We start from the raw sequence: 130,256 nt of genomic DNA, 5'->3' as shown, positions 1-130,256 counted from the left end.
CGAGAGTACATCAGCCCGGCACAGCGCCAGTCTATAAAGGAAACATGTGGTCTCCCCCTATTTTGTACACACTTGAAGAAAACTGTGCCAGACTGTCCATTACCAATTCAGCACATAACATCAAATAAGAAAAAAAGTTCAGACTTCATGGCTGCTTAGCAGTCAAGTCATCAGTATCTTGAGTAAAGCTGTAGTTGAAGCAGGCCACAAAGGCAAGCCACAAATCTAGCACACTGGCAGCTATCCCACATCAGCTGATTACTCAGATGATACTCGTCTGTGCATCCTATTGGCAAATCTCATTTAGGGCATTCTATTCAGGCTGCTTTAGCTGCCTCCAGTGCCATGGTTCCCCCATGTCTTTCTCCCTTTTCCCTCCCACTGTCATTCTCTGTCTCCTATTCTACATTTTTCTAAGTTTTCCTATTTCTGTGATCCCATCCGACGCATATGTACTCACCAGCTCCCACTAGTCTCTGGCTGTCTTCCATCATCTATCACTCACCTGCAGTAATTAAGGACCAGCTCATTCATCCACCCACAGATCCTTAACAACAGTAACAGTCATGGCAGTGGAACGTTCAGGTTCATCACATGTTTCCGGGTTGGTTTTGTGATTTATTGCAGTTCCTTGTACTCTAGCTCTTCTCTGCGTGCCAGCAGGCACGCAAGTGTACCTGTTTAACCCTCCACCGTTCCTCACCTCATCAGCCACAGACCACCTCTGATTCAGCCTTTAGCTCATTTGAAGTCAAGTCTTGAACTCATCTCTCTGTGTCAGCATTCTGCAATTTTCAGTTGGCCCACCTCCACTGCAGCTCCTTTTCATGCTGTGTCTGACCTAATATCACATCAGTTGTAATTGATGCTCGCTCTTTTCTGTGCCGCGGGTTTTGCCACTGCTCTTCTATTAGTGTGGTCTCTAGAACAAAGCAGGATGGCAAGTGGAAGAACAACCGTCCTTTGACTAAACTGTAGCTGCCTGCAGTAGCTGCCATCTTGGCAACTATTAGATCAGGCTTCAATGATGCACTTACTTTAAAAAAATAAATAAATAAATAAATAAATAAAAAAAATAATAAAATAAAAAAAATAAATAAAAAAATAAATAAATAAATAAATAATAAAAAAAAAAAAAAAAAAAAAAAAAATGATGCACTTACCAAGTTTCTGCCAGTAAGATCCTTTATAGTGTGGATGCTTGTTAGGTAACTAACATGGCAGTTTTTTTGTCAGGTGTCATGTGTTGTGGCATTGCGTAGTGTTTGTATGTTTTAAGATGTTATTTCTGTTGTCGATGTGTGGATGTGTGGTCAGAGTTGTAAATTCTGGCAAAATGTTGGAATGTCTGCGATCATCATAAATGATAAGGGCACAACTTTGATACACAGACAACAGACGTACACCTGCTGACTTAATGATGATAAAAGTGTGCAAACTCCATCTTTTTTATTAGTTTGGGGGGCGTTTCTTAGCCTTTATTGAGACAGGACAGTGGAAAGAAGACAGGAAAGGTTGGAGAAAGTGCAAGGGGAAGACATGCAGTGAGTGGCCTCAGGGTGGATTCAAACCCAGGATTAGCATATGGGTCACTTGCTCAATCCAGTGAACTATACCAGCGACCCCACCATGTTGTTTCCCTGAAGCCAGAAGTTACCATATTTGGATGAAAGTTAGTGAGCTTGGTTTGCAAGTTTCATTCATAAACTGGACAGGTGCACAGACACACATTGGCTAATTAATGCTAACTAATCTAGAAACTTCTTAGATGGGCTGTACCACCCAGCAGGTCATAAGATTAGTCAGAAAATCCATTTAAAACGTTCTGAATGGCTACAGTAAAGACAGGAAGTAGTGGTGAAGCTGCCCAAAGTACATACAGCTCAATCTAGCACTGCACAGATCTGCCTGATGATAGCTCTGGCATTTATATCTTGTCTGATTGAAAATCAACTAAATATTTCTGAGTAATACAAATGATTTGTATCTATTTTTCCCACACAAACATTAACGCATCAAGCCTGTTGCCCACTATAAATTGCTTCATTTTCCCAGCATCTCTTGAGGTCAAAGGAAGACTCGGAATGATTGAAGGCTGAAGAGAGGCAGGGAGAAGAAGAGGTGCTAATATCACTGTCAATCAAAGCGAGGGCAGCACACAGAGAGAACGAGAGAGAGAGCACATCACAGTGCCCACTGCAAAGAAACGACACTCGACATACACAAACAGCTCATTAGCAGCAACAGAGCAAAACATCAAGACCATGAATTCAGATGAAGATGTGTCTGAGAAATTGAGAAGCATGACTGCAAACCCATTATGAAGCATTTATTTATTTATTTGTACACACATTATTGCAATAAAATGCATTTTTGGGCGGCGATGCCACAAACATGCTCAAGATGCAAGAAAGTTCAGCTAAGACATGAGCATAAAACTCAGTCCACACATCAAGCAGAGCCGGCTCCTTTTGTCTTTAACTGTCTAAATACTTGTTCACCAAATGATAATGTGGTAATTAGTTGATACAAATGGTCGTGTCAGGATTTTGTCCTTTAAAAAGACTTGATGCCTTAATGCTTGAGTATGTCTAATGAACACTGTGGTCGATGTCTGTCAACCAGGGTCGTAATTATGTTCGCTTGTCACTTCCTGACACAGCCTGTAGCTTAGCAACCTGGCACAGAGACAGAGCTAAAGTTGGATCTCATTTAAATATCCCTCAGAAAATTTAAAAAAAGAAGAAGAAAGTCAGGTGCTCAGTATGGTATTGGCTGCAAAGCTGCGTTTTTGTCAGCCTGAAGCCATCAGGACGGCTCCAGATGAACTAAATGTCTCCCACGTGTCCCTCACAGGACATCAAACTTTCTCCAGACGACACACCGCTTATATGAATGTGGGCAGGTTGCATAATTACCGTGTGCTACTAATAAAACAAAACACATGCTTTGGCCGCTCCGCCCACTCGACTCCCACTGTTCTTATATATATAGAACATTTTCTTCATGCGCTTTAATTTTTTTTATTTCAAAGGTGCTAAGAGACGGCATGTCGTGTTCAGGTTCATGTGCTCCATGTCTTTTTAAAGTTTTAATGAGTTTTTGCTCTATAGAATATTTGTCGTACACCATATGTAATATGAAAGTGAGTTTTTTAACTTAGCAGTGTAATCAATACCCCACCAACAAGAAGCTGCTTCCACACAGGGAGAGCTACTTATGCTTGAGTATACTTGATGTTGTTCCGATGTATTAATGTGACTTGCTGACTCGATATTGCTATTTCACTCTTTTGCTCAGTGCCTCTCCATCAGAATGACAGCTCTGGGTCTCCACTGGTCTAACCACTTCATATTAATGATGTACAATAGGCAGACTGAGCCTTGAGACTGAGAAGCCTTGTTCTAAAAATGGAGAATTAATAGGATTGATACTGAGAAACAGAATAGAGTACTTCTCCAGCTACAGAGTGCTCACATCAACACTCTGCTTCCTTCCACAGATTATTATTGAATGCGATTGCACACTAAAGTGTACTACAACAGGTGCAGGTGCTTCTTCTGGCATTCACAAATGTCAACTTCTAATATGAAATATTATGTCAGTAAATTGTTCACAGAAGTCATTATGGTCTGTATTGCTGTGTGTGTGTGTGTGTGTGTGTGTGTGTGTGTGTGTGTGTGTGTGTCAGGGTTATTATAGTTAACGAAAACGAACGAAATAACGAAAACTGAAATTGAAAAAACATTGTCGTTAACTGAAATAAATAAAAACTAAAATTAAAAGGAAGAAACGACAACTAACTAAAACTGAATTGTGAGTTTACAAAACTAACTAAAACTAACTGAAATTATAGATATTGTTATTTTTTCAAAAGTCTTGTGGGTTGATATGAAATCATTTTTTTCCTGTCTCCGAGTTTAAGCTCGGAACGCCGCGCTGCTCCTCAGAGAGTCCTATGTGGAGTGTTTTTTTTTTTTTTTTACTATGATAGCACAGATAGCAGCGAGTGTCTTGTTGTGGATGATGTTGTGGATGATGAAAAATGTACGGAACACTTCTTAGTCAGGAAAAAAAACACCAACATCAAAGTAGACCTGAGAAGCGCACACAAGGCAGCTACGGAAACCGCTCTCATCCTACAAGGCAACCCGGCCTGCACCTCCAGAGAAACGTGACTACTCGTCGGGTCAACGCAGCCACAACGTTGTGTTTAGTCCTTGTGCGTTTCCGGCTACTTTATCAGTTAGATAATAACAATCAGGACTAATAATCAAAGCATCAATATAAGGACTCACAAACGTCAGCAAATTCCTGGAGGGAGCTGCTGAAACTATGGGAATGAACGTGAAGAAATGAAGAAAGTGAAAAAACAGGGACAAATATGTTTGCAGCCAAAAAACTGAGCACAAAGAGCGAGGACCAAAAAAAACCCCCAACACACAACCACAAGGTAATTAACACACGCAATCCAGCTATACATGCATGAATGCGGACATGAGGTCAGACACTTCCGTAGGCTACATAGGCCGCAAAGACCCTGCAAGTCTAATCAGCGAGCATCTAACCAAGCTAGCTCCAAAACAGAAGCAGCATCAGGTGGAGAGAACATCAGGATGCAGCTGGATTTGAGCTTTGACTCCTTCAAGGAGTTTGTTTTTGTCAAACACCACATGTAGCTGTTGTTAATCTGCTGCACTGAGGCTGAACTTTATTGGGAGTTTATTGTAGAATTTATCGAGTTTTGGAGTTCATATTGTTAGCAGTTTCTCCCTGTTGATGTTCATGTGTGTCCTTAATATTACACACATTTAGCATGTAGTGCTGCTGTCTGTGAACAGTTGGTTGCTGAATATATTTCTTTAAAGGGTATCTTTAAAGCGTACCTGATTAAGTATGAAAATACTAAAACTAATACTGAAATTAACTAAAACTAAGCATAAAACCAAAAATAAAAACTAATAAAAACGAGCAAAACCACTCTGAAAACTAATAAAAACTAACTGAATTAGAGAAAAAAAAGTAAAAGCTAAATAAAACTAAACTATAATGTAAAATCCAAAACTATTATAACCCTGGTGTGTGTGTGTGTGCGCCTCACATAGCTGCTACAGTGGCTGTACGGTCTCAGGTTTGCTGTTGTCCTACCCAGTGATTAATTTGCATTGCAGCTACAAATTTTAACAGCAAAGTTTCCCAGTACAGTTTCTACTGTGAGAGCATGAAGAAGTGTCTATGTTCCTTCACGACATGCTAACATATGGTGTCCGCTGTAACTCCATCTGCTTCTTTGCGTCTCCTGTGCTCAAACTGTGCCAACGTGCGAGCTGAGGCAGAGGTGTGTTTTCAGTGCCATTTGTCTGTTTGTCAATTAGTAATGGAAAACTGCCAAGCTGAATTTCTTGAAACCTATCAGAGAGGTGGACCATGGCAAAGAACCCATTGAAATTTGGTCTAGATCCAGATCTCATTCTTTAAAACATTAAGACAGGTCACTGGCCTTGGTGAAAAACCTGTGTTCTGAGCTCCCTTTTAGCCACAATTAAAGAGCAAACACTATAAGTTTCTAATTATGTCGCAATCTCAAGAAAGCTTACTCACAATTCCAATAATTTGCTTTTTGATCCACAGAAGAAGCTAATTAGATGGCAATCACTGCAAAACGAAGCTTAATATCTGAATATTATGGAATTATTAAGATTTGAGCTCACGATAATGTGGCAACATAACCATTAGGTACCTTGAGCTGTTTCTTAGGAGGAAAGAAAGAGGAATGCTTTGGCTCTCCATTATTTACTGCTTGTTTGAAGAGAATCTTCGTTAAACTTTAGCTTTAAGACATGGTTTCTATTGTCCTCCATTTATTTAATACCACGTAAACCACATAGAAATACTTCATTTCCACTTATACTTTACATATGCCTTTTGAGCACCAAACATTACTCTCTGAAGTTAGGGCAGTTTCCTCTGGAAGGAAATCATGGCTGACCTACCAATCACTGATGAATCACTGGACAACTTCTTGCACTAGCCCCTCCCACACCGGCTGACATCAGCAATAGAAAGATTGCGGTGGTGGCACCAGCAGCAGAAAAGGGCTGGGAATTTGTTGAATATCTGAGCCATACTCTGGGTATTTGTTGAAGTATTTCTGGTCTCTCTGTTCACACGTAAACACGTTCAAGAGTTTGTGCGTCTACATGTGAATATCTGAATACATGCATGTGTACTGACATGTGGACATACGTGTGGGCTGGCTGACGTAGAGTGAAAGGTCACGGGTGTCATCAGAGTTTGAGAATCATCTCAGAGCAATGACATCACTCCTGCAATGCTGACTACGCGCACATTTCTTCACACATGGGTACACACACTCACCCATGTACAGTATATACAGGGTAACTGGTCTATGTTCTAAGTAAGATGGCCGATCCAGATAAGATGCCTTGAGATGATCATATCTTCTTCAGACCCACTGAATCCCTGTGCTCCCACAACAGGAAGCAGAGGGGAAAATGAAAAGGTCTCTTGCAACCATCCACTGTAAGGGTGATAATAATGATCAGGAATGGCACACGCCTTTTCTCTGAAATATTATTAGTGACACAACTCTAACTAGACTGCCTCACAGTTTCTGTGCCTTTAGCATCCAGTCAATTGTCATTTTACATCCACATCCTTCCAGATTCATAAATGTAATGAAGAAAATGAAGGAATTTAATAAAAGGTTGTAATTACTGTTGTGTCTACTGTATATGTAATTAGGAGAATCAGAAACCACTGATTTGGAACGTATAGTCAGACAGTGGGCCATGGGTCATGGAAGGTGTAATTAAAAAATTCTTCTCTGTGTCGAGCTGACCTTGTTGAATGAAGGGATTCTTCTGTTTCCATGTAATCTTTCAGAGATACCACATGTTGATGTACAGCAGTGTTCAAATAGCATCCTGTGACCGTGGCAGATAACTTGTCTCTATAAATATTGTAGGCTTGCAATCCCTCTGGGTCAAAAAGTATGCAGACTACTGTTGTTTGACTCTTTTGCAACGCCAAATAAAACTCGCAAAGACAACCAGGCTGTGAGGACCTCAGTTTATCTCAGATTTCCACAACAAGCTCAGTGTCAGAAAAGTGGGATCCCATGGCTGAATGGATCTGGGGTCTGAGATGGATGGTGACTGATCATTCTGGAAAAATGCAGTTTCAGCCTCTATCTCACATGGGTGAGACGCAAAGAGAGCTAACCTTTTGGACCCCAAATTATCTCCACTGGGAAATCCAGGAGTGGACCATGTTGTCCTCAAACGGTGAGAGATCTGGAATAAATTATTATAGTTTATGCCCAAAAAAAAAAAAAGAAAAATGATTTTTTCCTTGTTTTCACATCTGGTATAGAGATTAGTCATTTCAGGGCTGAGTAAACTGTTCTGGGAGCACAGAATAGTTTCTCAGGGAGGACCCGGTCCTCCTAAATATTTACCGCTGACAATCTTGTCTACAATAGAGATTAAGTGCACCAGACAGACAGAACTGGACTTTTGCAATCATGGAAATCAAGTCTGGTTAAAAACAAACAAAAAATCAACAACAAAAAAAACCAGCCTCAATTCCAATAAAGTGGTGGATTTCATGTCTCCAAATGTGGTATATTTGAAGGAAAAATATGGAGAAGGATCTGTGAGTGTTATGTATGTTTGGGTAAAACATTTTGGGTTTCCAAAAGGAGGAACATTCAGCATGAGACAGCTAATGCATTTGGAAGAGAATAGATCACAGAATAAAAGAGATAAAAGCTGAGAAAAAGTGAAAAGTGAGGAGTCTGTTGAAGTGGAAAATCACCTGAGGGCATTAAGTGTATGGAAGCACAAAGTGGAATACAGGTATCGAAAGAAAGCTGAGGAAAATGCTCAGGAGAAAAAGAGGAGTAATAAGGATACAACAGATAAGTCTTCTCAGAGAAATTCTTGTTTGTATCCTTCCTTAGAGCCTCGGTGTGTCAGAGTGGATCATGACCTCGACTGTTCCCCTCCCCTCCCCTCTACTCCACTTCCACCGCCACCATACAGCAGTGATGGACTGCATATGGCATCGGAAGATTCTTCTAGAGAGACACTACACAACACAGCATGCCCACTGCTGGAGGTTTCACATCAACAAGTTAACTCATCAGAAAGCACAGCCACCTCCACCTTTTCTCCCGTAGCCACCACACCCAGCAGCAATGTGCAGACTCTCCATCCACCCCTCAAACCTGGGCTGAGATTACCACATGGGAAGCCCACCTGAGAAAAAGGGAAGAGGCCAGACTAGAGGAGGTCAGGCGTCATGCAATGCATGATGAGAATAACCTCAAAGCCCAGCAGAAGAAGAAAAAGCAGAAAATGGAAAAAGAGCTCCACATGGCAACCCTAAACATGTAAACAGCTAAACATGTAAGAGGTCGCCCAAGCACCCGAGGACGTGATTGCACAGGCAGAGGGAAAGGTGGCTTGAGAACAGGGCGATATGACCCAAATATCTGTTTTCAGTGCAAACAGAGGTGGCATTAGGCTAAAGATTGCCCCAACAAGGACCACACTGCTGGTGACAGGCTTGGCCGGGCAGACTGAGGCTGGGAGGCGGTGCAGGAGAGACGTGCAGCCGCTCTGATTCGACTGATGCCTGAGGTTCAAGGAACACACCTACAGCACACACAAATTATAGCATACAGCCTACTTATGCTCACACTTGTAACATAAGCTAGTCCCCATCTTGCAGACAAATTGAGATTTTCCACTGGTTACTGGTTGGCTCTGTCAGGGTGCCTGGAAAAGTGGTGAGATCACTTACGTGTAATGATGAATTACAGAAAATCTAACTTTAAATATGCACTTTGCTTTTGCTGTCTCCAGATGAGTTTATTAGGCTGTGATCTAATGTCCTGTTTGGGTGTTGGATTAATTTTGACCCCTGAAGGCCTCAAAGTAGTTAAACCTTAAGGGTTTGAGCCTGACACATTTTAAACCCTGATCAGCTGCCATCAATGGAAGCTGGCAAGTTATCCACTTTTGGAGGAAGGTGGGAAATGCATAAACTAAACAGAAATGAGTCTGGAAACTAGCTGAAAATAAACTGAATTAAAAAAAAAATGTCCAAATAAAATAAAAGCTAAATCTAAAATATAAAACTATAATAACTCTGATATAAATGCAGTACAGTCTGATTCGTTGCACTGCTCCTCACATATCTCTGTGGGTGTAGATAGTGACTTTGAGAAGTAGCAGTACAAAGCCAAATTTAGAACTGGATGCCTTACTATCACACACTTGTTCACACACAGTTTAACATAGTTCATGTATCAAATCTGCTCCTCGTGTGTCATTCTCAAAGCATGACAGTGACAGATGGCAAGATTTTGGTCAAATACTATGCAGTTCTGCTTGACATACTAGCAAACACTGCTGTCAAATGATGCAATGCTTTAAATCTTGCCTTCTGTTGTTAAAGAAGAACAACATAACTGTTGCAGTTCTACATGACATGCGCCCTCCTCACCCTGATCTTTCTGAGTCCCCTGCAGACAGGTCACTGTGGCATTTTGAGGTATTGCAAAACTTTGTATTCTGTGGCTTACCTGTGCGCACCTTGGAAGAACTAAATCTCAATGTCCTGATTAATGCTCTTATGGGTTTCTCTGCCCATGCCTCAGAGTGATTGATGCTAACCAAACAGGCAGAAAACACAAGTTAATATGTGGTCTATAATGTTGAGTGTTTATTGTGTTTGTCATTTTAACACTGTTCTCTGCCGACCCAGGTGGATGGGCTGACCAGAACCGTACAGACTCAGACTCAAAGCCTGATGAACCTGAGCCGTAGACTTGGGGAGTAGCAGGTGAGAGGGGTTCGATCTGGAGATAAGGTACGGTTCTGCACAGTGAGGACGGTAACTAATGAATTTGGATTATTGGATTTATTGAATGGTTTCCCAGTGAGACTGAAGGCTGTTGAAAAAAACAAGCAGCCTGTTCCAAAACAACATCTGCATTATCAGAATTCGGCTCCCTAGCCGGCCTTGGCTGGCAATCATATCTCTCCAGAGCTATGCGTGACGGCCGCCCTCCCCCTCAGCCCTCTCTGTGATTTGTGAAGCTGGATCTGGTGTACCAAGGCCGCTGATGAACTTCCATCACTATCAGCGAACTGTTTGGCTAGGAGCTGGCATCTGGGCTCCACAATGCCCCCCACCCTCTCGTCTCCGTCTGCATCCCCTCCTGACCCTGACCCTACCCACCATACTGCTATCCCGGCTTTATATGTGCAATATGCTTTTGCTGAGGTGTTTTTTGGAACCTCGTAAGGTGTTCTTTATGAACACAGTATGAGATGATTTTTTTGAACCTAACTATCCCAATGTATCTCTTTCTGTCTTTTTGCTAAAGGTAGCGCCGTTGAGAAACGGCTGCATGACCTCAGACATCTGTCCCCCCCTGTCTGTGTTATGTTTATGCTTGTTTTGGATGGATGTTCTGTTAACTGCAATTTCCCCATTTGTGGGACTAATAAAGGCATTCTTGATTGATTCTTGATTCTTGACTCAGTGTACACCTGACTCTCAGTGACTTGTCCTTAACTCCTGACTGGATTCCACCTCATTTTTATTTTGATGAAGAATCAGAAAGTTCAGTGTAAAATGGATGTTTTCACTGTTTTATTTCTCCTCATTGCTTGTGTGCCCCACAAAAACAGCAGCATGCTTTCTTGTATGACACACAGTGATGACCTAGATTGAATCTGTCTGGAGTTTTAGGTCTGTTGTTTGCACCATATTTGTAAATGTGATGCACTTGTGTGATCAATGAATGATCAAAAGAGAGAAATGTAACGGAAAATGTTAAGACTCTGAGACCAGTTGACCTTGTTGAATTAAAGGCTCCATATTCTTTATTCTGTCTCCATGTAATCTTTCAGGAATACTTCATGTTGATGTACGAGTTATCTTTTATTACCCAGTGTTTGAACAGCGTCCTGTGACCGGAGCAGATATCCTGTTTCTATAGGCTTACCATCCCTAGAGGTCAAAAAGCTGTCTGTATTGTTGTTTTACCCCTATTTCAAAGGTAAATAAAAGCCATAAAGAAAACCTGGTTCTGTGCACCTCAATTTTTTTCTGATTTCCACAACAATGGTTAGTTGCTGCAAAGAAGCTACAAGTAGAAACTGTAGACATGCAGCTGGGATAGGCTCCAGTCCCCACCACCACCACCCCCTGCAACCCTGAATTGGGTAAGTGGAAGAAAATGGATGGATGGATGGATGGATGGATATGAAAAGAAAGATAAACATGTAACAAATTTTCAACCTTCGACTCTTGAATATAAATGGCTCCTTGTAGCCAGTCTGCCTCTAATTGTTTGCTTAGAGTCTCAGACACTTGCATAAGTTGATATATAAACTATGTAAGTAATGGTGCTTCTTTGTCCTGCCTCTATTTCCTAGTTGTAGCAGAGTTTAATTTAAAATTATTATTAGATTTAGGCCATTTATTAATACTTTAAATTCAGCACTTGGAAAAAAGCCTTTTGTCTGCTCTCTTTAGTTTAAGATCTTAAGTTTTCTCCCACTGCACTGATTTTTATTTGTCACAAATAATGGGTTCTTGAAACAACCGTAGGATACAATGGAAAACTTGATGGGCTTATAAACAAACCTCAACAACACCAAAACATTGTCTCAGTCATCAAATTCACGTCTCAGCTCTGTTTTCTGTCTCCTGCTATTCTTGTGTTTCTACCATCCGCCTCAAACGAGACAGAATAATTTGTATTCTTATTTCTCACGAGGAGCTTGGTGAGTGAGGGAAACTCAGGATTCTGAAATCTCTGTGTAAGTAGATGATTTCTGATGAGACAAAGACTGCTGTGAGCAGCAAATTTGTCCTCTGGGAGATGCTTTATTATTAGAGTGCAGTGTGTTTTTCTATATGCAAAACCCTCTATGGAGGTTCATATTTGACACGTTTTGAGCACAAAATCAAACAAATCTGTCTTCTCTTAAGTCTAAATGAAATATTCATGTTTTCTAGCCACTGACACTGAAATATTTATCATACAAATTCTATCCTTAATTACATAACAGAGATATTGTCTATTTTTCACACTTGGCGGCCACCTTTAGTATTTCCACTATATACAAAACAGTTTGTACAATTCTAATGAGCTTTAAAGTCAATATTTGGTGTGATCACCTTTATTCTTCAGCACAGTCTGAACTCTGAGGCAGCTTTCTTCTCACTTCTTTAAGCAGCCTTCAGGAAAAGTTCTCCAGGCTTCTTGAAGGACATTGAAAGCTCTTCTTTGGACGTTGGCTGCCTTTTGTTCCATTCTCTGTCAGCATGATCCCACACTGCTTCAGTAATGTTGAGGTCCGGGCTCTGGGGAGCCCAATCCATGGCTGATAGTGTGTTTTTCTATCCAGGTATGCTTTTACCTGGCAGCGTGTTTGGGCTCTGTTGCCAGTCGGATGCTTTGCAGATGTATTGCATGATGGCTCAAAATCCGACCGTACTTTACTGCATTCAGAATTTCATCGATTTCAGTGAGCAGTAGATGGATCAACTAAAAGGGCAGATGCATCTCTTGGGTAGAGGTCTTTTTTTTTTCACTATCTCTTAAAAACACAACTTTCAGATACATTTTAAAAGACACAGACACAACCCTGGTTCATTCCTTAGGTGCCCATTTTTAAGCTTGAATAATTCATAGGTCAATGTTAAGTGGCTAAACGTACAAAAAAAAAAAAAAAAGCATTTCTGTGGAAAATGCCAGGTGCAATGACTGAAAATCAGTGAAAAAGCAGCCAATATCCAAAGAAAAAACTTTAAAAGACCTTCAGAAAAACTGGAGACTGATTGCTCAGGACCACTTTAAAAAATACATGACAGTCTGGCCCCGTGGAAGCAAAATATAAAGAAATGTTAATACACATCCATAGTCTGCACAGACACAGATGCTAACTGAGACTTGACTTTGTATAAATATAGAAAGATTAGAAAATATAGCAAAATCTTGTCTCATACTTGCAACTCTTAAATTTTCTACACCAAAATAGCCGTTTTATTTTCAAAGGTACTGTGAATGTGGCAAGATTCACACGCGTTGCGCTCATTCATACATGGTTTTGCCTGTTTATGTACACTGCCTTTCATAGACAACTTGGGAAACATTACATGAACACAAACTTACCAAAGTCGTGTGTTTCAGTTACTGAAAATAAAGTTTGAAGGTTACACAAATTCAAGGAGTTTCCTGGTAGAGACAGTAATAATGGGAGTGTTAGCAGGTTTGCCGCATGCTCTACACGCCTGTGCAATGCTGAGCTTTTACTCAGGAACAAAAAGCAAGTCCAGTTTACTCAAGTAAAGCTGATCAGAACTCTTCTATGTAAAAGTGCATCAATCAAAGTACCAAACAAACAATAATTTGAAAAAATAAAGTTAATTCAAAAGTTAGTAATGGTCAAATTTTGATTTCAGTATTTACATTTTATATTGTTTAAATGCTTTTTCTATTTCCTTAAATGCTTACTTAATCAGTGACAATTTGCAACCTTTTTCTTATTTCATCAGCTGCTCCTGAAACAAATCAGTGATGTATCAGATATTCCACATTATCAAGGACAAACTTTGATTGCATTAGGAAAATAAACAAATATATGAATGACACCACCTCCTTTTTAGACGGTAATTTTCAAAATGCCAAAACACACTGGTGAGAAAGACTAATCTGTACTTTCATTAACTGGCAAAGTCCAAATCTAAATTATGTAGGGCAAAAATGGAAATATTAAATTATAAACTGGGTCGTGTCTACCATGAACACTGCTCCAGAGCAAACAGTACGTACTGTATGTCCTTTCAGCAGGCTCAGAGTGGCTGAGCTGTGTAATCAACATTTGTATAATCATCCCAGTTTGATTTTTATTAAAGTCTCTCCTGTGAGCTGCCCCCATGCTTCTTGCTGTAATTAGAATCTAGTAATGATACAGGTGAGATGGAGAGCAATCATGGTGATACTTATTATTCTTTTTTTTTCTTTCAATTTAGACTTCACGTCTAAAATACTGCTTTAAATTAGCATTGACCTTTTAAATATTATTACAACCCCGCTTCCAAAATGTCAGGTCTCTGTGTAAAATAGAAAGACACAATGCAATAACCTGCAAATCATTTAAATGCTATATTTATTTGAATATATTATTTCCCTTTTATTCTCTGTCACAGCTTTTTTTTGGAAATGTGGTGTTATTACAACTGTATTTCCCAAATTAAAAAAAAAAAATAAAGAATGTCTTATTATCGGATTTTATGTTGATTGATTTGGTTCTCTCCATTTCTTTGCCTTTGCAATTCAATCTGTGATTTCATGACTCACATTCCAATTCTGGAACTAAAAACTATATTTTTTAATACATTTTGGAATTTGCAAGACATGATTTGGCACTATATTTGTTAAAAATATGACTCTTCCATCACAGCCTCTATTTGAGCAAAACAGAAATACTCACTGGTAAAAATGTGTTTCTAAGAGTTTAATTTCACTAACTGAATTTGACCCTTAAAAACGTCTCTTCCAGGTTTCAGTGTGACTTAGCTGTTGAATTTCTTTGCTTCATGGTGGATTTGCAGGTCATGTTCATAGGAATCTCTAGCTCAGCACTATAGCGCCTCCTAGTGACTAATTCTGGCTAATCTGTTGAATCAATTAAAGTCAGACTGAAATACAAGTCCTGAGGTAGCAGCTGTTGATATCAATAAGAAGAAATATACAATATTTCTTCTTATTGATTCTTATTAGTCTAATATTTCAGAGTTTTGCCTTATTTTATGAGAATCAATTAAATGATTTTCAGTGGATGATGTAAAAGTCCACTCCAGTAAATAAATTATTTTTGTTTCCTGTTGAAAAATATAGTTAAATCAATCAATTATGATTTTTTTAACAGAAAGAAACCTCCAGCAGAAACAGGCTCAGGGAGGGGCAGTCATCTGTTGTGACTGGTTGGGGCTGAGGGGAGAGAGACAGGACAAAAGACATGCTGCGGAAGAGAGACAGAGATTAATAATAACTAATGATTAAATGCAGAGTGTTATTCAGTGCATCATGGGAACCTCTATTGTGGCCTATTGCAGCGTAACTAAGGGAGGGTTTAGGGTCACCTGATCCAGCCCTAACTATAAGCTTTATCTAAACGGAAAGTTTTAAGCCTAATCTTAAAAATAGAGAGGGTGTCTGTCTCCTGAATCCAAGCTGGAAGCTGGTTCCACAGAAGAGGGGCCTGAAAGCTGAAGGCTCTGCCTCCCATTCTACTCTTAAGTATCCTAGGAACCACAAGTAAGCCAGCAGTCTGAGAGCGAAGTGCTCTGTTGGGGTGATATGGGACTATGAGGTCTTTAAGATAAGATGGGGCCTGATTATTAGACCTGTATGTGAGGAGAAAATTTTTAAATTCTATTTTAGATTTAACAGGGAGCCAATGAAGAGAAGCCAATATGGGAGAAATCTGCTCTCTCTTTCTAGTCCCTGTCAGTACTCTAGCTGCAGCATTTTGGATCAGCTGAAGGCTTTTCAGGAAGCTTTTAGGACAGCCTGATAATAATGAATTACAATAGTCCACCCTAGAAGTAATAAATGCATGAATGAGCTTTTCAGCATCACTCTGAGAAAGGATGTTTCTAATTTTAGAAATATTGCGCAAATGCAAAAAAGCGGTCCTACATATTTGTTTAATATGTGCATTGAAGGACATATCCTGGTCAAAAATGACTCCAAGATTTCTCACAGTGTTACTGGAGGCCAAAGTAATGCCATCCAGAGTAAGTATCTGGTTAGACACCATGTTTCTAAGATTTGTGGGGCCGAGAACAAGAATTTCAGTTTTATCTGAATTTAGAAGCAGGAAATTAGAGGTCATACAGGCCTTAATGTCTTTAAGACATTCCTGCAGTTTAACTAATTGATGTGCGTCATCTGGCTTCATGGAGAGATAAAGCTGGGTATCATCTGCATAACAGTGTAAATGTATGCAGTGCTTTCTAATAATACTGTCTAAGGGAAGCATGTATAATGTAAATAAAACTGTTCCTAGCACAGAACCCTGTGGCACTGTGAAGAAGAACCCCCATTTACATGGACAAATTGGAGTCTATTAGATACAAGCTCTAATCTCTGTAATAAAATGTTAATCGTCAACAGTATCAAAAGCTGCAGGTCCAACAGGACAAGAACAGAGATGAGTCCACTGTCAGAGGCTGTAAGATCATTTGTAACCTTCACTAATGCTGTTTCTGTACTGTGATGAATTCTGAAACCTGACTGAAACTCTTCAAATACAGACCCATTCCAAAAAATTAGAATATCATGGAAAAGTTGAATAATTTCTATAATTCCATTCAAAAAGTTAAACTTTCATAGATTATAGATTCAGGGCTCACGATTTAAACAATTTCAAGTATTTGTTTATTTTTACATAATTTGGGCTTCCAGCTCATTAAGCCCACAAAAACAGGATTTCAAAAAATTAGAATACTGTGGAGAAATCAGCCCAAACTGCTCAGTTTTTTGTGGGAAAAAAGAAATTAGGATCACATCAAAATCAAAATATGGTACTTTCAAAACTATATGTCAATCTTCAATACTTGGTGGGGAATTCCTTTGCTTTAATCACTGCCTCGATGCGATGTGGCATTGAGTGTTGGATCAGGGACACATCTAAAACCTGCAGGACACCGGCCCTCGAGGCCTGGAGTTTGAGACCTCTGGTTTAAAACATTCATGCCCTGCAAAATTTAGGCTGATTTCTCCACAGTATTCTAATTTTTTGAAATCCTGTTTTTGTGGGCTTTATGAGCTTTAAGCCCAAATTATGTAAAAATAAACAAATAAATACTTGAAATCATTTAAATTGTGGGCCCTGAATCTATAAAAATGTAACTTTTTGAATGGAATTATGGAAATTAATCAACTTTTCCATGATTTTCTAAATTTTTGGAATAGGCCTGTAAAGCATTCCTCTGCAGAGGATCAGTTAGCTGTTTTACAACTACTCTTTCAAGAATTTTTGAGAGAAAAAGGAAGGTTGGTGTTGGCTTATAATTAGCTAAGACGGTGATGTTTTTTTAAGTAATGGTTTAATTACTGCCACCTTAAAGGCCTGTGGTACATAGCCAATTAATAAAGATAGCTTGATCATATTTAAGATCAAAGCATTAATTAATGGATGGACTTCTTTGAGCAGTCTGGTAGGAATGGGGTCTAATAGACACAATGATGTTTGGAGGAAGTAACGATAGAAGTTAACTCAGAAAGATCAGAGTACTAGCAAGGTGCACCTAATAAAGTGACCAGTGAGTGCATATAAAATGGTATCTTTCTTCATGTCAAACTCACACAAGTGCTCTATAGACTTGACTGAACCATGGTTTAATAAACAAGGCAGCAGCACACTTACAGCTTCAATGAACACCTAAAGACAGGTCACACCTTTAATGTGAAGAAAGAAAAACTGCATTCAAACATTTAGATTTGACTGATTTGGCTCTATTTGATCACCAAGTCACAAACCAATGTGATCACATTTTTGTTAAGACAAACTTAACAACTGAAATTGCATGCATAAGCAAATAACAGTGAAATTAACCACACCCACAAATGAAGCAGGATAAAGGGCGGACAAAAACAAGGTCACGTACAAAAGACCAAAAATAAAGTTGTTTACAAATAAAAACAAAAACAAAAAAAATTTAACAAGGAAGACACATCTTGGTCACTTCCAGGGGACTCGTATGGCTTGGTCATATTGAATATCAAGGTAAAAATGTATGTACATCTTCAAATAGTCCCGTTATTATAAAGTTCTGTCAGCGTCCATCAGGCACAAAAAGTATCCCACACACAAAAAAAAATCTAAACTTCACATTATGATTACATCATTTTTGGTCTCTTTAATCATATTTACAGTCTCTTAACAGTTTGCCAAAGAGTGATTTCTTGTACTGCATTTTTACAATTATAGTAGAAAAAAACTGCCCTACAAAAATAAAGAATCATAACGTGTTGACTTGAAGGGGGGGGGGGGGCAATTTTGCTGAATTTAAAAATTATGTGACATTTATTTTTTTTTAAATCTCGATTTTCCTAAATTATTGTCATTTCTTATCTCAGAATTCCGAGGCCCCCAAAAAAGGCTGATTTACTTGAGAGCTCAACTGCTCTGAGACAAACAGTGCCTCACATTAACTTTTGGTTTGGGTTTAAGACACTGGGACATACTTGATCTTAACCCATACAGGTAGTGCTGCTGTCACTGCAGCTGTCATTCACTCACTTCTGTTCTGTGTGGTCAACCAAACGTTAGATACCTTACCTGTACTCACTTCATACCTGAACAGAGCACTGCTATTAAGCATCAGCAACCATAGATGCTACTTCATGCAAGGGTTCTGAGGTATGCATGAATTCAGAAAAACATTACGCTTCCACAAGAAAATGCTGTCATATGGCATCATTATAATTCCAATGTCAAAATTACAGTTTTTAACCTCTACAAGGATCAACACTTCAAGGAAAAAAGTGTTTGGGATAAAAACAATATGTGTGGATAGTATATAGAAAATACCTCATTATGATTCAGCAACAGTGCTCTTACAATACTGATATCTCCCACTGTGTTATTAACATTTTTTTTTTGTCATTTTGATTCAGTCATGAAATGATTCACAACTGACTGGCAGAATTTTAGAAATGATCAGTTGACACTGTAACTTTACTTTTCAATGACAAACTAGAAATACTGACTGTGAATATAAGGTGAATCAAGCCCTACACATTCTGCTCAAAACCATTTGGTTAGCCTGTATAAAAATCATGAAATCGTGTTGGTCTGATACTGAGAAGTAAACAGAGGCTCCTGGTTCCCTATAACACAGGAGAAAATCCTGAAATGATACACTTTTGTCTTTTCTTCACCACATAAACCTCTGTGTTGCTGTGCTGTTCGGCCAGTGGAAGGTCTTAGTGATGAAGATGTAGATAGTGGCAATGTTCACGGCTGTGTACAGAAGGAACTCCCCAATAAGTCTGGGAAGGGAGGGAAGGGGCATGTGCAGGCGATACATCAGATATGGAACAATGAAGTACCTAAACTCCAGAAGCTTCTGTGGGACTGTGGCGGCCACGAGGCACGCCAGGAACGCCAAAGTCCAAAAGAGAGAGCGCGATTTAAAGGAGTCCAAAAAATTCCAGCCGGCGAAAATATACGGAGGGATGAGGAGGAAACGCATCAGCTCGTGCCTCTGGAAGAGTTTATTCCACACGTAGAAGGGGAAATGGCGGTTATCTGCCAGGAGGTACTTGTGGACAAAGGTGAATTTCCATACCAGGAGCAAAGAGATGCCAGTGACGAAGAGGAAAAACAAAGGCTGCTTTTTTAGAGCCTGCAGGAAGCGGAGGACGCGGTGGTAACACAGCGAGACAGGGAGAGAGAAGAAGAGGGAGAAGGAGAAGAAATAGAAGAGCTGGGGGAAGTTGAGGCAGGCCTCATGGCTCATCCTGTCGCCAACCACGATCCCATCATTCAGCATCACAAACACCAGGAAACCGGCGCCGACCACCGCATAAGGCCAGGCCACCAGTAGCACCGCCTTCACATGACTGGGTGAGGTGAGGAACTCCAGGGTGAAAAGCAGGATTTTCTTAGCTCCACTAAAAGACAGAGGGATCTGCGATGGTGGAGACTTCTCATCCCTCTTTTTTGAATGCTCCACCCTCCAGGCTTCATCCATTTTCGCAGCCACCAGAGTGGCTGCACAGAAAGCCACCCAGATAATGTTTGTCTGGCGGAAGAGCACGGAGCAGACACCGAGGAGCGCAGAGGCCTTATGACAGCCGTACAGCGTCATGAGGTAGGTGAAGAGGATGAAGAAGGTAGATCCAGCATCGGTGTAGTACAGGAAGTTAAAAAAGTAGAGCACAGGGAAGGTGGACAGAGACAATGCTGACAGGACTCGGCGTGAGGTTGTTCGAGCCTAAAAGAGAAGTTAATGTGACATGAGGAAAACAAAAAATTCACAAATTTACTTGCATTCTTATTATCATGTTCTGGTCTTACCTTCTCCCTGAGGTGCAGCTTGCAGAGGAGCAGATAGATCAGGTAAAGGTTGCCGCAGTTGAAGAGCAGGTTGATGAAGCGCAGCATGGCCGTGGAACACACCACTTCGCCTGTCAGTTCAGTGAGCCAAACCACAGGCTTGATGACGCCCACAGAGACGAGGTAAAGACCTGGGAGAGTGGTGATCATTGGGTCCCACTGCACACAAAAAAAGCCAGATTAATATGGCAGAAGGTTTGTTGACACCTTATGGCACTGAATGGTCTCTGGTCCTGTGTGACTGGGCCTAAGATCCTGCATGGGTCCTCTGTTTCATGCCCTGCATATAAGGCTGCAATTAATGACACAATTACCCCAAGCTTCTTTTCTCCACTTTTGGAAAACTGTCTCTCTCTCTCTCTCCAGGACCTCTGACTAAAACGCCAGTTTAGTTTACCCTAGTTTCCTCTAAGACACACACTGGTTTCACTCATCTCCAAACTATAGCTTCCTTTTAGTCAGTTTTGCCATGCATCATGCCACATATGAGGGTGAAAAAGCTGCCGGATGTCTTTACAGATGCTCATCAGTGATTTAAGGTTTACAGAGCTTCAAACAGGGGAGGCAACACCAATTTGAGCAGTTAAGCTTCCCTTTACCACAAACTCACTCTTTTCAAAGCTGGGCAACGGGAAGTCAACAAATACAACCCATCCAGGGGCACAAAACGGCCACTCATGTCGCTCTATATATCCAGTGTGGAGATTAAACAGCTCTTAGCTTAGCTTAATCCGCCTAATAATGACGGGCTCATGACTCCCATCACTCCCACTTTTTACCTCGTTGAATTTTCCACGGCAGTACTTCTGAGCTTGCGGGATGTGAAAGATCTCGTCCATGTAGGGCTCCCTTTGCTCGCGCGTGACTCTGGAGAACAGCAGGCAGGATATGAAGAAGTTGATGCTGCACAGAGCAGTGAAGATGTAGCCTTCAAATTTCTCCATGTTTGACGACGAAACACGGTGTAAAAGTAAGTTCAGGCCAAAGCTAGTTGTTAGACTGTGGAGTATCACACATAACGATCAAACTCGAGTATTTAAACCGCAGTTAAAGTTCAGTTTAGAGAGAAACTGGTTAAAACCTGCTCACTGCTGCTAAACGGAAGAATTTTGATTTTTGACAGCTGGCGGTCCGACTCAGAAGTAGGCTCGGTATGGAAACTCATGGAAAACATAAGTTCCTCTATGGTGCTAAATACTTTAGGATAAGATTTTCTGTCGAGTAAAATCTACCTTACACATATGTGTGATTTATTTTAGAGGATTATGTTATCGGTCGCTGCTTTATTACCTTCTGATATATTTTTCTTTCAAGGAGGAAATTTCCTCTCAAGCGGTGTCACCGTGTTATGGTTCCCGCCGTATAGAGACTTCACGGGAAGCACCGTGGTGACTGTGCTTTTTGTAATATTTTATCAAACAATTATTTTTATTTATTTTTCTACAATGCATCTAGTAAAAAAGCTGGAACTTTTCCCCGACCACAGAGTGACCCAGATGCTCTTCAAAGAAGTCAAAAACGCCGCCGAGTTGAGACAAAGCGCCATGGAGGGGAAAATAAATGCTGCCCTGATCAACCCTATCATGGTGAGGCTTTTCCGTCTGTTTTAGCAGTGTTTTCTTAATGTACGTGTGAGTTTTAGCGGGGTTTTTTATTTTGTTTGGTTTGGTTTGGTTTTAGCTAATAAACCCATTAAGTACTCGTGTCTTTCACTGAAAAAGGGAAAATGAAGAATTAGCTGTTTGTTCACTTTAAACTGCTTTCATTTTCAGCTGGTGAATCCTTTCCAAATTCTGGTAGCTGCCAATAAAGCTGTGCACTTGCAGAAAGTTGGAAAAATGAAGACAAGAACTCTTTACTCAGAGATCATCTTCAATCTGTCACCTACTAATAATGTAAGAAGAAGCAGAGGTTTTTATGATGCATGCTTAACTTCTACTTACCTTTTTTTTAATGTAGCTTTTAATTTAGTTTCAGATATTTAAGCTTTTCATATGCTTTCACACTTATAGATCTCAGAGGCCTTTAAAAGATTTGGGATCTCAGATGGCGATGACTCCGTCCTGGTAGTCCTGGTTCACGACAAAGAGGAGTCGCAGTTCCTGTCAGACATCTCAGCCAGAGTGGACGGCCGGCAGGTTCCAGTGGAAGATGTTTCCTCGCTTTCAGACCACGCAAAGATCAAAAAGGTTGCAGCTCATGTGCATCTTGTTGTATAAGACATGCTGCACAATTTGATTAAAGTAAATGTCTGTTATATCTAGTCCCAGACTGAAAGGGAAATTCAGGGAAGATCTCTGGTAAGAAAAAGCTTTTAGTTTAGGAACAAGTTTAATTCACGTCTGGGAAACTGAGCCTAAATACAGGTTACAACCTGTAGAGTATGTAGTCAAATGCAGTTTCTTCACTACCCCCTTTGACAATTTGCTTGATGGATTTAAGGAACATTTTAATTTTTAAAAAATTGTTTTCCTCTGTTGCAGCTGTACAAAATCACTCCTCAGGAGGAGAAATGTGGAAGTCTGCTTGACGCGGTCATATGCAGAATGGCCACCAAGGATGTTATGTAGGTCCAATGGGATATACTAGGCGTGATTATGAACTTCCGTGACTCCACCCATAAACAATGAAAGTCTACACTTTGATCTCCACTTCAGCGTACTGTCCTTGTGCGGGACTGAACCTCTCCCTGGAAGTCCCGTTCTGATCACACCAGCAGTTTCCCCAGGGACTTGAACCATCAACTTCTTTGTCTGACTGAGCCAGCTATGGCTTTGAGGATCATTAGGAGTCATAAGAGCTGCTTCTACAGCTACAACCCACAGACCAAACAGCAGCTCGCAGTGGAAGAGAGTCCAAAAACAGTGCATCAGGTCATGGCCAGGATCATGTTTTTTTTTTTTTCCAACAACATTCAGCATGATGTGCACCAGAGTCAGACTTTCAACACAAAGATCAAAGATTCTGAGGCATTGGAATGAGTGCGTTTAGCAGAAATCATCTAAACTCTGTTCACCTTTTCTTTCTGGTACACTGTAAACAGAAAACACTGAAGTTTTTCTTTGGTTACACAAACTAAATTGTGTAACTAATGCAGTGCTGTAATAGAGACCACCTTGTTTAATCTGGGTTTTTTTCCAGAGTTGCAGAACTTTATGATCACACCTTGTAAGGCCAGGATATGCCTAATATTAATAGAGAAAATGTGTGTGTTTTTGTTTCTTTTAACCCAACAGTTTGAACAAAAGTCTGTTTTTAATACTGGTCCAGCACACTCTTAAGTTCAAAGCCAACAAAAAGCATCTGTCTTAATCTGTGTACTCTGAGCTCAGTCAAAATAAAGCTTATTTTTCTGAAGTCTTGGCATGAACTCGTCTGTTTCTTCTTATTTTATCTCCTCTTTGTCGCGCTCATGTCATGGGCACTAACGCACTGAGAAATTTTTATATTTCTGAGTTCCAGCACATTATTTAGCATCATCCTGATTTCCTACAGCAACTATTCCTCTTTTATTTTCCTTTGAACTTCTTCATTCACTGTGCTTTTTGGGTTGGTTTTTTTTTTTTTGGCTCTGTACACCGGAGGTGAGTTCTTTGACTGATGGGGACAGCGATGTAAAGCTGGTCTCCTGCCAGCAGAGCTGAATAGTGAATCCACATTGCTATGAGCTGGATGTGAGCCACGTCTCTGAAGAATTAAAAAGAATTCTCATACCCCAAAGCACTAACATGAAAGCTCTTAAATCGAGCCAGATTTCAGCCAATCACTGTCAGCCTGGGGAGGCATAAATAATAAATATACTGCTTGTCTTAAAAAAAAAAAAGACAAAAAAGGGAGGTTTTGAAAAAAGTACATCTGCTAAAGGTTTATTTTTAAATCACTTGGAGTGGTCTGTTTTCCAGAGGTGAGAAGTAACAAAGTACAAATACTTAGTTACTGTGCTTAAGTAGATTTTTCAGGTATCTGTATTTTACTTGAGTATTTATGTTTCTGACGTTTTACTTTTACTCCCTACATTTTTAAACAAATATCTGTACTTTCTACTCCTGACATTTTCAAACAGACTCATTACTTTAAGGTTTAACATCTGAGGGAAGTTTTTATTTCCAGTCACTGAGCCTTCAAACATCAAACCGATCTGAGCCTAAATGGAGGAACAATAACACATAAGGGACAATCCTACTGACGTGTCCTCCCTCAGCGGGGCTTATTGCTTACAAAGAGATTAAAGAGGCAAAACCATATAATTTATGGGCAGATGTCTGTACTGTAAGTTGTGGTCATGATACTTCGCGGCTCAAGCATCTTCAATACTTGCACTAGCGCTGCTGAAGAGAAATAAAGGGAGTAGCATGTTGCAGGTTATTTTAAAGGCAACGTTTCTAAATGCGCAACAGATAGCACAAAAACCGTCTGCAGTTTGTCTGTCTGCTAGCTAAAAGAAGAGCTGCTGTATTTTAGGGAGAGACAAGAATGAGAGAGAAGTTCACTCAGACAGAGAAAGATGTAAGAAAGAGGACAGGACAGGAAGAAGAGATGTTAGATTTAAAGGTAAGGACTGCAAAACAACCTGAGGCATACTAACTTTGTCTAATTCAAAGATTGTATGAAAATACTGCAGTTTAGTGTGTGATAAACAGGTCAGTTTGCTGTACTGTATTTACAGTAAAGCTCTGTGTTGGTGCACAGAGGCTGTGGTCACAGTTACAGGTTATATCAGTGCAGCAGAGATGAGTTTGAATCAAAGCTGCTGATGCTGAGATTCATTCACTAAATCCAACATTTCTACAGCCTGTATGCTGTCAGTGTAGGGGATGGAGATCAGCTCAGATAGCTGTGAAATACTGGGTTACATCTTTGTGAATTCAGTTCATCCACACAGAGCAGTAAACCTCAGAGCAGCAGCAGCAGGTCAGCTGATCACAGCCTGCACACCAACATCATTTACTGCAGCTCACAGTAGAAAGCTGTGATTCTTCTCCCCATGCAGAGACACTACAGCTGATCTTAGGGTTCCTCCACCTTCTGAATCCCACTGTAACCCCTGAGTATCCTCATGTTGGTGTTTAGCTGTGGAGGCACAGTCACCCTCTACTAAACAGAGCTGTTTTTAAATTCCCTTTCACAGTTTGTGTCCTACATAACAGATTCAAGCTGAGTGCATTCATTAGAATGAAAATTTAGATTGGAATAACGTTTGTGTTCTCATGTAATATTATTTCATATTATTACAATAATGTATAATGAGATTCAGTCAGCTTTACAGAAAAATAGCTGGTAGAAACATCCTCCAAAGAGCTACTTTTACTTTCTTACATTGCGTACATTTCAGAGCCTGTACTTTTTTACTTTTACTTAAGTAAAGAACTAAATCTTCAACTTTTACCAGAGTATTTTTTAACACAAGTATTTGTACTTCTACTTAAGTAAAGAATGTTTGTACTTTTGCCACCTCTGCTGTTTTTCCCATGTCAAGTTTGGATGTTCACTCACTGTTTCAGTTCATTTTACTTTGAGAAGTTTGTAGTTCAGTAAAAACAAGTGCAGGCTTTTGTTATTTGCCGTTCTGAAACCCGTTTTAATAAACTTGGCATAATTTTGAGTCGTTTTAATTAATTTATGTGGATTCATTCTCTTTCTCTCTACAAATACTTTCTTTGATCATAAAACACATTTTTGGTCAACTTGAAAAAAAAAGGCAGATGTGAAATGTAAAAGTGAGGTCAGAGGTCAAATGTGACATGATATATGGATGCAAACTATTATGGGATATTTAGAATCCCTATATACCAGCATCATTTCCTAAATGTTGCCAATACAAACAAAGGCAGTAGAATTTTAAGCAGATTTTTAAAGAGAAAATACATTTTATGAAAGTTTGACCATATTTGGCCTTAAAGGAGAGGTCAGAGTTCAAATGAGACATAATATTTAAAATTTTTATTCAGCACTTTCTATAAGTCATAAGGATTTTTGTCAGTTTTGCACCAATAAATCATGACTGACCTTGGAGACCTTGATGGATGTAAGCCAGATTTTAATGGATGTTTAACATGACCCCGCTCTCTACCTCTACAGAGTTTTATCAGAAGTTGAAGATGTTAAGATTTTCATTGGGAACAACCAGGATGGACAAGATTAGAAATGAGTACATCTGAGAAACAGATCACGTTGAGCAAATAGGAGGCAAAGTTAGAGAGGCAAGGCTGAGGGTTTGGACATGTGCAGAGGAGGGATAGTGGATATACTGGGCAAATGATATTGAATATGGAGCTGCTAGGAAGGAGGACAAGAGGAAGATGTCAGAGGAGGTTCATGGATATAGTGAAGGAGGACCAATAAATATTATAAACATATGGTTACAATAACCATTCAGATGCTTATAGATGCCTTACAAATCTTTTATTAACCATTTACCACGTAGTGTAAACATCAGTTGCTATTTTAGAAAATGTGTATAGTTTACAAAGTAATTATTAACCATTAACAAAGTGTTAGTGGGACTCATTGAGAAATACTTAATATAGTATTTAAAATGTGACTGTGTGTACCACAGTAAGCTACACTATATCTCCAAAAGTATTCATTCACCTATCCAAATAATTGAATTCATGTGTTTCAATCACTTCCAAGACCACACCTGTATAAAATCAGCAGTAGTATCATATGTATCATATCAACCATGTTTATTCTAAACTGTTTTCTTAAAGGGGTCCTGGCACAATTTTGTAAGAAATCACATACAGGAGTTTGTCAGTCTGGAAATTTAGAGAGCTCGTCTTTTCCGATGTTCCCTCCAGTGAGGATGCACACAACATTCTTCCCCTCCAGCTCTGGTATCTTGTTGTTAATGATGGCAGCAAAAGCAGCGGCGCCTGATGGCTCCACCACCAGCCCAGATCTGTAGAGGGTGGACACTGCCGCTGTGATCTCCTCATCGCTAACCAGGACGATCCCTTCCACGTAACGCTGGCACAGCTCATAGGGGAGTCTGCCTGTTGATTGAGCAAGAAAGCACTTGATTTGTGGCAGATTATGATGATCAAAAACAGAAAGTGAAGGAATTTTTTATATAAACCAGAAGTGCAGGAGTGAAATTTGAGACAAAGTACCTGCAAAAGGTGGTGCAAGACCTGATGCGATGCTCTTACTGTCCATTCCTACTGGCTTCTTCTCAATGAAGCTTTTGTACATTGTGCAAGCTGCATCACACAGAAACACACTTAAAAGTTTCTGCTGACTTTGCAAACAAAAGCAAACCAAACATCAGTTTGTTGATGAGTTTTTACCTCCTTCCGGTTCCACACCATAGATCCTGGTGTTGTCACAACCTGACAGTTTGATGGCAGCAGCTACTCCGGCCAGCAGCCCGCCTCCACCGCAGCACACCACCACCACGTCCGGCTCCAGTATCACATCCAGCACCTCCATACCTAGACTAAATATATGTGCACACACAATTAATGAAGACAGCAAGAGTAAAAATGATGTTTTAACCTATAAAAAATGACAGCATTTTTAATGCTTTTATTCAACAATTTTCAGCCCTGACTGTACCTGGCATGTCCTGCAATTAGATCCAGGTCATCGTAGGGATGCAGTAAGGTCATGTTGTCCTCCTGAACGCAGCGGTTCACCACATTTACCAGACAGGATGTAGGAGCTCGCTCCACCTCAACCCCAAAACTCTGAGGACAAGAAGAACAACATGATTAAGTAATAAATTCACACTTATTAGAAAGTAAAAATACTTCATCTGTCTGTATTTAACTTTCAAGGCTTTTGTGTTTTGTTTGATGACACCACAAATGACCTCTGACCTGTATGAGGATGGACCTGGACTCTGGGGCAGTTTCTGGCATCACCACTTTGCCCTTTGACCCATAGTGTTTTGAGGCATATGCAAAAGCCTTCCCGTAGTTCCCGGCAGACATGGTGACATAACGGTTGCCTGCCAGTCTCCTGGCAAACTGATTGGCGACTCCTCTGATCTTAAAAGACCCTATCATTCAAAAACAGAAGGTCAGTAAATCTTCCACCAATCTGAGTTGGGTGAAGCCGATCAAAGTGGGTTTGGCCAACCAGTTCTCTGCATGTTTTCCAGTTTGATGTGGATGTTGCAGCTGATGCTGAGAGGGAGGGACGTCTGGCTCCAGCCAATCATGGGGGTGTGGATGACGCCCAAGGGGCTGCTCCTCACCGTCTCTCTGGCTTCTCTTAGCATGTTCAGGGTGATGGCCTCTGCAGACACCTCACCCATCTGGGTGTCAACATAGTCAGTATTTTTCACATGAAGCATTGAGACACATACTAAGGGGTGGCTGCAGCTCAGGGGGTAGAGCATGTCATCTACCAATTGGGAGGTCGGTGGCTAGATACTGAACCACAAGTTGCTCCCGATGTGTTAATGTTAGATTGGGAAAAAAAAAAAAAAAAAAAAAAAAAAAAAAAAAGCTTGTAGTAAAGCGCTATACAAGAACCAGCCCATTTACTTATTTATTCATATATATATTTGCAGTTACTGCAGGACTCCTTTTAAATATTTGAAAGCGACAACTTTCATGCATGTCTTAGAGGAAATTAATTTGACAAATTCAGTAATATTGAAAATATTTAAGAGTTTAGCTGATTTAAACGGGGAGCAGTTCTCGACCCTCGGATTTATTAGGAAAAAAATTCGTGAGTTAAAATATAAAATCTGTGTTTTACACAAGAATCCTTAAATGACACAAAACATAAATAAATATATGTATATATTCTAATCGGTATATTTCATACTGACCTTATTATTTATATGGACTTCCGTGGCGTTTAGTGTTACAACCTTTTTGGCTCCCTCTTCAACAGCTTCATGGTTCCGACATAAAATGTGTTTCATGTCGGACGCTTTTGCTCACCGGACCGCAAACAATGGCGGCTGCTGGAGAGCAGTTGGTTGAAATTTCTTAGCTGCGCGAACAAGAAAATGTTTAAAGTGAGACTTAAGTAATATGAAATCATGGGCTTGATAAAGCACGTCGTGTGCGCCATGTCCGGCGGCGTTGACAGCTCTGTCGCAGCGTTACTGCTGAAGAAAAGAGGTGAGAAAACACAGAAAACACACCTGCATTGGCTTGGTGGTGGAAAGCAGTATGTTAGGAATAAAATAAGTAAACCACATGAAGTCAGAAACACTAAAGAAAAGCTGTAAATGAGTCTTATTTTGGTTGTGCGCTTTATGAAGGATACAACGTGACAGGAGTTTTCATGAAGAACTGGGACTCTCTGGATGAGAAGGGGGTCTGCACCACGGAGAGGGACTGTGAGGACGCATACAGAGTGTGTCAGAGCCTGGACATCCCCTTTCATCAAGTTTCCTATGTCAAAGAGTACTGGCATGAAGTTTTCAGGTATTGCTTTCGGCTGCTCCCTTTTAGGGGTCGCCACAGTTCATCTGCCTCCATCTCACCCTGTCTGTAACATCCTCCTCTGTCACACCAACCCTCCGCATGTCCTCCTTCACTACATCCACGAACCTCGTCTGAGGTCTTTCTTTTTTTTGTTCTCCTTTGTCCTTTGTCCAATATATATCCACTATGCCTGTTCTGCACATACCCAAACCATCTCAACTTTGCCTCTCTAACTTTGTCTGCAGAGCACTTGACCTGATCTTTCAAGGATTTCTGTCTGCCATGCTAAACCTACAGTATGGGCCATATTGTTTTTTACGTTATTGTCACTTCTGTTGTATTGCATTGTTTATATAGCAACTTTCATACAAACGTACAGTTCAAAAAGACCAAAATCATCACTGAAAACCAGATATTAAGATACAGTAAATGCCAGGAGTCATGGGGGGAGGGGCAGACATACAACCAATCATGCTCACATTCACACCTAAAGCCAATTTAGGATTACCAGTTAACCTACTGTGTGTCTTTGCACTGTGGGAAGAATCTGGAGTCCCAGAGATCCTAGGTGGGTTCCCTCCAGGTACTCTGGCTTCCTCTCCAGCTGGTCGTTGGATTTAAACTCGGGACTTTCCTGCTGTGAGGTGACAACACAACTACCAAAACACTGTGTGCCCACAATGATTATGTACGGCATTAAAACTGAGCAGGTGCTCAGTTGGAGGCGGGTTGCAAAGTGACTTGCAGATGTGCAGCAACTGTGTGCAGGCTAAAACAACTGAGTGGAATATCAAGTGAGCTGCCAGGACTCCTGATCAGGAAAAAAGATCTGAAGTTAGCTATGTCACTAAGATTTAAAATCCATATTGACTTTTTTGAACTATAGATAAAACTAATCTGAATGTAAAATCTCTCAAAGTTTGGGACTTGTTTTTTTTATCCTGTGTTGAGCACTGAGTGCAGTTTCTCTCTGGCTGGTTTGCAGTAATCTGTTGAAGGAGTATGAGAAGGGAAGAACGCCAAACCCGGACATACTGTGCAACAAACACATCAAATTTAACCACTTCCACAAGTATGCCATCAACACCCTGGGTACGTTCTTATATTCTCATCATACATGGAAATGAACTGAGTCTCTGATGCTTAATAGTTCAAAATAAGCTTGCTGAAGTGTCAGACATGGTCCAGAAAGGGGAAATTGTTTTGTATAGGTGCTGATGCCATGGCAACAGGCCACTATGCCAGGACATCACAGGAAGATGATGAGATTTTCGCACAAGCCCGCACAGCTCCACCTACCACACTCTTCAGAGATCGATTTGAGATCCGAAATCGTAAGTGTTTGACTCTGCTGCTTTTTCACTTTATATCTCTGTAATCAGCTTCTAATTTTATTTAGACTATTTTTGTGTTTCTGGCAGTGAAATCTGTCTTTTTTTTTTTTTTTTTTTTTTGTCTGTTTTCCCTTCTCCAGCTGTGAAGCTGCACAAAGCTGCCGATCTCCTCAAGGACCAGACCTTCTTCCTCAGTCAGATCCCACAACAAGCCTTACGTCAAACAATGTTCCCGCTCGCTGGGCTCACCAAAGAATTTGTGAAAAAGATCGCTGCTGAAGCCGGGTTTCGCCATGTGCTGAAGAAGAAAGAGGTGCCCACAAAAATGACAAATATATAGACAGTAATGAGGAGAGGATCACAGGAATAGGGATTTAATTTGACTTGTGACTAAACTGAATGTGTCACTGTTGTTTTAGAGCATGGGGATCTGCTTCATCGGGGAGAGAAACTTTGAAAAATTTATCTTAGAGGTAAGTATTTGTTCTCCCATGCTCTTCTGTGATTACCTCAGATAATGTTACGCTTCAACTCTTTTGTTTCTGTTTTCAGTATCTGGAACCTAAACCGGGGAACTTTGTCTCCATCGAGGACGGGACTGTAGTGGGAACCCACAAAGGTATGTTTGCAAACGGCTTTTTAAAAAGAAAACAAGAGTGTGCCACTATTGTGCAGAAAAAATATATTATAGTGGCGTTCTTAGTGCTAAAAAGTGCAGTTCCTCAAGTGGCCACTTGAGGCTGACTTCAAAGTTGAGTCATTTCCCGTAGAGTCCCATTTTAAAATGATTATTTTGGTCTGTGTATGTAATTCATATGTAAAGTTGATCTGTCTACATATAAAACACATTATACTTTAGTTTTTGCCCTCAAACCAATGTTCCAAGTCACAGTAGACACGTCTGTCATTTTGTTGTCTGTTTCTGTCCAGGTTGGTTCACACTGACACTGGGCCAAAGGGCAAGGATAGGCGGGCAGAGAGACGCCTTGTTTGTGGTGGACAAAGACATCGTTACAGGGGATGTTTTTGTGGTGAGAACATCCGTGTTTTTGCCATAAAAAAAAATGAAAGCATCCTCCTTAACATTCTCCTGAAGCTCCCTTACAATAAAGAGGAATTTTGTCCTTTTTTTTGGGTTTATGAGTGTTTTTGACTCAAATATATAAAAAAACCTGTTTTGAAAAATGTTTTTAAAGTGTGAAATTTAAATTATGTTAATACCTTTAACTGCCTTTAGGAGGCAGTGTAGTCATGTGTGTTCTGTCTTGCCCCCTTTCTAGTACTTAATTCATTAACCCTCTTATGGTTCAGGCTCCAACAACCAATCACCCGGCTCTTTTCCGCGACACCATTCGAACGGAGCGTTTCCATTGGGTAACAGGTGACCCGCCTCCTGAACTAGCCAGGACCCAGATGATGGAGTGTCACTTTCGCTTCATCCACCAGATGCCGCTCAGTGAGTTCTATGATATTGATCCCTGTGAGCCGATTATTAATACTGATGAGGTCAAATATTGAACACTCCTTCGATTGTGTTTTCCAGCTCCCTGCACAGTAACTCTGAACATGGACGGTTCTGTATGGATTTTGCTCTCTCAGCCAGTCAGAGCTCTGACACCTGGACAGGTAACAGCTAATATACCAGTGTTGGAGTCCAGTGCAATTGTTCAGCACTGTTCTGTGACATCAGACTATACGGATGCAGTCTCTTTGTGTTACTGTAAAGTGTTTCCTTCCCCAGTGTGCTGTGCTCTACAAAGGGGACGAGTGCTTGGGCGGTGGGAAGATCACCCAGCTTGGGCCAAGCGAATTCACACTCCAGAAGGGCCGAGAACGGATGGTAGCAGCCTTGCAGCACAAAGAGCACTCGACCCCTGAGCCAGACAGCTGAGAGGACCTCGCAGTCTGGCTGTGGAAGAAATGCTCTCTTTGCAGGACCTTAGGTAGAGCACCCTGTTTAGGAAAAGAAGCCATCTCTCAGACAGGCCTTAGTGACAAAGTGCAGGTGCTTCGGGAGGCTGCAGAGGCTTGATTGGCTTTTTAAAGGCTCCATAACACAGCAGTACTTTTGACACAAAAAGTAGATTTCTGCTGTTTTTGGCTTTAAATAATCTTTGCATCCAAGCGATGGTGTTTTGGAGCAGAGACTCGATGGTTTACTTAGTAAAAGTAACCAAACACTGAAAATAAATCCAGCTTCACTGCAAGGACAGAGAGGCACTCATGAAATATGATTATTTAATTGATAATCATGCACATGATTTGGTGGTTTGTTTTTTTTTAATGATCATTTTCATGTAAGAAATGTGAAAGCAGAAACCAAAATCAAGCTCATGTTGATAAGTAGTTCTTTATAACTACGGTACTTATCTCTGACTTATCTAACTGCTTCCTCTGACTGTAATTACTGGGAGACCTGAGGAGGAGAGATGCGTGAAGTTCAGGTGGGACGTCGGTCAGAATGGTCACGTCAGACTCATTATTAGATCAGAGTAACTCTTAACCTGTTCTGATTTTTTACTGTAATAAGATTCAAACCTGCAATTTGTAATAAAACTTTCAATGTGACTTTCTCCCTCCTTTGAACTTCTAAAGGTCCTGAAAATTATTTTTGTATGTGGTAAAACTTCTAAGATCCAGGTTTATTCAGTCCTGGATTTGATGCTAGATAAATTATGACCTAAAACACACACACTAAGTTGAAAATAGAAAAGGTGGATATGAGGGGGGAAGTTTTAGCTGTCAGTGACATTTTGAAGTTATTTAAAATTAATGTGCCGTTTATTTCAGTCGTACATTAAAAGAAAGATGTTACTGCTCCTCTGTATTATAATGTACTGCATTTGAAATGCCAGGTTAATGAGGAAGGGGTCGGTGCCTTTTAGTGGGTCTGGGAGAAGAAACTACAAACTGTACATGTGAAAATTTTAATAAATACAGTGAGTGATGTGTGTCTGTATGCCTCAATATTCTGTCCAATGATATTCTTGAGCAGTATACATATGTTTACATATACTTACTGGCCATTCTATTAGGTACATCTTTTCAACTGCTTGTTAATGCAAATATCTGATCAGCCAGTTACATGGCAGCAACTCGGTGAAGATGACCTGCTGAAGATCAAACCGAGCATCAGAATGGGGAAGCAAGGTGACTTTGAATGTGCCATGGTTGTTGGTGTCAGAAACTGCTGATCTGCTGGGATTTTCCCACACAACCATCTGTAGGGTTTACAGGGAATGATCTGAAAAAGAGAAACTATTCATTGAGCAGCCTTGTTGATATCGGAGGTCAGAGAAGAATGGCCAGACTGCTTTATGATGACAGTATACTCATCTTCTCATGGCTGCTACATCACAATCGGTTCACTGTACTCAAGTGGCCTCCGCAGTCATCCAATTTCAATCCAATAAAGCACCTTTGGGATGCTGTGGAACAGGCGATTCTCATCATGGATCCAACCAACTTGTAGCAACTGTGTGATGCTATCATAGCAATCATTCATCATCATTCATTCCATAACCACCATTGCAGTTGTAGGGAGGCATGAGAGGTGTCCTCATAGCAATATGGACCCAAAATCTCTGAAGAATGTTTCCAGAAATTTATTGAATCTGTACCACAAAGAATTAAAGCAGTTCTAAAGTAAAAAAGAAAAGAAAAGAGGTCAACCCAGTTCTGGCAAGGTGTATGTAATGACGTTGCTGCTGCGTGATTATAACACCTGTGGACCGGCTGGTCTAAAGCTACTGATCCACACGGTGGCGCTGTTATATAAGATTACCGTCCACTTGCGAGCCTGTTATTCTGTAGTTAACATTGTTTTGCACAAACAATGAATCCCGAGATTAATGGCATTGCTTCATGAGGCATATTAAAGCCGAGCATATGATGTGATGTTCCGGAATTCATTTGCATTTCTGGCATTAACAGATCGTCATGTCAGCTTAAACCTGTTTTGAGGCTAAACAAAATGAAAGCTTTCAAAAAAACAGAAAATGTGGGTTTGAGTGAAAATAAAATTCCAAAATCAAAATTATGAAAAAGAAATTGAGAAAAAAATAGATTCCTAAAATGCTGTCTGATTCAGGTAGTTATTATTATTATTATTATTATTATTATTATTATTATTATTATTATTATTATTATTATTATTATTATTATTATTAATGTGTTAACTGTAATTTCACCATTGTGGGACTATTAAAGGTATTCATTCATTCATTATTATTATAAACGAAAAACCATTCAAAAGTCTCGCCATGAACTAAACTGAAAGGATGAACAAAGTGTCCGATTCCTTGATTTATAAAGCTGTAACGTTCATACTGATGGGACATCAGACTCTGTCCACCTTTCTCTCTTCCATAGATGAGTAGAAACTTTTTAAAGCAGTAAAACTATCAGCTGGAAGTTTAAGGAATTGTTCTGAAATTGTTCACCTGAGGTTTTGGTTCAATTAGTCTCAACTCTTTTTTTTAAGTGCCATCACTGCTTACAACTACTTCACCACACAGAAGGTGAAGAGGGAGCAACACTCAAACGCGCAGTAGGAATTTTACCCAACTCTCGCCCTATTGTAATAACAATGCGCTTGTGCGTATTGGTCACCGGGTCAGTGGCACTTCCTAAATCTCCATGAGAAAAGAAAAAGCCCCCCCGCGCCGAAAGCGTCCCGGAGGGGGAACACAGCAGGTTTATGGTAATAAGTCTCTGAGGAGGAGAGAAGAGGAGGAGGTGGAGGCAGAGGAGAGCCACGGAGCCATTTTGTACTCATTTTAAACTCAGTGTGGGTTTACGCAGCCGCGACGCGCCAGGATACGCTGATACTATGGATACCCAGCGTCTTTTTCCACGTTAAAAAAAAAAAAACTTCACCATGAAGGATAAAAGTAAAACGCGGAGTTGGGAGAGGGAGAGTTAATGCTTTTCCGCAGGAGTTTCGGTGAAGTTGAATGGGATCTGGCAGGTTTACAAGCATGGAGCTACCGATGTGTGGTTGGATTTGGGTTTGTGTCCTGTTCGCGGTGCCGCTTGCGGAGTGTTTGGAGATGCACCTTTCAGAGACTTCACAGCCCGGGAGCCTTTTGGCCAACTTGTCGCTCGGCCCTGGATGGACTTATAAACTTGACAGGACTTTATCCCCAAAAGTCATGCAGAGCTTTTTCCACGTTGGGAGGCTCGATGGGGTTATCCGTCTGTCCCACAGAGTTCAGTGTGCACGCACACCCAGGAACCCTGCGCCTGTTTATTTCAGAACAATTTCCTCCGCGTCGGGAGACGTTATCCTGACGCACTTTAATGTGTTCGTTCATGGCCAGGACTGTTTTATAAAATACAAGAGAAAGAAAGCGTCAGGTAAGCCAGACATTCACATAAAACACCTTTCAAAACTGGAGGCAACTTCCTGCTTACCTGCAGGTACGTTGTTTTTGAATGTAACAAAACTTTTACCCACCTTCACGCGAAACACTGCCTTTTTGAATACTCAGTGTGTTGGAAAGAACTTTATTGGGGTGTTCAGACATGGAGATTTATTCCTGGACAGTGACTTATGTCTTAAGCACAGTGCACTGCCCGAGGTGAAACTGCACTGCGCGCTGCGCAGCTCCCCGGGCAGCAGACTCTCTGTGCAGCTTAATTTGGCGCTTGTAAAAGTGCGCAAACAACACGAAAGCCTACCAGAAACCATCCAGAGGAAGTCTGGCAAATTGATCAGAAGGGGGAAACGGCAGGTTAATACATCTCCCCAGTTCCAGCTCCCCAACTATCAGGTGTCCGTGCCCGAGAATGAGCCCGCCGGCACGCGAGTTATCACCCTGAAAGCAACGGACCCGGATGACGGAGAGGCTGGGAGGCTGGAGTACAGCATGGAAGCTTTGTTTGACAAAAGGTCTGATGACTTTTTCTACATTGACTCACAGACAGGAAGCATAACAACCATCCAGGCTCTGGACAGAGAAGTCAAAGACACCCATGTGTTCAAAGTTACTGTGACTGACAGTGGCACCCCCAAAAGATCTGCCACTTCTTACCTCACTGTCACTGTAAGCGACACCAATGACCATATCCCTGTGTTTGAGCAAACTGACTATCGAGTTAGTATCCGGGAGAATGTAGAAGTGGGCTTTGAGGTGATGACAATCCGGGCCACTGATGGCGATGCGCCCTCCAACGCCAACATGATTTATAAAATTGTGAACGCTGAAGAAGTCAACTCTGTGTTTGAAATTGACCCCCGGAACGGTCTGGTGAGGATCAGAGAGCGGCCTGACAGGGAGACCCAGGCCCAGTACCAGCTGATTGTTGAAGCCAATGATCAGGGGAAGGACCCGGGTCCTCGCAGTGCCACCGCCACAGTTCACATCTCTGTGGAAGATGAAAATGACAACTACCCACAGTTCACTGAAAAGAGGTACGTTGTGCAGGTCCCAGAGAATGTGCCAGTCAACACCAAAGTCATCCAGGTGGAAGCGACAGACAGAGATGAGGGAAACAATGCCAAAGTTCACTACAGCATCATCAGTGGCAACATTAAAGGGCAGTTCTACATTCACTCCCCCACTGGGGTTATTGATGTCATCAATCCTCTTGACTATGAAATGATTCGGGAGTATAATTTAAGGATCAAGGCTCAGGATGGAGGCAGGCCCCCACTGATAAATGGCACAGGGATGGTGGTGGTGCAGGTGGTGGACGTCAATGACAATGCACCCATGTTTGTCAGCACACCTTTCCAGGCCACAGTTTTGGAAAACGTGGCCATCGGTTACTCTGTCATCCACATTCAAGCAATTGATGCTGATTCAGGGAAAAATTCTCTTCTGGAATACCGGCTCACTGACACCGCACCTGGTTTTCCATTCACCATCAACAACAGCACAGGCTGGATTACAGTAAACGAGGAGCTTGACAGGGAGACCACTGAATTTTACACCTTCGGCGTGGAGGCGAGAGATCACGGGACACCAATGAAGTCCTCCTCTGCCAGTGTCAGCATCACGGTGCTGGATGTGAATGATAACGTGCCCACATTTACAGAGAAGACCTACTCACTGAAGATCAATGAAGATGCTGTGGTGGGTACCAGCGTGCTGACAGTGACTGCTGTGGACAGGGACGTTAACAGCGTGGTAACATATCAGATCTCTAGTGGCAACACCAGAAACCGCTTTGCCATCACTAGCCAGAGTGGCGGCGGCCTCATCACCTTGGCCCTTCCCTTGGACTACAAGCAGGAGCGCCAGTACGTCCTGACAGTCACCGCCAGTGATGGGACACGTTACGATACCGCTCAGGTGTTCATCAACGTCACTGATGCCAACACGCACCGGCCTGTCTTCCAAAGTGCCAATTACCAGGTGTTTCTCAGTGAAGAAAAACCAGTGGGCACCACTGTGGCGGTGATCAGTGCGACAGATGAGGACACCGGGGAAAACGCTCGCATCACATATGTGATGGAAGACAATGTTCCTCAGTTTAAAATTGACCCAGATACAGGTGCCATCACAACGCAAATGGAGATTGACTATGAGGACCAGGCCTCCTACACTTTAGCCATCACCGCCAAAGATAATGGCATCCCTCAGAAATCTGACATCACGTACGTAGAGATCATCATCCAAGATGCTAATGATAATGCTCCTCAGTTTCTCAGAGATATCTACCAGGGGAGTGTACTTGAGGATGCACCTGTCTACACCAGTGTGCTCCAGATATCTGCTTCAGACAGAGATACTGGGACCAATGGCAGGGTGAGCTATACATTTCAAGGTGGGGATGATGGAGACGGGGATTTTTTCATAGAGACTTACTCTGGCATCATCAGAACCGCTCGCAAGCTGGACCGGGAGAATGTTCCTGTTTACAATCTGAAGGCCTTTGCTGTGGATAAGGGTGTTCCGCCTCTGAGAGCTGCTGTCTCTATTCATATTGTAGTCCAAGATATAAATGACAATGCTCCAGTGTTTGAGAAGGATGAGCTTTTTATTGACGTGGAGGAGAACAGCCCAGTGGGATCAGTCGTGGCCCATATCACTGCCACTGACCCCGATGAGGGCACCAATGCTCAGATCATGTATCAGATCGTAGAGGGGAATATTCCAGAAGTGTTCCAACTGGATATTTTTAACGGAGACCTCACTGCACTTACAGATTTGGATTATGAGGCCAAAACTGAGTATGTCATAGTGGTCCAGGCCACATCAGCACCGTTAGTGAGCCGCACCACTGTGCACGTCCGCCTACTAGATATGAATGACAATGAGCCAGTGCTGCAGAACTTTGAGATTATCTTTAACAACTATGTCACCAACAAGTCCAACAGTTTTCCATCTGGAATAATAGGAAAAGTTCCAGCTCATGATCCGGATGTGTCGGATAAGCTGCGTTACAAGTTCGAATCTGGAAATGAGCTCAGTCTGCTGCTTTTGAACGAAGACACCGGAGATCTGAGGTTGAGCAGGGATTTGGACAATGACAGGGCCCTGGAAGCACCCATGACCATTTCAGTTTCAGGTAAGCAGTCGGCCATTACTCAAGTTCTTTTTGTTCAGTGGGAAAATCCTGCTTTTCACGTCAGCTTCATGTGTCAGTACATTCAAACGAGGTGATAAAATGTGTGATTTATCATCACACTGTGGAGTCAGTGTAGAATTTTCTCTTGAATAGCTGTGGTGTTGACTGTATGATCAGTGAAGTGTTTGCTGCAGGCTCTGTGCAGAATCCGGTTGTACTGCTTTTGTGCCATTTGGCTGATAAATGTATTGTGTGCAAGTGGTTGGTTGAGGTAATAAAAAGGTGCCGTTCTCAGGGCACCCTCATAACTCAGCGGCTTTGTTGTTGTAGTTATGAGTTTCTGTCAAAAGCGGGAACACACACATGCATGTAGTGTAACTATTAAGCGCTTATTCATGCTGCACTCTTTAAAGTGCATGCATTTGGCTTTCTGCAGGTGCACTGCAGCTTTTTGAGCTTTGCATAAGTTTTACACATCGATTTTTGAATGAAAGAGAAGTTTCTCTGATGGAGGTTTTGGAGCTGAAGGCTTAGATCCAAACCGTGCTAAGTTATGTAGAAAGAATTTGCACTGAGCTTCTTTTTTTTCCAAGACAGACGCACACTTTGTTCTTTAAAGTTAAAGATTAGACAAATGCAAACACTTGGGACAGTCACACCTAAACTGAGAGGATAACTACAGCACAGTTGAGCTGATACACACATTCTCAGACTTGGTCATTAATAAAGAAGAATACACTGACAGAATAACTGTCCTGTCATCTGTCAGTATCTGCAAAACCTCTCCACTCTTTCTTATTCTCTTCTCATTCCCTTGCTTTCTCTGCTGGTTCATCACTCAGAGTACTTTAAACCCCAAAATGGGCAAACAACCCAACACAGCTAGATCTGCTCAGCTCTCTCCCTTTTTCTCTGCACCTTGTCATGTCTCCCAACATATGCACATGTTGGTAAGAATGCAGATGAGCAGCTACGATGCAGGGTGCACCGGGGCAGTCTGCACTTCCAGTACATCTGTCTAATTTCAGTGCTATAGATCGTTATGATAGGTGATAATATTTAAGATGACTTTGCATGTAATTGTTCTTCACCTCAGTACCGTGGTTCATAGGGCAGTGCAAGGCTTTCACAAGAAGTCCTCCTCATTGCTGGAGGACTTGTGCCTTGTCTGTGTCCTGGACAAAAGGCTGACTGACCTTTTCTAAGTGCTTTATTGCTGTTGTAGTCAAACTGCAGAGCATCTGAGACCCCAGCGACCCAGCAGGTTACAGGCCTTATAGCCCTCATTCACTGCCTCTGCTTTCATGACAGCTGAGAGTCTTGCTGTATCCTTGACAACAGTGACCTCATGATAGTCCCAGCGGGGGGCTGGACTTCTTAATTAGTTGTGGCCTCGTGCACCAAAACACATAAATATATGTAAGCACATGTTCATGCACAATTAAACAGATGCGCACACTTGAAGAAGAGCCCCCTCCTCCCCTTTTATTTATTTATTTATTTTTAGTAATGTCAAGTGTTAGGTAACCATTGCTGCTCGTGACTTGACCTTTTGACCTTTGGGCTTTCTGTAGAGGAAGGCCTTAGGGGATTTTTAGGCTATCAGTAAGTTAACTAGCACTGTGAGTCAGGACACCATTTGTGTCTCAGTCGGTCTTAAATTAGGTCAGAAGATGTAAATTAGGGTTCACCGAGGTTCCAAAGTCCAGCTCAGGACCGGAATCACACCATATTACTGTATACTGTAAAGGTCTGGATCCAGTCTAGTTACTGTCGGACCTGTTTGCGTCCCTTTCATAAAAACCAGTTCATGTTGGGTCTCTCTTTGGGTGTGGGTACAGTTTCCACATGTCAGCTGAATAAGTTACAACTAGTTTAACATCTGACAATAAGATGGATGAGGCTGGGTGAACAATGAAGTTCACCTGTGTATGTACAGTTAAAGAAAGTCACATAAAAACAGATTTTTTTTAAAGGCTCATCACTATAACAAAAGACTGCTGACTGATGTATTGGAGTCAGGATTGTTTTGTCTCATTTAGAGAGAAAGAGGTGGCCAGCTGTCACTCTTTTTATCCTCCTAATCAAAGTTTCTCTTTAAACCTGTGTAAGTCATGCACAGGTGCTTTTCCTCTGGCAAACAGGAGGCCTGAGAATGTTTCAGAGCTCTCTGCTGAAACACAAGAATGCCCTGATAACTCTACCGAGATACACTCGCTTAACACACTTTGCTAGCCACAACACTGTTCCATCTGTCCTCAGTCTCTCCCTTAGTGTGTGTGTGTGTGTGTGTGTGTGTGTGTGTGTGGTAGCTAGGGCTATGTGTTCTGATTGTAAGAGCTCTTATCGCAGCTTTTCAAATTTCACTTTAAACCTTTGGGGTTTCTCTGTTTTCTAAAAGATGAGTATCTGTCATTTTCTGATGGTCACAAAGGTATAACTGTACTTCATTTGAGTTTAGTACACCTACACACATATGAAGCCTTATAAGTTACTTTTTATTTAAAGATCATAGTCAGCTCTCTTAAACTAGATATGACCATTTAACATATGCGTGTATCTTCATCAAATCTAAATCTCACATGTGACAGAAGGAAGGAAGTCTGTTTCATTAACCAGTGCAAACACAGTGCACAGTGTAGAAAAGGCTGCAAATGTGAACAGCAATAAAGTTTTTGTTTTAGGGCTGGAAGGGCATTGATCAATAGTGTTAATTAGTGCCAGATTATTCAGCTATGCAGTCACCATTCAAGCATATGTGCAAAAGGCATCAACTAGTGTGTAGGGTTTTTTCTTTTCCAGGAAGTATCTACCTGATAGGCGAGGTTTATAAATGTTAAAGCATGCAAAAATGCGCTATAGGAGGAGTTGTGTGAGATCGCTCCTTCATGCAGCACAGCATGTCGCTGCTTAAACAATTAGGAATGATTTATGCTAAACCGTCTTTTTCCAGTCAAGCTCTGATCTCTCGCTCTTTCCTGATCCTTGGTGAGCGAGATGGCATGATGCTACACGCACTCATTCACCCCCCTCCCTCTGCTTCCCCAGCTTTTCCCCATGGGGCTTTTGCCAAGCTTCCCTGCATTGGGTTTGGCTCCTAATCCCGTTGGAGGAGTTGCGTAGCTCAGCTTTTTAACATTTCTTTCTTGTGCCCCCCCCCACCACCACCGCTTTCTATGCTTTCCCTCTCTTACTATGCGTAATTCGATTTCTGCTGTAACGCAGGAACTTCAGCTTTGAGTGTGTTTCTAAATCCGGGCCAAGTAAAATATGGTGTGTTGATTGGTTCAGTTCAGCAGGCAGACCACTTAAAAACATTCCTGTGAGAACCACAGCTTTGCAATTTATAAGGACGCTCGAGTGTAATTGTGCCTTTGTTTTGAGGCACACTTGCAGTAGTGTAATAACACTGTAGAGCATTGGGTGTGATGTGCTGCTCTTTGTGGCTTTTCATTTATCTGCTTGAGCCAAAACATGATCTGATCCAGTGGTTTCAAGTTATTATTTGCTTGCTTCAAACACGTCACGGAGGATATAAGAATGCGAAGACTAATAACTTTGTGTGTGGTTCCGCCCGACAAACATCAGCTTCCTGGAGTTCCTCTCCTGGAAGCAGGTGTGGTGATGCACAGGCAGTGATGACCTTTCACATGTGAAAACAAAGCAGGACATGGGGGTATTTACATACATAGTCAGTGGTGAGAAATGGCTCTGTACTCTTCTTCACATGCCACATGACCTCAGGCTGATGGATAGGACAGACAGAGGGGTGGGTCGTAGGGAAAAGGAGGAGGAGAAAGATGTTGTGTGGGTGTTTCTGTGTATATCACCAAAAACAGCCGGATAAATCTTGACCGTATGGTCTCTTAAGTCAGTGTCAACAATGGAGAAAAAAACAATGCATTAACTTAAATCTCAAGTCACCATGGATGTGTGCAAGAGTTGGGCGATGTGTTGAAAGTTTCCAGCTGGCAGTCGCACTGGCTTTAAGTTTTCCTGCAGTATCCATGTGAATATGTGTGTGCGTTTGACGTTTGGCATGCGCAGTAACTGATACTGGGAGATCCCATTCATTCTTAAGATATCACACACTCTTCAGGGTTTAAATGTTGGCCCCTCACCACATTCCCCTCAGACTCTTCCCCCTGTATCAGAGTTTTTATGTGCTTCCCTCAAGAATTTCCCATTGCTTGACCATGCGCCTGCATAGTCTTGCTCTCCTTCCATGTAGCTGTTGAAGTTAAATCTGTCCTGAGTCGTTACAGAAACTTATTAGATTACTGTCCTCCCTTCTCTACCCTGCCTGTCTGCCTCTGTCTGCCTCACTTGTCAAGCTGCCTGTCCTTTCTATTTTGTGTGTGTCTAATGTCATAGGTTTAGCTAAGCGGCATTACTCCATTCATGTTGATTAGTAGGTCCAGGCTCAACTGTTACATGGATTATTAGGACATCTGCACGATGAATCCTACTAACTTTGGTAGTCCTAAAGAGGATCCTGGTGCAGATTCTTATGTCAGGATTATAATCCCTTACAAATGTGCACATGAGCAGCTGTTTTCTAGTCTGCTTGGAGGACCTGTTCATAGTTACTGTTGTAGGTTAGTGTCAGCACAGACAAGTCCACAACAGATTGTAAGACATGCAGGCATGCACACTGAGCCTTTTTAATGATGGAATATGCCACTCACACCTGAGCATCGACGTTGCTAAAGAGTAAAACAAATCCTGTTTTTACTATCTCCTATCTTTACTATCTTTGCTTTCCTACTGGAACGCACTTAACTCAGGATTGGCATCACTCCCAGCTCCAGTTTTCCTGTTAATTTTTATTCAGGATTATTTAGGCGGTTTGTCTATTATATTATCTGTGGTTAAATTAACTTAAGTTAATCACGAAGTCAAAAACATGCGATAATTTGTCCTTTCATATTGAAATTATATTCAACAGCTGGTTAGCTGAAAGTAGCATAATGGCCGGACCACATTATTTATTGTTAATTTAATCCATGCGGAAACTCGGGTTAAAGATATTGCAGTGATATGAATGTTTCAAAAATCGTTCAAAACCTAAAACAGCCATTTGCAGCATTTTTTTTTTTGGGCAACTTGTTTATCAGAACTGAAAATGTAATTGCTCCTTTGTCCTGAGGCAGGGTAGAGAACACAGCTCTAGTGTAATAACAGTGTTCATATCTCCTCGTCTCTGTTTATGTGCTCAATGAGCGAGAAAGGAATCACATTCATGCTTAATCTTGTACGTTTACTGTGGGCTAATGTATTCTTGTTAGGTGTGTGTGTGTGTGTGCGTTTTTGCTATGTGGGCATGTGCGCCTTCAGGCTGTAGTCTACAGTTTGAAGTGTAAATACCAGGGGATCAGGACAGGTCACTGTTTAACTCCACTGATGTCTGAATGCTCAATTACAGGCTAGAGAGCAGAGGGACGTTTAAGGATCTAAAGCTGTCTGCTTGATGCCGTCTTTGGCTGTGAAAAGAAATGTGGCCACACACTGACTGACGGATAAGTTAGATGTGGCTCCCATTTTTCCCAAGGGAAAAAGTCACCTTTAATTTGTGTGAAGTATGACAAAAAGTGGCTTTGTTGGAGATTTCATTTTATTTTATACAAGATAAGGAACTGTCTTTTACATGTGCTATGCCTCCTAGCCACAGTGCTATCTGTTTATTTATCTATGTCCAAGTCTGCCTTATCTGTCCACCTTTTACTTAAGACATATTTCCTCCCACACACTTAGTCCACAAGCTTTGTTCCCAGCAGGAAATCTCTCTAAGCGGTGCACTGCTTTTTTTGTAGCTGGCCGGAAAGGCAGCTAGAAAGTGAGGTGCCTTCCCATCGTGCAAGTGTTTGCTGTGGGGATTTCAGAGAGGGGGTTGTTTGTATGCAAACACCCATGCCCAGGGGTTTGGGTTAGAGATGGGTAAGGAGGTAAAAATGAAGCAATGCATGTGGTTTGGCACCTTAGGTTTTGTCTTTTGGTAAGTTTGAGTGTCAGATAGTGTGTATTTTAAAGTATGTCTATGGGTGCACTGTTTAACGATAAACTGGCTTCGTTCCCTCTCTGTCACAAACACACACACAGTTAGGTAAGGCTGTCTTTTGTTTGCCTGCTGCTTGTTTACATGCTGCAAGACAGCGAGACAGTGACAGGTTTTGGGGGGCGGTGGTGGTGGTGGTGGTGGTGGGGGTCTTTGTAACCGGACCATATCTCTCCTCTGTCTTTCTTTTTCATTCTCTCTAACTCAGAATACACAATACTCTTCTTTGTGTCTCTCAGCAGGGGGGCGGGGGTGGGGGCTCCACGACTCGCCAACGGCTCACGAGTGTGATATTACATGTGTCATGATGTGCTATGACCAGCTGCTGGAATGTTAAGTGGTGATGGTGGGTGGGGGCTGAGGATGTATATAGATGCTACCTAAGTGAATGATAAGTGTGGCCGTGAAGGAGAAGATAGGGAGACAGTCGCAGCTCCTTCCATTAATCTTTGTTCTTGTTCAGTGACTAACTTTGGATCATGTGTCATTTTTGTGGGATGTATTTCACCTTGAAGTCAATTAAGCATGCAGTTATCAGAGATGTAACTTTTTCCAGAAAAAAGTTCTGCTCCTCTGCTTTAGACATTGTCCCCATTGTTCCTTTTTTCCTCCTTGCTAACACGGACTCCAAGTTGGCTGCAGCATCATACAGATGAGGTAACATTCACTTGTTAAAGCAACCCTGACAAATTTAGACTACCGGTCACATGTAGGCTGCATACCACACGACCAGATTTTGTGCTAATGTATGCTACTAACAAAAAAAGTGTCACTGTTCAATCTGTGCTCTGTAATGCCAATTACTATTAAAATGATGGATCACCAGCCCGAGGAGGTAAAGCAGCTCCTTTTCTAACCTCTACTTTAAATACTGGAGGTGCCATTGGGTCAACAGCAGAAAGAAATCAGCAGCTCTTCTTTCAAGTGGACACATGCACAGTAACCCTGAACTCTTCTGGACCTCACCTGACAGAGGTGAGGTCCAATCAGACAATCAGACATTAGCTGGTTTTTAACCTTTAACCTGTCAGCACCCCTGTACAGAAGTAGTTCCAGAAAGGCCCTAGATATTCAATGGAGTTGAACCCAGGACCTTCTTGCTGTGAGGTGACAGTGGTATCCACTATGTTGTTACTGTAGATGATAACAGTATTTCAAGAAGTGAGACTGGCTGCCTTCACCTGTGTGCTACACATAAGAAAGAAATGTTTTCCAGATTTCATGTGGAAAACAGCTCATGCTTCTTAAAGTCACCATGATGAAAGTCAGTGTTAATGGCTGCAGAGAATTTGCCATCAAACCTTAACTTGGCTTCACACGTCACACACAAAAACACCCATCTATTTTTTAAAAGCTTGGGAAGAAGGAAAAGTGATAAGATATCTTTATTGTCATTGCACAATATAATGAAATTTTGTTGGAACCATTCTCCAGGTGCCGAAATAATAAATGCAAGATAGAAATCAGAAATATAAATAAAATAAAATAAGTAAGGATCTGGTATTTACAGTGAGCAGAGATAGTATGATGCAATATTTACAATAAGTGGCAGTATAAATGGCAATAAAAGGTTTATTTACAACTGAGTGCAGTGTGCTTAAGTGGTGCAGTGGATATCTGTTGGGTTTGATATGGAAAAGTAGACAGATTTGATACATGTACTCCACCTCCCCTGTTCTGCCCTTCACCATTACTTTTTCCAAGAAATGTAACCTTAGCCATTGCTAAGGAACATTTTTTGATACCTGTGTAATGTCCTATGTGTAGTACCTTTGGCTGTGATCGTCACAGCTATTAAGACTTGGCGTCGGCGCTGACAATGCAGGTATTAGGATGAAATGTCAAACGGCTTAAATGGATTGAGTTCATAGGCGCAAACAGACCAATATCTGTTCAGCGTTAAAGGGCTGTTGCTTAATCCAAAGCTAAACTAAAACATGCCCTTCTGCAGAAACACTGTCCAAAAAGATGTCCTAAAGGGGACCAACTTAGATTTCACTGCATTTAATAAAAGCAAATTAATTTCAAGAAGATATTCCAAAGTGTTTGATGGAATGAATGCCAGGTTTCAGTAGAAATCCCCTTTGCATTAGAGTTGGCTGATAACGTTTCTCTTAGCAGCTTTCCTGAAAACTGATATCTCTCTGTAATTACCCTCTCGTAGAAAAACCTCGTTGATTGGGGCTTTAACACTGATCCTCTGTGAGTGTTGTTGTTGGACTCCACAGAAGGACTTCATGCCAGATTGTGTTCACAGAGGTGTCAGTTTTAGTCATTTCCCCTTCAGCCAAGGAAGGAGCTGGTGACAGGTGTAATCTTGACAGTTATTAACTTGTGTGTGCAAACTTGTTGATGCATGCTTGCTTCTCATATTGTTGTCTTTTTTTTTTTGTCTTACTGGGTGTCAGCACTTGATTTTCCCAAAATGTTGTATTTTCATGAAATCCCTACATGTATTTTTCATAAACTATAGTTGGTATGGGTGCATTTGTGGTTTCTTTTCAACTTAAATCTGTGCTGAAGTGGCTGGCAGCAAAATCCACAGCCATGTTCACAGTCTAATTCCAATCAAATGTCAGATACTTCCATCATTTTCCAGTATGTTTAGAACTTCACCAGATAGCAGGACGCTGACCATTTCTAATTCTCATTTCTATAATTTTGATCATAAGGGCTTTGATCCTTTCACTGCTCATACCGAGGCTGCTTTAGCTGCTTTACCTTTGTTAGCTTCTTTAAAATGTCCATGCTCAGCTGGGTGAGGGTGTACTTAAATGTCTGATTTTTTGTGGTGGCCTCCTCACGGTTGACTTTGACAAACTTTGAGTCTTCACTTACAGTGAAGCGGTTCCACACTAATGACATGTTTGTGTGCAGTTGAGACTCTATTTACCTGCATCACTGTGGATGTGTTTGGCATGCATAAAATGAACCTGCCTGTAATCGTACATTTTGACAGGCTGATTAGTCAGTCACCAGAACAGGCCGAGTCCCCAGCCTGTCGATCGGTGTGTCTCTAGATATCATGGTAAGCCTCAATTATACTTTCAGTATACGAAAGTTCACTTGGGTCCGCTAACGTCCAAGTGATGTAAATTTTGTCATGAGATGGTGAGCGTGAGGATCCGTGTGGATGTTAATATGCCCGCCTCTTTTTTTTTGTGACTGTGCAGAACTTCTCTGCAGAGTATTTATGTTACAGTGCACCAACTATGCACCCCCAGGCAGCAGACCTCCAGTAGACTTCAAAGAAATATAACAGGAACGAGTTCTCGGCCGTCGGGTCTCCAGCTGTCTGTGTCCATGTCCGCAATTGAGTGTAAATCAGGTTTACGGTGTACTAGATGACCTGTCTGAAGGACACTATAGTCACTTCAACATATTAATGAATCCAGAGTTTCTGAAAATTTGGTTAAATATATAGCATGCATAAAAAAAACACCCTCTTTAGATTTAGATCTTGCTCCCAGGCACTTCAGTGGCCTGAGTGTTTACTGTCATGAAGGGATTTGAACCCTGATCCGGAGCGAAATCTGTCGCTACAGCGCTGTCATCATTGGTGTCAGCTTACAACCTCCTGGCAAACTTTGTTCTGCTCTGACAGTGACTGTCTTGTCAAGTTAAGAAGAAAAAAAAAGGATTGTGGTTAAACAGGGACACTTTAACACCTACCCATAAAGAGAACAGAATCTAGATGTGTGAGCTTACACGTATTCAAATCAAGCAGATGTTTATTTGTGATTGCACACGGAGCAATCCAGAGTACCTTATATTTTAATACAGCGTAGTGGAGGCGGAGTTTGTAAATCATGCACCACACCCTCGGTCACACTTGGCACCTACAGGCGGAGCAGCTTAGGCATCTGCAACAATTTCAAAGGAACTGACTAAGACGTGTGGATTGAAGCTTTGTATGTTTTCTCCAGCCCTCCAGGCCTCATCTTTTAACAGGAGGCTAGAGATACAGATACATAGATGAAGACAGAGGGAGCTGCGAGGTATAATGGGTTTCCTTTGCCTTTTTATAGAGTATCAGGATGCTCCTTTGAACTGAGGCATCCTCCTGTTACATTTTGGATAGTGTGACTCTTGCACATACTCAACTGTAAACTGTAAACGGTACTGCTTTGGACTTTGGAGCGGCTGACCTCCTCCCCTGGAGTGTTTTAGGCCATGTTTCATACAAAGATCTCCTCCACTTTTTATTTGGTGCACAAAAAGTGCCTCACCTTCCCAAAATGTCTTCAGTTACACATGTATCAAAGTAAAAGCCATTTTATCCTTCAGGGAGAGCACATCACATTATCCATAAAAAGAGTTTCAAGTCAATATTTTTGTACAGTTTCTCATATTAGGTGATTTCATTCTTATCAATAATGTGTGTTAAACCCATTGAAGTCACTTTTTCCTACTCTTAGTTCTAGTCTCCGACCTGTTTTTATCACTGATAATTGATATATATTTCAGACAAAAGGGAACTGCTAGGCTAGGATTTGGTTAATAATAATAATACATAATAATAATTCATTTTATTTTATAGGTACCTTTCTGACACTCAAGGTCACTGAGCAGTCAGCAAACAAACACTGTAACATAAACAAAAATAATAACAGTGATATGATGAATTTTAGACACAATATGCTAATTTAAACAGTTTTTGAGATGGGTTGTGAATATGGGAAGAGAGTGGGTGTTCTGGAGGGAGGGAGTTCCAGAAGTGAGGAGCAGAGTGGCTGAAAGTTCAGGATCCCATGGTGGTCAGATGCGCTGGTGGGACAGTGAGGTGAATGACTGAGGAGGACCTGAGGGAGTGAGTGGGTGTGCTGATATGAAGAAGTTCAGTCAGATATGGAGGAGCGAGGTTGCTGAGGTATCGGAGTCATGTCAGTAACACCTTACTTAGATATTTGCATTCTTTCCAAGCTGGTCTGCTGGGTAATGTCGAGAAAAGTTCAGTTCAGCAGCAATACATGTATGAAAACAGCTCGATGTTTAGCGGCACTCCTGACACCTCTGTTACGAAGCAGAACCAGAAAACCACAATGCCTCTCTCTATCCCCCTTCATCCCATGTGATGTTTAAAAATGACCTGCGTGCTGCTTTCTACCTTCAGCCCCTAATCAAATTACAGCTTGGGTTACAGTGAAGGGCTTGTGTGTGTGTACATCAAGTTTATACTAAGAATCAGCTCCTAGTCATTAGAGTCGCCATTAGGGGATATCTCAGATTGTAAGAGATAAAAAGTGTAAAGCACTAACTTCTGTAGCCTCACTGCTCTGTGATTGCTCCATCCCATCTCTTCTGAGCCTTCTGTGCAAAGTGTAACGCTCTGCAGCAGAGCAGGATATTGGCCAGTGCTACTTACACTAGTGCCTTAGGCCTTTCGTTGACTCCTAACCCTCCAAAAAATGCTGTTAGTGAGAGATGCACTCAGTGTCTGATCACAGGCACTAATGACAGTACACCGACTGAGCACTTAGCCTGCACTCTGCTCAGGATCTTCTAAAACACTGCCAGGATTGATTTCCAAGTCTATAATGTAGCCATCGTCTCTTAATAGACATCATTATGGAACTTTAATGATTGTAGATGCAGCCAAGCTGAAGCAGTTTTGAGATACAGCTATGAAGGTCCTTCCCTCCATTTTCTTAACTGCTTCCAACTTGGAAGTGGGGTTAGAGTCTTTCCCAGCTAACACTGAGCACCAAGCAGGGTGCATCCTGGACTCGTTGCCTGCACATCACAGAGATCAGATGTGAAATTGTACCTCATGTTAAGCATTTGTCAGTGAATGCTGTCCAGTCAGTCATAAAACAGAGTTGCCAATCAAGCTTAGCCTCTGGTTTGTGTCTGCTTTCTGTCTGGCTGTAAAATTACCCGATGAAGCAGCGCGGGCTCAAAGTTCTTGACCTCTGCTTATTGTCATTTGACCTTTGGCCCGCTGAACAAAGTGCAAGTCTTAGATTGTAGCAGCTGTGGGCTCAGTGGCTCTGAATAGTTGTGTTATCTGAGTAAATCTCCACTTGCTGCAGGGTCATGCGGACTGTCACTCTACCTTACGTTCTGTGTGTCTCAGATAATGTCAGTCTTTCTGGAAAATGACACAAGCTCTCTCCACATACTCTCTATTCTCAGCTTCTGTTTGTGTGTTTGTGAATGATTCAGAGCCTTCTCTGTGCTAAATGCTAGTATTTTCCCATGCAAACAACACTCCTATTGATTCAGTATATAACCACAGCCATGTGCAATACTTAGACACTTAATTGTTTTCTCAATCGTAAGATAAATACTTATTGTCATACATCATTGCAGCTCACAGATGATGTGCTTGTGGATTAGAAATTTAAATTCCAACCTCAGGAAAACAGTTAATGGTTAGACCCAAACAATAATTTACACTTCAGAGTAATGATTTACAGGCTTGGGTCCAGGTGTTTGAGGAAATACAGCTTTGTGTTGTTTTCTAACTAAACTGTTCAGCATAAAGGTGGCAAAGCCAAGAAGATAGCAAATTCACATTTTAGTCTGAACTAACCACGCCCAGAGCTTCAGGGAAAACAAGAGTTCACAAAACTTTGTGTTCATTTGCATCTTCCTGTTCGCAGCCGTGTTCTCATCCACCTTTTCTTTGTCCGTCTGCTGAGCTGCACTCTTGCTGCTTAGGTTAAACATCTCAGAAGTGTGGGTTTGCATGTTTCTTTAAATGCTGCTTGCTTTTCTTCCTTTTCTACGCATAGTCCCAGGACACCAGGAGCATTGTGTTGTAGGTGTGAGGTGTTTGTCTCACTGTGTTAAGAGTCACACGGGTTATAATGGAATCGCAAATCAAGACATTTGAATAGGGACTGAATGGAAGCCTTTTTCAGTTTTCCTCTGCAGGATTCTTGGGTCATTTCAATTTATAACACCTAGACCACGACTAGAATGAAATAATAAATAAATTACAGGATTGTCACTATTCTGAGCTTGTTTATTGGTCTTGTTGCTAACAACACAAATCTTCAGTTGCGTTTGTCGCCCTGTGATTTGAGTTGTGGGAAAAAATAGGTCTGCATAGGTTTTAGCATCGATGTAACTGTATCTCTATAACAGTGCAGGAAAATGTGTTTATTTGACTGAGGTATGCAAAAGTTCCACCGTCATGAGTTTGGCGTCACTGAATTGCAGTGAGCAAACTTCAAGGGATGGATTGAACATTTTGGTGCCAGTTTGCAATTCCCATCCATTTTTAATATATATTAAGCAGTTATACAGCCACAGGTACACAGGAGGCCATTTGAGTACATGGTGTGTTATCATGCTGGAAGCAGCCATCGGGAGATGGGTACACTGTGGTCATAAAGGGATGGACGTGGTTAACAACAATCCTCAGTTGGCACTAAGGGGCTCAAAGTGTGCGCAGAAAATATCCCCCGCACCATTACACCACCAGCAGCAGCCTGAGCTGTCGATATAAGGCAGGATGGAGCCATGCTTTCATGTTTCATGTTCAGAGTCTTGACCATGTTACTGCCATGTGATTAGAACGAGTGGCTGAACAGGTGTACACTGTGTATACACAAGCAGTGTGTTAAAGATATGTTTAAAAACGACATCATTATTAACATAATTAACAGCAGTGGATTTCACGAACCAGTTAGGGCCACGTGACTCTGCACCACTGTCTGTTTAGCTCTTATACGTACTCTGACACGTGCTGCAGACTCTGGGGAGAGTGGAGTCAAAGTCACTCTGCTCGATAAATTATATGATGGCACCATTTTGAACTACCGCAATTATCTAATATGTTCTTAAAAAAGTTTTTATTTTGCTGCATATTGGAGAACATATGCTGATGCTGATACCTGTACTGGTCAGACTCTAGTCCTCAACCATAAATCTGACACCACATATGTGTTACAGAGCGGAGGGAAGGATAGTCAGGGGCCCAAACAGAAGCTCTTCTCAGTTCATCCATGTGTGTGATGTGAGGAATGAGCTGGTTTGGTTACAGAGTCTACTGGTTACAGTTTCCTTACTGGGGGTCCAACAGCTGTCTCTCAATGCCTGGCATACTGCTGTTCACTGTCACGTCCAGACACATCCATCACTGTTCCAGTACTCACACAGAGAGGAGCAGTCCACTCCCACTAACAGTCGAGATGGGTCAGAACGTGTGTAAAATCTGTTTTGCAGATGACGCAAAATAGATTCAAAAAAGTTTCTTTATTGAGTAAAAAAATTAATGAACAGATGAAAATAAAATCAGTTCAAGTAATACCTTTAGGTTTTTCATTCATAAAGTGTGCATGGGATTGCTTTGTATGCTCAGCAGCAGTTACAATTTAATTGCTGTTCATCTTTTAATGAGATACTGTACATAAAGCTTTAAAAAATCTGGCTGTTGATGATTCATGACTCTGGCTTCATCCGTTGGCTTGCTAAGTATCCAAGCTTTTCTCATTGTTAAGCTCTTTAAGAAATACGCAGATTTTCTGTGAGCTGTGTTGCTTTGTGCGTGTATTTGCTCGGCGAGGTGTGTTTTAAGGTCAGCAAAGGCATGTTGAAACAAACAGCATTTTCCGTCGCACACCTTTCCCACACGTTCTGTGCACAAACACACACAAGGACCATCTGTATCTTTATGATGTCTGAACTCCCAAATGATCTATAGTGTACGCTCTGAGGACAGACTGATGTGACTCAAGGCTCATCAGTCTTGTCAGATGGTATCCATAAAATATGAGAGAACAGTGCTGTGGTTAGTTGTGGTTTTGCTTTAGGGTGAAGTTGGTTTAGTGATGATCATAATTTGCCACACACACACACACACACACACACACACACACACACACACACACACACACACACACACACACACACACACACACACACACACACACACTACAGTCTTGTATCCACGTCTGTACCTTTTCTTCAGTCGGTGGGGTCCAAAAGGCTGCAGGGCTGATAAAGTGGAAATGACCTGTTATTACTAAAGTGATGACAGAAGCTGTGGGCTGGTATCACACACTGGCATACCTCTGGATTTGCGTAAGCAGAGCTGTCATATATTGCACGCCACTGCTCTGTCTTTTTGCACCATTTATCCTCAATCAGTAATTCCCTTTATCTCTCACATTGTGCCTGTTTAGCACATCCAGTGCAAGTGCTATAGAGTATATAAGTGCTAAGTGCTGTATGGAGTATAAGTCTATACGCCATTATGGATTATAAGCGCTTTGAGTGCTCATACTGAGTAGAAAAGCGCTATATAAGAACTAGTCCATTTACCATCTTCATTATGCAAATTCTGTGTGTGGGTTGTGAATGTTTACATCAGCTATAGATTCTTCCTGCTTTTTCTTGATGCTTGGCTTGGAAAGCTTGGTTTACCCCCTCATGTTTGCATGCTCTTTTTAACCTGTTAACTGGCCGCACCAAAATCACCAAAAACGCCTGAAAAAGCATACCCAAAGTAAATCAGCTGCTGTTCTTGAACTCTTTGCATTACATGCAAAAGCTTGGTCTCTTTGTGAAGATGACAAGCTATATTTTTCATTTTTGCAGTCAAAAATGCTTTAACTGTAATTAGTATGTAGCTATTAAGTTTGGAACACAGAAAAGTTAGACAATTTTTTTTTACCTCGCTTAGATTTTTCATGTTTATTTTTATGTAACTACACACTAAGTGTTGAAGGTATGGACTGGAAAATAAAATGAAACTGTAGAATGAAGTCTTGAGAAAGAAGTCCAGTATTAGTAGACTTCCAAGGATCTCCCCAGACCACTTAGACTTTAATGAGGCACAGGTTGTCTGCATCAAGGAGCAGAGGGCAGGTGTTTGCAGACAGGTAAGGCAGTATGAGATAGCTGATGTGAAAAGTAATACAAGAAGATTTCTACTCTTTTGCCTCCCCCACCATTTGGCATATATAGCAAATACTCTTGCATTCTGTGGTTACATTAATAACCATCACCAGCTAAATGGCTTTGTTGTAACCAGTGTGGATGACTGCAGACCACAAAAGTCTTCTCAGTGAGATCTAAACACATACTGGCTGAATATACAAAAACACATGCACTATTTCTACAACTGTGCAAAGGCAGCTTCATTCTCACTTTTTCTGTGAGAAACTGTGGTTTTTCCATCTTGATTAAACATGTTGTTAACTGAGTTAGTGCAGGATCAGCAGACAGTGCATACACTCGCTGACTGCTTTGTGTTTTATCCAGAGTCATAGTTTGGATGTCTTTCACAGGCTGTTTAGTAATCTCAGCATTCCAGCCTTTACCACAGGAATGACTTCACCTGTAAGTCAAACCAAGAAACATCCTCATAATTTGACTGTGTGTGTGCGTGTGTGTGTGTGCGCGCGCATGCAGTCATCCTCATCTGCATACATGCGGTATGTTTTCAGGAAATGTGTACACACGTGGACACTTCTGCAGATATAATTGTGCAAATTGCTCCAAAGAAACAATGGAGACGCCTGATAAAATGTTCCTGCCCCCCTCCTGTTCAATCAGCATGTTTACACACACACACACACACACACACACACACACACACACACACACACACACACACACACACACACACACACACACACACACAGAGAACCAGAAAACCCCAGGGTCCTGAGTGTTATTACAGTGCTCACACTCCTCCTTTACCTACAACCCATTCCTCACTCTGTTTGAAAGCATTAAAACATGTCATAGCACAACCCCCAAACTTCAATAACACTCACTTCTTCAAGAGTGATGATGTTGTGCATTTGACTGAGGTACAGTGCTGAGACAGTAATTCTTAGGACTATTAAAATTTGTCTCTTTGGGGGTCGGCTAAATGGCTGTGTGATGTTGGGGCGTGTCCCCGCAAGCTCAGTCAAAGTCATAATTTACTGTTTCTATGAGAGGAGGAAGGGGCTGAGAGTAGCACAGTAAAGAGGGAGAGAGGGATACTGGCTTAAATGTGGTTATTAGTTTGTTTAGCATTGCCTTAAGGTTTTGGATGAATGACAGAATGAAAAATGAGAAAAGGGGGGAAAGAAGGAAATGAAAGGTTTTTATGTTTGTTTTTTAATTGTACTGAATTTGAGGACAGCCGGTCATGCTTTAAGACCTTACACGTGCCAATTTCCAGTCATTGAGTGCATTAGGATTTAACTACATACATAGACTGTAAATATGATGGATAGTATTTACAGGGCGTTGCCATTCAATGGTTTGAGGACTACTGTCTCCATATTGCTTTTTTGGAGCCAAAAGGGACCATATATGGATCAGAGAGTGGATGGGAGAGTAAAAGCTGAGCTGATATCTATCAGACAGCTAGCAACTATTAGTCGGTGTTAGTAACCTTAATACGAATCAGACAGGTGAGTTATATAAAAGTCTTCCCCATGTGCAGTTTCATGGAGAGATAAATTAGCTACAGAGACCTAAAATGTTTTTTATACCAGCTTATAAACATGCTAAATTCTGCTGTAAAGTTGGCCATTTCAACATGCGACTCTTTGAGGATTGGCTCGCCAGCCTCAAGTGGCCATTTATGGAACTGCAGTTTTTGGCACATTTCCACCCAAGCCACACCCTAGTGTTATTCAGCCGTGATAATAGCAGACGTAGGTGAAATAAAGAATTAATTATATGCCATTCCTACTTTTGTTATACCGCCTAATGCAGTAACTGTGTGGATATGTAAGGTAAGGAGATGCTCAACAGGTAAGCTGACAGAAACTAATACCTCTCACTACCACCCCTTCTTTCTTTCCTGAAGCTGACTCATTATCACACACTGTTCTTGTCATGCATGTCACCCAGCACAATACAGTGACATCTCAGTGACCCTGTGGTTGGAGAAGAGAAGGGGAGGGAGGAGAAAGAAAGAAGCTAAGAGGAGAAAAAGGATACAGGGTGAGGGGATGTGAGTTCTGGCTGTGATGAGAGTTGAAGTGAAGAGAGTGAAATGCAGTAAAGTAAGAATAGGGAGGAGGGAAGAGAGAAGGAGGAGATTAGGGGGGCAATCTCCATTTTTCTACCCGTACATTCCCTCTTTTACTGACTTCAAAGAAACTCCTGGTGAGAAGGAATTATTCCACTCCGCTCAACCGTGCCACTTTGTTACACCGCTATTTTCTCCCTGCTAGTCTTCTCCCTCTGCAGCCCCCATCGCAGCTGCATTTGCTTATCGTTTCCACAGAGAACAGTCTTGTAAATGTGATGTTAAGAGCTCCATTCAAAAGCTTTTAATGGTTCTATACTACTACTATCATAGATACTACATTGTTTCTTGTTTCTTTCTGGTCATGGGAGCAAAGATTTCCACTCCAAAAACTAACATGATGAAGGCCCAAACCAGTAAAACCCACTATGAGCCCATAAAACCATAACAATAAAGATCGCTCATGCAACATAAACAAATATCACCTAAGCTACCTTCCACAATCTTTTCCTTTAATCCAGGAAAGAGAGTGAGTAAGATGTCACAGATGTGGCTCGGATAGGTGGCAGAACGGGGCCGGGGCCGGGGCCGGGGGGGGGGGGGGGGGGGGGGGGGGGGGGGTGATAGAAACATCAAGAGATCAGCTGGCAGCCAGCAGCTCCAGGTGGGCCGACTGAGTCCAAGCAGCACTGAGACATCTGCTTCTGTTTCAGTACTGTTTCGGACTGCTGGGGACTAACTGATAAACTGGACACATGAATGAATCAGTTAATTTGACTGCTTCACTTTCTGCCTGGCTGACATTTAAACACTGAATAGCTTCATGAATGACTCATTGATTGAACACGTGTTTGGCTGGGTGACCAACTGGCTAGCAGCAACTAACAGCTGATATGCTACATATGTTGCTACTGTGGGTCAATCAGGGCAGTTGGCCAAACATTTGGTGTTTCTTTGTCCAGGAAGCTAGCAATGAGTGCTTTTTTCAGTTGCGTTTTATTTCGTACATGCATTGTGTCCTGAAGGGAAACGCCACCCTACTCTTAATTAAAAACTACAATATGGAGAGGTAATTGCGTTATGTAATGAACTAAGTGACTGTTACTAAAAATATAACTATAAGTGGCATAAAAGTAGGATCTCTTAAAGGTTTTAAGGACCACCAGTCTCGGTTCGATTTTTGCTGAGAACCTCTCAAAGGTCACGCCTCAGTCTGTAAGAGAAGGTGATGGTTCAGCATTTGTAGTGCAGTCTTCTGATAATTGTTAGCTTTCACTCTTCCTCTGTCAGCATCAAAGTTCTGCATAATACATTAACAATTTATGGGGTTTCTGTAGACTTCCTGAAGTTGACAGCAGGTCTGAAAGCAAGCCTCCAGGCTTCAAGCACTCAACATTTTTACCGTGGCTAATTAGGAATGAAAACTAACAATTATAGCAGTCTGCGTTTGTGAAAGTTATTTTATTTCTTCATGTTTGATTTGCTTTTTCCTGTCTTCATAGAGATGGCAGATAGAAAATAAGGAATGCCAGGTATTCTTTTTATGCTTTAACTAGCAGTCCTGCCACTTGCTTGGGGTGCAGTTAAAAAAAGGGGAGATGTGATTTTGCTTTGAACGGTTACACCAGTGCTGTCTGAAGAAACAAAAACTAGGCGAATAAGTAAGCTGTCAGGAATAAAGTACAACATGTGTGCAAACATCCCTTAAGTCTTAGTTTTAGCCTTTAAAATTATAACTGCGTCAAGGCATTTTCCCAGAAGAATGTCATTGTTTTGTGGGTTTTTCCCTTTCCTTTAGTGTAAAGTAGCTTTTTTGGTCCATGAAAAATGTCAAAGCTGTAAAGTCCCAAGTTCATGCCAAAGAGAGTTATACTTTCCACAGAAAACGGTGCTTCTGAACTGCATGATACTTCCCATTTATTGTCTTTTGTCTATTGCTTTTCTTCTGTGACTTTTCTGCATCATTATGTAGCACATTTGCATAATGTGCAGCTAGTTAGCTAGTCCTTCACACCCTCAAAACGAAAAGTGGACAGTTCTGTCTATGATCTCTGAAATGTTCTGAGCCAAGCACAAAAGTGAACACAAGAGACTTCAGGCACAACCGGCATCTGAAGAAAACAAGATCTTGTGACTTAGATTTATTTTCATGGAAATGTCCCCACAAAACTCAGAAAATTATTAGTATTAGCTTGCTGCACATCTAATATGACTAACACTACAGTTAGCGTATATGTCCACAGTGCTGCAATTCTAATGCTGAGGATCAATTCGAAATTGTGGAAACTTTAAGAACAATTTGAATCTGTTAAACAAGAATTTTAAAAGTTTAATGTGCTATTGGGGGGGGGGGGGCTCCTGTAGTTGAAAAACACTTCCCCTTGTATAGCAGTATATGGGAAAATGGTCTTCAGCTCCTTCACTCTGTGACTCCGATAAACACTTCCCCAATGACTATTAACTCTATCACTAGTTTCAGGTCATACTGAAAAAATCTTGAAGTTAATTTTATAATTTATGGTACTTATTAGTCTTAAAGGGCATCCTTTAAGATATGTTGGTCAGTAAAACAACCAATCAGAGCACAGTGGACTTTTCAGGTGAGATTTAAAGAGATGAGCTAAAATAAAGTGTTTGAGACAGAACGTGAGATGAGTAGGAAAGTGTGTATCGTACTATATGTGGAAAAAATGTTTTTGAACATTAAAGCAAGTTAACCTGTTTTAATGAAACAGAAAAGTGAGCATATTCTGGTCACCTCCAGGTTACAACTAACTTTAATTAGTTAAAGTTAGAATACACTATTTAAATGTGCATTCGGCATGGACTATTTATACACTGCATCAATAAATGTTTTTGGCCACTTGGACTGGGTTTTCTTTATCTATCATTGGAAACTTCTTTCAGGGGAACAGTTTTAGGTCTAGATGAGATCACTTTTACCCTTATTCTCCTTTTATTCTGGTAGCCTGTGTTTTTGTGGGTGGAGTTTGGCACAGGGCTCCTTTAATGCCAGCAGGGGTGGAGGGAGGATAGGGTACACAGCGGGCATTCAGCAGGTGCTGATGGGGGTATTCAGGGGTGTCGGAGGGGTCAGTGTCTCCCCAGCTTTGTCCTTGGGGCGATGACGAAACATAGTTACATTTATGCATTTGAACACACGCAGTCACACGCAAATGCCTCCGAGATTTGCACCAACTCTATTTAAACTGACACAAGTCTCTTGGTTTCCCTTGGCGACCCCCGTACACCCCGCCCCCATCTCTTTTTTTTTTCTTCTGAGCTTTGTGAAAAGAGCCAATCGTGCGTTGGCTGGTATCTAGGCACCCTATTTATCAGTAACCAGCACCAACAATAACTGTAACCCGACACCTCCTTGGAGAGAAAGAGATGGAGGAAAGCAGAAAGAGCTGGAATGACACAAAGAAAAGAAAAGTATGGAAAGAGATTAAAAACTTATCATTTCCAAAAAACAAACAAACAAAAAAAAAGATTCAGTTGGTGATTTTCTTATAATACCCTTTTTATTTCTTTGTTAGTTTAAGTCTTTGGTTATATTTTAAACTGTTCTTCTAAAAATACTTCAGCAGTTGAAATCTTAAAATTTTACACAAATAGCATTTGTAGTAAAACTGAATAAACATACAGATATGCAGGGTGACAGATGGGATAAGGGAGGGAAAGCAGCAACTAACGACAGAAGCGCACAGAAAGCCAGGATCTAGTGTCAGTGTAATAGATACGTGGGTCCTATTAGGCCATTCATGGCTGGGTAGCTCTTAAGAGAGCGGTGTTAGGAGGTTTTTGATCAGCGTGCACCTCCCACCAAACCAACTATTTGTCCACTGTCAGCTTATCAAATTGGGATCGGTGATAGAGAGTGCATGAGGGGAAGAGCAATATGTGTATGTAAATATGCATATGTGTGTGTGTGTGTGTGTGTGTGTGTGTGTGTGTGCTGGAGTGAATTTCTGAATGCTTTATTTTTTTTGCATTTATATGTGTGGAAAATTATAATTATATGGTTGCATTGGCAACTTCAAATGTAAGAGCACACGTTCGTGTGTGAGGATATTATGTGAGCAGAGCATGACCAACTGTTGAGGCTGTACTGCCCTGAGATTGTGCGTGTGTGTGTGTGTGTGTGTGTGTGTGTGTGTGTGTGTGTGTGTGTGTGTGTGTGTGTGTGTGTGTGTGTGTGTGTGTGTGTGTGTGTGTGCGTGCATTCCTGGTCATAGCTGAGTGATTCCCTCCAATGAAACAGAGAAAGGCCCATTTGACTCTTCACCTTGTCTGTGATCTGTTGAATAAGGACTTAGGAAAGATCTTATACTGCTCATACTAATCAGCTGCCACACACAGACTGAAAGGACTTTCACCATGGTGATACATCAGTGGGCACCAGCTATCCATAAAGGCTATTACTGGATTTGTGTGTGTTTGTGAGCATGTATCTCATATCCTACCTTACATATGAAAGGTGTTGCACTCAGTTACTGTGTCTTGCTTGATTTTTTGATGACAACAACCTACAATATTAGTACAAAAATCCAAATTGTAGGACTCACAGGAAGCATGCTGCACAGTTATGTGCAGCTTGACTTAGGTGTTGCTTTAAGTTCTGTACTGTCCCAAAGAAATGTTAGAGTCACTGCTCGTGGGCATTTTCAATTGAGAAAACTGAACTTTATGTGTGATGAATAATGACTAACAGGTAGAAGCAATATGAAAATTGGGCATTTTATGTAAATATTGAATAGTGCAGTTACTATTTCCATCAGTTCTTGTGTTTGCAGCTCAGTGTGAAACTGTCTGAAAATGTGTGCCCACTGATAAATAATCATTGTGTCTTTATTGCTATTTCACTTTTGACTTTGGCTGTTTACAGTAGTTCAGCTGTGCTTGAGCACCTATTAAAAACATGTTCTTTTCTATTGTAAAACAACCCTTTTACATCACTTTTTAATAAGGAACTGTTGCATGTAAATTACCTCGAGGTTAGTCTCGAATGTGCACTGAAGGGCGGTTGTTTTGTTGATCGATGGACAGCTTTCACATCAGCCCAAACACATAGAAATGACCAATTTTTTTTGAAGCAACTCAAAGAGGGCAAGTGATGAAAGCACATATTGTTTACTTCTCTTCACTTCCGAGCTCTGACAGGCCATAATTATGCTTATTCTAATTTTGACACAAAGTCAAGAACTACCCGCTGGAGTTTGGACTCACACCAGAGCATTAAATTGATGTGTTCTTTGCCTCAGTTGACGCAAGCTGTTTCTCCATACACCTCAGCATTTGCTTTAATTCTTAATAAGTGTTTTAAGATATCTTTTTTCATTTAATTTTCCATTTTTTCTAATTTAATGAAAAAAAAAAAAGTGCCACAAAAATCAAACATGTATAATTAATAAGTTTTGCATAGCAGTCAAATCCACCTGTGAAACCAGTTGCAGGTCTTCTGAGGTAACCGGATGGCAGTTAACCTCACTGAGAATTATTGACTGTTTTAATTAAAATTCACAAACAAACTGCAATTTTTAATTAAGCCTTCAATTAACTTGTTGCTTAGCTGTCAGAATAAGACAGAAAATAAGTTCCTGGATCATTTCTATGGGGTAAAACTTGGCCCATATCATTGCCTAAAGGGATTGTTCTGTTTTTTTCTTTAATTTGCTTTTGTATCATCTTGTGAAAACATAGCCAGACAGTGATTGGAAGCTGTAACCTTTGAACTTATAATAAGCAGAAATGGGGGGCTTTAACTTGATTATCTGACTCAGAAGAGCGACAGACTTGGGAAAGGAGAAAGAAAGCAGACACAACTAAAATCCCAAAATCCCAGAGTGCTGTAGTGGAACAGCAAAGTGGATTTAAAGGGCTTTAAATTCAATTATAAAAACAGCGCTGCACGAGAGAGATTTGATAGTTCTTTTGATTGCCTACACATTTGTAGCGCTAATGTTGTGTGATAGTGCACTCTCAAGCCTGTGCCTCCTCTAACATGATGTTGTGCAACACAACTGCTGTTAGGCTCTCTTAAATGTTATAATTGAGTGTGTGTGATCCAGGCAAAGTAAGCACCGCATGACACCCGCCTAATTTAGAAGATGGCTATATTTGTTTTCTCAAAATCTTCCCTCCTCTTTTTTACTTCCCATCTTCCCATTTCTACCTATCTCGAGGGTATTCTCAAACGAACACCAGAATGTGATTTTAATCGCTACCAGGTAACAATTGTATCACTAAAAACCTTGTCACAACAACAAACCTGATGCCTTTTCTTCCTCCATCTGTGCTTTCAATTTCATGTCCATATCTGCACTGCACCAATCGAGGTCTTTCTGATATCCGGTGATTAATTACAATTTTTTTGGCAGTAGCCTAGCAAGCGATGAGCTAACAAGCGTACTAATACCAGTCAACCCTCAGGCACTAAATCAAACCAGCCGTTCATTTGGGCTCATTTTCATTGTCTAGCCTCCCTATCTGGGCTTGTTTAGTATTGTCTGGGAAGGAACAGTGCTTCTATTCTTTTCACCCCTTCTCTCCCAGGGATCCTAAATGGGACATAGATATTCTAGCCGGGTGGGTTCTTGGCCTGGCACTCGATGCCCCTGAGTGCTCTGCTTAAGTACTGCCACTAAGGGCACTTGTATAGAGCTTGTGAAAGTCCATTCTGATTAAAGGTGAAGGTGGAGGGGTAGTTGATACAGCAGTGGGAGCTTCTGAACTCCCTTATGTGCCAAGTCAAAGGTTTTAGTCAGGGAGCGTTTCCCCCACTGTCCAACAGAGTTTTTATGACTTAATGCTGGGCTCAGACTACTACTACCATAGTTCCACATAGCTACACTCATAGCCTGGTTGCTCTTGCTTTGTCTTGTTCAGAGTTGTACACAGCTGAAAGGTAGGAAAAACCGCAACAGCGCTCACATTGGTCAAACTCACGAACTGATGAAACCGGCATGAAAGACTTGAAAAAAAAAAAAAAATTCTAATATATTAGTCTTTGTGTCGGGATACTGTAAGCCTTCTCAGATCCAGCATTGGATATCAGCTATATGACACACTATACGAGATAAAACTATGAACCTTCGGATACGATGCCCGTTTTTGTTCCCAACCCCATCTGTGTCTCTGATGCCTGTGGCTTCTCACAAAAAGTATTTGACACCCTCCACTCGACTCCACGTTATACTGTCCCAAAACAGCACCAAATCAGAATTTCTGAGCATTTTTCCCTGTTTTTTTTTTTCTTTTAACATAGTCTGAAACTAGCAGAAACAAATGCTCCAGTTTACAAAGAGGGCCAAAACTGAGAGAAGCTGTAGCTGGTGCTGTTATGCATTTTAAATTGTTCTTTTGATACTGATTCTTGAGCAGAGATGGTGTAAGCAGGGTTGTCAGCATACTAGAATTTCAAACTCAATACCGATAGCCATTATATTATTATAGATATTATTATTTGTATCAATTTGTATCCTTTTTTTTATTCAGTACACAAGGTGCATACAGTACCTATGGTACAAGGGGGAAAAGTACTAATTTTGGTACAGAAAAGTACTGTAAATATTGGTTCTGGTGAAATCCCTGGTTGTAAGCTGTCGTACATTGGCATTATGTGAAGTAGATTGCCTAAAGCAGAGTCCAGAGTTGCCTGCAGTGGGATATTTACCTCAATTGATAAGGTTGGGTTAATTTGCTGATATTGCTGTCCATATTGTGATGAGTCTTTTGTGTAGTGTATTTAGTTTTTGCGTGAAATACATGTGTTGACAAAAATGAAGCAGTTAGTGGAAACTTAATGACTTCAACTAAGAATACTTTTTATACAGTCATCAAGAAAACAAAGTAGCAGCACATCACTGATGTAAAGGAAAGGCGCTGTCACTGGAACCAAAAGAGAATGCCTGGATTTTACCCACAAACTATTCTATGAAACTGGTAGGCAGCTTGAGGGAAGCAGGCTCTCTAATGTGAGCTGTACATTTGTGCCGTGGGACCCAGAAGTTCAGTCAGTCTCTCTGACATCCCACCTGTTTGTCTCCTGTTTGATTTGTTCAGTCACTGATCCTGGTTCAGTCAGTGTGTCTGCGTGTAATCCCACCTGTTCTCCGGCTGTGGCCAGGATGTTATCTTTCTGACAGCCTGAGCGCACACCCATCCACCCAACACCCATACCTCACCAACGCTCCTTCCCTACTCCACCACTCAGTGCCGGGGTGAATGGAGTCTATTGTGTGCGTTCTGCCTTTTTCTGGGTCTGTGAAAACTCAGTGATTATAAATTATAGAGATGTAATCCTATTTGTATGGTTACTGCAGCTACAGAAGGATGGGAGGTGGTTTGTTTAACACCCTGAGAGCTGCAGGTGCTGTGGGGAAATTAGACTGCAACAGCTGAGTGTTTATGTGGATGAGGCTTGATGATGCATGGTCACACATGCACACACAGTTTGCAGCCCCGTCACTGCAGTTAATCAGCTTCCCTTTCAAAAACTGCATGTGAAATAACACAGTATATTACTGTCTTCCTCCCTTCTTCTCACTGTCTCTCTGTCCAGAGCTTCTCTCCTCTTTCCCTCCCTTTTTACCCCTGTCTGGCTGATCGTTGTCAGCTTTATCTCCACGTGTCTGAGTGTGCAAAACTTACTCTCTCTGTCTGTGGCACTTTGATCAAATGGGCATACCTGAGAAAAAATATGGCTGACAGATTATGGCAGGGGATGAGAGGGGCTTTCGCTGAGTGCTTCCAGATATGAGTGAAAACACTCAAAGTCATGAGCAGGGCGAGTGGCTGCACATAGAAGCTCCATAGTGCTGAAGGGGGGAGCTGTGAAAAGTTGCTGTGAGTACTGTGATAGTGAGGCATGCTTGGCTACAGTTGAACTTGTGCAAACTTTTGTGTTCTTCCTCTAGAAATCATTTTGTCAGAGTGGGTTCAAACTGCAAGTTGTTTTTAGATGTCAGGGGGAAAAAAAACTGTTGGACTCTGACCATACATATTTTTTTTTTTCTTAGAACCAGTAAATTATTCTTTCATTCTGTGTCTGTTAACCTGCTGCTCATGGCTGCATTCCTGTAGTTAATCATTAACCCCTGGTTTACCCATGTTTGCATTTGAAATCACCACTTTGTCATGGTTAAATATTTAACACATATTTTATGATGGGAAATATTAGGGATGGGGGGGAATTGATGCAGCATAATACTGCAATATTTACGTGGCAATATTGTATCGATACAGGGACATCAAATATCGATATTTTATAAAATAAATTAAAATACTCTGGGATGAACAAGAGGACTCATCTGATTCATCACCATCCTGTGATAACGTTAGCCGAGCAAACTTACATTAAATCGGCTCAACTTAAATCTATTCGCACTGGACACACTTAGCTTGACAAAGCAACCTCCTAATTCTCAGCCACATGAGCAAAAATAAACCAACAACCTTCTCGCATCTACAGAAAAATCTGTGTGTACCTAGTTATTCTATTTAATTTTTTTTACATTCTGTGACCAATCACAACACAGCTTGAGAGTGTTGCACACACACACACAACTACTTTTGACTGCAAGGCAGTTGCACAGGTTGCCTAATAGGAGGCAACCTTTCTGCAAACAGATGCAGACTGACTTGGACTGACTGCAATCACTCTCAGAGAGGTTGACAAAGATTCACAAATAGCTATTTAATTTATAAACGCAACATTGTTTATATAATTTATATTGGCAACATGTTGCTGTTGGTCTGACTGAGTCTTTTTTCAGTGAGCACAACCGAAGGGGACTCGACTCAAATGGCTCAACTCAACAGGAAGGTTGCTGAGCGCAAATGTAATAGTTAAATGTGAATTTCTGTTAAATGTGAATTTATGTCTATGTCAGCAACAGACACATGATTTATCACAGTTAATTACTTTATTATCAGAAACAGATTCCATTTAATTGCCAACTTGACCCCATTCAGTCGCAGACTTATAGCAGATTCACTGTTTTATGGCAACATATATGGCAGGTTTTAGTGGCAGTGTTGGTATGCTTGACAGTTTCATTTTGCAGCAGAATTTGCTCACAACCACTTAGTGACCAAAAGGAAGAAAAAAAAATGCATTTCCTTTCTTCTCCATAATATTCTGATTGATACTTCTTGCTTTGTTAGAGACTGTCTGCCTGGACCACTGCAGTATGAGGAAACAATATCAACATTTATTTGTCCACACTTCATTTTTTGCCATCATACTGCAGCCAGCTTTGATAGCAATGCTGCTTCAGCCTTATTTGCTGGGTCTGCTTGGATACTTTCTGCTGCTTTTGAAACACAGGATGTGACTAGGACTAATGAAGTTGTCAACTTAGTTCATTTCCAGTTTGAGAGTCACAATCTTACTGTGCTGCATGGGCACTTCTCCTTCATTTCCTGCTCTCACTAATGCCCCTTTTCCACTTATCTTTTTATTTCTGCTAGGCTGGCTTTATACCTTTTGATTGATGATGCTTTGATTGAGCTAAACTAAGTAAAGTTTCGGAGGGTGTTTTCCCTCCACATTCAGCATGCAGGATGTCTCTAAGTGTGTTTGCAGGCTGCTGATATTTGTGCTGATGTTGGCTCCAGTTGCTGTGACAAAAAAGCAGAGAGGAAAGGAGATGAGTCTTGACGTCTTGCTGGAGTCTGAACAGAACGGTTGCAGATATTGTTGAGGGAAAGGCTTCTTTCAAGGAAAACTAAAATGTTTTAATGGCGCATAAAGAGCGGGATGAGAGGATGAGCAAAAAGAGGAGAAAGATCAGCTCAGAGCAGCTGAAAGTTATTGTTCTGGGCAGTGTTTCCTGTAAATGGGTTGGAAAAAGAAGGGAAAAGAATAGCAAAAAGAAAAGAGAGGGAGGAATGTTGCCAGCTTGCCTTATTCAAAGAGTCCCTGTGTTAGATCAACTCTGAAGTCAACCTTAGTGTTTGTTTGCCCCTCCTGATAGGCTGAAGGTGTCCAGGTGTGTCCAAGAAGGAGGGGCTATTGTTTGAATTTCAACCCAGTGATTGGCTGTAAGCCAGTGAGGTTACAGGCTTTGTACTGGTTCAAATATGTGAAACTTTACTTCTAAAGCAGAGGCAGAGGAGGGGAAAAAGGAAAAACTGAAGGAAAAAGTAGCTGAGTCTGCAATAAAAAGAAAATTTTCTCTATCCACCACCACCCACCACCCCCCACCCCCATTCCCCCCACCCCCAGTCCCCTTACAGGTTTCCGGCTTTTATAGTAGCAGCCCTCCCATGTGGTTGTGACATTTTAAGCTCTCAATTGGTATTCACCTAAGTCATAAATAAATATAAATGTCAGCAGGATGGAGTTATCTTCAGACAGAAGAAGTATTTCCACTTTGGGTATTAAACTAACGCCTTTTGTGGATTTTTGTGTGGAAAAAGAAGAAAACCTACAGCTGGAAGCATAGCTAAAAAGTAAAGACGAATAAAACAGTGCTCTAATGTTAGAGAACAACGCATACACTAGTTTTTTTCTGGTGGGTTTGTCACCACTGTGAAACCTGCCACAGATACAAATGTCTTGTGTGTTTTCTGTTGTTTTACTGCCCCACCCCACCCCCCACCCCATTCTGACTAAACACCAACGTTGGTTTTTACACTGTGGAGGGGGTTACCACCAGAGTTGAAAAACTGACCTCATGAGGACAGGTTCAAACTGTAAGCCTTGATAGTGCTACAGTATTATTAAGTTACTCCATGATGTAAACTAAACTGAAAGTGAAGCTACTGTTGCAGCAGGACCACATGTGTCTACAGCTCGACAACCGTAGGCTTTGCCTTTGCGCATACATCTTGTTTGTGTGTTTGCACACGCAGTGATCGTCACAGTGGCAGCTGGCCACAATGTGTGTCAGCGGTCTGGGTTCGATACGACAACGCTAACCACAAACATAGAGAGTGTATGTGTGAGAGACAGTGAGAATGATGTGGTCAGGGAAGCACGCTTGACGGCTGATCGACACACTTTTATTAGCTTTTCATGTGTACACATCTGTGCATAAGTGTGTGGTCACTTGTCCTCATACACAAACACAAGTGTGTCACCGAGGTGGTTTGCCTGACAGCTCATTAAGCAGGTCTTATCACCTCTGCAGCCCTCAACACCTGCTATGCATGTGTGGCCCATTGATGAGGCTCTTATCTTTTGGCTACTTCTAATCTGTGTTTTTCATTTTATTGTTGCAATAAGGCTTGTAGCAGTGAGTCATAATGTGGCCCATGATCATTACTGGAGTTAGCTGATCAAACAGTGCAGATTATTGCCAGCTAATTAAGATAAGGGAATGTGTATATAATACATAGGGCCCAGCAGCACAGCTTTCATGCTGCCGGCTTGTTTTTAATCTAAGGGTTGTCTGTTAAAATGCTCCGCTGACCCGTCGACACCTGTATGTGAATGTGTGTGGTGGAATACTTGCGCACAATGTTTTTTTTCCCATGGCGTCTGCTGCTTGTGACACACCCTTTCCACAGTCCAGCCCATCCTCTGCATGTGTGTGATCCCGTGCTAGCAGCTGGTGGGCTCTATAAATAGCCCCAGTTGGGATGTCTCTGGAAAAAGAAAGGAAACAAACAACTATCTTGTAAAACTGTTAAAAGACTAAAATATTTGTTCTTGCATTAATTCTTGGTTCGAAAAATAATTTATATGATGTTGCCTTCATAATCCAGGCAGCATTGTCACCCTGTGTAGCTCATGATAGGTGCTGCGTGGGTGCGTAGCCAATGAGATTTCAATTGGATGTCTTTTTCTGCCTCATAAATTCTATTTCACAATTTTCCATGATCTTTTCTGTCACGGTCCGTCATTTTTGGATCCAGCGCCAGGCTCCCACAGTGCTCTCCATCCTGCTGTTCAGATGCCCCCCCACACTCTAGGAAGCTAATAATTTGCAAAGCTCCGCCTGTATCCGAATGCCAAAATAGCCCTTTATGATTTGAAGTTGTGTGTCAGACTGCAACAGATTTGCAGTTTTAGTGCAGAACAATTTGCCTGTCTGGTATAATGTTTTGGCTTGGCACTGATTGTGTGCAAAACATCAAGCAATCAAAGTAGAATTTCACTTCCTAAAACACGACTTTATATATATATTTATCTCTGTTTTATTGCATCCGTGCAGGATATGTGTATTCAAGCATACCAGGTGATGGATTTCTCACAGCAAGTGGGAAAACATTGTATTCTTTGTATTCCTAGTGACACACTGAGAAACGGGTGCTGAAAGCTTTAGAGAAATAAACAGTGGTTAGCAGCTATTCAGTCTCTTAGTGCTGTGTTGAATGAGGACCTCCATTCCAGCATATTAAAGCAGTCCGATATAAAGCAGCTGCTGTATGATTTCACTGCCTTGCAGAGTGACATTAATGTGTGTCTGCATTTGTATGTTTGCTTTTGTCCGTACCACCCATGATTTTCTTACGTTCCCTGGAGTCCTGCCCCAGCTGTATCTTTGCTGCTTTCAAGTAACTGACCCCCATGTTGCTTCCCATTGTGAGTTATTCATCGATGTGTGGTTGGAATTGACCTCCAGTCTGGTTAGCAGGAATCCAGAACCCGGTTGTCCACACCCTGCTCTGACTGATTGTGCATCTTCATGTGTGTGAGATAAGTTTAAGTTCCTGAGAAGTGACCTCATCCAAGTTTGAGTGACAGGGCACCTGTGGTCGGACCTCACCATGACCCCGATCTCACACATGACGCACTCATGTGCTCAGTGTGGTGCAAGCAAAGCTGCGCAATCTGACCCATCTCCGTTCGCAGCTTCAACAGTATTATCCCCGCCCCACCGCAAATTTCATGTGGCCCTAACACCTGTTGTCAGCTGTATTTCACTCAGGCCTGTAGCCTTCTGTTTCCCTCCATAGGCACCAGAGCTTACAGTTCTACAAGAATTAGGTATGACTAATTACTCCAAGTCGAGGCTTGAATCAGATTGTGTCTACACCAACTTGAAAATACTTAATTCAATCTAGCAGCAAGTGTTACACAATAAACAAGTCAAGCAGTACACTACAGCAGCATAGAGAGTGTCTGACATTTGGGAGTGGGTCCAGCCAGTGTACAATTGAAACGTACTGTACTGTGGCTCCCAGGCACTATAAACAGCTTTTAATATTAGAAATTATGCATTCTGCTTTTCATTTTTTCATTATTATATTCATTTTCAACTACACATTAGCTGGCTAACTATTGCTAATAAAGTCTGCTGTGGATTTTTGTCATGTTAGCTGGTGAAAAATGTCATACCTGCTTTTCTGTTGTTTAGAAACGTACGCTAAAATGTAAGTGGAAAATCTGATTTTGGCTCTTTGAGAAATATTATGAAGTTAGTTTTCTTTCAGATGATGGCTAATTAGCAAGCTAACTATTGCTAATAAAGTCTTGCTAGCAATGGTTAATGATTTAGCTAACAAAAAGTAAAATACCTGATTTTGTCTTCCTGTTCTTCAAAATTTCAGTTGTCATTAAGCTATTGAGTTTTTGGCTTTTTTTAATGAGCATTTTTAATTTCAGATAAAAGTTGTGGGATGAGTTTTTAGAGTTCTTGAAGACAGTCTGGAGATGGCAGAGATAATAGGCATGTCTTCTTGAGTTTTCCTGACAGAAATGTGAATAAATACAGAGTTTTCTGGGGAGCTAAAAATTTCCATGTAATTATTTTTTTGCCTTACAACTGTTTGATGTGCATTTCTTCTGTTTTGGTAACACTGTATCTCAGAAAGCCAGGATTTGAGCAAGCCTCAAGTCTAAGGATGCAAAACTTGGCTGGTGTCCTTGGATGTCTGTCTGTAAATTTGCTTGTCATTGCACTTTTGTATGAATCTAACTCACTGCTTGTTGTACATGAAGGCTCTTTATTTCAAAATGTTACATTTGATTCTTTGAACTTGTTGCCTTCTACTGTCATCCCGAGCTCTCCATAAGTAAACACAAAATATCTGCCTTCTCCTTTTTCCAGATGGTATCCATCGTGTTGTTGCCCTCTGCACGCTGCGTGTCACTGTCATCACTGATGACATGCTGACAAACAGCATCACAGTGCGTCTGGAGAACATGTCCCAGGAGCGTTTTCTTTCTCCCTTGCTCAGCCTCTTTCTTGAGGGGGTGGCAGATGTGCTTTCCACCAAACGGGAAGCAGTGTTTGTGTTCAACATACAAAACGATACCGACGTTCAAGGCTCCATCCTCAACGTGACCTTTTCGGCACTGCAGCCCGGAGGCGCCCCCGGTAAAGGCATGTTCTTCCCTTCTGAGGAGCTGCAGGAGCAGATCTACCTCCACAGGACTCGGCTCAGGCTCATATCCACTCAGGAGGTAACTCACAGCTCTGAGGTCAGAAACATCTGAAGGAAGAAACGAATTAATGTAACTTAAATTCCTCATTCTCTTCAGGTGTTGCCATTTGACGATAACATCTGCCTGCGAGAGCCCTGCGAGAACTATATGAAGTGTGTATCAGTGCTGAAGTTTGACAGCTCCCCTCCCTTTATCGCCTCTGACACGGTTCTGTTTCGGCCCATCCACCCCGTCAATGGGCTGCGCTGCCGTTGCCCAGTTGGTTTCACCGGGGAATACTGTGAGACCGAGATCGACCTCTGCTATTCAGGGCCCTGCAAGAACAACGGGAGGTGCCGTAGCAGAGAGGGCGGATACACCTGCGAGTGCCTGGAGGACTTCACAGGTGAGTTAGCTTCCTGGTTAAAAAAAAAAAAAAACATTAAAAAGACGTATTAGGTCATTCAGAGTTTGCCTTTCTTACCTAAACTATACTGTGTGGAACCCCAGTTACACATATATGACAATACCATATGGAAAGTCTATTATAAGCATGTGCACAAGTTCATTTTGTTTCTGACAACAGTTTAAATAACCTGTGCAAAGCTGCTAAACCGCACTGACAGGCTGTAAAAGATCTCACAACCTGTTGTTGTAGTTTGAGGTTGACCCCAGTACAGAAAGGGTAAACACATGCTTTGTAATTTCCCCAGGTATAGCCGCCTGCTAGCACACACACACACACACACACACACACACACACACACACACATACATACAGAGAAGGTGTACAGAATTCTGACTACACCAGTCAGACCAGATTCTCTCGCCTGTTTTCCAGAACCACGCTAGCTTTAACTCCCTTTGATGAATAAAGAGTACTGGCAGGTAAACAAATTGTCTGTTAATCTTCATAAATCAGTGTGTCAAAAGTATTCGCACACCAAGACTCAACAGATCAGTATCATTTAAAGCTGCTCCTATCATGTCTTTTGCTATTAACAATGGGAAAATTATAATGAAAAAAGGGATGACTTGTAGGGACAAATCCAGAGAATTATAACTAATCTCTGTAATCCTCCTTAGTGCTGCAGAGCGTGTTAACATGTTTATGCTCAACTTTATTTTGTTTTTCTGACCTGTAACTTTAGATGTTTCCATTTTTTATTTTTGAAAAAAAAAAAAAAGTAAAAAAACGGAATTGCAATGAGAATTTTATTTATATAGTGCATTTAATTACACATAAACTCAATGTGCTGAACTGAGCTTGGCCAGATGAGAATAAAAACGGTCTGTTTTTGAATGCTGACACAGTCATAACTGACCTCAGGTCAGCAGGCAGCTCTGTTAGTTCATGAGCTGTGGGAAAGCTTGGAAGCTTTCATCATTCTCATTCAAATCACTTTGCAAAATATTTCCCATCATCAGTGATCTTCCTCTCATACTTCCATCTTGTACATCTGATACCTGACTGTCTCCACTCCTGTCTCTCCCCTCTCTTTCCCATCCTCTGTTTTATCTCATGTAATTACCTGATTATACCTGCCTTTGTCACTCATAGAGCTTCTCGCCTTCTCCTCCTCCTGCCTACGTCCATCTTCTCCACTCACCCATCATATTTCCTTTACCTACATCTCAGTGTCTGCTCTTTGAAGGTCACAGTTCAACTCCTGATAGTCAGGGGCTATTATGGGGCTGATGACAGGCGCTGCCTGCTCTGTCCTCCTTGGGTTTCCTACATTATAGGGAAACAGATCCTTATAATTCTGCCTCGGAAAAAAAGGATTATGCTGAGGAGAGAAGGGCCATTACCTGGTTCCAAGCTGTGCAATTTTTGGGGGTCTGTGTGTGCCCTGGATGAAGAGAGCTTGTCTGGACAGCAAACTGACGCAACACACTGCATGAGATGTGGAGGCATCTATCACAAATATTATTGCAGACAGAAAAAGGCCTGCCGGAGGAATTTTAAATGAGCAGAGCCAGGCAGCTGGATGGCTTTGGACAAAGCTGAATCCTCATGGTTATTTAGAGCAATTTTCTCTTCCTGGACCTGCTGCTCTTGCGCAACTAAATTAGATAATGTAATATATTATATATTTGATACCATCATGTAGCTTCAGTTAGGCAGATGGCAAGTAAAGGACAAGCCTATGGTAACAAACAGTTTAAACAGGGGTAGAGATAACCTCGCGAGCGATGGTTGGTCAGGTTTGTTTGACCGTGCCATAAGCCGGATGGAGAGGGCAGTTAAAGCCAGGTCAGCCACGGATTCGGCTTAATGGAAGAAAGCCGGCGGTCTCATCCCTTTCTTTGTCTTCCTTCCCTGCTTTCTTTGTTTCTCCGTTGTGACTCCTTGTCCAAACTCCTTGCTCCTCTTTATCTCCTGTCCACTCTCATCTTTCCTAATATGGCCAAATTACTTTCTGGCTAAGATGTTCTTCCCAGAAGAGATCAATAAACAAGGTTTTGTCAGTGTTATTAATGTTTAGACTGAGGCAGGCCTTTCTTGAACTGATGTTTTTAAAGGGGCTTTAAGAACAGAGAATTAGCGTGGTGTTTAACATGTGCAGGTTCGTTTTATTAACGTGCTCCGCTGATAATCAAAGGCATCTTGTTAAAACAACTGAATTCCTTAGAGCTGACTAAAGTTTGTATTTCAGTCAACGATGACACGAAGGCACGCTTCGCTGAAAAGATAAAATGGTGATAAATTGATGAGACAATATGATGCCGCCGTAATTTATCATCCTCTTTTTCTTGCAGGCGAGCACTGTGAGATTAATGCATCATCAGACCGGTGTGTACCCGGTGTGTGCAAGAATGGCGGCAAATGCATCAACCGGCTCGCAGGTGGTTTCATGTGCGAATGTCCAGCAGGCGAGTATGAGAAGCCCTACTGTGAGATGACCACCCGCAGCTTCCCTGGACAGTCCTTCATCACCTTCAGAGGCCTGAGGCAAAGGTTCCACTTCACCGTCTCCTTCATGTAAGTTTGGTTCCTTTTGTGTCTACCTCTCTATTAACTAATCACCACAAACTGACAGAACACACCCACTCTGGATCAGATGCAGTTGAAGGTAACCGGCTACACCTATCATGCTTTCTGTTCTCCTATTACATATTGTGTGAGCATGGTTCCTGACGCTCACACTTTTGGCATGTAACGCACACTTTCACCTTCAATCTCACGCTCTAATGCTGCACAAAGAAATGTCACGATAAGAGGAAGCCTCAACGCCACACCTTTATGGGGAAAAAAACAAAACAAAAAAACAAAACTGTCTGTCCTGTGTGCAGAAAAAAAAATGTTTATTTAACTAAAGTCAGCATTTCAGCTTTCAGCCCCAACAGTGGTCCAAAAACATCAGCGTGAGAGGAAAAAAAGTTCTTTACTTAAGCTGCTGTTTGATGTGTTAACAGAAGCTGAACTTAACTCACTTAGGCCTCTTTTCCACTACCACCTACTTGGCTCCGTTTGACTGGACTCTACTCAGTTTTGGTTGTTTTCCATTACAATTGAGCACCGCCTCAATGTGGTTGGGGTTGTTGTAGCAAGGCTCCCTTGCTGACCAATCAGTGGCATGCAGTCTGTTGATGTCACGTCAAACCCTGGCTGAGTAGGTACAAAAGCCTACCTGGTACCAGGTTCTATCACCTAATGTAAACCCTAAAAACCGAGTTAAGTCAGGCCGAGTAGGTACTAGTGGAAAAGAGGCATAAGTCTTGCATTAGTAAAATATTTACATGCATAAATATTTATATGCATAATCAGGGTAAGTTCTTTTACCCCCCATGAAACTTATTCAGGAACTACAGTGGACCTATGTACTCTGAAGCCTGATGGAGCACTTACTGCTGCTGTTAATGGAACTTAATTAACTTCAGTTCTGCAATATGTAACCACTGCATTTACAGTAATATCGTATTTTTTTAAGCGAAATTAATGTGTGCGATATTCCCAGTCTAATGATTTCCTCTTCTGACAATCAAATGCAATAATCAAAATGGTTTAACATGCCAGAAATAAAACCCTCTTCCACTTTGCTGTATTTGGCCAGCTGTGCCATTTAACTTCAATAATCTGAAATAATGTTAAAATGCAACAGCATCAAATGCTGCAGTAGATTTCTAATAAGAGTCCATTTGAGGTTGGATATTTTTTTTTTTTTTTTTTGGCTTTTCTGCAGAGCATCACCTCTTTTTCCTGCATTGTAAATCTCCAGACAGGGAAGGGGACGTCCTGTTCCATTCACTGATTTAAGACTCAATAAATTGACTCAGCTCAGTGACAACATTTAGCAGCATCATGGACTGCAGATTGCAACTATGAATAATGCAGTGAATGATGGTTAAATTAGGGTTGATCTTTACACACACATTTCTTCAGAGATGCCCTTCCTAACAATGCTTTCTAAATACAGGATGTCACAGACAGCAACCCCAGTGTATAACTGCAGTTCAGCAGCTTTGTAGGGAATTCTAATATCGATGATCAGGAATGTTGTTGACACACAGTAGAAATATTTTTGGGATTTTTTTGTGAGTCTTCTGCAAAATCTGGTCCTCTGAATCCTTTTCATTTTATCTGTTATTTAATTAGTGGTAGTTTTCACCTTGAAACAGCAGTAGCATAATGGTAAATGGACTGGTTCTTATATAGCGCTTTTCTACTTGAGCACTTAAACTGCTTTATGTAACACGTCTTCATTCACCCATTCAGACAGATTCATACAAGTGCTTATTTTTCTACACTTCCATATCTAAGTACTTTCTACATTCACACTCTGATCAACGCATCAGAAGCAAGTTGGGGTTCAGTAACGTGCCCAGGGACACTTTGGCATACAGACAGGAGCAGCCAGAGATCGAATCACCAACCTTCCAATTATTAGAGAACCTTCTTTACCTCCTGAGCCACAGCCACCCCCTCTATTGGTGGGATAATGAAAAGTTAAAATGGAATGTGATCCGGATCCACAGTGGGGATAAAAAATAATGCAGCAGAGGCAGATAAACAATTTTCTGAACACTGACCTGACCTTTTAGCAGCTTTAACTTGATAGGTAACAATTTTTGCCTCTAGCTAGCTTTTTATTGTTTCCTACTGACTTATATCAGAACACTTGTAAAGTCTATAAAGAGAAAAAACAGCCCTGGCTCAACAGGTTTTTAACACTTACATGGTAAATATTACGAAGCACTTGTTTCTTTACCAGTAATGGGTGATATGAGTTTGAAAATTTGTGGACACAGTGACGGTGAGAAAGGTTGCCAGTGAGGTGAAAACAGGAAAGGCTGTGTGATTTGTTTCCCAGTTTCCCTTATCAGTGTTTGACTTCAGCCATCCTGACTTCCTGCCCTCCTGGGCTCACTGGCATCTGCCGGCTGACTCCTCTGCCCTCACCTTACACTCCAAACACACACACACACCTACACGTACACACATACCTGAACTTTGTACCCCCGTAGAACACACACACACACACACACACACACACACACACACACACACACACACACACACACACACACACACACACACACACGAGTAGGTGCTGGCTCATTTACCAGGTCTTTGTCTTGTTCTCACATGTAGATACACTCATGCACCGTCTACACTAAAGGAGCTGTTTCCTCTGTGCTTTACACATCCTGCCTTTCCTTTCCAAGTTACTTTTCCTCAAGAGCGCCTCAGCGCCTCTTTTCATCATAAAACTTTCTGCAAGGTCCTCTACCTTTCAGTCAGGCTCTGTTTGGGTTGGAGAGGTGCTCAAAAATGTGACAGGAAACATGAGCATATCCTAAAGAAAAGCAGCTGTAATTCACTCAAGCTTTTCTGTGACACATATCTTAAAGTTCCTTTTACCATAATGAATAATCTTAAAAACAAAAATGTTTCTACAGGTTTGCTACCAGAGAAAGAAATGCCCTGCTTCTCTACAACGGCAGGTTCAACGAGAAACATGACTTCATCGCCCTGGAGATCATCAATGAGCAGATTCAGCTCACCTTCTCGGGAGGTTAGGCCCCCTAATGTGTGACTGTCTGGTTGTGCATGTGTGTGTGTGCTACTGTTGCATATCAGCTCTCAGCTACTTTATAAGCAGATTAACTCAGGTGTAAGTGCACGTTATCTAAAGTGACTTTCACAAAGATGTGGGTTCTTATCAACCTCCACTTTCTTTTGACAAGAAATATGTGCATACACATATCCAAATTTAGCAGTTTGAATATGATCATAATGTGTGTATATGTGACGCTAAAAGGGATTGTGTGTTTTAGTTTGAAAGACTGAACTGGCCAAAAAAAAAAACAAAACACCCCCACAAAAGGCATGAAGGCTGCAGTCCACAAGCTGGAAACTTTCTTAAAAATATTTAGAAGATCAATTCGCACAAACAGTTTCACATTTAAACTCACTCAAGTGCACACCCACACACCCACAATCATTGTTAGAACTGGTAGCTGTTGAATGCAGATCAAACAGATATTCTTTGAGTCTACTTTCCCATGGTCTCGTACAGGGAGGAATCCAGTTCAGTATGATTATTGTGGGTGAAGCCTGTTCGGGAGAGAAGCCAAGTCCTTGTGCCCTTCTTCAAAACTAACATACAACCAAACAAATGCATGAATCATCAAATTAAATGTTCTGAATTATGAGTCACGCTTAATGAGAGGAGTAAGAGGGAAAGTCTTGGATTTGTTTGCTGTAATTGTCTTTCAGTGCTTTTTATTGGTGATGTAAGACATCAGTTATTAGTGTTTGCTCTTTATCTTTCTATACAAAGACTCTCACAAACACAAAACTCCTCAGTGTCGCCGTGCTGTTCACTGATTGTCAGAGCAGGGGATATGTGCCCCGGTTTCTCCTGCCCTTGACAAACAGACTAAACCCTCTGCAAATCCGGTGCCGTTGTGCACTACAGTCTCCTCGCTGAGCATCACTGACACTGCAGACTAATGCATGTTGATTTAAGACACGCTGAGCCTTTATTAGTAACTTATCAATAGCCAGTGGTGTATGTTTTAAAATTTAAGTTTAAGTTTACAATGAGGTCAAACTTTTTAACCTTTCAAAGATAAGAAAATACAATCTTGGTGTAAATAAAAAGTTCTCAGGGTCCCTTCCCTTCTCCTAATATTAGAAAACAGCTACAGTTAGCTAATTTTAGCATAAAGAGGCAGCCTTTATGAGTCTCATCTGTGGTGTTAGATTTCTGCCATAAGTCAGTGATACAATCTGAGTTGATTGTCTGTGTGTACAGTTCAAAAACTAGCATGCGGAGCTTTGTAGTCAAATGCACATTCTGCAAAATTCCCTCTTTCCCCTTTATGTACTGACACCTACCACTGAATACATCTTAGTAAAAAGGAAACAGGGTCGAAATAGAAATGTCCTTCAGGTTGTTTTATTAGGAACAAAATGTATATTGTATATTTGAACTTAAACAGTGTTCATTACTCAAATAAATAATGTATTACACAATAATTGTTACTTCTTAAAATAATGGAGTACGTTACTTAATTACTCGTTGGAGAAACTAACTCGTTAAATAGGTTTTACATTACTCTGTAACATGAGCTGAAATGCACTCACATAATTATCAGTTAACAACATAAACCTGAGGCCCACATGCTGACACAAATCCCAATCCTCATGAGGATGCACAATCGTTTAGTTTTTACGCATGACCACAAAACCAACAACAAAATGCAAAGTTGAAAACCCGCCAAAAGAGACTTCAAAGCGGCCGCCACAGTGAGAAATGGAGGCTGCAAAGCTGCAAGTCTGACAGCTCATCACTGCCTTTGTTACCTGTTGAAGTTCAGGCTCTGGCTGCTGAGTCAGCATACACTCAGCTATAACATCGCTCTGGATTCTTGGCTAGCTTTGCGTTAGCATGCTGTCTGCGCAGATGCTTGCGCAGACAGCATGCCATGTTGTTAGCACTGTAATGCAGCTGTTTCAGTCCTGGACTCAGTTTGTACTTGATCATTGCGCTCTTGTTCTTTTGTGCAAAAATAAATAAATAAATAAATAAATAGAAAATAGAAGTAATGCCTGTATCTCCACTCCTCAAAAGTTGTAGACCACTCTGCTTCACTCCTCTTCCCTCCACATAAACTAAAATCAGCTGGTTGTGCACTGCACATTAAAAAAAGGCCTGTTTGATGTTTTCTTCATTCTGTCCACCTGTTGTGCGGATAACTGAAGAACCTTTGTAACACAAATAACAATGTAATTGTAACTGTGATTTGATTTGATTACTGAATTAAATACAATAACGCGTTTCATTACTGGGCTATTAAAAGTTACATTATCTCATTGTAACTCAGTAATCTATAATAAGCACCCATTTAAACTGCATTATGCACAGCTGACTTTTGATGTTTCCTCTCTCATCCTGATTTCCTTTACCTCACATCTTCACCTCTCATTCATTATCACTGATTCATTCATTTCTCCCACTATCCCTTCATGTTCTCTTTCCATCCTTACTTCCCTGTTTTTACTCTTCTGCACTCTTTCCACTCTTTCATCCCACCACTCTCTTTCTTCATTCCTTCTTTTATGTCATACAGGTGAGACAAAGACCACAGTGGCTCCCTACATCCCAGGTGGAGTCAGCGACGGTCAGTGGCACTCAGTCCAGCTCCATTACTACAACAAGGTAAGAAATGCAGTCAATCAGCCCACTGCTGCTTTTTCTTCCCTCCTCTTCCAGAGCACTTTTTTCCTTCTCACCACTAAAACAAAGGATGCTGACCCAAGATTGCATAGCAGAGTTTGTACTTAAATTTGTAGTTTGAAGCTGAATTTCCCCTTTTCTATTTTAGTGTGCGTTCCATATCACACTGGGGTCATAATGTGTTTAGCCAGTGTTGAGGGTTGATGAGTTCAGAAGTTGTGTTGTGGGAGTGAAGAGGATTTTTTTGAAGCTACTAAGGCACTTGACCTTGACTGCTGACTTGTGAGATTATGTTAAAAGTGTAGTTGGGTTCTATCCCTTTGTTTTAGTCTCAAATACTGAATTATAGTCTGGTTTCAGGGGTCAAAAGTTCACAGTTGCACAGCTAAAGTGAATACAGTGTCTTTCTTAGGCGTGGATGACCTCCATACAAAGCTCATGGGTAGTTCTGTAATGCTGCAGTTTAAATGTATTCCTAATCAGTGACATCTGTGGGACGCCACTGATTAGTCATTAGTTTGATTCACTCACAGCATCCAAAATCATTTTTTTTAAGATGTTCCCACGTTTCTTCTTTACTAAATCAGAAAAAAAAAAACAAGACTGATTATTTCACAGCCTAGCTTGAGTGTCCTCTTCAGGTGCAATATTATGTTTATAGGTTTTACATTGCAGTCAGTTCCTGGTGTTATTTAACAAACTTCCACCCTGCAGGCATTGTTCTTATAACATTAAACCAGACAAGAAATAAGAGAGCGCCATATTCCTGAGGATCTACAAACCTTTGTGTGGTTTTTGGTTGCTGTAAAATTGCAAGTTTAAGAGCTGCGTTTGGAGTTTACTGTCAAAACAGTGTCAACTCAATGAGTGTCTACTTTAATATTTATTATGTTACACACTTAAAAGCTGAAGCAGCACTAAATGCACCGTCTTCCTGAAGCTAATGGGTTGTACCCTCATCAGCATGTGCTACCTTCACTCTGTTGGAGCTGATAGGTATGCTTGTGTTATTTTGAGCTCATCCAAGAAACATTGTTCCATCTTTTTTATTCTTTACTCTCTTGCTTTTCCTAAATGTGTGTGATGCTGCGAGCTGTAGCATCACCGACTCGGCGTTGTGTTACAGCAGCACCTGGGTCTTGTGACCTGTTAAAGAGAGTACCTCGGTTCTTGGCCAGACACTCGCCTACAATGCACAGCTTCTCAAATTTCACAGGTTGTTCACCTTTCTTGTGTCTACGAGCTATAGATCCCTGAGCATGCTTGGTTGCCTTGACAGGGATCCATTCATCAAAGCTGATGAATCGGGCTGCCATACTTTATGTGTTAGCTGCTGGGTTACATCTGTATCTATTGTTTGAGGTTGTATGACCTTCTCGTCAGCTTCTCAACAGAAAAGTGATGCTTTAGAAACAATGGTTCAAAGCTGCTGCACGGCTCCAGGTATTTTTTTATAGATACAGTCTGTTGACACAGAAGGCTTCTTTGTTTTTTTTGTCCATGGGGTTGTCAAGTATTTGTAAAAATATCACCCTGGAAACGAGAGATTAATTTCCATGTCTGAACAGATTTCCTGCTTTGTTCCCTTTCTGTGTGGTTTGCTTTTGTTTTTTTTACTTAACTTTAATGATCCTATAGGCTTCCTTTTTTTTGATTCCCCAACATGCAGATACTAGTCCGCACACAAACGCACGCACGCATGTATAACACCAGTATCCCAAGCGTCTCCTAGGGTTATTTCTGTGTAAAGCAGGGGGCGGGTGTGTTTCACCTCTTTCAGTCTTGATACAGACCAGTGATTTTCAGAGCTGGCGACACATTCCGTTAAATTAGCCCAAGGCCGACTGTAGTACTGACACCGGGTCAGCTTTTCCTCATGTGCTGAATGATCAGAAGTCAGATTGACTGATGGTAATATAATCCTGAAACCACTGGCGGGGGGATTAGTGGAAATGAATATGGCAGAAAGCAGTAATGTTCTCACAATAGATTAGGGCTGTTGACATATGTATGCAGGGACATGAATGAAGCCACACATATGCTTGTTGTGCATGAAAGAGCACTCACTCTTAGAATCTTTCTCTGTCTCGCTCTCTCTTTTACTTACACACACACACACACACACACACACACACACACACACACACACACACACACACACACACACACACACACACACACACACAGATATTTGTATCTAGGTAGCATTGCTTGCATAGCTCAGCGAGATAGGAGAGAAGATTAGAGCTCAATTTTGGAGGGATGATGTAATCCTGATTCATGTTGCATACATGAATATCATTCTCTCTTCATTGATATCTCTTTTGTGGTTTAGCAATCTAAACAGAGGGGTTTTAGTGAAAGTTCCCACTGGCTACTAATATGTTGTTTAATTTTGAATTACCAGTTGCACTAAGCAAGTTAACTTCAAACTTGCACACAGATGAGCATAACTCGTCTGCAACACGCATCTCTTTGTAATAGGGGACTTTTAGGGGAGTTGCAAGTTGAGTTAAACAACAATCCAGGAGTGTTGGTCCCACACGAGACCCACACACACACACACACACACACACACACACACACACGGACAGATGATGATTTATTGGGGCAAATGATGAAGTAGGTGAAGCTGTGTAGGACATTTATGTTTGCTCCCTTTTCAAGTCACAGTTGCTGTCATCTGAAGGTTTAGGGTGCCTCTGCTAAAAAAAAAAAAAAAAAGAAGTCAAAGGTCACAGGAGGGTTGGCATGACAACAGACATGGATTTGCCATTGTCGACTGGAAAGCGTGTGCGTGTGTTTGAATCTGTGGGGCGGGCCGACAAATCGAGAGCGTGCGTGTTTCTGAATGTGTGCTAATGTGTGTACCCCTATTAGAGAATGCCTCACAATAGTGAGTGGAAGGATAAAGACATTGTTGAGATGCCATAGAGCAAAGACTCAAGGACAGCGGCCCGTGTTAGCAAACTTACACAGGATACACATACACAAACACAGATAAAGTGTGTATTCTTGGGGAAGCTGGAGGTTTTGTCCTGGGTTTTGATGTGTGTTAACTACAGGAAATGATGCTTCTTGTTACAGGAAATGATGTCATTTAGGACACTGGGCAGGATGTCAGTTGCATTGTGATTGTGTCTGCTAGGCCACCTGTGTGGAGGTTTTCACCATGAACTCCACAGGTACTGATGCAACCTTTTGCAGGCTCTTAAACAAATGAGGGACTTTTTTCCAAATACATTTTAATCAGAATGCTAACAGAAACAATTTGTTTGCAACTGGTCACATATGCTGTATTTCAATGATCCTGCTGCTCTAGTTTTATATTATTACTGATATATTGTTGGTTAGTACACTTAGATGTCACTTAGATGGCATTTACAGCAATCTAAGTGACATTTCATATTCATATTTCACCATCTTTAAACCAGACTATGACAAAAATGACCTATAATTGACTTTGATGTAGTCTGTCTACATGGTTCTAAATCCATGTCTGCAGACGTGCGTGCTTGTGTGTTTGCAGCAGTTCCATGATAGTGTTTGTCAGGCTTGATGTTAGACACGTTAACATTATTGCGCTGGCCATTACTGGCTGTGATAATTGCAGCTAGGGTGTGCAGACAGCATTCCCAGACAGGCTTAGCTGGCTCTTATCACCAGCGGGTACCATAAGTTCGCCCTTTTTCTGCCTCTGCCGTTCTTCCCCCGGCCTCACCGGGGGCTCCTTACATGGTGGCGTTTTAATCATCAGAACATTAGTGCAAATTGCTTCACGGCATAGTGTGAAATACTTTTTAATGTACTCTGTGTGTATTTTTGCATTCCACCCATGTTGGACTGAACTCAGCCTCTCAGCTCGATTTAGCGACCTGTTACTCACTCTTACTGACAGGCTCCTCTTTAATATTGAAAAAAAAAAAGGTTTTGTGTTATGAAAGTATTGGAAACTCCTGTGAACACACTTCATTGTGTTATCCACAAATGCAGGTTAAGAACCCATACGTGAACATAATTCAGAAAGGCTGCTGCCTTCTGTGGGCCAAACTTCATTTAAAATGGATTTAAAGTGGAAAACTGTTCTTTGGTTTGAAAATCTTTTTTGGAAAACATGGACGCTGCTTCCTCTGGACTACAGAGGAGAGGGTCGGTCCAGGTTGTAATCAGCGCTCAGTTCTAAAGCCTGCATCTCTGATGGTATGGGGGTGCATCAGTGTCTGTGGAATTGGCAGATTGCACATCTGGAAAGGCACCATCAGTGCTGAAAGGCATATACTGGTTTTAGAGCAACATATGCTCCCATCCAGCAAATCATTGAATTCTGCTTTTATTTACATTTTGCATAGCATCCCAAGTTTTTTTCAAATTTGGTTGGTAATGCATGTATATCTAAATTTTCCATATTAGTTCCCAGAGGGTATAGGGTTGGATGCTCCTTGTAACACGTGACTCTGTGAGAGTGGGTGAGAAGTCTGTAAATGTAGATCCAAATACTGTGATGCTTTTATTTTGACATGAATGCAAATGCATGGATGAAGGTTTAGCTTTGTCGTAGTGGTCGTGCCCAGGAGGGTGAATCTGAACGCTTATCTCAGTCTGTGCTGTAAAATAAACATTCTCTTATCCTCCTCTTCGCATTTCTCTCTGTCTCTTTGTTGATGTTTCAAGATTTATTCGGGCTTCCAGCGTGAACTCATACGCAGCCACACACACACGCAGCCCTGCGTACAGGCACACAGTGGATAACTGCTTTTAAGACACACTGCAAAGAGCCTGAGAGTGGTTTTGAAGTTGTCATCCATCCTCCTTTAGTTGTAGTTTTATTTCAACTTGCCTGGGTGGCTGCAGTATAATAGAGTGGCAGATGCATGCCTTTTTAGGTGTTTAACTGTGCCATGCTCACACACACACACACACACACACACACACACACACACACACACACACACACACACACACACACACACACACACACACACTCCTTCAGCTGTGCACAGAGATGAAGCGCACAGCTGAAGAAATATGTGTGCAAAGGGCACAGGGCTCATTGTGTTAGTGTGTGTGTTATGATGTTAAACTGCCAGATCTTATGTTCCTGCACAGACATGGGTAAATGTCTGTGTGTTGTCTTTACTAAGTACTTTTTAAAAAGGTTAAGTAGTTCTTTTTTTTTAAGGTGAAGCCCCAGACTCTGCATTCCCCGTCAGGGTGTGTTTTCAGAGGAAGAGGCCATGTTATTCTTTGTTCTTCTTGACGCATTTTTCCACAGACCTCAGGCAGTTGAGGTTATCATCACACATAAACACACACACTGCCTTCAGCTACCAGAGACTACTATTTTACCAATTGCAATACAATACAATGATATCTATTAATGTTCAAACATTGCAGGTCAAACTACACCCCCTCAGAGGAAAAATCATTCATTATCAGTATTCTGCTAACACATTCTAATCATCACATTGTGCCGCATAATGTTCCCAAACCCATCGCTTGTGTCACTGTTGTGTAACTGGCTTTGTTGACATGCTGGCAGCGGGATCTTGGGGCTTTCACACTCTTGTGCCACAAGGAATGTTCCCTCTGTTTTCCTCATGCTGTAAATTTCACCTGTTCTTCACACAGCATTGCATTTCACAGCGTGATGTAAATCTGCCACTGCCACTTTTGTCCAAAGGCGGCAGCGCATGAGTTGTAGCCTATTGTGCGAGGTGATGGGAGAGGTGTTTTGGAGGTGGGCAAGAAGCTTGTCGTTATTGCTGGCAAATTGGTCGGTAGCGAATGCAACCGCAGAGCATGAAGGCATTTGTGAACACATATAATACTGTTGTTGTGCTGCATGTGGATTGGCACAAAAAAAAAAAAAGACATTCAGAGGTAAACCACACCATGCTTTTTAATTTATATATTTTAGTGATTTTCTTAATGAAAAATAAATCTGCACATACAAAGAGAAAACATAATAATCACAAAAAAATTCAGCACTGACGCGTACATGAGTAACGACTCAGCATACACACGGTGATGAGGCTTAGCTGTGGGCTATAGGTCTAATTTGGTGTCTCTCTCTCACGGTGTCTCTCTCCCAGGACGGGGGGAGTCTGGTGGACTCCAGCGGAGCTCTGCGGCTCCCTCTCTATACCGCCTGGCTGGAGCTCAATCAGAAGGAGGTAACCTCTGACCTCTAGCTTAGTCCCCAACTGGGCTTCTTTTCTCCGCCTGGGTCTCAATTAGTCTTCGCTTTGCTTCTAGTACAGACTACTGGACTAACTCCGTAAAGTGGCCTCTAACACCAAGGTGTTAGCTCTTGTTTAGTCTGGGTCTGGCCTAGTCTCCACAGTAGAAAATGCTGTCGTAGATGGTGTGGTTTTTGGGTTGTTGGTTTGCCTGCTAAAGGTTCCTCAGTTTTATTTCAGTGTGATCTGGCTTTCTTCTGTGTCTCCTGTTTGAATTCTTTATGAAGTCATGCATCACTTGCAAGGCCAATTTTTAAAAATATTGAGATAAATAATAACATTTTTACATGTTTGCTGGCAGTGTTACTCTTTATTGCTTTTGTGGACACTTACTTCTTTGCATGATATTACTGGTAAATGGACCAGTTCTTATATATCGCTTTTCTACTGTACTTGAGCACTCAAAGCGCTTTATACAACATGTCTTCATTCACACAAGCACTTTCTATCAAACATTCAACACATCAGAGAGCAACTCAGGGTTCAGTATCTTACCCAAGAATACTTTGGCATGCAGATTGGATCAGACAGGGTCTACCTCCTGAGCTACAGCCACCCCTAAACCTGTCAATAACAGTGTCCCATGAGTGGAAGGAATGTTTATTACATCATCCCCTTGGTTGTGCATAAACAAATGTGGGACAAGTCATAAATTAAAAGTGAAAGAAAATAAATAAATAGGCACAAAAACCTTAAAAATCCAGATTTAAAAAGGATGGTCTTCCTAACAGTCTCAGCAGTGACCAGAATGGACAGGATTAGAAAAATGGGTCTATTAGAGGGACAGCTCAGGTTGAGCAGTTTGGATGCAAAGTTAGAGAGGCAAGGAAGAGGGATAGTGGATACACCTGACAAAGGATGTTGAATGTGGAGCCGCTTGGCAGGAGGAAAGGAGGAAAACCACAGGGGAGGTTCATGGATAGAGGGAATGAGGACATGCAGGAGGTTGGTGTGAGAAGAGGAGGATGCTACATGTAGGAACAGGGTGAGATGGAGGCAGATCATCCTCTGTGGCAATCCATAAAGGAAACAGCCGAAAAAAGAAGAAGAAGAAGAAGACTATATAATTAGATTTATTCATTTTTAAGAACGTCCTGCCTCCTGGCTATTAAAAAGGATCAAGCTCGCGTTATTTTTCAGACCTGGAAACTTTGTCAATTAGAAAACATCTCAAGGATTGAAAAAATAAGGCAACGCTGAAGTGCCAATGGGTGATGTCATGGTAGGTATGGCCATCTTTTGCATACAGTCTGTGTCTTTGCAGCTGTTCATAAACTCCCATCATACAGTTAATAAATGTAGGCATTTCTCTTCATGATTGTCTAGTTTACGTGTTGAGGCTCTTCATTTTTTTTAATTGATATTTAGCACTGTGGGAGGTGTAAAAATATTCAAGTAAACAATGTCAATTTCAGGGGCGTCTATTTGGAGTTTTTAGCATATTAATATCTTATCTATGTGGCTAAACAGTCTTTGTTTTTCCTTTTTATGATTAATGCTCAGAAGCATACAGCTGAGTGTTAAGGCAGTTGCATCATTGCTTTTTCTTCCCCTTGTGGCTAAATATCACTCTCTGTATCATTTTCTGCTCCATTTCTCCGCCTGCCTGCAAAATATACTTCTAAACAGTGCATAAGCAGAAAGGACACAATCACAGCGTTGCTGTTCATCTGTGAGTTCTCATTGACTTTCTGTATAAGCATTCACTCAGTGAAATAAGCATGCTCCAGTCTAGGCAGGCATACAGGTAAGCAGACACCCACAGAGCAGCGACTGTGTTTTCCTTGGCAGCAGCAGAGTGGCAGGCCTAAGCACCGATTCTGTCGGGCTGGATTAGTGACACATGGAATTAGTCAGAGATGTCTCTGGTAATGATAACAGATGACAAATATCATTCAGCTTGCATGCTTCTGTGTAGATTGCCATCTAGCTTCTAATTGTATCACTAATCCTTTGTTGTGTCACGCAAACGTTTGTCCTCAGAAGTTGGTATTAACTGGAGTATTAACGAAATAATAATGAGATATCAACTGAATGGAGTTTATTAATTTGTGTGTTGTGCACGGAGTTAGCAGTCAGTAGGAACAGTGGATTGTGTTTTGGACCATGGAGGCAGAGTAAATCGGATAAATCTGTCACCTTCATACACGATAGGCAAACTTACTACACCTCTCTGTCTCATCTCCAATTTTTACATTCCTTCCCAACTCTGCTACGATGTGAAAGAGTGTGGGTGTGTGTGTGTGTGTGTTACTGAGGGAAGGAAATTTCCCACACCTCACCTAGCATGACCTAAACCTCTTATTAACCCTGCGAAAGGTGGTGAATCAGTGGAATTTTTTTCCTGGGGAGAGGGGCAGAAAAGAAGAGAGAGAGAGAAAATCCACACAGTTTATAGCTCCCCTGCCCTCCTGGCAGTAAAATGTTCTCCTCCTCTCAGGTCTCCTGGTCTCCTCATTCTTCTTCCTGGGTCTCTTATCTCTCCTGCGATCCCTATCAGATTTGGCTCCACTCTGCCATTGCTTTTTAGTGCTAAACATTAGCATCAATCTTGATGATCCTTAATCACTTCAGGTTGTGAGCTCTGCTGGGCTGTTTTAGATAATGATATCTCAGAGGTCAGATTTAGATGCAGGTGGTACATTTAAAATACAATACATGAGGAGCTTCACCTCTATATCACTGATGTTAGCAATCTGAAATTGATCATGATTAGCCAAAGTCTTAAATGCAATAAAAATAGATTTGATGAGAAGTTACAAGCTGAAAATTGGCTGACATAAAAGTACAAAATCTTATTTTTAATTAAGCAAAAGAAGACAAAGAGGCAAAACCTGCCAGTAAACTATAACTGCACCAATTCTTAGGTTCTCCCTCTGCCCACGCACCACCTCTCTACCAAATTTCATAGTTTAGTAGTTTTTGCGTTACCTTGCTGACAAGGAGGCAGACAAAAGTGAGACAAAAGGCGCCTGTAACATACCTCAGACATTACAACAAGCAGATGAAACACATCATTCAGAAGAAAATGCCATTGATGTCAGCATACCGGCACTCGGCCGAGTTTGCCAAATCGTGGAAGGAATTTTCTCAAGACGGTCCAAACAGGATAAAGTTACTCTCGCCTCTGCTTATGTGTCGTCTGCACATTTGTTTCGCCTCTGGAAAACCACAAGCCGACAATGGCCGCTGTCCATCTGTTACACTGATGGATAGAAGAGCCGTGAGATGCTGGAAATGGCAGTAACATATAGGCTTGAACATGGCACATTGTAGTCTCGTGTAAAGTGTGTGTGTGTTTTCTCACTTCTAGGTTTACATAGCCAGAGGGCAGGTGAGGTAATGTGGACATGACAGTTTGTTGCTGCCAGAGGGAATGTGGGCTACTCTAGCCCGTCCCTGACATGATCAAAAATCAGCTTTACTTACTCGCACACACAAACAGCAGTTGTTTTTGGTTCTGTGCCCGTCTCTATTTTGGCTGCAGTCTTTTTTGCTGATTAAAACCATTCTTTTATGCCTACTTTGTGAAAATAAAAACACGTTTGGCTTTTTCTTGTGGTTTCCACAGTTTTACTGCACGCACCACACCACAGAGCACGTTTTCAAGCACCCATTTCCATCCAATCAGCGGAGCAACAATGGCATTTCCTCAGGCGAATGCAAATAAAATAAAGGAGTGCGCGCCCTCCTTCCTTTATGAGCCGAATGAACTGCGTGGACGTCTGCGGCTTCGCTCGCCACTTCCTGCATCGCTCGCGCGCACACAAGCTCGCCGCTTGCTCATTCAGCACACACGCCTGCAAACGTATTCTGCAGACATCCTTCCTATACTCCCCAAGCACACTCCTGTACAAGGACATAATCACCACTTCTGTCCTACCCACCACACACACACACACACACACACACACTCACTCACACGCATATTTCCAGGTCATTAGTTGCTCATTTTGACAATGTTTAAGGTGTTTTCTGACTCAGCCGTCAAACTGCATGTAACACAATCTGTGTCTTTATCCTGGCCGCAGGGCTGGTTGAGTTATCATGTCGGCTTTGACAGGCAGGCCCATGGTAATGGAGTTGTCAGTGTGTGTGTGTGTGTGTGTGTGTGTGTGTGTGTGTCTGTGTTGGTGGGAGGGAAAGGGTGTTTGTGTGTAAATGGGGGTGTTGCACGCATTTGCTGCAGTTCGGTGTGTGCTAGAACTTGGTGTGTATCTGTATGTGTGTGGGTTTTCCAGCCAATCACCTCCTGTCCTCCACCCTCCTCGTCTTTGTGGCAAGCTGTGGGGATCAAGTGCGTTGCCATGGATGCAGTAAGCCTGTCACCCCTGGAGACGACACCTTACAGAGCGGGAATCTTTGCCCTGAGTCAGGCGGAGGGTAAATAAGAGACTCTCATGGGGCCCCTCAACGTGAGGGCCAAGTGCACTTTAAAACAAGGGGTCAGAGAGAAGCCCGAACCTCTACACAGCTCTGCTGGACATATTCACAGCTAACAGACATGCTTAGTGTTCAGTTATAGACACTTTAGACAGTTTTATACTAGACTTAGGCACAACTCAATCAATCAGTGAAGTCTGAAGTCTGTTAATTTCTGTTTAATTTCTGGTAATTCAAAAGCAGTCTTGTTGTTCAAAGCTCGAGTAACAAAAGCTGAGTAGATGCTGATATTCCCAGGATACATATCCAAAGTTCTTTTAGTCTTTCTGGTTGGGCTTCTTTAAAACTTAAATTCTGAAGTGTGCTCACACATTACGCACACACTGCTGTAAGTCTCGATGACCTATTTCTTTAGTGGAAACGGTTCATGATCTGCTTTGCATGAATTAGCAGAGTCCTAGTTTTAGCTGCAAATATGCATTACACAGTGATAAATACATTCACATATTACAGCACGTACACTTTAACTCTGTGTGTTAATGCTTCTTTATACCCTAAATAACACACACACGAACTTTAAGTAAATGTGGTGTAGCACAATCAGCAATCACACATACTGTGTGAGTTTACTGTGTGTGTATATGAATTATCAGCACCTGTAGCAGCTGCAAGAGTTTGGGTTGTGGGTTCCCCTCCTCTTTTCTCTCTCTTGCTTTTTTTCTACCTGCTTTTATCTCCCCGTCCCTGCTCGACTGGACTCAAAAAAGATGATGATAAGACTTTAATCTGAGTCGCTACAAATCCAGGCCTTTTGTTTCCCCTTTAAAACTTTTCCTCCACTGCTGTTCTCACACTTTCTCGTATTTGCACGGTTTAATCATTAATTTTTTTAATCTCACTTTATCAAAGTACACGCGGGAAGAAAGTCGAACATTTCTACTCCTCCCTCCTTACATTGTTTTTTTATCAAATCTGGATGCAATCTGCTGGAGATCCAGTAGATCCAGACTACAAGTCTGTGTATGCAGATGGACAGGGTAAATGTGGGGGAGGGGGAAAGGACTCACAGACGGATCATGAGTATGACTCAACGCTCCATAATCTGATTTTAGAGGAATGTGTTCCTTCTTGGGAGCAGTTTTAATTGATTACACAGTAATACAGTTAGATTGTCCAATCACATTGCACTGCTTGTTTACCACTGTTGAGTTTCTTCTAACACCGTGCTGATGCTTTTATTCGTTCCCAGAGCACAGTGGAAGTCCCCTAATCACAAACTGCCCACAGGGGACATTTGTGCATATTTCACAGCGGGGTTAAGCATTACAGGTCCTTGTTATTATCAGGATCAAATCTGGCACGAGCCTGTCAAGCACATACTCGGTGTCTTAACTCCTTCATCTGAGTGCAACCTTGAAGCACGTTTGCTAAAGTACAGCATCTCCCCACAGGCTGCTGAAATGTCAGCCTAGGAGGAACAATCCAAGTTACATAATGACACCAATATTTAAAGATTTTCAACAAGAAGTCCTCCTGTTCAGCCAGCAGGAGCTTCTTGGTTCACGTTTGTGTTTATAGGGGTACCTACAGAGGGTTAACTTCTTGATTGAGCGACCAGAGCAGTTTTTTCTCCGGGCTGTGAACGTGTTTGTTTCTGCTGTTAAATTGTTCAGATCCAAGTGGCCAATTGTGGAACTGCTGTTTCCATTTTCGGGCACGTGCGCACTGGCTTCATTTTTCAGACGTGATGCTTGCTGCTTATTGTGTGGAGGAAAAAAAAAAGACGTGTGAAGACATGTCCTTGGACTCTGGAGAATTTTGATGGCATTTTTACTGTTTTGTTCATATTGATTCATTGTATGAATCCTAGACGGGCACAGACCATATCAAAAACTGAGAGAATTCATCCGTGATGCCTTGCTCAACCATGCCTCGTATGCCTACTAAAGCCTTATCCCTTCTGTCTGTGCTGAACTGTCTATCTGTGTGTGTGTGTGTCTTTGTGTGTGTATGCGTATGTGCATTGCCACTGAAATCCTGTACAAATGAGATTACACATTAAAGAAAGAAAGAAAACAGCACTGGTGTCAGAGCTGCCATGCTTCCTGTTTTTCTTATTGAAAGTGTGAAAGTGTTTTTTGTGGAATCTGTGGAAATGGGGCATTTTGAAGGGAGTGGTCACGACAAACGACTCCCTGTGGGTTAGAGCTATGCCTGGACCGGAGCCCACCTGAGCCAAAATAGAAGACACTGCAGGCCTGTGTTGCTCAGTTTTTGCCCGTCTGCCATTTTCTCTTTTGTCTCTTTTTTCTGGACTTCCTTTTTTTTGTCTGTCTCCCTTTGCTATTTTCCCCTCTCTTTTTTCTTCCTTTGTTTCCTGTGCCGCTGCCCCACCAGTATCTCATTACTCTAAACCTATTTATGTAGGAGAGACATGCACGCACACATATTCTTTCTATCCATATCTTTTCATCTCTTCTGTTACATTGTTTTTCCTCAGTTAATGTACTGACACATGTAGCCACATAAAACTTTTGCTCAATTTCAACTGAAAATATTTGAATTATTATTATTATTTTATTTTTTACTGTAGAGCTTTATTGAATATCAGTGCAGGAATATGTGGTATTGCTTCCTCTGAAAATCCATACGTTTTATTAAAATATGCTCTTTACAGATTTCAGATCACAGCATGAACTGATTCACTCATTCAGAGTGAATCAGTAAAGTCAGCCCCCCCTCCCAAAAAAGGCAAATATAACACAATTTGACAGGCATAAAATATAAATATATAAACAGGAAAACCCGACAAGTGAAGGACAAAAGAAGAGGAGGCAGGCCTAAAAAACTATCTACAGCAGATGAACAGTATCTGAAATTGAAATTCATGTGATTAAGAAACAGGGGAAAAAAATCCAGCAAAGACCTGAGACAGAACCTGAGAGGTGCATCTGGTCTCAGTGGAAGGGTGGCTGTCAGGAAGCCATTCTCAAGGAAGAGAAACAGGGAGGGGGTAATTTGCTGTACTTATGTTACCACAGATATTGCAGTTGTATCACGATAGAATGGGCAGCATATAGTGATAGTGTAGTTTCTCTGATTTACTCTGTAATTCCTTTGTTACTGAAATGCCTCCTGAGTGGTTTGAAAGTCTCTCTTGCTATTGTTCAGCCTGCCAGCCTTATGTAAACTTTGTGTAAACACTGCACTGTGATTAGATCTGAGAGCCGGAGTGCCGCTGTCTTTATGTAGTGCAGAGATATACCATAGTCCTAGGAGAGATAGAAGAGTGGAATAACTTGTGATTTCATCTACTATAATTCACTAAAAGCAACAAAATCAAATATGAGTGCTTCTCAAATTTAATCATGAAATGAATGCACTTCCATTCTTTTTACTGGTGGGAACTCTTTTGGAATTAAACTCTGCTCCTGTTCCAAAGCCACTATTGTTAGGGAAATGCTCCATTGAACTTCGCTCTCAGGTTCAAAATTAGAAACTCTAAAGCGATTTTGTTGGCTGATTTTTCTCAGATCAGCATTCGTCGGCCATGGGCCTTGATGGAAGAATTAGGCTACTTTGTAACCATTAGGTGCGAGCTAATGCACAATGGGCTTTTTTGTCATCTTAAGCCCAGAGAGGCTTGAGCGCTGCTGCTAAAGTCAGCTAGACATTGTTTGTGTACCGCTGACCCGCACTGATCGCGCTGCTGTCCCTGCCAAATTTCTCACATTGGGTGACAAGAAACAAAGGAAGAAGTCAAGCATTAAATGTTTTAACTAAATTCAGTCAGTTGAGGCAATTTACTGTAACAAAACACACTCACGCAGGCAATAAGATACAATGAATGGGGTTTCTTGAAGCCTTAGATTGGCTGCTTTTACACTGTTTTTCATAAATATCGATGAATGACTCGATGCAATCTTTATTTCACTGTATTTTTCAGCCTAACTTTAGGACCCTGGGCAACCCTTTCGGACCCTCTGGAGAAAAAGTGGCCATGGTCGCCATTGATGATTGCGACATATCCATGGCAATTCGCTTCGGAAAGCAGATCGGGAACTATTCCTGTGCCGCACAGGGTACCCAGATTGGACAGAAGAAGTAAGATGGAACCTCCTTCACCCACTTTCACCTTTTCTTTTTCTCTTTGGGCCTATCAGACTAATCAGGGAATGTGTTGTACCTCGGGGGCTACGCCAAATTGCCTTCATTACAGCAAATTACACATCTCACATTCTACCATTCTCTCCTGCTTTTATCTCTTAATCTCTGTGCTCATCCGCGTGGTCTCTCTGCTGTCAGACAACCAAAAACTCATCTCAGCACAGGCTTTAAAGGATTAACTGTGTGTTTATTACACACTCATCAATCTTTATTTTTACAGTGCAACTTTTTTTTTAAATGACTCTTTTGGAAATCTAGCATGCTGAGACCCATTTAGTTTGTAGAGGGTGGGGACTGGAGAGAGAGAGAGAGAGAGCGAGAGAAAGCTTCAAAGGGGAGTAAGTGAGGTTACATTCTTTTAGGAACTTGTTGCACAGGTCACAGACGCCTCTTGAGGATGCTTTAACTTTATCACACTGGAATAATTAAGCTTGCTTTGCACAAGTGTTTTTAATCTCTTTCAGTAACTCAATAACTTCATTAACTTAAACTCACTTGATAAAATGATCGTCAGTAAGTGCTCACACCTCTGTAAAACCAGACATTTTGGCAGTTTGTTGTTTTGGAGCATTCAGGTGTGTGTTAACACAATTCTACAGTTTCTCTCAACAAAATCACCCAACGGTCAGACCCTGCAATGCACAGAGAAACAACAACAAAACAAGAGCTGCATCTCAGCATCTACAGCCCTCAGTCAGCATGTGAAATGTTAAAGTTCATTATAGTACAATTAGGAAAAGACTGAACAAGTTTGGCTTGTTTGGAAGTGTTGCCAGGAGAAAGCCTCTTCTATCTAAAAAAGAAAATGGCAGCACGGCTTAGGTTTACAAAGTTGCATATAAACAAACCACAAGACTTCTGGAACGATGTCCTTTGGACAGAGTAGACCAACATGGAGATATTTGGTCATAATGAGCAGCACCATGTTTGGTGAAAACCAAACACAGCATATCAGCACAGACACCTCATACCAGCTGTCAGACACAGCGGTGGAGGGGTGATGATTTGGGGTGTTTTGAAGTCATAGGACCTGGACACCTTGAAGTCCTTGAGGTGACCGTGAGCTTCTCTGTATAATAACGTATTCTGTGAGGCCATCTGTCCAGTAGTTAAAGCTTACAGGACAATGACAAACCTCAATGAACGGAAGCAAAGTTGTGAAGAACAGTGGGGCAAAATTTGTCCACAATGATGTGAGAGACTGATAAACTCACACAGAAAATTATTACTTCAGATTATAGTCTCTAAAGGTGTTTCTGCAGGCTACTGAATCAGTGGGGTGTACTTAGTTTTGTTTTTTGTTTTTTTACAGGACTGCAGAAAATTCAATTACAACATATTTTTTCATGACTTAATTGGCAAAAATAACATCTATATAGTTAGCAATTCAGAAAATATTGGTTCACAGCTAACATGGTATTTTAGTTTTGTAAATAACTAATATTAATATTTTGGGAACCAAGAGAGACCCATCGCCCCCCCCCCAAAAAAAAACCTCACCTGAAATCTCCACTTATGTAATGGACTACATACGCAATAGTTCTGGATAGCTGTTAAAACGTCACCAAAGAGTTTTGTGACTGAACGCTGGTTCAGAGTTGCCTGCAGATTTACTAAGGTATATTCCTTTTAAAATTTCTACAAGGTTCATTGATTTAGCTCTTCATCTTCCCAACCTTCGTGTTCATGTTTAGGCTGTCTGAACTAAATTCCCTTTCAGAGGTATTTCTGTGCACCATTGCACCACATTAAATCTCTTAAGGCGTTTGATGTTGACTGCTTCAGAAGCTCTGGGTGTAAGCAGCTTCCTTCATGACCAAGTATGTTAAATCTGACCTAGTATGGGAAATGCTGTCAGTTAGCAGCCTTGTGATGGCTTTTGGAAACAATAACCTTAAACCAGAAATGCTGAACATACTAAGGGTTAATGGCCTTAAAGAGAAAGCACCTGGGGGGGGGCACCAAGGCCCAGTAAAGGATGTGTAAGGATTAGTTAGTGTAAGTGGAAATGAGCACGATAGGTCCAATTTAGGGATTTTGTATTTTCGATCTGGCTCATCCATTTTCTGTCTGCAACTTTTTGCAGGTCATTGGACTTAACAGGGCCGCTGTTACTGGGTGGGGTTCCCAACCTGCCAGAGGACTTCCCAGTCAGGAACAGGAACTTCGTGGGCTGCATGAGAAACCTGCGCATCGACAGCAAACCCATCGACATGGGCAGCTTCATCGCTAACAACGGCACCACAGAAGGTTAGATGTTACCTCTACAGCGTTTATCCCATTGCTCGTTTCTGGGACCAACATTTAAAACTGTCAGGAAGAAACTTAAATTTCACCTGTTTAAACTTTTATATATTTGTTTGTGTTTATTGCTTAGGTTGTCCAGCAAAGAAAGACTTTTGCACAAGTGATGTGTGTCAGAATGGAGGAACATGTGCCAGCAAGTGGAACACTTACAGCTGTGACTGCCCCACTGGTTATGGTGGCAAAAACTGTGAGCAAGGTAAGAAATGTGTGCTTGTGGTTAATAGATTTTGCTTCTTTTTTCAGGAAAAGCAACCATGTGTTTTAGGAATTTTTAAGTATCCAAAGTAAAATAGCATTAATAGAGTTTGCAAACTCATTAAGATAGATAGATAGAAAGATAGATAGATTGATTGATTGATTATTGATCCTGAAATTAGGGAACTTAGGGCATCCAGCAGCTTAATACGCACAATAAATAGAATCCAAAAATATTATTGCATTCATAGGCAGATTTGTTTCTGGCCAAAGGTGCACGAGTCTGCTTGCTCATCCGTGAGCTTCTGTGTGTGTGTGTGTGTGTGTGTGTGTGTGTGCGTGCGTGCGCACGCACGCACACATCGTGCGAAAATACAAAATCCCTAAATTGGACCTATGTGCGTGTGCACATTTGTTTACTTGTTTCCAGGAAATGGTGTGTGTTTGGGAGATCAGATGGGATAGGGAACACCTTCTTTGACTCAGCGTGACTCACGCAGCCTCTGTTCACTAGAACCATTGCCTTAGGCATTGAATTTTCGGATGAAAAAATAAACTTTTGTTCTGAGTCACTTATCAAAACTCAGACTCACAGGATGAAAGAAACGATAAACGTACACACAAACGGATTCATCTGGCATCGTTACATGTAATGGCTCTTTCTCAGTTTAAAAAATCCAGTGAGAGCTGTGATGGGATTAATGATTATCCAATCAGCACAATGGGCGGGACTAAAGATAATGCTAAGCAATTTGACAACAGGGATATTTTAAACGGCTTGTGCTCGATTGTGTTTGGAACTCTCTGGAACTCTCTGCAAGTTCACCTCACTTCTCTCCACTTTAAGTTTGCATGGTTATCTGTCAGTTTTAGATCATAATAGCACGAGACTGAGGCAGAAACATTGTGATTGATTAGGAAAAATTGAATCTCCATCCCTCTTGGAAAGCAGCTAGAGTGGACACAGTATCAGAGTGAAGATGGAAATTGAGAGTAACAGAGTTTCTGTCTAGTATCAGCACATTATGTGATTAGCAGCCTCATGTTACCATGCAAACAGTGTGTATAGATAGGCAGCTAGCCAAAAAAGATAAATAGTGTGTTCAGGTTTTCTTGATCTCCCAGAGAACATAAAGGCATATCTAGCTGCCAACAGTTTTTATTATTAACACTCCATAACCCCTCTCATGTTCTTCTATGAAAAGTCGAATCTTTGAATCGCTCCTTCAGGGCGAGCTTCCAAACAATGTGTAAAGGTGTGAATACCTCTCCTCGCCCTTTCGTCTATGAGGTGGCCGCCCAGTCAACGCCAGGCCCCAGTATCCAGTATCTGAACTGGGCCGGGATCACAGCAAGCTGGGAAGAGGTTTTGGCTGCTCAGCTACTTGTTGACACATTTGGTTTGAGGCTTCACAGACTTTGCTGCCACATGAGAAACTAGAGATTTGTTGTTGTGGAGAAAAACTCATCACACAAAAAGACTGAAACTCACTGGTCACCAACTTGGCTTTGTTTGCCTTCAAATTCTGTTAGATTAGATTCCAACTACAGGTCTTTTTTTAAAGAAAGTTAACCAGTTCTGTTTCCAGCCAACCTGTCACCAGACCTGGTTAAATGCTGCTTTGCCTTACCTGCCGTTCCACAAACTGTATATAAAAGATAGAGGTAGCCACCATGATGCCACCCATTGGTTTCTGCTTTTTGAAGCCTCATTGTTAGCACTTTGGTTCATGGGATATTAGTTTTCTGCAGCCAGATGTGATAATATTTGGTAGAGACAGTGGAGTTCAGTTATCAGCTAACACTTAAAAAGCTTGGTGAGCAAGCTGCATTCAAAACCCTACTGCTGTGATGCACAGATACAGAAATGTGCTAATTAGAGCTAAATAACAGATTAAAAAAAATTGAATTTCACTTAATAAAACTGAAGCACAAACGTCTTGAACAGGGTGTATTAGGCCATATAGAGCTCAACACTTTTAAGGGCTGCATTTCCAGCCAGCTAGCAGGTAAACCATGACCATAAAAATAATTTGATTGGAAAGAAAAAAAAAAAAACACAAAAAGGAGAAAAAGCATAACAGTGAAGGAACTATTCATCCCAAAAGCACTGCAAATCCAAACTCCACAGTGAATGATTTCCAACCTTCTTGAATGCTATCATTTTCATTGTCTCATAATAGTTTTGAATATATTGTGTAATTTGTGTCATGTGTGTAGTAGAGCATAGTGTAGTTGTCAGTATAGTACAGTGCTTCATTCCTGACTGTAGTCACCCTCCCTCACCATTTCTGAAATTTTGTGCTCATTAAGCAATCTGCCATTCATGTTTTTTTTAAAAGACATTTCCAGCCGTGACCTTCACCAATCAGAGATGCTGCTGTTTTATTTTAGTATCATGGGTAGAGTAGTTCTTTTCCACAACATTTCCACACATTTTTGGTTAAAAAAAAAAAAAAAAAGAAAGAAAGAAAAAGAAAAAAGGTTGATATACAGAGCTGTGGTTTCTACAGGCACACATTTTTTCACATTCTTGTGGCTCGTAGTAAGTCTACTTAGGACAGTTACAGCATTATGGATTGTGATCAATTAAGTCAAACTTTGAGTAAGCCTATATAATGCTAGACATGTTTAGAGCTAATTGGTATAGATTATCATGCTAACAAGCTAAGCTACAAGAGTAAAGCCGTCAAATAAAAAGAAAAATATATATATTTTTAGTTATCTGTTAATATATTAGGATCCTAACATACTTGCATTCAGCTTAGACCAGCATAATATCCAAGTACAAGTTTGTAAAAGTACAAGTATTTCTGTCTTATTTACAGGGAGGGTTTTTTGTTTTGTTTTTTTTTATTTCATGGTGGTCTAAGCTTTAGCAAAGGAGACTGTGACTAAAGTCACCTGTAGTTACCTGCTACCATGAACAAATATATGCTTTGTCTCATAATTACAGCTTATGTGCGAGTGTAATTGTGAATGCTTCAGTTGAATTATGCACCCCAGGGAGCAGAGAATATGCTATAGCTATAGCTAAGGATTATACAGGTGGAAACACTATGTGCTCCGCTGAGATCGACCCATGCAAGGAGGACGTTGTTTAGGCAGAATGTGTCACATCTGAAGGAATTTGTTTGGATTTTTGGAATGTCTCTTTGGCGATGCTCATGGATGAATTTTTTTGAAATTAAAGTAGTAATTATATCACATGCTAGAAAGAAATGCTGAAAAAAAAACCCCATTTAACACTGTAAGCAAAGTATTAATACCAAACCAATGACCTGTTTTAAATAGCATCTAAAAATGAATATCTGTTCTCATATGTTCTGAATCTGACTTGCAGAATGCCATAGCAATAATCTGATATATTTACTAGAATGATCGTAATATTTGCTTAATGTTGCATTGATTCATATGTAGAAAGCTATTCATGGGACCTTTAAACACATTTATGCCAAACACTAATCAGTTTGTAACCAACGACCTGATTCTTGTCCCTTCCCAGTGATGCCATCTCCTCAGTTCTTTGATGGCCAGGCACTGGTGTCCTGGAGCGAGCCGGACATCACAGTCGCTGTTCCCTGGTACATTGGCCTAATGTTCCGCACCAGGCAGCCTGCTGGCACCCTCATGCAGGTCAATGCTGGGCCTTCCTCCACCATCAACCTCATGGTGAGATGCAGCATACAAATAAAATCATTGTCACCCTCAGGCGTGTGCAGTTAAAGCTTGTGTATGGCTTCTACAGTACCTGTAAAATGGTTGGGAAGTTCTCACTGTCAGTCTCTCATTTTCTCCGTCTTCCCTCCCTCCGTCCAGGTGAGTGAGCAGCAGGTCCGTATGGAAGTGTTGCTGAGACACCAGCTGGTGGCATCACTGAGCTTTCCTCAGGTTCGTGTCAATGATGGGGAGTGGCACCACTTGCTGATTGAACTGAAAAGCATTAAAGATGGCAAGGACATCAAATACATGGCAGCTGTTTCTCTGGATTACGGCATGTACCAGGTACGGGGCATCTTACATTACAGATGATGAGGGTAGCCCAGAATGGTTGTTTTACTATGGGGAAAAAAGTTCAATTTTAATGTATTTTCTTATTTTTAAGCAGAGGTCAGTGGAGATCGGTAATGACCTCCCAGGCCTGAAGCTGCAAACTCTTCATGTTGGAGGTTTGCCCGGGGAGGGAAACCATGTCATCAGGGGATTTGTTGGCTGTATACAGGTGGGCGAGCACTTTTGAATGTTGCATGTGTCGGTGAAACAATCTTTTTTTTCTTCAGCCTCCTTTCCTAACTGTCATCTTCATGAATGCACATTCTCCATCAGGGTGTGCGTATGGGTGAGACATCCACCAACGTGGCCAATGTGAACATGGCTCAGGGCCTGAAGATCCGTGTGGAAGATGGCTGTGACCTTGCTGACCCATGCGACTCCAACATCTGCCCCGAGAATAGCCAGTGCTATGACGACTGGGGCATGCACACCTGTGTGTGTGAGCCAGGTAACACACACACACACACACATGCAGAAACACATACATACAGTGGCCATGAGAGCTCAACGCATCGCCGCTTAAGAAACATGTGTAAGCGTTGCATTTCGGTCAGTTAGATTTGGACATCGTTTTTTTCTTCCTCCGTCTTTCCTGCAGGTTACTTTGGTAAAGAGTGTGTGGATGCCTGTAAGCTCAAACCCTGTGAACACATTTCCACATGTGTCCGCAAACCAAGCTCCTCCCACGGCTACACCTGCGAATGTGGACAAAATTACTACGGCCAGTACTGCGAAAACAAGTAAGATTTCTTTCACTGTGAGGGCAAACAAGGAGAAAGGTTTTAGACTCCTGATTAGTATTAAAAAAAAATCATCAGAAGCATTAAATTGATCTGAATGCTCCTTTTAGGGGCTCACAGCGATTGGATTTCGAGCTGCTTTCAAGAAACAATTTTCCCCTCAAGACATATGTGCAGTTTTCTGAACAGGGTTTCCAGTTTCCAGATGTTATAAACAAATAAGACTAAAACTGGATATTGCTTCCCCACAAAGACAAAGCTCATTAATCCTCTTTGGTTTAGTGAGGTTCTTTCTCTTTCTGTATTGTTGCCAGTCCTTCAGGGCAGCTTTATTAGTCAGTAATCTGAGCTTGACAGTGTGTGTGTATGGGTGCGTGTGAGAGAGAGGGGGACAGATCAGCCATTTATTCGGAAATTAATCTAGCAGTGGTGTAAGCGTTTTTGTGAATTAGCCAGCCCTGATCGAGAATCACTCATTTCCCTCTGAACCCTGTCCCCTATGACATGCATCACTTCCTTTCTTAAGCAGGATGTGGGATTCCCCCTGCATGCTTGACTGCTCCTCCACAGGTGTTTAGTCTTTGCTGCCCTCACACTGCCGCTCGTCCCCTGTCGGATCGCATTGCAGCAACAGAGATCGCATCTCAGGGGAGAAAAAGAAAGTCCGCGTGTGTTTGAGTGGCTGTTTTAAAAGTGTAGAGGAAGTTTATCCTAGATTAATTTATTTAGTGATAAACTGAAGAGATAATCAGCTGTTTGTTGGATTTTTAGCACTGATACCAAGTCAACATCATGTCAAAACCAGATCAAGCATTGCATGACTTTTTATCAAAGCTACTTTCTGCTGCTCCCTCATCACAAGGAGTCACCACAACAGGGAGCTTTACATGTTTGAGTTTACAATTCCCAAGGAAATTTGTGTCTCTAACTGGAATCAAACTGGCTACCTGTCTCTTGCTTGCTGTGGGAATGTGTGCCTACATGTCAGGCCGTGCCCACAGACTGTATATAAACGATGGGTGTAGACTCTATACGAATGATGGCAACTCATTTAGTTTAACTGAATACAACACAATGTTAGTTGCATAAATTCAAAGTTCAAAACACCAAGACAACAACAGCGAAAAAAATAAAGCTTTTAGTTCCACAACATGTGATGTCATAGTGGCTGGATCCATCTTTCATAAAAGTGCATGTCCTTGCGTCATTTGTCAATAAATGGCATCAAAACTGAGTAATCAAGTAAACTAATATAATGCTTTCTTGAGTGCAACACCACAAGTAGCCACCAGGGGGATGCAGCAATTCAGCAAGCATAGCAAACTCGCATTTTAATCTTTTCTTACTTGCAGATGAGATTTTCTACTTGTGTGTTTTGATAAAAGTTTTTAAATAGTTTTAGATTTTGACATCTCCCATCTTCTTTGATGACAGAGTGGAGGAGACGTGTCATGAGGGTTGGTGGGGCAGTCCCATGTGTGGACCCTGTAACTGTGATACAAGCAGAGGATTTCATAAAAACTGCAACAAGACCACTGGAGAGTGCCGCTGCAAGGTAAATATGTACACAACATGAGATTATACAAGCGAGTTCATGTGGCTCTATTTAGATTTCTTTTTCTTGGTCTGGTGTGCTAAAGTGCACCCCCGGCTATCAAAACCTCCTCCCAGCTCAGTCACGTGTGTCTTCTCTCCCTCACTTCCTGCAGGATAACCACTATCGTCCAGAGGGTGAGGACACTTGCTACCCCTGTGATTGTTTCCCTATTGGCTCTGAGTCTCGAACTTGCGACCCCGTCACTGGGCAGTGCCCCTGCAAGGGAGGAGTCATCGGTCGCCAGTGTAACAAGTGCGATAATCCCTTTGCTGAAGTCACTCCCACTGGATGCGAGGGTATGTGAAAGAAATATTTGAGAAGGTAGCAATATCATTTATTAATAATTAGCCTCTATAAAAGAGGTAAAATCAACTTCTGTGAATGCAGATTAATAATTAATAATTCAGCAATATAGATAAACATTTATTGAGTCCCATTAAAGCCCATGAATAATTAACTGTTTACAGTGATGCTGTGAAGGTCAGATGATGTGAATAAATGAAGGGGACAGTCATAAAAGGTCTTGGGTGCATTCTGACTCTAACTGTTCTCGGTTCACAAAACGGGTCCGGATGAATCAACAAAGTGTCAAAAAGAGACAAATGGTGTCGCTCACAGCTGCTGGTGCTGCAGTGGAGCTAACTTTGCATCTTTGTCACCACCCAGTCAAGCAGAAGAGGCAAGTCTGGCTCGATGGCTAACTTGGCAGCGGGATTGCGCGCACACAATACAGTAGAGATGAATAGAAGACAAAGCCAGAAAGTCCCCCAGCAGAAAATGAATGTCAGTGCGCTTACTGTTTGACCTAATAGGAAGCTTCTTGGAGTTTGAGAACGTGTTTGGACTTTTAAAGGACATGAAACCCTGATCCATTATTTCCCCAAAATGCTGCAGTGGATTTAGTGCACTTTTCAGATTGATAAGGCTCACTGAGATGTGACCACCCTTGATAGAAATTACCTTCAACAAGTCCTTATTTGTGTTATTCATTTATATTTCATTGAAAGTAGAAGGTTGGAATAATTACACTGGCTGAGTTATGTATCATAGCTTGTGCAAGCTTGCAGGTCCAGATCTGGTTTGTCCTGGCTGTCAAATATGCTGAAATGAATTATGTCTTGCAGCTTGTGTAACAGCCCTGCAGGATTAATTTGGTTGAATTTTCACTGTGTTTCTCTGTCTGACTGTTTCATAAGTTGGATAAAATGGATCAAGCCAGGTGGTGTTTTAAAGTGGAAACAGATTGGACGTTTGCCTTTCTAAAGTGATGTTTCTAGTAAAGGATTAGCTGATCAAGCTTCGGTTTATTAATTTCTTGTAGGCCCAATTTAAGTATCATACCATGTGCAATGCTAAAAATATTTTCAAGCCTTACCTTCCTGTCCACAGTGGTGTATGAGGGCTGCCCAAAGGCCTTTGATTCTGGCATCTGGTGGCCCAAGACAAAATTTGGACGCCCTGCTGCGATGAACTGTCCCAAAGGATCTATTGGTGAGTCCCTTTCAAACAGGCTTTGATCCACTTTTAGGCCACTCATAGTTTTATTATCTTATCACTGAACTCTCTGCCTGAGTGTTTTTTTTCCTCTCTATATATTTTTTTATTCATTTTTTTCAAAAAAGGGCTTTAAAAGTTATTCTCTGTGGCAAAATATTTCCAGATTTAACTGAGCTACGTGAGCAGCTGTGCTTTTGTGAGTTACTGTATTTTAAAGCATGCTCTCATTCTCTCTCTGAGGCTTAGCAACACAGTAATAAAGCACTCTGATTGGTTCATTAATGCAGAAGAGCTTTTTAACCAGTCAGTCATGTCGAGGTTTGTGTGAAAAGGTCTTTAGAAATACATCAGGTACATTAAGAGCTAACAGTAAGACCATTTCTGTAGCTCTGTGTGTGTGTGTGTGCGTGTGTGTGCGTGCGTGCGTGCATGCGTGTGTGTCTATGAGAGAGGTGAGCTCAAGAGTCGAGGTCACTGACCTGTTCCCAGTAAAACATCGCCCCTTTCCTGGTTACTCCCTTGGTAACTGCAGTCACCATGGTGCACTTTTTGTTGTCACCCAACACTCAATGGGGAATTTATTTGTGAGCATTGCTCAGTGGCCTCCTTTAGCTCCTAGCGGCAGCCATTTCTTCCTTTGCAGCAGTGGCATGTGAAGAGACTTTTTCAAACAGCACCTGAATGGAGCAACTTGGTGTAGTTTTACATGTAAAACACTGAGACAGGAAAGTTCTTAGCAAATATCCCTCTGCTTTACTGGCCTATATTTTAATCAGTCAAACTTTATTAGTACAGTTCCTTTTTAAACTGCGGAGGACATATGTGCCAAAATCAAAAAGTAACAAAATGTCTAAATATTTGCTGTTAAATACATAAAAAACTGAATGTTTATATAAAATAATTACAAATTTATAGTGCTATATTTCAGCTTGTCCAAAATTATATATATATGTATATGATTTTTGTGTTGCTATGTTTATTTTCCCCACATTTTTATTGCTGTATTTTATTTTAACATGTCATAATATTTATTCATTTATTCTTCATTATGCAAATGAGGAGGCTGTCATTCAAAGGCTGTTGTGAAGTCAGTTTTTCCTTGCTGTCTGATTGGATAGCAAAAGAAGTATCTGCTTCCACTGTGGAGACAGGGGGCTCTTAGCTGATCTGAAATCTTTTTTTTTTAAAGTACCATCAAATAAGATGACCGATGCCACTGATGAATGGAAAATGTAAATGCAGGACAGAGCTATTTAATTAAATTTATGTCACATTATGTCACACACATCCTGTAGCTCAGGAGGTAGAGCAGGTCAGTAGAACAGTCAAATGTTGAAAAAAATACAAATTATGATATTAGCATGTTTATTTTAGGCATTTAAAAAATATATATTATATATATCTTTCTGAAATTGTAGCCCCTACAAATCTTTTGCCCCTTTTAGCAAATATCTACGTGTATTTTGGTTTTAGAGGCAAAAAAAAAAAAAAACGTTCAAAAAAATCTGTGTTTAAGCAGCTGTACACATGCACTGTTTTGACGCTCTATCATTTTCTCAGTGTTTGTGTTTCTTCATTTCTTGGAAACAGTTATTTTCATTTCTTTTGGTTTTTTTTTTCCAGGCACTGCCATTCGCCACTGCAGTGATGAGAAGGGCTGGCTGTCCCCTGAGCTCTTCAACTGCACCACCGTCACCTTTACCCATCTGAAGAAACTGGTGAATACTCGAAAGAGAAAAAAAAAACATAAATGATGCAGCTAAAAATTTCCTGCTGAAGTTCTAAGAGCAGCAAATTGCATTGATGGTTCTCTTGAAATCATAATAATTAGTGGCATTGAATCTAAAAAGGGAGCTGGTGTTTCTTCACCAGTGTGCATTCATTTATTAGACTGAACCTGTAACATCTCCTCAAACCCAGGATTTCCCTGCGTTGACCTGTCCATTCTTCTTCTCTTTACATCCTCTACCATCTCCTTCTAGAATGAAGATCTCCGTCGCAACAGTTCAAGGATGGACAGCGAACGCTCCAAGACCATCGTGCGTTTGCTTCAAAGTGCCACCAATAACACGTCACATTACTACGGTAATGATGTGAAGATGGCCGCCGAGCTTCTGAATCACGTCCTGCAGTACGAGAGCCGCCAGGCGGGCTTTGATCTCAGTGCTATGAAGGACGCAGAGTTCAATGAGGTAGACTTATGGACTTAATTACTGTAAAAAATATATATTGTGAGACCCAGTTTGTAGCACTGGGAACACTGGTGGCACGCTGCCCTCCACTGGTTAATGCTCACTGGGTGACCAACTTTATTCATCATTGTTTATATATTTGCATATTGTTCTTTTATACATAATTTCCTTTTCTAATCATCACTTGTCAACTTATGATTTTTCCAGAACTTGGTGCGAGCAGGCAGTGCCATCCTGAGTCCCAACACCAAGGAGCACTGGGACCAAATCCAGAGGACAGATGGTGGTACCGCGCATTTGCTCCGCAACTTTGAGGACTACGCCAACACACTGGCACAGAATGTCCGAAAAACCTACCTGAAGCCCTTCACCATCGTCACTGACAACATGAGTGAGTGACCGAACTGTAATCGGATTGTGCTTCACCTGCAGGAAAAAAATGGGTATATCACAAGTCTTTACCTTGATCTTTACCTCCTCTGTATCTCAGTTCTAACTGTAGACTACTTGGATGTGTCGAACCCAGAGAAGGCAACATTTCCTCACTTCCGGGACATCCAGGAGGCCTACCCCAAAGAGCTCGGCTCTTCTGTCCGCTTCCCACTGTTTAACCTCCGCACTCAGGGCCACAAAGGTGGGAACGCTGCTTGAATCAGACCACAGTGACTTGTTTTTTTGTTTGTTTGTCTTTTGGCTTTTAGAGTGTCATCTTCTTTCTCTCTAACAGCAGCAGAGCCCACTCCTGCCCCTCCAGCTCAGACAGATCCTGTCCTAGAGGAGGAGCACACAGTTTCTGATAGGAAACGGCGCCATCTCGAGCCACCCGCCCCTCTGCCTGTTGCTGTGGTGATAGTGTACAAGTCGCTGGGAAAGCTCCTTCCAGAAAGATACGACCCAGACCGCAGGAGTCTGAGGTAAACTGTTGTTGACCTCTGTTCATCCACTATCTGCTGCAGCTGTGCTTAATTTCATACTCTGAACAAACAGGGAGGTGAACACAAGGAGGTGCAGAGAAATCTTTGTACTTATGCCAGTATATAATCTTTCCAGAGTCCCCAACCGTCCAGTGATCAACACAGCCATTGTGAGTGCCACGATCCACAGCGAAGGTGAGCCTCTTCCTAACATCCTGGACCCACCTATCATCTTGGAGTACACCCTGCTGGAGACAGAGGAGCGAACCAAGCCCGTCTGCGTGTTCTGGGACCACTCTGTCGGGTGAGTTAACTTAAAATGCATTGTTGTTAAATGGATTGTTTTTGCGTAGGGTAAATGCATACGTCACTGATGTCACCTATTTGTGCTTGTGTGTGTGTGTGTGTGTGTGTGTGTGTGTGTGTGTTGGGGTGTTTAGGATCAGTGGTACAGGCGGCTGGTCCTCTAAAGGCTGCGAGGTGCTCAACAGGAACAACAGCCACATTAGCTGTCAGTGTAATCACATGACCAGTTTTGCTGTGTTGATGGACATTTCAAAGAGAGAGGTACTGCTTAAAACCTAAAACATCCAGCTAAGCTGCGCGCGGTTGTTACTGATTCCCAACTCAGTGTCTCGGAACTGCTCTCCACAGCACGGCGATGTCCTCCCTCTGAAGATTGTCACCTACACCACAGTGTCTGTGTCCCTGTTTCTCCTCCTCCTCACCTTCATCCTGCTGTGCCTCTTGCGCTGGCTCCGCACCAACCTCCACGCTATCCACAAGAACCTGGTGGCAGCGCTCTTCTTCTCTGAGCTCGTCTTCCTCCTTGGAATCAACCAGACAGACAATGTGGTCAGTGCATTTTTTTTTTAACCTGCACAAAATGGAGCATGTTTACAGTGCAGATGCTGGGGGTACATTTTCATTAGAGACAGTTGTGCCCACCCTTCCCTGTCATATCAACTTAGATATTTCTTCATCAACAACACACCTCATGCTAATTTGAACTTATTATTAAATAATTAGATACTAGCCTTGGTTTGTACTACTTCTGTTACTCCTAAGAAAACTCACCCCCAATCGGTCCCAGCAGATGGCTGCCCCTCCCTCAGCCTGGTTCTGATGGACGTTTCTTCCTGTTAAAAAGAAGATTTTCCTTCCTACTGTCTCCAAGTGCTTGCTCATAGGGGGCTCTGTGATTGTTGGGGTTTTTTCTCCATTAGTGTAGGATCTAAACCTTACAATATAAAGCACCTTGGGGTGACCTTTATTGGGATTTGGTGCTGTATAAATAAAATAAAATTGATTTTAATTAAAATGAAATAATCTAAAATGAAAAGAGTCTGCTTTGATGATGCACTTTTTCTGCTTTCCTACAGAGCATCATCTGCAATGCATCACCCCGTTTTACCCATATCTGCAAACCTTTGAACAGGGGAGAAGGAAACTGAGATTAAGAGTTAATAAATATTTGAAAATGACTCGGCCCTGTAACGTGCTTTACAGTATGTTGGACTGCAGGTTCTAACATGTGAATGATGCAATGTCAGATTAGGAATGATCTTTTCACTCAAGAGTGTGGCTGCTCCTCTCTATCAGCCCATCACAGCAGCTGCACCATCAGTTGCAAAGCCAACAAACCGTGCGTGCAATTTCTTCAGAGATTCCCTTCGTAACTGGAGGATCTGACAGACAGCTGCAGTTTAACAAGTTGAAAGAAGAAGCTGCACATCTCACTTTGTAGGGAATTCTGAAGTTAACTAGTAGGAATATTTGTAGGATTTTTTTATGAGTCTCCTAATGCTCTGAATCTGGTTCATTTCTCTTTTATTTAAGTTGATCGTAGTTTTTATTCTGAAGCAGCTGCGCTTATTAGCTTAATGAAAACTTGAATTTAAACGGGATCCACTGTCAGTGTCATTTGTCAATGATCTCTGAAAGTGAAAGTCATTTTGTGATTTTATTGTTGTTTGCACTGTAGACTGTTTCAGGATGCAGGGCTAAAAACAGGAGTGGGGATGAATTTTTATGTTTTTATATTTTCTATCCGGGGGGGCACGTGCAGGCTAGAGGTAGGGAAATCTCCCCCAGTCCCCACCAAGTAAATCACACCATGATTACATAACAATCATTACCATTTAGCACAAGATAGCGTACACATGCACATGCTCTAAAAACACACATCGTGAAGTCACGTGCCACCAACATCAGTGGCATGGTGCATCTCAGATGCGGGATAAAGTGCTCTCTCTCTGGTGTTTATTAGTGTATCAGAGCTTCCATGAAGCCTACCGTATTTGTTTCCCCTACAGGCAGCCCTCTAACCCTGGGTTGACTCGAGCATTACAAGGCTTAATGGGCCAAGACCTACCTGAGAGTCGTTCTTTATCTGACAGATTATGTGTTGTGATCATCAGCTAATGACTGTAATAGTCAGGAATGTGCTGTTTACCAAACCGCTTTCCTAATATAACGTCCTGTAAGTTCATGTTATTGAGCTGTCATTCCTGGCTGGATGTTTTGTGCAGGTTAAAGCTGACCTTAATAGAGAGTTTCAAGCAAGAAACACAGTTTTGCCCTGCTCAGTCACCACCATGGGCAGAAACATGCATGTGACTACCCACAGGTCCATATGCACACAGCAAAGGATCAAAAAGTATTGGATAGCTTTGAAGTCTGCTGACACACACATACACACACCTCCATGGGCCAGTAGTGGAGACGTGCTGTGACTGGTACTTGTCTCCATAAGCTGGCCTGAGGGTGGTAGGCCCTGGCAAGGGTTTTCCCAAAACAGCTCCTTAGTTTTTACCTGATAAAAATCTCAAATGTCTGTGGTAGAGACAACATCATTAATCTCCTAATTGACAAGTAGAAGAAATGAGGTTTAAAAAGGGAGACATAAGGATACATTTAAAGGAGTAATTTATTTGTACTTCAGCCAAGAGTTACAGAATATCATTGCCATACTCATCCCTGTTTGCTGGTTTGTGTAACAACTTGAAACCCAGCAAACCTTGCTCAGTCTGAAAGTAGAAGCTCCAAAGCACAACTAGCACCTTAAAGCTCAAGCCTTATAAGTATAACAATGTTAAAAGTGAATGAGTCTAGCTAAACCAGATGTCTTCACCCAAGGCATCAGGAGATGCACTGACAATCCTATAACTCCATGGAGGGTTGTAACTGCCACCCCCAGCTGTCATCCAGATGTACATGTGCTTCTGAATATCATTTTCAGTGGAAATTAATCAGAGATAAAAGCCAAGTCTGTTCAACCTCATCGCACCTCATCATTCACACGACAAGAGACAACAAATCAGCCTCGTATTTCAAAGTTAGGTCCTATAATTTTATCCTACAATGAGCAATTCAGCAGCCGCAGCACTTTTTGATAAACCTACTATAAATCTGACTTTCACTACTGAAAAAAGAATATCTGCAAATGTTAAAAAAAAACCCAAAAAAATACACAATGTAATATACAGTGTTGATCTTACAGTTGGAGTTGACTGACAGAACCGGCTTGAGTATCACTAACTGTATTTGATTAGCGATGTTTCCTGCTCTTCTCTTAGCTGTGGTTACCATGCAGTACAAATCAGTACAAACACCACAGTGAAGGAGAAGCATGTAAGTTCACAGGCGCCAGATAAGTTGTGGGAATTTTGACTTCAGTCTTGTACAAATGTTCTGACTCACCGTGTTTTGACTGGGATGAGGTGGTAAAAGCGCATGCTACCTTATCTTTATGGAGTGGAAGCCAAGTCTGCAAGGAGATGCTTAAAAGAGAAAGTTTAATCTATTTGTTTTGGGGGTTTTTTGAATCTCTCTGATTTTGTTAGTGTGCGTGCAAAGTTTAGGTGTGTGTGTGTGTCGGTATATGTGTGTGCATCAGAACAGTGGAATGCTGTCAGTGCGTGCCCGGGGCCATCTTGTGGGATGATTTATAGCATTGTCAAAGTAGTTTCTCTCCCTTCTTCTCTGATCTCCACAGCAATACAAAACATTACTAAAATACAGCACAGCTCTGCGTTCATTCACACACACTGTTCCTCTACTGTACCACCAGACACAGAAAATGGGAGGGGGTACAGGAATGTGGGGACAGGTTGAATCATTGCTGTGTTACGTAAATGAGAGAAGTTTGTCATGAAAGCATTTACTGTCAGTTAATGAATTTATTAGTTTTTTGACAAGTTGAATAGTTTATTGAACAGGTTGTAAGATTTTGAAAAATTGTTAAAAATTTCATTCACAGTTTCCTGGAGCCTAAAGGGACATTTCCAACTTGTTTGCCCCATAAAAGATGATCAAACAGAAAATCATCTTATTTTGAAAAGCTTGCTTTTGTATTGTCGGCGAGTAAAATATTCCTGGAATAGGCTGTAAAATGTAAAAGGGCAGCACGGTGGCGTAGTGGTTAGCACTGCTGCCTCACAGTTAGAATACCATCTGGAAGGCCTGGGTTCGATTCCACCTTGGCCCAGGTCTCTCCCTCTCTCTGTGTGGAGTTTGCATGTTCTCCCCGTGCTTGCGTGGGTTTCCTCCGGGTACTCCGGTTTCCTCCCACATTCCAAAGACATGCACTTACTGGGGTTAGGTTAATTGGCTAATCTAAATTGCCCATAGGTGTGAATGAGAGCATGAATGTGAGTGTGAAAGGTCGTCTGTCCCTCTGTGTTGGCCCTGCAACAGGCTGGCGACCTGTTCAGGGTGTACCCTGCCTCTCGCCCTATGATAGCTGGGATAGGCTCCAGCCCCCCCGCGACCCTTAACAGGATGTGCGGAAGCGAATGGATGGATGGATGGATGGATAGGCTGTAAAATGCTGATAGAACACACCGATGAACGGATAGATAGATTTACTGCGTATTCAAATGATCTACTGATACTGTAGAACAAGGAAAAAGTACAGAAAATCCTGTACCTAAAGATCTGGCTATCTCTTCTTCTCTCCCTTCCTATCTACGTGCAGTTTGTGTGCACAGTGATCGCCATCCTCCTCCACTACTTCTACATGTGCACCTTTGCCTGGATGTTCGTGGAGGGGCTGCATATCTACCGTATGCTGACAGAGCTTCGGAACATCAACCACGGCCACATGAGGTTCTACTATGCCATGGGCTGGGGCATACCAGCTATCATCACTGGTGAGAGAGAGAGACACACACACACACACACACACACAGACGTGCACCGGAACACACTCATTTGAGCGCAGAGGCAGCAGAGCGATGGGAGATGCCAGACTGTCAGGGAGATTCGTGCCATGACTCGTCTCTTCTGAAGAGGCTGTGATCCCCGTGGGAAGATTGTTGAACAAGACAGCAGAAGGAGGAAGCACAAGGAGATGTTCTTGACTTAGATGTTCATGTCTGTCAAAATGAGACATTTGTTTTCCGTCATGTATCTGCAACATAAAGTTCATCTGTCTGATTCCTCGTATTAGTGACACTTCTGTCACTTTTATGATGTTTGGTGGAACAGTAAGGTGTGACTTTGGCAACGTTGGATGCCAAGATAGCATTTTTGATTGGAATTTGGATGGAGAGACAGTGTGTGAATAAAGTTACAGCGTTAAATATACGGAGGTCTAAATGTGACAAAATCATGAAGTGATCAGTGAAGGATTATGATGTGAAATTGAAAAAAATACAAGTATTTAAAGAATGTAAAGTGAAACTTCTGAAAATGTTTTAAAATTTTACTTTTATGCTGTATTTTCTGTGTGTGTGTGTGTGTGTGTGTGTGTGTGTAGGTTTGGCAGTTGGCCTTGATCCTCAGGGTTATGGAAACCCAGATTTCTGCTGGCTTTCTGTCCACGACACACTCATCTGGAGCTTCGCGGGGCCGATCTTTGTGGTCGTCCTGGTTTGTAGCCTCTTTTCTGCTGCCTGATTTGAACTTGAATAAAACTGGAAACATTTTATTATCACCAGCTCTTGAAATGTCACTTTTTTTGTAATTATCTCTAATTCTCTTTTTCAAAGAGGGTTCCATATATTTTTGGAAATATATAATCATATAAAGATAATAACAATGTACATATTTTTTATTAATTCAGATTCTCCATATTTTCCCCTTTCCATAAAGGTGAACATAGTGATCTTTATTCTCGCTGCCAAGGCCTCCTGTGGCCGCAGACAGAAGGCTGTAGAGAAGTCAGGAGCTATGTAAGTTTCTGCGTCACATCAGATATTTCACATACAGCATCCAGTTGATATCTTGAGTTTGGCATTTTAAAGCATCACTAAAAACTTTGTGCTTCCCAACTCAGTCCTGCACTACGAATGGCCTTCCTCCTCCTGATACTCATCAGCGCCACCTGGCTGCTCGGTCTAATGGCAGTCAACAGCGATGTAATGACTTTCCATTACCTGTTTGCTGTCTTCAGCTGCTTGCAGGTAACTGCTAACCTCAGACTGATCCCTGGATGCACAGATAATCCACACACACACACTTGTTTGAGTTCAGCCATTCTCCTACACTGCAGACACACTTCTTCTGCTTTGATTTCAGGGAGTCTTCATTTTCTTCTTCCACGTGGTTTTCAACAAAGAGGTGAGGAAAAACCTCAAGAACATCTTCACGGGAAAGAAGAGCATTCCAGATGAGTCCAGCACCACAAGGGCCTCTCTGCTAACAGTAAGTGAATGAATCGCTGTTTTTATCCATAACTTTAGGATTTCATCAAATTTACTCAACTTTTTTTATGCTTCCTTTTAGCATTTGTTTTTTTGGCCTCACTCCCCTTGTTTAAGATGTAATCTTTGTTATCCCTCCATCTTCAGCGCTCTCTCAACTGCAACAACATGTACACAGAGGACGGCGCAGTGTACCGTTCAGGCATCGGCGAGTCTACCGTCTCATTGGACAGGTCAGCCAAGAGCCGCAGTAGCTACCTGGCTTACTCACGCAGGTACAGCACGCTGACTGACAGCATGGCTGCTTCCATTGTGCCGCATGACGAGAGCGCGTGCGTGTGTCCCCCTTTCCGCATGCCTGAGATCCAGATGTTTCATGCTTACTAACACACTTTGCAGTCTCACACATACATGGACACACAATCCTGTCCACCCTGACTGTCCAAAGTTCAGTTTACTCACTAAATTTCTCTGTTTTTGGAGGGTGACTCTTGTTTCTTACTCCATATGCATGATGCCACATAATGGCACCTGCGCTGTGCAGTGACTCTGCTTGCATAAAAATCATATTGATATTTGCCAATGCATGGTGCACGGCGTGGCTGCAAAGAACTCTATGCACACATACATCTGAATAAACATATAAGGACATGTGAATCTGAATTTACACCCACCAAGGAAAAAGAACACAGTAGCTACTGTATCCATTCATATTGCTGTGTTGTTCTATGTTGTATGAGATTTTACTGTGGCTTGTGTGGGATTTGATGTGGTGCATTGTTTGTAGAGCTGCACACTTGATGTGCTTTAGTAGTAAATGCAGTGAGTAATTTAACAGTAATGTGACAGATTTAAAGTAACTGAACATTTCAGGTAGTTAGTTTGTAGTTTCAACAAAAAATAGATTGTAACTTTAATGAAGGCAGTTGTAGCATTATGTTAGACAAGGATAAGTCAAGTAAATACAAAATGCAGTTTTAAATGATGATTTCATTTATTAAGGAGAAGAACTATACAAACCTACCTGACCCTGTGTGAAAAAGTAATTGCCCCCTAAGCCTAATGACTGGTTGTGCCTCCCTTGTCAGCAAGAGCTGCAATCACAGGTTTGTGATAACTGTCAATGAGTCTTTCACATCACTGTGGAGGAATTTGCGACTCATGCCACGATCTAAAGAAACTCCAGAACAGCTGAGAAACAAATTCACCGGAAAGGGTTACAAAGCCATTTCTAAGGCTTTGGGACTCCAGTGAATCATGGTGAGAGCCATTATCCACAAATGGAGAAAACTTGGAACAGTGGTGAACCTTCTCTGGAGTAACCAGCCTACCAAAATTACTCCAAGAGTGCACTGACAACTCAACCACGAGGTCACCAAAGAACCCAGAACAACATCTAAAGAACTGCAGGCCTCACTTACCTCAGTTAAGGTCAGAGGTCATGATTCAACAAGAAAGAGATGGACAGAAATGGCATCCATGGGAGAGTTCCAAGGAGAAAACCACTGCTGACCAGAAAGAACACAAAGACTCGTCTCACATTTGCCAAAAGACATCTTGATGATCCCCAAGACTTGGGAAAATACAAAGTTGGAACTTTTTTGGGAGGTTTGAGTCCCGTTACATCTGCATGTAGTCAGTGCAACCAGTTATTAGGTTTAGGGGACAATTACTTTGTCAATGTGCAAAAAAAGAAATTAGGAAGAGGGTAAATGCTTTGTCACAGCACTGTGTATCTCATGAAGTGGTAACTGAAGATCTCTGTTATGTCAATGTCCTGCAGCAGAAATTTGTTGGAAATGATTAGACTTCAAAGTGAACTTATGAAAGACACAGTATTAATCATGTACAGCTTTTTGCTCCAAGCTAACTATGGACTACTGGCATGTTTGAAAAAATGTGTGTTGGGCAATAAAGCTATATGTGGCTGAGTGTAGGTGCGTTCCCGATAAAGCTGTGAAGGTCGATTCTTTCCGAGAATATAGATGTTTGTCATCTTAGGCTAATCTCCCCTCTTGTATAAGCTGTATGTTTTCAGTGTATCACTGACATGCTTTCATTGCAGTGGGGTTGGGTTACACATAACTGGTGTTTTTAAGAGTTTTACAGAATCACGGTTACATGTGACTGTACGCCTCAGCTCGTAAAACTGTCGTCTGGGTAATAAGAGCTGACTCTCTCATCTGCCTCTTTCCATGCCTCACGTAGAGGCAGCACGCCGCATTTCTTCTCTCCCCCCCAGCGCTTCTGCTCTTATTGACCTTAAAGAAAAAGTGGGAAAAATATAAAGAGAGGAAGAGGAGAAAAATGGTGGAGAAATGTGGAAAGAAAGTAACAGCAAAGAAGGGGTGATGGGATTGTACCTGTTGAGGTAGGAATGTAATGTAGACATGCATACCTCTTCCCTGCAGCTGTTGGCACGTCTTCAGCTGCTTCCAGAAGCTTCCCTTAGATCAGCCATCAGACAGGTCAGAGACTCTAGTAGCAGTTTTTGCCCTCCAGCCGAATTCTCATTCCAACCTGGAATAAACAGCTGCAGACAGAGAGGACAGGATACCTTCTATCCATCAGCGGGAGATTGTTTTAATATTGGTGATTAAGCAGGGACTTTATTGACTTTAAACAGACAGGAGCACGCAAACCAAATGTCACATTTGCTTTGTCTTTGTTGAGGCAATCAACAGCGGCAGATGTTTTGTAATGAGAGATGTCTGCTGTATCAGTTGTGTAAAACCACAAGTTTGGGCTTGAATTAACTTCCAGCAATGATGTACTTCCCCTCGCTGTCTCCTCTAAATCTCTCCACCTCTATTCTTCTGCTCCTGTTTCTCTCTTGCCTGCCCTTCCCATCCTTGGTCTTTCTAGGGAGGAGTCTGGTCAGAAGCCCAGTGGCTCTTCAGGAGCAGCTAAAGGCCACACGGACCTGGATGGATCTCTGTTCCACAGGAATGGCACCAAAGGAGATGGTGAGGTTTTTATATTTCATTGCAATCGCAATGTTTTATTTTCAAAAATAACTTTCTCAGTTATTTGCGTGCAAATGAATATACATACTGTGCCTCTGTGTGTTAAGTTGATATTGGTTCATTGGTCTGTCTCTCCATCATTGCTCCCATTAGACTCTGACTCAGACAGTGAGCTTTCAGCTGATGAACACAGCTCCTCCTACGCCTCCTCCCACTCCTCCGACAGCGAGGATGATGATATTGATCCCAAGCCAAAATGGAACAACGAGAGGCCCCTTCACAGCACCCCCAAAGGTATATGCATAAGCATAAATAGAAGCTTCAAGATACTATATTTACCAAAGTTAGCAGCTTGGCTCTGAGTAAGACTTTTTTATCATATGAGACAGAATTAAATCGAAGTTTTCCCTTCCCTTCTCACCAGGGCAATCAGTGTCTAATCACGTTAAGCCTTACTGGCCAGCAGAGCCCACCACAGCCAGTGACAGTGAAGAGCCAGGTGGGGCAGAGAGGCTGAGGGTGGAGACCAAGGTGAACGTGGAGCTGCACCCAGAGAACAAGCTCAACCACGTTGGTGAAAGAGAGAGGGAGGCCCTCCAGGAGAGAGACAGACAGACACCTACTAACGCGAAAGACTCAGCGCCTGCCAGTCAGCCTAACAGCAACCACCAACCAGAGCAGAGAAAAGGTGAGGGAGGAGATGTGTTTAGAGCTGATTTGAATCGATTTTATCTCAACCGTGCTGACGCAAATCACTCATCTCGTTCAGGTATCTTAAAGAACAAGATCAGCTACCCTCCTCCACTGACCGACAAGAACATGAAGAACCGTCTGAGGGAGAAGCTGAGTGACTACAACTCACCTACCATCACCTCCCCTCCCCCCAACAACAACAACACCTCCTCCCCACCACCTCCCTCTGTCAACATCATGACTCCATCGTCCCGGGCGCCTTCGTTGGCCTCCAACGATGGAAGCCGACTTGGCAACCATGACGGCGGCTCCCTCATCAAACCGCCCGTCGCCCCGCGACCGCAGTTTCCATCTGGGGCACCACCAGCGAGCATCTACCGGGAGACAAACGGTGGAGTTGCCATGCACTTGAAGTCAGGGACGGTCAACGGAGGCAACGAGTCAGACTCAGAGTAAGAAAAGAATGCTGTTTGTTTTCAGTACTAATGAAAGCAGTAGTGGCTAATACACACGCAGTTCCAGAGGAAACTGCAGCATCATTTCTGGAGGTTGCTGTAGACTTCTGGTGGCCGTTGAAGCTTGCAAGTTTTACAGAACTGTAGTTTATCATAGTGATGATACCATGACAATTTTTCCCCGTTATGATAACTGGCATTTTAAAAGTGGAGCAGCCTTTAGTGCAGGCACATATCAGAAATTTAAATTGAGCAGTTTTCTGCAGAGCTGCTTTATGGCTCAAGTGTGTGACACTGAGCAGTCTTACTCGTGGTGCCAGTCTGTACACTTGGGCCACATTTGGTTTCAATGGGACACATTTTCAGCAATCACTAATAAAAGATTCAAAACCAGTTTAATGGTAGTTTTAATTTTAGAAGTTTGAAAAAGCATGCAAGCGCATGTTATTTTTGGCTAAATGATAAGCAACAAACAGATTGATCATAGTGCCGACTTATGCAATGTTGCATGTATCATATATGCTTTCTTGCTGCAAGTAAAGCTGAGAAGACTGATGGCACCCTTGTATCCTGTAGGACCGGGATAAAGAGCTAGCCTGTTTTTTACACAGTAGAGATATGAAAGCATTAACAATCCTCTTTAACTTATTTTTGGCAAAAACCACATCACTATATTCCTTTAACTCTAGCATGAAATACACCCTGATTTAAATGCTGCATGAGGACCTCCTGCATCCCTGCATTCATTTTTTACCTTGCATGTTCCCCTCTCTTCTTTTTCTTTGCACCACTCCTCCCTGCATCCCCCTCCTTCCCTCTGCTCTCCCTCCTGCCTTTTTTCCTCCCTTAACAGTGGCAGTAACGAGACTTCGATCTGACCTGTTAGGCAAACCCAGACCAGCCTGCCTTTGTGAGAGGAGGAACCAAAGAACCTGCCGGGTTGGGGCTGAGGGGACCAAGAGTCGAGAAAAATGAAAGGAAAAGTTGAAGATGGAGAGGCGTTGAAGTTTGGATGAAGAGAAGAAGCGTTGCCTAAAGCCTGATCTGTCCGCTCACGGCTCCTCTCATGTTTCCTCTCTCTGGAGAGCAGTATTAAATTGCAGACGTTAGGACTGCCTTAGACAAGAAAACAAGCAGAGATAAAGGAAAGATGGGAGAGATAATAAAGGGAACGCTGTGCAGGACTCTATCAAGAAATGACACGGTTGAGCCATGTGTGCCAAAACCACTATAGGAAATCAGGAGGAAGAGTTGGAAGATGAAGAACGACCCCAGAATGCATTGCAGGCCCCAAAATGATGCTCCTCTCTAGTGGTGGTGAGGAGCCAGTGGGGGATCATTATGTTCTTTTTCCTTAGGTGAAGTTAGAAAAATGGCAGATGTATAATTACTGTGCATGAACCTTTACAAGCTGGTACAGTCGCATTTGTAGTCCAAAAGGATTTCAAGGACTACAGGTCCCTCAAATGTCACACACATCCTCTTCTCAGTGACTTCTGAACACTTCTGTCCATACTGGGCGGAGCTATCAAACACAAAGTGCTCTTTTTTTCTTCTTAAAGAAAGGCTTCAGCCTGTCGGTGTATTTAGAGTGTAATTAACATGTAGATAATTTTAAAAGGTGAAGAAGAAATGATCTATTTTCTATTTCAGTTTTAACAAGGACAAAGTAGTGAAATCACCTCGTATGCTGGTCTGATAGTCAGACAACGACAAATCCAGGTGCCTTCATGCTGAGCTGAGGCCTTACAAGCTCGCAGCATATTCACAGGCTGCTGCTGTTGTGTTCAAGTGCATGTACACACACAAAAGCACGGCCTAAATGAAGAGGAATCCCACCCCACCCCACTGTTGAAAACTCTTCAGTTGGAGCGCTATGAACCCGAAGCCTTGTTTTCCAGTGTGTGTCCTGCCTGTTTGTCCAATGCGAGACACACTCCTGGTTACCAAAGTCATGAGATCTGTTAAATGAGCAGATTAGGGTTGGGCGTCAGTTCAGTTTAACTCAGATTTATTGTAGAATCTTTAAAAGAACAAAGCAATTTGTTACATTTTAGTGTAAAAGTGAGAACCAGATTGAGTACTCACTCATGGATCTGTACAGAAATCGCATAACTGAAGCAGCCTTTTAATTACTAAATTTCCAAATCTGGGTTCAAACTGAAAATGACAGCAGCTCTGATGTATTATGCAGCTAGTAAAAGGTCATTTACAGTCACTGAATGCCTTTGTACCTTACATCCTGTACACGCCCAGTGTTTCGCCCTTATGTAATCAATGCTGTTGATAGAAATCTGTGTTTTTGTATGATCTGAGACACTGGAAATGTTTTGTAACATAATGTATATTTATTTTTTATGGTTTCAAGACACTGGAAAGGAAAAAAAAAAATATGATTGTGACTGTAAAATAATAAAAAAAAAAAGACATGATGGATTTTTAAACAGCGTTGTGCCTTTGCCTGTCTGTTCACTGGCAGGAAGCATGGCCGGTTCAAACATGCACACCAGTCAAGGAAAATGAGGTAACATAAACTTTTAGCAATCTAAAAAATGATGAGTAATACAATCCAGTAGTTATCCATTTGATATTCACAAAGCATGAAGCACTCAGGTCTCAATTATACATGGATTTGTATTTTTGCCTAGATTAGTATGAAATGATATTGCTTGCTGCACTTTGCTTATTCTGGGTTGGACCCCCTTTAGCCTTCAGAGCTGCCTTGAAAACTCAGCTTTTCGGGAGGTTCAACACGGTGCTTTTGACGTGATGGCATCAGTTGCTGCAGATTTGTCGGCTACACATTATGTACACTGTGGACATTAAGGATGGACATGATCAGCAACAATATTCAGGTAGGATGTGGCATTTAAATGATGTTCAGTTGGTACTGAGGGGCCCAAGAAAATATCCCCTACACATCACACCCCCACCAGCCTGATCTGTTGATACAAAGCAGGATGGAGCCATGCTTTCATGCTGTTTATGCCAAATTCTGATTTTACCATCTGAATGTCACAGAAACTGAGACTCATCAGATCAGGCAACGTTTTACCAATCTTCTACTGTCCAGTTTTGCTGAGCTGGCGCGACTGTAGCCTTAGTTTCCTGTTCTTAGTCAGCAGGAGTGGCACCCAGTGTGGTCTTCTGCTGCCACTCATTGCATATTTTCTCTTATTCAGACCATTCTCTGTAAACCCTACAGACGGTTGTGTTGGAAAATCCCAGCAGATCAGCAGTTTCTGAAATACACCTACAACTGTGCCACATTCAAAGCCACTTAAATCACCTTTCTTCCACATTCTGATGCTCACTTTGAACTTCAGCAGGTCATCTTTACCATGCCTAAATGCATTGAGCTGCTGCCACGTGATTGGCTGATTAGATTTTTGGTTCAACAAGCACTTGAACGGATGCACTGAATAAAGTGGTCTTTCTCATACTTCTGAAGCCGTCTTGTAAATGACTTTCACTGCAGAGACCTGTACTGAACTAAAGACACACTGCTCTGGCTTTCCAAGGTTGATGGCTACACACAACCCCTCACTTAAATGTTTGTAGGAATTTGTCTTTAGCTGCACCCACAAGATCCGGAGACTCCGAACAAATAACTGAGTCAGATAGGATCGTTAATGATGTTTTCAGTTAAACAACTGTAAGGTGTGGAATCTCTCTGTATTCTTTGCGTGTCTTTGTATAGATAACCTCAGCTGACTCATGTGACAGTTGTTTTGTTTTTTTGGAGGATCAGATGCCGCATCAGGGCCTGGGAATGGCAACTGTGCCAAGTGCATCACACAAACCCGTACACATAAAGGTGCTGCCACTGGGTACTGCTGAAGAAATTATTGTAAGCAGGCGCAGCGAAAGGTAAGAAGGCAGAGTCAGGTTTCACAAGCCTATTGGGCAGTCAGTTGTTATAGCAACTGAAGCCAGTCCTCCCCTCAGGTGACAAACATAAGATAAGTAGCAGGAATTGAGGTAGGCTGTCAAAATATGATATGTGGTGAGTGACGACACTTTGTCTGTGTTTATGATCTTTATTACATTAACTTCCCCCTGCAGTAATTATTCTGTCAAAACAGGAATAATTTTGTCAGGTGGCCTATATTTCACTTTGGGGGTGGAGGGGGCTCTAACTTTAAACCTGAGGAGTTCAGTAGGCACTTTTAACTGGCCTCTGAGCTCTTTCAGAGTGACCCTCTACTCTCTTCTTTATCTCTGTCCCATCACAGCCAGGCAAACTTAATAATTCACACTCATCAGAGCTAAAGCTGGCATCCTGCAGGAGCCCAGGTGCAGAACACAACTGGGCACAAGGAGGAGAAGCAGATCAGTTAACTAATACAACTCTGCCATCTACTGGTAGGCTATGATATGAGTTTTGTACTTCAGCAGTGAGGTTCTGTGCAGACCTCCTTTTTGCCCTCCAATCTGTTGAAGGCTTTATGTCCATAGAGGTGCTGCAGTAACTACACTCAAAGCATCGTCCAAATCTACTCCAGGTAATCTAAAAAGAAAAAGAAAGAAAAAACATGTACAATAAGAAAAACATCTACTCAGTCATATCTGCAAATGTCCATGCGCATGTCTGCGAGTGAGCAAAATCTCAGCTTTGTGGGTGGTTTGTGATCTCGACGCCTTCCCCTGGCAAACTTGCCAGAATAAAAATATTCTTGCCTTGTTTGTCATTTTGTTCACTTAGAGTCATCTGTGACGCCAACAGACATTAAAAAAAAAAACCACAATTGTCTGTGTAGCTTGTGGGAAAACTGTTTAAGCACCACATGCTGCATGTTTAGCAATGCCACCGGATGATGAGGTAGAGTTATATCTTTCCCTTCCCGTAGATTGGTGGTAATACCATGAGCAGGTATTACCCTGCTGTGTTTTCTAATGTTTTCTAAATTTTTCTAAATTTCTTTGGACGTTGGCTGCTTTTTCACTCATTTTTAGACCAGTCCTCATACCCGGCCATTTTTAGACAGATGTTTTTCTGTTTGTTGAATCACTTAACACTGACCTATGGGTGATTCAAACCTATAAAAGGCTCCTAACTCAAGGGATGAACCAGTGTTGTGTCTACACATGAAAGACAACTTAGCAAAGAACTCATTTTAAGTTGTATCTTTGGGCAGTTTGTTACTGTTGCAAGAACATATAATTTGTTCCCATTTCTTTAGCTGAATCTATGAAAAATGCTGAAGATAACACAGTTTGACAGCCATAAAATAGTATTCTTGCACCAACAAGATGATATCAAGTGAGCTATCAGCTGAAAACATGACACATGTCAGCATAGTGTGCAGGGTTGAAACTGGACTGAAAATCAGTGACAACAGGAATTATGGAGTGATGACAAATTTGACATTTTTGGTTCAAATTGTCCTCCGTGTGTAAGGAGGAGGTCAGGAGAGCAGTACAGCAGTGTCTACAGCCATCTCTGAAACAAGATGGAGGCTCCATCATGGCTTCAGCCAGTGGTGTTGTGTATCCTGTCAAAATTGACAGAATTATGAATGCAGAACAGTACGGTCAGAGTTTGAGCAACTATGTAATACCATCTGAAAGCATCTGATTGGCAACAGCTTCATTTTCCAGCATAACCATGATCCCAAACACACTGCCAATGCAGTAAATGCATACCTGGATAGAAAAACACAATGGAGCACTATCAGTCCAGAGCCTGGAGTAAACATTAATGAAGCAGTATGGGGCCATCTTGACAGAGAACAGAACAAAAGGCAGCAACATCCAAAGAAGAGCTTTGAATGTCCGTCAAGAAGCCTTGAGAACTTTTCCTGAAGACTAGTTAAAGAAATAAGAAGAAAGCTGCCTCACAGAGTTCAGGCTGTGCTGAAGAATAAAGGTGGTCATAGCAAATATGTCTTTCATTAGAATTGTAGAAACTCTGTTTTTGCCTCATATACTGTATTTCTATGTATGTTTGCACGTTTCAGTAAATCACTGAACCTATTTCCCATTTTCCTAACAAAATATAAAGAAAGGAAGGGTGACACAAGACTTTTGCACAGTACTGCACAGTGTAATTTGGCTACGTGGGACACAGAACCGTTATTAATGGCACTGAATCTCCTGACATTCACAGGGTCGCAGGTACAGTTGTGTCTTGGCCACATTCTAAAGAAGAAGAAGATTTTCAAAGACTAGAGGCTTTTGCCTTTCAAAAGTGCTTTCAAACATGTATTTTTAATGAGGCTTTGCAGTTCTTTTATCTTTTTTTCCTTCTAGTTGTGCTACATAGATAAAATTCGATAAAACAGCTGATCCTAACCCTAAATGGGCTTTCATAGATCTGATGGTTGTTAACTGGTTACAAAATGCAAAAATCTTTTCACATTTTGAACGATTCTGATTGAAACTACTGCAAAAAACCCCTCTTTTCATCCTGCTTTCCACACAAAAGCATACTTCCCGTAGCTGTAAAAGGATGATATCACAATGGGAGGTGACATTTTTTTAGATATCTTGAACATATACTTTCAACTAGCTCACTGCTCTCAGTGCTAGCGCTCCACAGTGCTGTACTTGTAGAAATTCCCTAACCAATGGTGCAGGTGTTTTGCCTTACAAAGCTTCCTGTGCATTGCAAGTTATTGTTTACTGTAAGCACGCGTTGTAACTTTAAGAAAAAAAAACACGTTTTGTTTGAGACGGGGTTAGATTTTAAATTCCTTTGCAGTCAAGAACATTTTATTTTAGAAAACAAGAAATCATTTTGTTTTTATTTGATATTTTTCCTTTCAAAGGGGGAAAAAAAACTTGCAAAAAAGTAAGCATAATGCCTCCAATTCCACAAGATAGATAGATAGTCAAAAAGTCAGTCTGACAGGCAAAATAGGCAGGCCAATTCTTTTACATGGAAGGTTCTACAGTAACACAAACACTACCACAGCTGCCAGAAATAGTATGTAATGAAACCTCCAATAATAAATGTAATCTGTCTTATCTATTTTAGCGTGGAAAAAAAATATCCTTGTGAGTTCAAGTCTTATTAATTTGTTAAAACAAGTCCAGGAAGAAAAATATGGTAATATTAAATCGGCCGTCTTATCTAAATGTGTTTTGCATCAGCAGTCTCGTCATCCACCCTCCCCTTCCTCCCAACTGTTCTCTGATTGACTCAGAATGCTCGGCCAGTTGCATAAGGCATGCTTGGTTGTGCAACCCTCTAGAAAATGCTGGTTTGGGATTAAGAGGTTTATTACAGGATTTCTAAATGAGCGCAGAGGGAGGATTTGGGAAATCACAACAGCGGTAGTTTTGCTAGAAGACATCTGAAGAGGATCATGGGCCACAAGCCCATTGTTGTGTGTGTGTGTGTGTGTGTGTGTGTGTGTGTGTGTGTGTGTGTGTGTGTGTGTGTGTGTGTGTGTGTGTGTGTGTGTGTGTGTGCGCGCGCGTGCGTGCGTGTGTGTGTGTGCGCATGCCCACGCTTTAAGCACAACTAAGGGGAATCCCATCTAAAAGCATTAGTCCTCTTGGTTACTGTGATGACTATACAAACCCTGAGCGGGTTCCCGTTGGAACTCGTAGTATTTACAGGTCAAATTATGCAAGGTAATTTTCAATGACACAGCAGCTGCTACTGAAATAACCTGCAAAACATAAGAGGACTAAAGCATAGACATAGATAAGGCACACTGAAGGCTTGGTTTATAATTTGTGGTTTATTTTGGCCTTCAAAAGAATGATGTAATAGAGATTACACAGAATTTGTGATTGATCCCATGTTCAATCAAATATTCCTACAATAATAGTTAATAGTTGCATGTTAGAAAAAATCCACTATGATCTAACCTAGCTTGGGAAAAGGTATTAGGATTGTACTCTTGGTGCACATTTGACACAGCTGATCACAACACTCTGCTACAGAGAATGGAATTTAATATTGGGATTAAAAAAAATACACTGAGTTGGTTTAAGTCATACTCATCTGACAGATTCCAATATGTACCAGTAAACAATGACTTTTCCACACAGACAAAAATATATGGAGTTCCTCAGGGTTCTGTACTTGAGCCGCATATTTTATAGCCTCTTACTGCAGGAGTCCAGGTGCAGGTACTTTCAATGCTCCCCTTAGGGAGTATTATTAGAAAACTCTATGCAGGTGATGCCCAGCTAGCTATCTGTCTATGAAGTCAGAGATGTTTTAGGCCAAAAAACAAAAACAAAACAAACAAACAAACAAGAAAAAAAGAAAAACAAACAAACACTGGAAACACTGTTTCTAATGAGGTGCATGTTCCGGATGGCTCTACTCGGGCTCTAGTATTATTGTCATTTGGAGTAATTTTGGTCTAATATGAAGACTAGACAGTTTTGTTAAAATTACAAACACCCTGTCTCAGACTGATGTTGAAAAATTAGTCAATCCATTCATTACTCTCAAGCTGTGTTGATACTGGTTGCCCCAGTATCAAAACTCCCTATTTGGGGTGGTGTAGTGAAGGCACCAACAGGAACTCAAAGGACAGATGGCATTTCTCCTGCACTACCTTCTCTTCACTGGCTCCCTGTAAACCAATGCTGCTCAAATAGTGGGGCGCGCCCCCTTGAATACAAAGCACTAAATCACCAACCCCCCCCCCCCCCATCATATTTTAAAGACCTTGTAATATATACTGCTCAAAAAAAAAAAAAAGAAAAAAAATGAAAGGAACACTTTTTAAGTATAGCAGAGAATAGCATCAAATCAATTACATTTCAGGCATAGTGATCTGGTCAGGTAAGTAGCAGAGGGGGTTGTTAATCCATTTCAGCTGCTTTGGTGTTAATTGTTTTCCCTCCTTATCTTTTCTGTTTTTTTCACTAGTTTTCCATTTGACTAGGGTCAGTATCACTACTGGTAGCAAGAGGCAACACCTGGCACAGGTGCTATTGCCAGAAGGTTTGAAGTGTGTTCTAGTACAGTCTCAAGAGCATGATGGAGATTCAAGGACACAGGAGGAGATTGCAGGAGACTGGCAGTTACTCTAGGAGAGCTGGACTGGGCCGTAGAAGGTCCCTCATCCATCAGCAGAAGCGGTATCTGCTCCTTTGTGCAAGGAGGAACAGGATGAGCACTGCCAGACTACTCCATCAGACCACTAGTGTGAATGTCTCTGACTAAACAATCAGAAACAGACTTCATGAGGGTGGCCTGAGGGACCAACATCCTATAGTGGGCCATGTGCTCACTGCCCGGCACCGTGGAGCCCAACTGGTATTTGCCGTAGAATACCAGAATTGGCAGGTCCACCACTGGTGCCCTGTGCTTTTCACAGATGAGAGCGGTTCATGCTGACAGACACGCACATGTGACAGACAGGCATTTGGTATCGGAATTAAATCCTTGGACCCATTGTCAGACCCTACACTAGTGCAATGGGTCCTCCTGGGTTCCTTCTGGTGCACAATATGGCAAGAGTGGGGTCATACGAACTACTGAGTCCCATTTTGAGTTGCTGCAATAAATTTTTGAGCTCTGATGTTTTTTCAAAGTGTTCCTTTAAGTTTTTTTTTGATCAGCACTCCACTCTTAGACCAACTTTGGTTTCCTGGAGCCTTAGCTTTCTGCATAAAAAAAGAGTGCCTGGAGGTGTTTGAAGATTCAAAATAGATGCAGCCATGTTGACATCACCCATTCATTTCTGATGCCCCATTTAAAAGGGCTGGCCTGGGTTAGCTTGGCTAATAAGGTGGATCCACCTGTCTGTTTGCACTGATCACTGCACTGTCATGTACTGTAGATATTACTAGACTATAGTTTACATTCTTTTATCTTTTAAT

General features: G+C 41.6%; 5 protein-coding genes across 12 annotated transcripts; 3 read left to right on the top strand and 2 right to left on the bottom strand.

Moving 5' to 3' along the window:
* Positions 1 to 17,506: 17,506 nt before the first annotated feature.
* On the bottom strand, positions 17,507 to 21,308 carry alg10 (ALG10 alpha-1,2-mannosyltransferase). Of its 2 annotated transcripts, XM_030720502.1 has the most exons (4): positions 20,963 to 21,308; positions 20,145 to 20,342; positions 19,218 to 20,061; positions 17,507 to 18,210 (listed from the first exon to the last, which is right to left on the bottom strand). In XM_030720502.1, exons 1-4 carry the CDS (start codon positions 21,125 to 21,127, stop codon positions 18,191 to 18,193), a joined length of 1,227 nt encoding a protein of 408 aa, XP_030576362.1. In that variant the 5' UTR covers positions 21,128 to 21,308; the 3' UTR covers positions 17,507 to 18,190. The 2 variants fall into 2 exon arrangements, with proteins under 2 accessions (XP_030576362.1, XP_030576361.1); XM_030720501.1 differs by having other exon boundaries at positions 17,507 to 20,061.
* A 218-nt stretch (positions 21,309 to 21,526) lies between these two features.
* On the top strand, positions 21,527 to 23,540 carry tprkb (Tp53rk binding protein). Of its 2 annotated transcripts, XM_030720505.1 has the most exons (5): positions 21,532 to 21,571; positions 21,670 to 21,769; positions 21,956 to 22,078; positions 22,196 to 22,372; positions 22,667 to 23,540. In XM_030720505.1, exons 2-5 carry the CDS (start codon positions 21,680 to 21,682, stop codon positions 22,751 to 22,753), a joined length of 477 nt encoding a protein of 158 aa, XP_030576365.1. In that variant the 5' UTR covers positions 21,532 to 21,571; positions 21,670 to 21,679; the 3' UTR covers positions 22,754 to 23,540. The 2 variants fall into 2 exon arrangements, with proteins under 2 accessions (XP_030576364.1, XP_030576365.1); XM_030720504.1 differs by having other exon boundaries at positions 21,527 to 21,769.
* Positions 23,541 to 26,352: 2,812 nt separating this feature from the next.
* Positions 26,353 to 29,014, bottom strand: LOC115773714 (L-threonine dehydratase catabolic TdcB-like). The gene is made up of 7 exons (XM_030720594.1): positions 28,966 to 29,014; positions 28,266 to 28,443; positions 28,004 to 28,185; positions 27,741 to 27,871; positions 27,473 to 27,621; positions 27,296 to 27,385; positions 26,353 to 27,178 (listed from the first exon to the last, which is right to left on the bottom strand). Exons 2-7 carry the CDS (start codon positions 28,441 to 28,443, stop codon positions 26,937 to 26,939), a joined length of 972 nt encoding a protein of 323 aa, XP_030576454.1. The 5' UTR covers positions 28,966 to 29,014; the 3' UTR covers positions 26,353 to 26,936.
* Positions 29,015 to 29,181: 167 nt separating this feature from the next.
* Positions 29,182 to 33,865, top strand: trmu (tRNA 5-methylaminomethyl-2-thiouridylate methyltransferase). The gene is made up of 11 exons (XM_030720169.1): positions 29,182 to 29,263; positions 29,407 to 29,572; positions 30,558 to 30,664; positions 30,784 to 30,906; positions 31,047 to 31,219; positions 31,326 to 31,379; positions 31,459 to 31,525; positions 31,837 to 31,937; positions 32,218 to 32,362; positions 32,450 to 32,532; positions 32,648 to 33,865. Exons 1-11 carry the CDS (start codon positions 29,182 to 29,184, stop codon positions 32,795 to 32,797), a joined length of 1,251 nt encoding a protein of 416 aa, XP_030576029.1. The 3' UTR covers positions 32,798 to 33,865.
* A 1,856-nt stretch (positions 33,866 to 35,721) lies between these two features.
* On the top strand, positions 35,722 to 122,861 carry celsr1a (cadherin EGF LAG seven-pass G-type receptor 1a). 6 transcript variants are annotated; one of them, XM_030720271.1, is made up of 37 exons: positions 35,722 to 39,423; positions 72,410 to 72,765; positions 72,844 to 73,132; positions 75,490 to 75,712; positions 78,631 to 78,746; positions 81,310 to 81,398; positions 87,509 to 87,589; positions 95,985 to 96,142; positions 98,292 to 98,455; positions 98,583 to 98,708; positions 102,213 to 102,379; positions 102,527 to 102,712; positions 102,816 to 102,929; positions 103,034 to 103,208; positions 103,359 to 103,500; positions 104,935 to 105,055; positions 105,210 to 105,393; positions 106,487 to 106,588; positions 108,218 to 108,312; positions 108,577 to 108,786; positions 108,994 to 109,177; positions 109,277 to 109,420; positions 109,514 to 109,700; positions 109,837 to 110,004; positions 110,141 to 110,267; positions 110,355 to 110,555; positions 114,679 to 114,853; positions 115,462 to 115,574; positions 115,797 to 115,876; positions 115,981 to 116,107; positions 116,223 to 116,348; positions 116,495 to 116,622; positions 119,213 to 119,313; positions 119,467 to 119,607; positions 119,738 to 120,001; positions 120,083 to 120,458; positions 121,348 to 122,861. In XM_030720271.1, the coding sequence occupies exons 1-37, from the start codon at positions 35,862 to 35,864 to the stop codon at positions 121,373 to 121,375; spliced, it is 9,330 nt and encodes a 3,109-aa protein (XP_030576131.1). In that variant the 5' UTR covers positions 35,722 to 35,861; the 3' UTR covers positions 121,376 to 122,861. The 6 variants fall into 6 exon arrangements, with proteins under 6 accessions (XP_030576131.1, XP_030576134.1, XP_030576130.1 ...); XM_030720274.1 differs by having other exon boundaries at positions 102,813 to 102,929; positions 116,495 to 116,580; XM_030720270.1 differs by having other exon boundaries at positions 102,813 to 102,929.
* The last annotated feature ends 7,395 nt before the right edge of the window (positions 122,862 to 130,256 follow it).

Source organism: Archocentrus centrarchus, chromosome 23 (assembly GCF_007364275.1).
Source record: "Archocentrus centrarchus isolate MPI-CPG fArcCen1 chromosome 23, fArcCen1, whole genome shotgun sequence".
In the NCBI taxonomy this organism is placed as follows: domain Eukaryota; kingdom Metazoa; phylum Chordata; class Actinopteri; order Cichliformes; family Cichlidae; genus Archocentrus; species Archocentrus centrarchus.
This window is presented reverse-complemented; position numbering and strand designations above follow the sequence as displayed.

Bases quoted from the DNA above. Each gene is read 5' to 3' on its own strand.
- alg10 (XM_030720501.1), bottom strand. From the start codon at position 21,127: ATGGAGAAATTTGAAGGCTACATCTTCACTGCTCTGTGCAGCATCAAC. The intron at 20,343-20,962 runs GTAAAAAGTGGG...TTTTGTGTGCAG, and splicing joins GCCGTGGAAAATTCAACGAG to TGGGACCCAATGATCACCAC. The intron at 20,062-20,144 runs GTAAGACCAGAA...CTTCTCTTTTAG, and splicing joins AGCTGCACCTCAGGGAGAAG to GCTCGAACAACCTCACGCCG.
- tprkb (XM_030720504.1), top strand. From the start codon at position 21,629: ATGCATCTAGTAAAAAAGCTGGAACTTTTCCCCGACCACAGAGTGACC. The intron at 21,770-21,955 runs GTGAGGCTTTTC...TTTCATTTTCAG, and splicing joins CCCTGATCAACCCTATCATG to CTGGTGAATCCTTTCCAAAT. The intron at 22,079-22,195 runs GTAAGAAGAAGC...TCACACTTATAG, and splicing joins ATCTGTCACCTACTAATAAT to ATCTCAGAGGCCTTTAAAAG.
- LOC115773714 (XM_030720594.1), bottom strand. From the start codon at position 28,443: ATGGGTGAGGTGTCTGCAGAGGCCATCACCCTGAACATGCTAAGAGAA. The intron at 27,872-28,003 runs GTCAGAGGTCAT...TCTTGTCCTCAG, and splicing joins CCAGGTCCATCCTCATACAG to AGTTTTGGGGTTGAGGTGGA. The intron at 27,386-27,472 runs GTAAAAACTCAT...TGTGTGATGCAG, and splicing joins TGGTGTGGAACCGGAAGGAG to CTTGCACAATGTACAAAAGC.
- trmu (XM_030720169.1), top strand. From the start codon at position 29,182: ATGGGCTTGATAAAGCACGTCGTGTGCGCCATGTCCGGCGGCGTTGAC. The intron at 29,264-29,406 runs GTGAGAAAACAC...CGCTTTATGAAG, and splicing joins GTTACTGCTGAAGAAAAGAG to GATACAACGTGACAGGAGTT. The intron at 31,526-31,836 runs GTATGTTTGCAA...GTTTCTGTCCAG, and splicing joins TGTAGTGGGAACCCACAAAG to GTTGGTTCACACTGACACTG.
- celsr1a (XM_030720270.1), top strand. From the start codon at position 35,862: ATGGGATCTGGCAGGTTTACAAGCATGGAGCTACCGATGTGTGGTTGG. The intron at 39,424-72,409 runs GTAAGCAGTCGG...TCCTTTTTCCAG, and splicing joins CATGACCATTTCAGTTTCAG to ATGGTATCCATCGTGTTGTT. The intron at 115,877-115,980 runs GTAAGTTTCTGC...TTCCCAACTCAG, and splicing joins GTAGAGAAGTCAGGAGCTAT to TCCTGCACTACGAATGGCCT.